Here is a 144179-nt window from a genome sequence, read left to right as displayed (position 1 = left end):
TGCCTTTAATCCTGTGTATGCCAGTGGATTTACCCACTTCTCCCTGGGTTTACAGGGAACTTTGAAAGTTTCTTCAAGTACAGTCGCAAAAACCATCAAGCGCTATGATGAAACTGGATCTCATGAGGACCTTCACAGGAAAGGAAGACCCAGAGTCACCTCTGCTGCAGAATATAAGTTCATCAGAGTTTCCAGCCTCAGAAATTGCACCCAAAATAAATGCTTCACAGAGTTCAAGTAACAGACACATCTCAACACCAATTGTTCAGAGGAGACTGCGTGAATCAGGCTTTCATGGTCAAATTTCTGCAAAGAAACCACTACTAAAGGACACCAATAAGAAGAAGAGACTTGCTTGGGCCAAGAAACACGAGCGATGGACCTTGGTCTGATGAGTCCAAATCCACCTTGGTCTGATGAGTCCAAATCTGACATTTTTTGTTCCAACCTCTGGGTCTTTGTGAGACGCGGAGTAGGTGAACGGATGATCTCCAAATGTGTGGTTCCCACAGTGAAGCATGGAGGAGGAGGTGTTATGGTGTGGGGGTGCTTTGCTGGTGACACTGTCAGTGATTAATTTAGAATTCAAGGCACACTTAGCCAGCATGGCTACCACAGCGTTCTGCAGCGATACTCCACCCCATTTGGTTTGCCCTTAGTGGGACTATCATTTGTTTTTCAACAGGACAATGACCCAACACACATACAGGCTGTGTAAGAGCTATTTGACTAAGAAGGAGAGTGATGGAGTGCTGCATCAGATGACCTGGCCTTCATAATCACCTGATCTCAACCAAATTGAGATGCTTTGGGCTGAGTCGGACCGCAGAGTGAAGGAAGAGCAGCCAACAAGTGCTCAGCACATGTGGGAACTCCTTCAAGACTATTGGAAGAGCATTCCAGGTGAAGCTGGTTGAGAGAATGCCAAGAGTGTGCAAAGTTGTCATCAAGGAAAAGGCTGGCTATTTGAAGAATCTCAAATATAAAATATATTTTGATTTGTTTAACACTTTTTTGGTTACTACATGATTCCATATGTGTTATTTCATAACTTACTGTACTGTATACATTTGTGCTTAAGATAATCATTTGATTGTCCAACCGGGATATAGGACAAAATGTTGACATTATGGTCTATTACTGTACAATCGTTTACCATAAACAGTTTGACATTTTAGATTTATTCTACAATGTAGAAAATAGTAAAAATAAAGAAACACCCTTGAATGAGTAGATGTCTCCAAACTTTTGACTGGTACTGTATATAAACTGCTTCCCTCGTTTACCTTCTTGTATGGACTTGGTGTGGGTTTATCAGCAGGGTTTCTATAGATTTAGTGGGAAAAGACAGATTAACCTCAATACATCCCAACACATTAAAGCCTTTAAAACAACCACTGTTACATCCACGTGTTATACCGTGCAAGCAGCGTACCCATGTATTACCACCGCAATTTAGCTAGATGCGCTTTTTTTTTCTTCTAAAAAATGTTCAACTAACTGGAAGTGAATTTCACTGTAAATAGGCCGTCATTGTAAATAAGAATTTGTTCCTAGTTAATTAAAGGTAGAAAAAAATGGGGATGAAAGAGTCACATGTTGATTGTGTTTTTGGTGGTTTGACAGATAATTTTTATTGGGATGAACAATAACACATGCTGGTCTTGTAAGGTTCTGTATTTTTTTTCTTAGTCAACCTTTTTGTTGTGTTCTTGAACGTAGCCCTGTTTCTTTGTGTTCTTGAACATAGCCCTGTCTTTCATTTTTGTTAATTGATTTCACATGTGTTAGTTACTCACCTGGTCTCATCAGCTCCTTATTTAGTTCAGTTCATTCTGTTTGTGCCTTTGTGAGGTATTGTTCGTTTTAACTCTAATAAGCCTTTTCCTAGCTCGTTTGTGAAAACCAGTTATAGCCTTCAGTCCTAGTTTTGATTCACCTGCCTGTTTGCCTGCCTGTGTATGACCATTGTCTGCCTGTGACCACGATTCCTGCCTTCTGCGAAGGCAAAATAAACACCTGCTGCACTCTGTGCGTGAATCTACACCTTTTTCTCCCTGAGTATTCATTACAGAATACCTCACCTAAAAACGGAATGGATTCAGCGGAGCTACAGCGGCACCTAACCCAGTAAGAGGAGCATATGGAGGAAATCTGCCATCTTCTCCGCCAGCCTATCCTTACTCCTCCAATGCCAGGTATCGTAACCCATAGCCCTCCTTCATTCATATCCATGCCTGGAAAATATGACGGTTCACCTGGGAAATGTCAGGGATTTCTGATGTAATGCAGCAAATACATTGAGCACAACCCCCACTAACTTCGCCACCGACAAGAGCAGTGTGGATTTTGTTGTATCTCTACTCACAGGAAAAGCCCTGGATTGGGCTACCGCCGTATGGACGGCCAACAGCACAGAACTCAGATACAAGACTCATTTCCACACCCTCTTCAAAGAGGTATTCGATCACTCTCCTTCCGGTCGTCCTATAGGAGAACTCCTCATAGAACTTCAACAAGGACGCAACTCAGCTGCTGAGTATGCCCTCGAGTTCCGCACCATGGCTGCAGGGAGTGGATGGAGTGAGGCTGCTTTACTTACCGTCTACCGAAGAGGGCTCAGCAGGGAACTTCAGGCGGAGCTGGCCTGTAGAGGTGACGTTCAGGATTTAAATCAACACATTCCTATCTCCAGCTCCATCGACCACCTCATCGCCGACCGCCGAAGAACCCTGCCACCCAGGAACCCAAAACCTTCTCTTTCCATGATTCCGTCATCCCGTCCGAGTCTTCCAGAGCCCATGCAGTTGGGCCATGCTCCTCTCCCGTGTATTGAACGTCAAAGGCGGATCCAAGAAGGGCTCTGCCTATACTGTGGAGGAAAGATCATCTACTCAGCCATTGCCCTGTTCCCCCCACGGAGAGATGAGAAGTGTCTCAGGTAGGCGTGTCCTTATTTCTAAATATCTCCCAGAAGCAATTATCCGTCCCAGTATTGACAACCGTGAAGGGTGTTACTAAGTACGTAGAGGGCTTGATAGATTCGGGAGCAGCAGGTAATTTGATTGCTCACCAGCTAATACAAGAGTTTGACATTGATCTAACACCTGTCACCCCTCCCTTAACTTCTTAAGGCTAGGGGGCAGTATTTTTCTTTTGGCAAAAAAACGTACCCATTTGAAACTGCCTATTTCTCATCCCCCGAAACTAGAATATGCATATAATTGTCCGATTAGGATAGAAAACACTCTGAAGTTTCCAAAACTGTCAAAATTTTGTCTGAGTTAAACAGAACTGATATTGCAGTCTAAAACCTGAGGAAAATCCAATCAGGAAGTGCCCCTGTTTTTGAAACCTCTCTGTTCCTATGCATCCCTATTGCCCATATAAAGGGATATCAACCAGACTCCTTTTTCTATGGCTTCCCTAAGGTGTCAACAGCCTTTAGACATAGTTTCAGGCTTTTATTTTGAAGAATGAGTGTGAACGACCACATTGCGTAAGTGGATAGGTGGGGGCTCTGAGTGAGTTGTGCGCAAAAGGGAAAGGCAGCCATTGTTACTCCCGGTCCTAGTGAAAAGCCAACTGTCCCGGTTGATATATTATCGAATAGATATTTGAAAAACACCCTGAGGATGGATTATAAAAAACGTTTGACATGTTTCTGTGGACATTATGGATATAATTTGGAATTTTTGTCTGCGTTGTCGTGACCGCTTTTTCCGGTGGATTCCTGGGCATAACGCACCAAACTAACGAAGGTATTTGGATACAAAAAATATCTTTATGGAACAAAAGGAACATTTGTTGTCTAACTGGGAGTCTCGTGAGTGAAAACATCCGAAGATCATCAAAGGTAAACGATTAATTTGATTGCTTTTCTGATTTTCGTGACCAAGTTACTTGATGCTAAGTGTACTTATTGTTTTGTCGAGCGATCGATTAAACTTACACAAACGCTTGTATTGCTTTCGCTGTAAAGCATAATTTCAAAATCTGAGACGACCGGTGGATTAACAAAAGGCTAAGCTGTGTTTTGCAATATTGCACTTGTGATTTCATGAATATGAATATTTTCTAGTAATATTATTTACCTGTGGCGCTATGCTATTCAGCGTTGCTGATGACAATTATCCCGGATCCGGGATGGGTGGTTCAGAAAGGTTAAGGATTAACACCCTGGACGTGCAGCCATTGGGCACAGGCTTCATTATGCACCTGACACAGAGCGTCACCATCCAGACTGGAGTTTTCCACACCGAAACCATTCAACTCATGGAACTCTCATCCTCGGACACTCCTGGCTTTGTCGTCACGACCCTGCCATCTCGTGGCAACAAGGTGAACTACTGTCCTGTATACATAAAGGCGACGAATGGAAGACAGCCTTTATCACCGCATGAGGGCACTATGAATACCTGGTCATACCCTACGGCTTTACTAACGACCCCGCCATCTTCCAATCCTTTATGAACAAGGTTTTCCAGGATATGATCAACTGCTTTCTCATCGTCTACATTGATGACATTCTGATTGACTCACACTCCCTGAAGGAACACATACAGCATGTGCAAAAGGTTCTTCAACAGCTCCTTGACCATAACATTTATGTGAAGACTGAAAAGAGCACCTTCCATGTAACCTCGGTAAACCTTCTGGGTTTTGTACTGACACTTGGAGGGGTCAGCATGGATGAGAACAAAGTCACCGCCGTCAGTAACCAAACCCACCACCTTTAAGGAACTCCAACGTTTCATTGGGTTATCCAACTACTATCGCTGGTTCATTCGGAACTTCAGTTCTACTGCCGCACCCTCACTGCCCTTACCAGCCAAAAGACCTGGACCGACCTGCTGCCGACCTACGCCACTCTTTCACCCCGGACAGCGTGTGTGGCTCTCTACCAGAGAGAGCTCTCTACCCCTGCAAAAAGTTCTGTCCTCGCTTCATTGGTCCCTTCAAGATAATCCATCGCATCAACCCTGTCATGTACCGCCTCCAGTTACCCCTTCAGTATAAAATCTCCTCGTCCTTCCATGTGTCTCTGTTAAAACCGGTCACCTACAGTCCTCTTCATCCTCCAGTCTCAACCTGCAGTGCCCCCCCCACCCCCCGCCTACGCCATTCAGGCCCTCCTTGATTCCAAACACCTGAGAGGTCGCATCCACTATCTAGTGGACTGGGAAGGTTATGGGCCTGAAGACCGGTCCTGGGTCCTCGACCCAGAGATGATTCAGACATCCCACCGTAACCGTAATATTGATTGGGTGGTCTAGTCTAATTTGACTGTACGAAGACAGATTAGACTAGATTTTACCAAGTCTTGTTGCCATTTGTGTTTATAAAATACATAAGTTATACAGTGTGATAATGTATTAATCCTGATACTCTGCTCTCCTGACCTTCTTGTAAGGTTTTAGGTCAAATCATTCTATAGGTTCAATATGGCATGTTTGCCTATGAGCACAGAGACAGACACACAACCTATAGCAGAGACTTAGAGAGGCTTAAACTCTGCACATCATGATATTATGATTCGCCTCACGGCTGGCAGGCCGAGTCCACATCAATCACAGAAATGCCACCCCGATAACTTCGCCACCGCCCGTATAACAAAAAGCGCTGCTGCAAATGGCCCCGGCAGAATTTCAATGGGGTTCCGCTCCGATTTCAGTAAATAACAATCTGAAGATATGCAGCAAGGCCTCCAAAGTGTGAATAAATAAGCATAAGAACATAAGCCTCTTATTTTTATTTTTTATTTTTTTTATTTCACCTTTATTTAACCAGGTAGGCTAGTTGAGAACAAGTTCTCATTTGCAACTGCGACCTGGCCAAGATAAAGCATAGCAGTGTGAACAGACAACACAGAGTTACACATGGAGTAAACAATAAACAAGTCAATAACATGGTAGAAAAAAAAAAAAGAGAATCTATATACAATGTGTGCAAAAGGCATGAGGTAGGCAATAAATCGAATAATTACAATTTAGCAGATTAACACTGGAGTGATAAATCATCAGATGATCATGTGCAAGAAGAGATACTGGTGTGCAAAAGAGCAGAAAAGTAAATAAATAAAAGCAGTATGGGGGGTGAGGTAGGTAAATTGGGTGGGTAGTTTACAGATGGACTATGTACAGCTGCAGCGATCGGTTAGCTGCTCGGATAGCAGATTTTTAAAGTTGTTGAGGGAGATAAAAGTCTCCAACTTCAGAGATTTTTGCAATTCGTTCCAGTCGCAGGCAGCAGAGAACTGGAAGGAAAGGCGTCCAAATGAGGTTTTGGCTTTAGGGATGATCAGTGAGATACACCTGCTGGAGCGCGTGTTGCGGGTGGGTGTAGCCATCGTGACCAGTGAACTGAGATAAGGCGGCACTTTACCTAGCATAGCCTTGTAGATGACCTGGAGCCAGTGGGTCTGACGACGAACATGTAGCGAGGGCCAGCCGACTAGGGCATACAGGTCGCAGTGGTGGGTCGTATAAGGTGCTTTAGTAACAAAACGAATGGCACTGTGATAAACTGCATCCAGTTTGCTGAGTAGAGTATTGGAAGCTATTTTGTAGATGACATCGCCGAAGTCGAGGATCGGTAGGATAGTCAGTTTTACTAGGGTAAGTTTGGCGGCGTGAGTGAAGGAGGCTTTGTTGCGGAATAGAAAGCCGATTCTTGCTTTGATTTTGGATTGGAGATGTTTGATATGAGTCTGGAAGGAGAGTTTGCAGTCTAGCCAGACACCTAGGTACTTATAGATGTCCACATATTCTAGGTCGGAACCGTCCAGGGTGGTGATGCTAGTCGGGCGTGCGGGTGCAGGCAGCGAACGGTTGAAAAGCATGCATTTGGTTTTACTAGCGTTTAAGAGCAGTTGGAGGCCACGGAAGGAGTGTTGTATGGCATTGAAGCTCGTTTGGAGGTTAGATAGTACAGTGTCCAAGGAAGGGCCGGAAGTATATAGAATGGTGTCGTCTGCGTAGAGGTGGATCAGGGAATCGCCCGCAGCAAGAGCAACATCATTGATGTATACAGAGAAAAGAGTCGGCCCGAGAATTGAACCCTGTGGTACCCCCATAGAGACTGCCAGAGGACCGGACAACATGCCCTCCGATTTGACACACTGAACTCTGTCTGCAAAGTAGTTGGTGAACCAGGCAAGGCAGTCATTAGAAAAACCGAGGCTACTGAGTCTGCCGATAAGAATATGGTGATTGACAGAGTCGAAAGCCTTGGCCAGGTCGATGAAGACGGCTGCACAGTAATGTCTTTTATCGATGGCGGTTATGATATCGTTTAGTACCTTGAGCGTGGCTGAGGTGCACCCATGACCGGCTCGGAAACCGGATTGCACAGCGGAGAAGGTACGGTGGGATTCGAGATGGTCAGTGATCTGTTTGTTGACTTGGCTTTCGAAGACCTTAGATAGGCAGGGCAGGATGGATATAGGTCTGTAACAGTTTTGGTCCAGGGTGTCTCCCCCTTTGAAGAGGGGGATGACCGCGGCAGCTTTCCAATCCTTGGGGATCTCAGATGATACGAAGGAGAGGTTGAACAGGCTGGTGATAGGGGGTGCGACAATGGCGGCGGACAGTTTCAGAAATAGGGGGTCCAGATTGTCAAGCCCAGCTGATTTGTATGGGTCCAGGTTTTCCAGCTCTTTCAGAACATCTGCTATCTGGATTTGGGTAAAGGAGAAGCTGGGGAGGCTTGGGCGAGTAGCAGCGGAGGGGGCGGGGCTGTTGGCTAAGGTTGGAGTCGCCAGGAGGAAGGCATGGCCAGCCATTGAGAAATGCTTGTTGAAGTCTTCGATTATCACGGATTTATCGGTGGTGACCGTGTTACCTAGCCTCAGTGCAGTGGGCAGCTGGGAGGAGGTGCTCTTGTTCTCCATGGACTTTACAGTATCCCAGAACTTTTTGGAGTTAGAGCTACAGGATGCAAATTTCTGCTTGAAAAAGCTGGCCTTTGCTTTCCTGACTGACTGCGTGTATTGGTTCCTGACTTCCCTGAACAGTTGCATATCGCGGGGGCTCTTCGATGCTATTGCAGTTCGCCACAGGATGTTTTTGTGCTGGTCGAGGGCAGTCAGGTCTGGAGTGAACCAAGGGCTATATCTGTTCTTGGTTCTGCATTTTTTGAACGGAGCATGCTTGTCTAATATGGTGAGGAAGTAACATTTAAAGAATGACCAGGCATCCTCAACTGACGGGATGAGGTCAATATCCTTCCAGGGTACCCGGGCCAGGTCGATTAGAAAGGCCTGCTCGCAGAAGTGTTTTAGGGAGCGTTTGACAGTGATGAGGGGTGGTCGTTTGACCGCGGACCCGTGGCGGATACAGGCAATGAGGCAGTGATCACTGAGATCTTGATTGAAGACAGCAGAGGTGTATTTGGAGGGCAGGTTGGTCAGGATAATGTCTATTAGGGTGCCCATGTTTACGGATTTAGGGTTGTACCTGGTGGGTTCCTTGATGATTTGTGTGAGATTGAGGGCATCAAGCTTGGATTGTAGGACTGCCGGGGTGTTAAGCATATCCCAGTTTAGGTCACCTAACAGAACAAACTCTGAAGCTAGATGGGGAGCGATCAATTCACAGATGGTGTCCAGGGCACAGCTGGGAGCTGAGGGGGGTCGGTAGCAGGCGGCAACAGTGAGAGACTTATTTCTGGAGAGATTAATTTTTAAAATTAGAAGTTCGAACTGTTTGGGCATAGACCTGGAAAGTATGACAGAACTTTGCAGGCTATCTCTGCAGTAGATTGCAACTCCTCCCCCTTTGGCAGTTCTATCTTGACGGAAAGTGTTATAGTTGGGTATGGAAATCTCAGAATTTTTGGTGGCCTTCCTAAGCCAGGATTCGGACACGGCAAGGACATCAGGGTTGGCAGAGTGTGCTAAAGCGGTGAGTAAGGCAAACTTAGGGAGGAGGCTTCTGATGTTGACATGCATGAGGCCAAGGCTTTTTCGATCACAGAAGTCAACAAATGAGGGTGACTGGGGACATGCAGGGCCTGGGTTTACCTCCACATCACCCGAGGAACAGAGGAGTAGTAGGATGAGGGTGCGGCTAAAGGCTATCAAAACTGGTCGCCTAGAGCGTTGGGGACAAAGAATAAAAGGAGCAGATTTATGGGCGTGGTAGAATAGATTCTGGGCATAATGTGCAGACAGGGGTATGGTGGGGCGTGGGTACAGCGGAGGCAAGCCCAGGCACTGGGTGATGATAAGAGAGGTTGTATCTCTGGACATGCTGGTCTCAATGGGTGAGGTCACCGCATGTGTGGGGGGTGGGACAAAGGAGGTATCGGAGGTACGGAGAGTGGAACTACGGGGTCCATTGCAAACCAAAACAATGATAACTAGCCTGAACAACAGTATGCAAGGCATATTGATATTTGAGGGAGACATACAATAAGGCATAAAGTGATTGCAGGTCTTGATTGGGAGAGCTAGCTAAAACAACAGGTGAGATAACAGCAGCTAGTCAGTTAACACAGCAGCAGCAGGTAAAAATGGCGACGGCTAGGCAGAGAGGGTCGGATTAACTACACACAGATCCTGAGTTAAAGCACAGAGCCGACAGATAAAACACAAATAAACGGAATGGAGTACCGTGAATTAATGGACAGTCAAGCAAGCATCAGCTATGTAGCCAAGTGATCATAGTGTCCAGGGGGCAGCCGTAGATGGAGCAGTGAGGCCTCCACTAAGCTAGCCCGCGGCGTAAGATTGTTCGATAGACCTGTTCAGATAGCAGCCGATATGCTCAAGACAGCTAACGATTAGCGGGCCGCAGTTAGCATATGGGCGTTCAGGTTACGTCGCGATAGAGGGGCCAGTTGAATAACTCCCTCGGGCAGATAACGTCGGTATCCCAGTCGTGAAGGCCCGGTGGGGCTCCGCATCGGCAGTAAAACGGGTCCGGATAGGTGATTGTAGCCCAGGAGTGGCTGATGGAACTCTTCAGCTGGCTAGCTCCGGGATAATTGGTGTTTGCTCCGGAATTGATGTTATCCAATAGTCACTCGGATAGCAGCTAGTTAGCTGCAAGATCCAGGTGTAAATGTCCAGAGCTTGCGGTAAAAATCCGGTGATATGGAGAGAAAATAGGTCTGGTATGCTCTGGTCTGAGTCGCGTTGTACAAAACTGGCAATAGTTTTCCGAGCTAAAGGATAGCTGATAAGCGCTAGCTGTGGTTAGCTGAACTACTCACGTTAGCTTGTGAGCTGGCTAACTTCTGGCTAGCTTCTGTTGTAGATTTCGGATACGAGGTGAATAATACCTTTGAGGAGAAAAAAAAACACATCCGCACCACATTTGGTGAGGTAGGTTGCAGGAGAGTGTTTTGAAGTTGAGTTTTTAAGAAGAAAAAATATATATATAAAAAGAAATGCGAAGAAAAATATATAAAAAATATATACACGGGACAGGACGAGGACATCTGACTGCTACGCCATCTTGGATAGCAAGATGGCGTAGTCCAGGTCATAGTTTATAATGTACATTAGTCTGAGGGATTAAGGAGATACAATATGTCGGTCTAGTTTAAGTCGGTGTGGCCATGACCACCACAACGACAGACTTTCTATAAGCCAGTAGTGTTTAACCCCTGGGACATGGCTGGGAAGGGAATTCATGTGAAGGTACAAACTGAGTGACTTCCATTTTACATCTGACTGAATGGAAAACAATGTCCTGGTTTTTGTCCATAAACGATCAAAGGTGTTGCATTCGTTATTAAAAATGAATGAAGTCAAAACAACCTGTGCCAAGTATATCGGCAGCGCTCGACAATAAATTGAGGCATGGTATACAGTAGTTCCAATAGCATGGTATACAGTAGTTCCAATAGCATGGTATACAGTAGTTCCAATAGCATGGTATACAGTAGTTCCAATAGCATGGTATACAGTAGTTCCAATAGCATGGTATACAGTAGTTCCAATAGCATGGTATACAGTAGTTCCAATAGCATGGTATACAGTAGTTCCAATAGCATGGTATACAGTAGTTCCAATAGCATGGTATACAGTAGTTCCAATAGCATGGTATATTTCCACTGACATACAGAAATGTTACATGAACCACATTTTAGAATGGAAAGAGACAATTATTTTGTATACATGACTTATCTGGTTCACATCAAATGTCTGTAAAGGTCAGCTAATTTGTTGTGACGTAACACACATCTTATTCTACAATACACAGTCTCTTATTACAGCAGTATTAAAGATACAGATAGACACAGTCTCGTATTACAGCAGTATTAAAGATACAGATAGACACAGTCTCTTATTACAGCAGTATTAAAGATAGATAGACACAGTCTCGTATTACAGCAGTATTAAAGATACAGATAGACAGTCTCTTATTACCACAGTGCTAAAGATACAGAGAGAGAGTCTCTTATTACCACGCTTTAATACTGCTGTAATAAGAGACTATCTCTCTGTATCTTTAGCACTACTGTAATAAGTCTCTCAATTACTGCAGTCATACTGAAAGACCAACTGATATTTATAACTTTATTTTTTATTTTACCTTTAGTTATGTCACCAGTGAGACCAGGGTCTCTTTCACAACCCATACTGGGAAAGAAATGCATGTGAAATGTTAAAATAATATATTTCCATACGAATGTATGTATTCCAAATACATTTATAAGTAAATCTATGTCATGCATTAAAATACATTTCTAAATGCATAAAAAAATACATTATTTGGAAAGATTTATTTATTTATTTCACATGTATCCTAAAATGCATCCAAAAAATATATTTTAAATATATTTTTTCCAGTGTGTGTGAAGGGAACCCTGCAGAAACAATTTCATAAGAAAATCTAAAACGCAATACAATATAAACAAGTAAAATACAGCACAACACAAATATTCAAGAAAAACAATTACATTCCTCCAGAAGAAGGTCCCCAATCAATATTTTAAATGAAATAATATATATATTGGCCAATACGTAATCCTTCAAACCTGATTGGGCTCATAGCACTACTCAACCTATAGGAAAACAGAGGTGGTTATGCATGGCACGAGCTGATTGGACTTGATTTACCCATATTGCAACACCAGAACATTGATACTTTGTAATTAAACTTACTTACCATTTTTGCAGAACAAGCAAAATGGAATTGAAGATGGGATCATTCCAGTTCATGTTTTCTGAACTAATTTCATGCACAATTTCCTCTGTGGTAGATAGGAGCCGGTGTGTGTGAGGTTGCTAAAGCTGTCCTACACATGTAGAAAGTTAAAGGCATACTGTACTGTACAGGGGTGAGGGGAGTACGGTATGGAGTAACATCATCGGCTTTTGACATGCAAATCCACAACTTATGGATAAATGTGATGAATATCAATTATATATAACGTGATCATGTTAACTGAATATGGTGATAAAATACAGTTATACAGTCACCCTAGCCATTTTCATCCAATAAAATAAAGAACATGCATAATCTTACATATTGCGCCTTCATACTTCCTACGTAATGGTACATGAACCATAGAAAATAAGGAAATATTTCACAGTGTTATTTTGTATTTGTGGAGACCAAACTGACAATTATTTTACTATTTCAAAATGGTAAGAATAAACCAGTTTTTAAAGGGGCAAAACAAACTCCCTCTCCTTGTTCCAACCTTCACTGCCAGACATTGTAATGTAAACACGTGCTCCCGCATTGGTTTTCTGTCCTAAACTCAGTAAAGCATAGAGACAGGCCACTACGGACAGGTTCATCAACACCCATGTGGTGGTTATACAGGGTTTTTGTTTGTGTGTTGTTGTATATTTGGTAGTGTCAGGCAGCTGTCCGTCATGCTTAATGCTGGGGAGGATAAAAGATAGACACACACAGGCATGGACAACTACACACACACCCACACACACACACCTCGCTGCTCCACTGATGAGACAGTCTGGGCCAAATACTCCACACACAGCAGCTGAACCCACACAGCAGGGAGCCCACAGATACAAACACACATACACACACACTTTGAACACCATAGAGCCCCCCAATCTATCCCTTAGCTCATCACGAAGCTCAGGGCAAGAATCCAAGATGGCGTGGCAGTCAGATGTCTTTGTCTTCATCTTGTTGTCTTGTCATGTCCCGTGTATATATATTTTTCTTAACCTCAACTTCAACATACTCTCCTGCAATCCGCCTCACCCAATGTGGTATGGATCTGCTATTGTCTTTACTTTAGAATCCGGAATCCCCAACAGAAGCTAGCCAGCTAACTAGCTAGTAGTCATCAGCTAAACTTTAGCCCGGACAACTCTTGCCCGGACAACTCTTGCCAGTCTGCACAGCGCGATTCAAACCAGAGCATATCAGACGTATTTTTCTCCATATCTCCGGATTCCTACCGCAAAATCTGAACCTTTTCACCTGGATCATCGCAGCTAGCTAGCTGCTATCCGAGTGGCCACTCCTGGCTAAAGTCTCTGTACCGAAGCAAGCACCAATTAGCCTGGAGCTAGCCTATGCTAGGCCCATCTCCCGGCTAGCTGAAGAGGTACATCAGCCACTCCTTGGGCTACAATACCTATTTTTCCATTTGGCCTGGACCCCTTATACTGCCGATACGGAGCCCCGCCAATCCATCACGATTGGACTACCAACGTAATCTGCCCGAGGGGTTTTTCAACTGGCTCCTCCGTCGCAACGTCCCCAGAATGCCCATCTGCTAGCCTGCTAGCCGCGGTCCGCTAGCTGTCTAGAGCATATCGGACTGTTAGCTGAAGAGGCCCATCGGTCAATTTCTTTGGCCACTATACCTATTTTGCGAATTGGCCTGAACCCTTTTACTACACGAGCCCTGCTGATCCATCACGGCTGGTTTGCCAACATAACCACACGAGGGGGCTACAATAGACTTCTTCCATCGCGACGTCCCTGTAAGGCCCTTCTGCTAGCCTGCTAGCCCCGGCCCGCTAGCTGTCTGAATCACCATGTTTCCAGCCCGCCTAGCTACTCACTGGACCCCTATGATCACTCGGCTACGCAGGACTCTCCCTAATGTCAATATGCCTTGTCCATTACTGTTTTGGTTAGTGATTATTGCCTTATTTCACTGTAGAGCCTCTAGCCCTGCTCAATACACCTTAGCTAACCCTTAGTTCCACCTCCCACACATGCGGTGACCTCACCTGGATTAGATTATGTTTCTAGAGACAATATCTCTCTCATCGTCATTCAATGCATAGGTTTACCTCCACTGTATTCACATTCTACCATACCTTTGTCTGTACATTATGCCTTGAATCTATTCTACCATGCTCAGAAACCTGCTCCTTTTACTCTCTGTTCCGAACGTACTACCAGTTCTTATAGCCTTTAGCCGTACCCTTATCTTACTCCTCCTCTGTTCCTCTGGTGATGTAGAGGTTAATCCAGGCCCTGCAGTGCCTAGCTCCACTCCCATTCCCCAGGCACTCTCATTTGTTGACTTCTGTAACCGTAAAAGCCTTGGTTTCATGCATGTTAACATTAGAAGCCTCCTCCCTAAGTTTGTTTGATTCACTGCTTTAGCACACTCTGCCAACCCGGATGTCCGAGCCGTGTCTGAATCCTGGTTTAGGAAGACCACCAAAAACCCTGAAATCTCCATCCCTAACTATAACATTTTCCGACAAGATAGAACTGCCAAAAGGGTGGAGTTGCAATCTATTGCAGGGATAGCCTGCAGAGTTCTGTCTTACTATCCAGGTCTGTGCCCAAACAATTTGAGCTTCTACTTTTAAAAATCCACCTTTCCAGAAACAAGTCTCTCACCGTTGCCGCTTGCTATAGACCACCTTCTGCCCCCAGCTGTGCCCTGGACACCATATATGAATTGATTGCCCCCCATCTATCTTCAGAGCTCGTGCTGTTAGTTGACCTAAACTGAGATATGTTAACACCCCGGCCATCCTACAATCTAAGCTTGATGCCCTCAATCTCACACAAATTATCAATGAACCTACCAGGTACAACCCCAAATCCGTAAACACAGGCACCCTCACGGATATCATCCTGACCAACTTGCCCTCTAAATACACCTCTGCTGTCTTCAACCAGGATCTCAGCAATCACTGCCTCATTGTCTGCGTCCGTAATGGGTCTGCGGTCAAACGACCACCCCTTATCACTGTCAAACACTCCCTAAAACACTTCATCGAGCAGGCCTTTGTAATCGACCTGGCCCGGGTATCCTGGAAGGATATTGACCTCATTCCGTCAGTAGAGGATGCCTGGTTGTTTTTTAAAAGTGCTTTCCTAACCATCTTAAATAAGCATGCCACATTAAAAAAATTCAAAACCAGGAACAGATATAGCCCTTGGTTCACTCCAAACCTGACTGCCCTTGACCAGCACAAAAACATCCTGTGGCGTACTGCATTAGCATCGAATAGCCCCCGCGATATGCAACTTTTCAGGGAAGTTAGGAACCAATATACACAGGCAGTTAGGAAAGCAAAGGCTAGCTTTTTCAAACAGAAATTTGCATCCTGTAGCACAAACTCCAAAAACGTTCTGAGACACTGTAAAGTCCATGGAGAATAAGAGCACATCCTCCCAACTGCCCACTGCATTAAAACTAAATGCATGCTCTTCAACCGATCGCTGCCCACACCTGCCCGCCCGTCCAGCATCACTACTCTGGACGGTTCTGACTTAGAATATGTGGACAACAACAAATACCTAGGTGTCTGGTTAGACTGTAAACTTTCCTTCCAGACTCACATTAAGAAAGGTATGTGGATATATTGCAGCAACATCTCAAGACATCAGTCAGGAAGTTTTTTTTTTGTGAAGTCTTGGCTGAGGCACTGAGTTTGAAGGTAGGCCTTGAAATGCATCCACAGGTACACCTCCAATTGACTCAAATTATGTCAATTAGCCTATCAGAAGCTTCTAAAGCCATGACATATTTATCTGGAATTTTCCAAGCTGTTGAAAGGCACAGTCAACTTAGTGTATGTAAACTTCTGACCCACTGGAATTGTGATACATTGAATTATAAGTAAAGTAATCTGTCTGTAAACAATTGCTGGGAAAATTACCTGTGTCATGCACAAAGTAGATGTCCTAACCGACTTGCCAAAACTATAGTTTCTTAACAAGAAATTTGTGGAGTGGTTGAAAAACGAGTTTTAATGATTCCAACCTAAGTGTATGTAAACTTCCGACTTCAACTGTATGTATATATATATAAACTCAGCAAAAAAAGAAACGTCCCTTTTTCAGAACCCTGTCTTTCAAAGATAATTCATAAATTTAAATAACTTCACAGATCTTCATTGTAAAGGGTTTAAACACTGTTTCAAATGTTTGTTCAATGAACCATTAACAATTAATGAACATGCACCTGTGTAACGGTCGTTAAGACACTAACAGCTTACAGACGGTAGGCAATTAAGGTCACAGTTATAAAAACTTAGGACACTAAAGAGGCCTTTCTACTGACTCTGAAAAACACCAAAAGAAAGATGCCCAGGGTCCCTGCTCATCTGCGTCAACGTGCCTTAGGCATGCTGCAAGGAGGCATGAGGACTGCAGATGTTGCCAGGGCAATAAATTGCAATGTCCGTACTGTGAGACGCCTAAGACAGCGCTACAGGGAGACAGGATGGACAGCTGATCATCCTCGCAGTGGCAGACCACGTGTTACAATACCTGCACAGGATCGGTACATCCGAACATCACACCTGCGGGACAGGTACAGGATGGCAACAACAACTGCCCGAGTTACACCAGGAACGTACAATCCCTCCATCAGTGCTCAGACTGTCCGCAATAGGCTGAGAGGGGCTGGACTGAGGGCTTGTAGGCCTGTTGTAAGGCAGGTCCTCACCAGACATCACCGGCAACAACGTCGCCTATGGGCACAAACCCACCGTTGCTGGACCAGACAGGACTGGCAAAAAGTGCTCTTCTCTGACGAGTCGCGGTTTTGTCTCACCAGTGGTGATGGTCGGATTCGCGTTTATCGTCGAAGGAATGAGCGTTACACCGAGGCCTGTACTCTGGTGCGGGATCGATTTAGAGGTGGAGGATCCGTCATGATCTGGGGCGGTGTGTCACAGCATCATCGGACTGAGCTTGTTGTCATTGCAGGCAATCTCAACGCTGTGCGTTACAGGGAATACATCCTCCTCCCTCATGTTGTACCCTTCCTGCAGGCTCATCCTGACATGACCCTCCAGTATGACAATGCCACCAGCCATGCTGCTTGTTCTGTGCGTGATTTCCTGCAAGACAGGAATGTCAGTGTTCTGCCATGGCCAGTGAAGAGCCCAGATCTCAATCCCATTGTGCGCGTCTGGGAACTGTTGGATCGGAGGGTGAGGGCTAGGGCCATTCCCCCCAGAAATGTCTGGGAACTTGCAGGTGCCTTGGTGGAAGAGTGGAGTAACATCTCACAGCAAGAACTGGCAAATCTAGTGCCGTCCATGAGGAGTACTGCCGTACTTAATGCAGCTGGTGGCCACACCAGATACTGACTGTTACTTTTGATTTTGACCCCCCCCTTTGTTCAGGGACACATTATTCCATTTCTGTTAGTCACATGTCTGTTGAACTTCTTCAGTTTATGTCTCAGTTGTTGAATCTTGTTATGTTCATAGAAATATTTACACATGTTAAGTTTGCTGAAAATAAATGCAGTTGACAGTGAGAGGACGTTTCTTTTTTTGCTGAGTTTAGTATTTCTATGAACATATATCTATGCTCGTTGTCATATTTTGGATTATGTCTATTGTTTAGTATTTCTAGGTATTACTGCACTGTTGGAGCAACCATCACAAGGTTTAACTGTGAACTTCTCTAACATCACAGTATCTCTCCACACAATCAGTTCTTCATTCTATTCTACAGAGTCGTTCAACACTACAGCACTGTACAGATCTGTCCTCCACCGTTGCACATCCCTCTGCCAGCAGCATTGAAGGTGAGAACGTTTTAAAGGGCACTACAGTCCCGGGACATACCAAATGGAGCTGGCCCACAGGGGGCTGGCGAACGCGCCCCACACACATCCTACAAGACAAGCCGCGCAATTAAGGCAGACAGGAGCGGGTGCCAAACTGTTCCCCTTGAAATACCCCTCCACTCCATCATGCAAGGTCTTTGGTATGTTACTCCCCAGAGTCAGGCCTGCTACTGTGTGATGGCAGGTAATGAATTACAACAAGATCCCCCTTCAGAAAGGGGCCCTAACCCTGTCACGTGAGTGGCTATCTTGATCCATGAACTTGTTATGAAGGCCCCCGGGGGCAAAGAGCTAAAAGAGCTGCCTCAAGTTACATTGAGGGGAGTCACTGAGTCTGAGTGGGTTTTATGGCACGTTACTACATTTCCCCAGTAACACAGCACCATTGGCCCACATTTGACAATAGATCTACTGTTATCAATGCTCCTTTTAATGTTGTTTGACAGTAAAAAATTATTGTAAAAACATTGAGGAGAAATAGGATTTGGGGCCTAAATGAGGATGACAAACATATGTAGACAAGTTAGAGCCCAAATCTACGCCAACAATAAGTCATTGCATTCATGCTGCATGACAGTGCTGGATTCAGAGCAGATAAATTCAGATTTGCCAATTAATTTTAATTAGTCCTGTTCAATGCTCTTTTTCGAACAGAAAGGCTCTACAATAATACATCCTGGAGAAAGGTCCCTCTGAGAGAAAATAAATGTGACACATTATCCTCCTCTTCTCCTCCTCCTCCCAGCCAGGCACTTAACTACTGGCTGAATTGAAGTGTGAATGACACTTAAGGCGGGGAGGAGAAAATATTGGAAGGAAGGGGAAATTGGATCAATTCATGTGGTGGCGGTGATGAATTTGGGTTGTGGTGGTGATCTACTTAATGTGGGCCTCAAATTTGTAGTCATTTTCTTTTCACAGTCACACCTCAGTGTGTCAGGCACAAAACCAACTCGCTGTAGCTGGAAAAATATTCACTCACTCATCCCCTCACTCTCTCTCTCCCCTGTAACGGTTATCGCTGGGACTCATTGTGTGTTTGTGTGTGTGCGTGCGTGTGTGCTTGCGTGCGAGAGATAGACAGAGAAAGGGGGAACAGAAGGAGAGAGGAAATATCAGAGGGTGGGAGCGTAAAATGAACCAGTCACCCGTGTTTCAAGTTTTTCATGTCAAATGCACAAGTACAATGAAATGCCTTTCTTGCTAAATCAAAAAGCCACAATGCAATAATCAATAACAATGTAAAACTAGAAAAACCCCACCAGAAATAAGAAGTTATATGAAGAACACAATAAGTAAGTAAGCATACTGTATACAGGGTCAGTTCCAATACCATATTTACAATGTGCAGGGATACTGGAGTGATGGAGAAAGATATGTATAGAGGTAAGGTGACTAGGCATCAGAATATATGATAAAAAGAGTAGCAGCAGCTTGTATGTGAGAGGTTGTGCGTGTGTAGAGTTAGTATAAATGTATGTGCATATGTGTGTGAGCAGATGATGGTGTGAGTGAGTGTGTAGGGCCCTGTGAATGTGCATAGAGAAAAATATAAATAAAAGGTCAATAAAGATTAACTCAGATAGTCCATGTAGCTATTTTGTTAGCTATTTATAAGTCGTATTGCTTGGGGATTTAAGCTGTTCAAGAGCCTGTTGGTGCCAGACTTGATGCACCAGTACCGCTTGCCATGCAGAAGCAGAGAGAATAGTCTATGACTTGGGTGGTTGGAGTCTTTAACAATTTTCCGGGCCTTCCTTCCACACCACCTGATATAGCTGTCCTGGATGGCAGGGAGCTCAGCCCCAGTGAGATACTGGGTGGTCCGCAGCACCCTCTGTAGCGCCATGCGATCGAGGGCGGTGCTATTGCCATACCAGGCCATGATGCAGCCAGTCAAGATGCACTTAATGGTACAGCTGTAAAACTTTTTGAGGATTTGAGGGCCCATGCCAAAACTTTTCAACCCCTTGAGGGGGAAGAGGCATTGTCGCGCCTTCTTCACAACTGTCCGTTTCTGTTTGGACCATATGGCTATGCCTTGGCTTGTATTCGCTTAGCAGATGCTAAGCTACAGCACTTTTTTGTGAGCACAGACTGGAATATGTTCCAGGATTCTTCCGATGGCATTGAGGAGTACACCACATCAGTCACTGACTTCATCAATAAGTGCATCGATAACGTCGTCCCCACAGTGACTGTACGTACATACCCCAACCAGAAGCCATGGATTACAGGCAACATCGCACTGAGCTGAAGGGTAGAGCTGCCGCTTTCAAGGAGCGGAACTCTTACCCCAGAAGCTTAGAAGAAATCCCACTATGCCCTCCGACGAACCATCGAACAGACAAAGCGTCAATACAGGACTAAGAACAAATCATACTACACCGGCTCCAACACTCGTTGGATGTGGCAGTGCTTGCAAATTATTACAGACTACAAAGGGAAGCACAGCCGAGAGTTGCCCAATGACACAAGCCTACCAGACGAGCTAAATTACTTCTATGCTCACTTCAAGGCAAGTAACACTGAAACATGTATGAGAGCATCAGCTGTTCCGGACGACTGTGTGATCACGCTCTCCGCAGCCAATGTGAGTAAGACCTTAAAACAGATCAACATTCACAAGGCCGCAGGGCCAGACGGATTACCAGGAGGTGTACTCCGAGCATGCGCTGACCAACTGGCAAGTGTCTTCATTGACATTTTCAACCTCTCCCTGTCTGAGTCTGTAATATCAACGTGTCAAGCAGACTACCATAGTCCCTCTGACCAAGAACACTAAGGTAACCTGCCGAAATGACTACCCGTAGCACTCACGTCTGTAGCCATGAAGTGCTTTGAAAGGCTGGTCATGGCTCACATCAACACCATTATCCCAGAAACCCTAGACCCACTCCAATTTGCATACCGCCCAAACAGATCCACAGATGATGCAATCTCTATTGCACTCCACACTGCCCTTTCCCACCTGGACAAAAGGAACACCTACGTGAGAATGCTATTCATTGACTACAGCTCAGCGTTCAACACCATAGTACCCTCAAAGCTCATCAATAAACTAAGGACCCTGGGACTAAACACCTCCCTCTGCAACTGGATCCTGGATATCCTGACCGGCCGCCCCCAGGTGGCAAGGGTAGATAACAACACATCCGCCATGCTGATCCTCAACAAGGGGGCCCCTCAAGGGTGCGTGCTCAGGCCCCTCCTGTACTCCCTATTCACTCCTGATTGCATGGCCAGGCATGACTCCAACACCATTAAGTTTGCCGATGACACAACAGTGGTAGGCCTGATCACCGACAACAACGAGACAGTCTATAGGGAGGAGGTCAGAGACCTGGCCGTGTGGTGCCAGGACAACAACCTCTCCCTCAACGTGATCAAGACAAAGGAGATGATTGTGGACTACAGGAAAAGGAGGACCGAACACATCCCCATTCTCATCAATGGGGCTGTAGTGGAGCAGGTTGAGAGCTTCAAGTTCCTTGGTGTCCACATCACCAACAAACTAACATGGTCCAAGCACACCAAGACAGTCGTGAAGAGGACACAACAAAACCTATTCCCCCTCAGGAGACTGAAAAGATTTGGCATGGGTCCTCAGATCCTCAAAAGGTTCTACAGCTGCACCATCGAGAGCATCCTGACTGGTTGCATCACTGCCTGGTATGGCAACTGCTCTGCCTCCGACCGCAAGGCACTACAGAAGGTAGTGCGTAAGGCCCAGTACATCACTGGGGCCAAGCTTCCTGCCATCCAGGAGCTCTATACCAGGCGGCACCAGCCACAGGATGACGACCAGAGGGACGATCCCGAGGACCAGGAACAAGCCGGGAGAATGACGAGCCGGCCGAGGCAGCGGGAGAATGACGAGCCGGCCGAGGCAGCGGGAGCCCGACGAGCCGGCCGAGTCTTGTGAACCTTTACAAGCCAGCTGAGGCATGGGAGCCTGACGAGCTAGCTGAGGCATCCACGGTAGACTCGGCAACGGACACTTGACTGGACAACCAGGTCTTGTAAACCTGATGAGCCAGCTGAGGCATCCCAGACGTCACCTACACTCACAAAAAAATACAGACATGAAACAACGGAACAGAAACAATAACGTCTTGGGAAAGAACCAAAGGGACTGACATATATAGGGAAGGTAATCAGGCAGGTGATTGAGTCCAGGGGAGTCTGATGAGGCGCTGATACGTGTAACGATGGTGACAGGTGTGCGTAATAATGAGCAGCCTGACGACCTCGAGCGCCAGAGAGGGAGTATACGTGACAATTCTAAGACACTTTAACGCTACAGTAAGCTGAATACAATCTCATTTTGGTAATAAAGGCTGTTGAAAATGTTTATAGGTTGGCAAAAAAATCGGATGCAAATAGGAATATGAGCATACAATATACCCTACTGATAGGTATCTCTGGAATGATAGCGTCCTAATAATGTTAGCATTACTTAATTTGAATAACTCTAACAGTTCTTTTTTTATAGAAACTATGCATAAAATTATATCAAATATATAATGACAAAGAAAAGCTAAATCTAACCAATAAATTGATAATCAGAGCTATATATATACAATGGCCCTGTAACTAAAACTTGATAACAAATCTTGTTGAATAAACGCCTAAACCCAATTCCCCATCGTGGGTGTGATATTTCATCATACCATAATAATATTTGCGTGGGTGAACCCTCATAAGTATTTACACGGGTCGGTCAAAGGTTAATGTGAAATGGGTTGACTAACTACCAGCTTGACTCCCATCATCTTCTCCCTTTGTTCAAGCTTTAGGAGATCTTCCAACCGCTATCACGATACCTCTCAGTTCAGTGCCATGGCAATTTCCTTCCCACACCTCCAGTGAGCCCCCTAATAGGTTCTCTTATGTGGAACAGATTGCTCAGTTCTGGTAACTTTGGCACTGCATCTGCTGCCATAATGGACATGGATCTGGAATGCTTCCTTTTTTATGGTTTTATAATTGCCGGACGGGGCCCAATGACACCTTCACAGAGTCTTAGAGGCATTGTTTAAGGTCACGTTGACGAATGGCTATGTCACCTACTGCTGGCACAGAGGTGGCTTTGGCGTCCCGTGGTGTGTATAAATGACGTTCTCTGCTATGTGTGTTCGTCCTATGTGTAGGTGAGGCTAATCCGTCATCTGCTGTGCTGGATAGGCTTAATCTGCTGCTATTGGAATACTGAAACAATGTACTGAATCTACTGATGAATGAGCCAGAACAAATCACCCTGAAGGTGGGAATATTGCATTTTCTGTTTGGACTCCTGTATGGCTAGCTGCTGATCTAATCCTGGAGTATTTGTATTCAAATAACAGATTATAGCCAAAGATATGAATAGATGGATGTACAAACTAACAAACAAATAGAGACCTAGAAGAGGACATGATGTTGCTCATTACATCTGTAGTGGGAGACAGTAGAGGAGGATGTTAACCCTAAGACTGGGTTTTAACCAAGTCACATACATGTATAATCATCAGAATTATACACCCACATAATTCACTAGTACAGCACTGGGCAATTCATTGAATGAGTTCTCTTTATCTAGACTCTTGGAATCCCACAACAAAAACACTTATCTACCAAACCATAACTATGAGTTTAACTCAGTACTTGCCATTGCTAATTCAGTCATAGCAACAGATGTTTTAATAGAATTAGCAGCCAGACTGTGTGTACAGTCGTGGCCAAAACTTGAGAATCACACAAATATTAATTTTCACAAAGTTTGCTGCTTCAGTGTCTTTAGATATTTTTGTCATGTTACTATGGAATACTGAAGTATAATTAGAAGCATTTCATGAGTGTCACACAAATATTAATTTTCACAAAGTTTGCTGCTTCAGTGTCTTTAGATATTTTTGTCAGATGTTACTATGGAATACTGAAGTATAATTACAAGCATTTCATGAGTGTCAAAGGCTTTTATTGACAATTACATGAAGTTGATGCAAAGAGTCAATATTTGCAGTGTTGACCCTTCTTTTTCAAGACCTCTGCAATCCGCCCTGGCATGCTGTCAATTAACTTCTGGGCCACATCCTGACTGATGGCAGCCCATTCTTGCATAATCAATGCTTGGAATTTGTCAGAAGTTGTGGGTTTTTGTTTGTCCACCCGCCTCTTGAGGATTGACCACAAGTTCTCAATGGGATTAAGGTCTGGGGAGTTTCCTGGCCATGGACCCAAAATATCGATGTTTTGTTCCCCGAGCCACTTAGTTATCACTTTTGTCTTATGGTAAGGTGCTCCATCATGCTGGAAAAGGCAAACGGTTCCTGGATGGTTGGGAGAAGTTGCTCTCGGAGGATGTGTTAGTACCATTCTTTATTCATGGCTATGTTCTTAGGCAAAATTGTGAGTGAGCCCACTCCCTTGGCTGAGAAGCAACCCCACACATGAATGGTCTCAGGATGCTTTACTGTTGGCATGACACAAGACTGATGGTAGCGCTCACCTTGTCTTCTCCGGACAAGCTTTTATCCGGATGCCCCAAACAACCGGAAAGGGGATTCATCAGAGAAAATGACTTTACCCCAGTCCTCAGCAGTCCAATCACTGTACCTTTTGCAGAATATCAGTCTGTCCCTGATGTTTTTCCTGGAGAGAAGTGGCTTCTTTGCTGCCCTTTTTGACACCAGGCCATCCACCAAAAGTCTTTGCCTCACTGTGCGTGCAGATGCACTCACACCTGCCTGCTCCCATTCCTGAGCAAGCTCTGTACTGATGGTGCCCCGATCCCGCAGCTGAATCAACTTTAGGAGATGGTCCTGGCGCTTGCTGGACTTTCTTGGGCGCCCTGAAGCCTTCTTCACAACAATTGAACTGCTCTCCTTGAAGTTTTTGATGGTCTGATAAATGGTTGATTTAGGTGCAATCTTATTGGCAGCAATATCCTTGCCTGTGAAGCCCTTTTTGTGCAAAGCATTGATGACGGCACGTGTTTCCTTGCAGGTAACCATGATTGACAGAGGAAGAACAATGATTTCAAGCACCACCCTCCTTTTGAAGCTTCCAGTCTGTTATTTGAACTCAATCAGCATGACAGAGTGATCTCCAGCCTTGTCCTCATCAACACTCACACCTGTGTTAACGAGAGAATCACTGACATGTCAGCTGGTCCTTTTGTGGCAGGGCTGAAATGCAGTGGAAATGTTTTTGGGGGATTCAGTTCATTTGCATGGCAAAGAGGGACTTTGCAATCAATTGCAATTAATCTGATCACTCCTCATAACATTCTGAAATATATGCAAAATGCCATCATACAAACTGAGGCAGCAGACTTTGTTAAAATTAATATTTGTGTAATTCTCAAAACTTTTGGCCATGACTGTTGACTGAGAAGTAGCCTATAGCTTTAACACTGTGGTCATGTCCCAAATGGAAACCTATTCCCTATATAGTGGGGTCGTTCCACGAAAATAATGCCTTTTGAGTCCCTTTGATATTTTAAGTATAAATTGTGCACCAGTATTGAATTTCAAAAGCATGTTATATTAAATGAAGTGCCCTTTAATTTAGACAACATGGAGAATTCAATAAATATTATTTTTTATATACAGTGCATTCGGGATATAGACCCCTTGACTTTTTCTGCCTTTGTTTGCGTTACAGCCATATTCTAAAATGGATTAAATTGTTTTTTTCCCCTCATCAATCTACACACAATACCCCGTAATGACAAAGCAAAAACAGGTTTTTAGAAATGTTTGCTAATTGATCAAAATACTGAAATATTACATTTGCATAAGTATTCAGACCCTTTACTCAGTACTTTGTTGAAGCACATTTGGCAGCGATTAGAGCCTCAAGTCTTCTTGGGTATAACACTACAAGCTTGGCACACCTGTAGTTGGGGAGTTTCTCCCATTTTTCTCTGCAGATCCTCTCAAGCTCTGTCAGGTTGGATGGGGAGTGTCGCTCCACAGCTATTTTCAGGTCTCTCCAGCGATGTTAGGTCGGGTTCAAGTCCGGGCTCTGGCTGGGCCACTCAAGAACATTCAGAGACTTGTCCTGAATCCACTCCTGCATTGTTTGGCTGTGTGCTTAGGGTCGTTGTCCTGTTGGAAGGTGAACTTTTGCCCCAGTCTGAGGTCCTGAGCACTCTGGAGTAGGTTTTCATGAAGGATCTCTGTGTACTTTGCTCCATTTGCGGCAACAGTGAGAGACTTGTTTCAGGAAAGGTTAATTTTTTTAAGTAGCTCGAACTGTTTGGGCACAGACCTGGATAGCATGACAGAACTCTGCAGGCTATCTCTGCAGTAGATTGCAACTCCACCCCCTTTGGCAGTTCAATCTTGGCGGAAATTGTTGTAGTTGGGGATGGAAATTTCAGAATTTTTGGTGGCCTTCCTAAGCCAGGATTCAGACATGGCTAGGACATCAGGGTTGGCAGAGTGTGCTAAAGCAGTGAATAAAACAAACTTAGGGAGGAGACTTCTGATGTTAACATGCATGTAACCAAGGCTTTTACAGTTACAGAAGTCAACAAATGATAGTGCCTGGGGAATAGTGGAACTGGGGGCTACAGGGCCTGGTTTAACCTCTACATCACCAGAGGAACAGAGGAGGAGTAGGATAAGGATACGGCTAAAGGCTATAAGAACTGGTCGTCTAGTGCTTGGACAGAGAATAAAAGGAGCAGATTTCTGGGCGTGGTAGAATAGATTCAAGGCATAATGTACAGACAAGGGTATGGTAGGATGTGAGTACAGTGGAGGCAACCTAGGCGTTGAGTGACAATGAGAGAGGTTTCTCTGGTGGGACAAGTTAAGCCAGGTGAGGTCTCCGCATGTGTGTGGGGTGGGACGAAAGAGCTATCTAAGGCATTTTGAGCGGGACTGAAGTCTCTACAGTGAAATAAAACAGTAAAAACTAGCCAAGACAGCAGTAGACAAGGCATATTGACATTAGAGAGAAGCATGAAGAAATCACAGGTGTTGATCAGGAGAGCTAAGACAACAACGGGTAAATGGTGATGAATGGGCAGAGCGGGGCAGATAGGTACATACAGGACCTGAGTTCGAGGCTGGGGCCAACAGGTAAACAAAATTAGGAACCGTGTTATTGAAACAGTACAGGGGGCATCAGCTGTGTAGCCGAGTGATCATAGGGTCAAAAGAGCAGCAATAGGTGAGTCAGGGTGCTGTTTGGTAGTCACTACTACGCTAGGCGAGCAGGGGACACAGCGTTCAGAAAAGCTAGCGGGAACTGTTTGGCCATAATGACCATCGTTATTAGAACAGGGCTCCGGGCAGCCGAGCGGAAATGGAGGAAAACTCGCCTCCCTGCGGACCTGGCATCCTTTCACTCCCTCCTCTCTACATTCTCCTCTTCTGTCTCTGCTGCTAAAGCCACTTTCTACCACTCTAAATTCCAAGCATCTGCCTCTAACCCTAGGAAGCTTTTTGCCACCTTCTCCTCCCTCCTGAATCCTCCTCCCCCTCCTCCCCCCTCCTCCCTCTCTGCGGATGACTTCGTCAACCATTTTGAAAAGAAGGTCGACGACATCCGATCCTCGTTTGCTAAGTCAAACGACACCGCTGGTTCTGCTCACACTGCCCTACCCTGTGCTTTGACCTCTTTCTCCCCTCTCTCTCCAGATGAAATCTCGCGTCTTGTGACGGCCGGCCGCCCAACAACCTGCCCGCTTGACCCTATCCCCTCCTCTCTTCTCCAGACCATTTCCGGAGACCTTCTCCCTTACCTCACCTCGCTCATCAACTCATCCTTGACCGCTGGCTACGTCCCTTCCGTCTTCAAGAGAGCGAGAGTTGCACCCCTTCTGAAAAAACCTACACTCGATCCCTCCGATGTCAACAACTACAGACCAGTATCCCTTCTTTCTTTTCTCTCCAAAACTCTTGAACGTGCCGTCCTTGGCCAGCTCTCCTGCTATCTCTCTCAGAATGACCTTCTTGATCCAAATCAGTCAGGTTTCAAGACTAGTCATTCAACTGAGACTGCTCTTCTCTGTGTCACGGAGGCGCTCCGCACTGCTAAAGCTAACTCTCTCTCCTCTGCTCTCATCCTTCTAGACCTATCGGCTGCCTTTGATACTGTGACCCATCAGATCCTCCTCTCCACCCTCGCCGAGTTGGGCATCTCCGGCGCGGCCTACGCTTGGATTGCGTCCTACCTGACAGGTCGCTCCTACCAGGTGGCGTGGCGAGAATCTGTCTCCGCACCACGTGCTCTCACCACTGGTGTCCCCCAGGGCTCTGTTCTAGGCCCTCTCCTATTCTCGCTATACACCAAGTCACTTGGCTCTGTCATATCCTCACATGGTCTCTCCTATCATTGCTATGCAGACGACACACAATTAATCTTCTCCTTTCCCCCCTCTGATAACCAGGTGGCGAATCGCATCTCTGCATGTCTGGCAGACATATCAGTGTGGATGACGGATCACCACCTCAAGCTGAACCTCGGCAAGACGGAGCTGCTCTTCCTCCCGGGGAAGGACTGCCCGTTCCATGATCTCGCCATCACGGTTGACAACTCCATTGTGTCCTCCTCCCAGAGTGCTAAGAACCTTGGCGTGATCCTGGACAACACCCTGTCGTTCTCAACTAACATCAAGGCGGTGACCCGTTCATGCTCTACAACATTCGCAGAGTACGACCCTGCCTCACACAAGAAGCGGCGCAGGTCCTAATCCAGGCACTTGTCATCTCCCGTCTGGATTACTGCAACTCGCTGTTGGCTGGCCTCCCTGCCTGTGCCATTAAACCCCTACAACTCATCCAGAACGCCGCAGCCCGTCTGGTGTTCAACCTTCCCAAGTTCTCTCACGTCACCCCGCTCCTCCGCTCTCTCCACTGGCTTCCAGTTGAAGCTCGCATCCGCTACAAGACCATGGTGCTTGCCTACGGAGCTGTGAGGGGAACGGCACCTCCGTACCTTCAGGCTCTGATCAGGCCCTACACCCAAACAAGGGCACTGCGTTCATCCACCTCTGGCCTGCTCGCCTCCCTACCTCTGAGGAAGTACAGTTCCCGCTCAGCCCAGTCAAAACTGTTCGCTGCTCTGGCACCCCAATGGTGGAACAAACTCCCTCACGACGCCAGGTCAGCGGAGTCAATCACCACCTTCCGGAGACACCTAAAACCCCACCTCTTTAAGGAATACCTAGGATAGGATAAAGTAATCCTTCTAACCCCCCCGCCCCCTTAAAAGAGTTAGATGCACTATTGTAAAGTGGTTGTTCCACTGGATATCATAAGGTGAATGCACCAATTTGTAAGTCGCTCTGGATAAGAGCGTCTGCTAAATGACTTAAATGTATTGGAGTGGCCATCACAAAGCCCTGACCTCAATCCTGTAGGAAATTTGTGGGCAGAACTGTTAAAGTGTGTGTGAGCAAGGAGGCTGACAAACCTGACTCAGTTACACCAGCTCTGTCAGGAGGAATGGGCCAAAATTCACCCAACTTATTGTGGGAAGCTGAGGGAAGGCTATCTGAAATGTTTGACCCAAGTTAAACAATTTAAATGCAATGCTACCAAATACTAATTGAGTGTATGTAAAGAAAGTGATGAAAAAAATAAAAGCTGAAATAAATCATTCTCTCTACTATTTTTATGACATTTCACATTCTTAAAATAAAATGGTGATCCTAACTGACCTAAGACAGGGAATCTTTACTAGGATTAAATGTCAAGGAATTGTGAAAAACTGAGTTTAAATGTATTTGGCTAAGGTGTATGTAAACTTCCGACTTCAACTATATGTAGGGACCTTGTGATTTCATTATTGTAGATACTATGTGTAGGCTGTGTAGACTCGCTATGTGTAGCTAAGGGAATGACATCAACGATACATATTTAGAGCCAGCCAAAAACAACAAGGCATACATTGAAGAAACACCGAAAATCAACGTTCAAATCGATTACAGAACTGTACAGGCTTACTGCTCAAGTAGGCAAATTTGTCCAAATATGGTTCCCTGATTGTGAGCAATTAGCTAGCTCATGTGCAAAATGGATGCTAATTAACGCTATGCTAACATCGGAGTGGTAGTTGGTCATATAAAAATATACCACTGCACTGAGTGAATATTACAAAGTACATTATGTATAATGACAGTCTCACTTACTTCCATGGTTTATATTTTTATCCATGTCGGTTAGGTTCGATTAAGATTTGCTTTCGTTGACGTTGATACCTTCGACGTTTACCTCAACTTGGGTGAACTTGAAGGAGACGGGAAGGATTCGGGTTAAACGCGTTTGACTCTGCCTACATTGAGCCCCGACATTTGACTCCACCCACATTGAGCCCGGCCCCGAACTGCACACTGCAGTCAGGGGCTTCTCGTGGTGGTAAATAGATAGCTATGTAAAATATACAGTGCCTTCAGAAAGTATTCATACCCCTTGACTTATTCCAAAAAATGTTGTGTTAGTTTGAATACATATATGTATTTTCTCACTCATATACACACACAATACCCCATAATTACAAAGTGAAAACATGTTTTTATACATATTAGCAAATTTATTGAAAATAAAATGCAGATGTATTTCATTTCTATAAGTAGTCACACCCCTGAGACAATACCTTTGGTGCTTATTAGAGCTTTGAGTCGTGTTGGGTATGTCTGTATTAGCTTTGCCTTTCTGGATTTGTGGATTTTCACCCATTCTTCCTTGAAAATTCTCAAGCTCTGTTGAGTTAAATCTTTCCAAAGATTTTCAATGGGATTTAAGTCTGGGCTTTGGCTGGGTCACTCAAGGACATTCACATTACTGTTCTGAAGCCATTCCAGCATGCTTTGGTTGTATGCTTGGTATCATTGTCCTGTCTAAACGTAAATCTTCACCCCCCCCAGTCTAAGGTTGTTTGCACTCTGAAGCAGGTTCTGATCAAGGATTTGCCTGTATTTTCTTCCATTCATTGTTCCCTCTATCCTTATAAGTCTCCCAGTCCCTTCCGCTGAATAGCATCCCAATAGCATGATGCTGCCACCACCATGCTTGACGGTAGGGATAGGGTTTGACAGGTGATGAGCTGTGCTTGCTTTTCTCCAGACATAGTGCTTTGCATTCAGGCCAAATAGTAATATTTTTGTCTCATCAGACCACAGAATGTTTTGCCTTATGCTCTCAGAGTTTTTCATGTGCCTTTTTACAAACTCAAGGCATGTTGTCAAGTGCCTTTTTCTCAAGAATGGCTTCCATCTGGCCACTATCCCATAATGCCCAGGTTGGTGAAGTGCTGTAGAGGCTGTTGTCCTTCTGGAAGATTCTCCCATCTCTGCCAAGAAACTCTGTAGTTCTATTAGAGTTGGGTTCTTGGTCACATCGCTGACCAAGGTCCTTCTTGCCCGGTTTCTCAGTTTGATCGGATGGCCAGCTCTAGGTAGTCTGAGTAGTTCCATATTTTTTCAATTTCCCAATGATGGAGACCACTGTGCTCTTGAAAATGTTCAATCCTCTAGAAATTGTTTTATACACTTCCTAAGATCTATGCCTCATCACAATTCTATCTCAGCTCTATGGACAGTTCCTTGAAATTCATGGTATAGTTTCTGCTCTGACATGCACTGTCAACTATATAGACAGGGGTGCTGTCACGCCCTGGCCATAGAGAGGTTTTTATTCTCTATTTTGGTTAGGCCAGGGTGTGACTAGGGTGGGCATTCTAGTTTCTTTATTTCTATGTTTTCTATTTCTTTGTGTTTGGCCGGGTGTGGTTCTCAATCAGAGGCAGCTGTCTATCGTTGTCTCTGATTGAGAACCATACTTAGGTAGCCCTTTTTTCCACCTGTCTTTGTGGGAAGTTGACTTTTGTTTAGGGCACATAGCCTTTAGCTTCACGGTTTGTTTTTGTAGTGTTTGTTGTTTTGTTCGGCGTCTTTTTCCAAATAAAGAGAAAATGTACGCTCACAACGCTGCACCTTGGTCCTCTTCTGTTAACGGCCGTGACAGGTGCTTCTTTCTAAATCATGTCCAAACAATTAAATTGGCCACAATTTGTAGTGACATCTCAAGGATGATCAAAGGAATTATATGCACCAGAACTCAATTTGGAGTGTCATAGCAAAGGTGTGTGAATACTTATGTAAATGAGATATTTCTCTATTTAATTTCAATACATAAGTGAACATTTCTAAAAACATGTTTTCACTTTGTCATTATGGGATATTGTGTGTAGATGGGTGAGAAACAAAATCAATTGAATCCACACTCTTAGAAAAATTGGTTCCAAAAGGGTTTTTCGGCTGTCCCCATAGGAGAACCCATTTTGGTTCCACGTTTAACCTTTTTCCACGTAGAACCCTACATGGTACCCAAAAGGGTTCTACCTGGAACCAAAAAGGGTCCTTCAAAGGGTTCTCCTATGGGGACAGGCGAATAACCCTTTTTTTCTAAGAGTACACTTTGAATTCAGGCTGTAACACAACAAAATATGTAATAAGTCCAGGGGTATGAATACTTTCTGAAGGCACAGTAGATGAAAACTCTTGGTAAATACTATGGTCTGCAGCATATCATGTGGTATTCTATCTCAGGCGAGCAAAACCTTGAGTTTTTTAAATCAAATGAAATCAAACTTTTTTTTTTAACAAGTTACACTTCTCAAAAGGCACTGAATTGGTGGAACAACCCAGAGCCCTATGGGTCCTGGTCCAAAGTAGTGCACTATAAAGGGAATACGGTGCCATTTGGGACACAGACTGAATCTTGAGACTGAACAGCCCAGTGAACTCCCTGCAGAATGGGGACAGGGTGACTCACCACTGACTGTATACACTAAGAAATAAACGCTGCACTGGGCCTTAGTCAGTTGGCATAGTGATGGCTTCTGTCAGCTGGCATAGTGATGGCTTCTGTCAGCTGGCATAGTGATGGCTTCTGTCAGCTGGCATAGTGATGGCTTCTGTCAGCTGGCATAGTGATGGCTTCTTACAGATGGTACACTCCATATAGCCTGGGTGCTATTTTGTATCTGCCAAACCTTTTTTTGAAACGTTGTAATTTATTATTTCGACATTGGTTTAGGGTTCATTTGAACCAAGGTTCGACGTTGGTTTAAGGTTCATTTGATGGCCAGCATACAGTACAATGTTGCTCCACAGTTGCCTATGGGCTAAAAATGCTAAAAATGATGGTTACAATTAGGCTTACCTCTAATTCTAATTAATAGCTTACACCAGCAACCACCACTGAAACACTGAATTATAATAATAGCTTGCACCAGCAACCACTACAAAACAAATGTCTCTGAATTAATATATGTATGGATTCCTAACTAATGATTGCAGCCGTGGTTATGATAGGACTAATCCTGTGTGCAGTGTCGCTTTCTTCCTACGGTCGGTCCTGACCTGAAGCTGACAGTAGCGAGATGTCTGCTCTCCTCTGGGTCTTATCTTATGTCACCAGTGATCAGACGCACTCTACCGTTTCGCTCTCGTTTTCACCCCCCTCTCTCTCATCCCTCTCTCTCTCTACTGCCCCCCCCCCAACTCTCTCTCATCCCTCTCTCTCTCTCTCTCTCTCTGTGTCTCAGGGCTACAATCACAGCCTGATTCTCTTTGATTAGGCATTGACCTCATCCCCCCCGAATGTGTAGTCTGACAGAAGTAATTGGTCAAGGTCACTAGGGGTTGCCATAACAACCAGACAAGTGAGCAGCGAGGCTTCCAGGCAAGGCTTCATGTTCCTGCCTGCATGGCCTCACCAGGCTTAGGCTTCAATCTGTGTGCATGACTGGCTGAGGATGGGTGGGTGGGGGGCGAGGAGGAGGAGGTGGTAGTCTGGGAAGATGTGGAAGCAGGGATGGGGACATGTTAAATTTATGGAGATGGTTGGTGAGGAAAATTGGAAATGTTTGTACACGGAATAGCCTATTACAATAATTTCTCTATAAACAGAGAATGATACGATATAAGAGTACTTTAAAGGGTAAATCTATATGGTTTGTGGTATTAGTGATTTCAGTGACATTGATAATAATTACTACATGATTCCATATGTGTTTGTTCATAGTTCTGATGTCGTCACTATTATTCTACAATGTAGAAAATAGTAAAAATAAAGTAGTAAATAGTAGTAAAAATAAAACTCGAATTATTAGGTGTTCTAAAACGTTTGACCGGTAGTGTATGTGTGTGTGAGGGTTTGTGTGTGTGTGTGTGTGTGTGCTGTTATGTGGCCCCTGGTCAGTTGACTCCAGTTACTTGCAGTGCAACGCCTAAGGAACGGTGGGTCATAATATCAGAGGTGATGACAGACATGGAAATAGAATTGTTGCAGTTCTATATTTCATGTTCGGTTTAGTTTGTGTGGCTGATCCAACACCATTATTGCACTGAGCGGTGTGGTGGTACATGTAAGCTAGTGTAATAAAGGAAATAGGCCTTCTAGCTATAAATTATAGAGGTACAGTTTTATCTGTGTGAGTTGCTCCTCCACCAACCTCAAACTACAATGTTATCTTTAGCCTTCATCAGAAATCAAAGAACCATGTCAAAACATCAGTGTTGTGCCTCCCGGGTGGCACAGTGGTCTAGGGCACTGCATCGCAGTGCTAGCTGCGCCACCAGAGTCTCTGGGTTCGCGCCCAGGCTCTGTCGCAGCCGGCCGCGACCGGGAGGTCCGTGGGGCGACGCACAATTGGTCTAGCGTCGTCCGGGTTAGGGAGGGTTTGGCCGGTAGGGATATCCTTGTCTCATCGCGCTCCAGCGACTCCTGTGGCTGGCCGGGCGCAGTGCGCACTAACCGAGGGGGCCGGGTGCACGGTGTTTCCTCCGACACATTGGTGTGGCTGGCTTCCGGGTTGGAGGAGCGCTGTGTTAAGAAGCAGTGCGGCTTGGTTGGGTTGTGCTTCGGAGGACGCATGGCTTTCGACCTTCGTCTCTCCCGAGCCCGTACGGGAGTTGGAGCGATGAGACAAGATAGTAATTACTAGCGATTGGATACCATGAAAATTGGGGAGAAAAGGGGAGAAAAAAATAAAAAAAATAAAAAAAACATCAGTGTTGTTAGTTGTAAGTTACTCTGTTATTAAATCATTTCTAATCGGGTTGTAGCCTACAAAGAAACATTCTTGAGACCAAGATCAATAAAAAGAACTCTAATTTGTATGATTCTGAAATCTGGTGAACCTTTTTGTGGCGTGGGGGCTCATTTCAAGGCATTTGCTCACAGAGAGCCTACGGGAGATGAGATGTGGAAGAGTCTGTGATTCCTCTGACACATTTTTGATACCCTGGTGGATATCCCCATTTGGTTGAAGCTTTAATGAGCCAGGGATCTGAAAAGCATTCTTTGGATCTCCATGTGAAAAACATTATACATTATTTAAAGGTATTACTTCACGTCTGAAGCACTCTCCTAAATGAGTACTGCTTGGGGTGCTGGTGAGAGCCTGGGACTGAACAAAATATGCTATTACAGTTTTTTCCAACTGCTTACACACAAAATCTTTTCATGTCACACGATTTTTGTAACCTCTCACTCAAAGTGCAAAACTACACACCAAATATCCAAAACCATAAGCTATTTCTCAGCCTTTGACTCAGTTGTCAATTGCATAAAACACTTTTTTCAAAACACTACACACTTCTCTACCTTAAACACAAAAATCTAACAGGAAGTGACTTGCTTTCCTTTTCCAAACACAACCAATCAAAATGCTACACTTATTCACCAGGTCACACACACACACCTCACATGTGCAAACACTAATAGCTTAACTGATCACTAACCAATCACTGCTTTACTGTAGTATAGGCCTATAAATAGGTCAAAGGTCAGATTACCTGTTTTGAACAATGGATGCCAACAATGGACAGAGAGCAAGAGGAGTAGGAGGGAGAGGAAGAGGAAGAAGAGGACGAGGGCAAAGAAGAGAAGGATGGAGAGCCATCTCTGATGAGATTAGGGCAACACTTGTTGATCATGTGATCAACCACGGTTTGACCATGAGAGAGGCTGGATTGAGAGTCCAGCCCAACTTGAATCGATTTACAGTGGCGTCCATAATTCGAACCTTCAGAAATGAGAACAGGTATGCAACTATCTAATGACTATTTTAGCATTACAGTAATGTACTGTAAAATACGTATGACTGCATAGTATTGCATAAACATTTGTAACTCTAAGCCATCCATTTACTGCACTGCATTGAATGAATGAGGTTGGTTATCATGCTGTACTACATTTTTTTGTACATTGTTTACAGTTCCTATGCTGAACACATACTGTGTTTGAATTCTGTACAGAGTGGAAAGGCAAAGACATCATGGAGGACGAGGACGCTTGTTTACAGATGTACAAGAGACTGCAATTATAAATATGGTTTTGGCCAACAATGCAATTAGGATTCGAGAGATAAGAGAGCATATCTTGAATAATGACACCATATTTAACATCGATGCTGTAAGCCTGTCGACCATACAACGCATCCTCCAACGGCACCGAGTGACGATGAAACAACTTTACAAGGTGCCAATTGAGAGAAACTCTGACAGAGTCAAGAATATGCGACATGACTTTGTAGAGGTATGTATGCAACACTACTTCCAGTACTTCAGACATACCATATTTACTCATCTGTATATCCTTTTGTCTGTTACAGAGAGTATTGGAGCTGGATACCCATGTAATTCGCCATGAATTTATTTATGTGGATGAGGTTGGCTTCAACCTCCCCAACACCAGGCGCCGTGGAAATGTAATAGGACAGCGTGCAATTACCAATGTTCCTGGACAGCGTGGGGGTAATATAACTGTGTGCTGCCATCACTCAAAACGGGGTCCTCCATCACAATGCCACACTGGATCCGTACAACACCGGCCATATGCTCACTTTTCTGGATGCAATTTACACAATGCTTGTCCCTGATCCAGATCAGGAGCCTGCTAGATTTGTGGTTTTATGGGACAATGTTAGTTTTCACCGGGCTGTTGTGTTCCAAAACTGGTTTGCCACCAATCCACAATTTGTAGTTTTGTACCTACCCCCATATTCACCTTTTCTAAATCCCATAGAGGAATTCTTCTCAGCCTGGCGCTGGAAAGTGTATAATCGCCAACCCTATGCCCGCATGCTGCTTCTCCAGGCAATGGAGGACGCATGTGGGGACATAGAGGTTGCCTCTGTCCAAGGTTGGATACGCCATGCTAGGAGATACTTCCCTCGATGATTGGCAAGAGAAAACGTATCTTGTGATGTGGACGAAGTATTGTGGCCAGACCCAGGCCGGAGAAGAGATGAAGCGTAGCTTAGCACTGGTGACTGCCCCCCCCCTACCAATTCCTGGACTGCCCCCCTGGGACGCCACACACACAATTGTGTTCTTTACTGTATTTTAAAGAATATACTTTTGGTTTACATATGTTTATGGTTTTGTTGTATGCTACTGTATACAACAGTAATGTTTGGCCTAATAAATATTTTCTGTTTCTACATTGCATTGGTGTTTACAGTGTACTTGTTACCCCTCTCAGCAGATTACTTTCACTGTAGAACATTGTATTGAAATGTAGATATAAGCCTATGAAAGACCAAAGAGATTTAGATTTAGAACAACAGTGTTTACATGGTATATCCAAAAATGTACTATTACGAAAGCAGTGTTTGCCATTCGATGCAAATGCTTCATTCTGACGTGTTTATGGCATTTTGCATTTTGTGTGTAGAGTTTTGAAAAAAGGAGACAGTTTTGAAAACGTGTGTAAGCAGTTGGAAAAAACTGTAAAGTAAGTGTGTGTGTGTGTGTGTGTGTGTGTGTGTGTGTGTGTGTGGTGTGTGTGTGTGTGTGTGTGTGTGTGTGTGTGTGTGTGTGTGCCTGCTGCCAGGCTTCCAACTCAAACACATCACTAACACAGGACAGACGTTAATTGTACTACGACCATTGTCGTGGTACTGACATTATACTAGAACATTTGCGTACACACATTATTATACAGAACATAAGTAGGCATCATAAACAGTCAAAATGTGTAACACACCACAATAACAATGCATGATGTGAATAAGAAGAGGTCAGTCTAATCTGGATTGTATCTCTAAGGGTGTTTGAAGAGAGCTTGTCCGACCTCGTCCTAAAATCACCTTATTAGACCACGACTAGCTTAACATGGAGAGAGTGTGGTACTGATTTAACTTTATCATGTAGAGCTTTAGAAATTCAGGTTGGTATTGCAAATGAAATAGGTTCTCAGGTAAAATAAATCTGAAATAAATCGATTTTAAAAAAAACCATCTATAACACCACTGAATGAACTGATTATGCAAACATATGTTGAACAACACCACTGAGTGATCACAGACCTTGGACGCGTCTCAAATGGCAGCCTATTCCCTTTAAAGTGTTGCAGTTGCTCAATGAGATCTCCTGTAAGTGTGAGTGGGGATGACATCACTATGGGGAATAGTGAGAAGGCCTTCCTGACAGACATGCTGGAAGGAAATCTGACACTGCAGCAGGAAGCTAGCAGCTTCTATTGACAAGAATCATTATCCCACTCCATGAGAGAGAGAAAGCCTTGGGTTATGTGTCAATACAAGCCTTTTTAACACCACAGGAAGTAGAAACCCCACCTAGTACAGTATGCGTGCACATAGACAGACAGGTTTTCTCATCAAACATTAAAAAAAGCTTTTGGTGGGAAAATATATGAATGTGAAGATAAATTCTTCACAGGCACACATGTTTTACTATAAGATCATGGAAAAAAATCTCTCATTGCAGATGTGCCATACAACCAAACTTAAAATTATGATGATTGGTCTTAAATAGCTACCGTCTACTATATGTGCCAAGTTATTTCTGGTGTGTTATATTGAGGAATGATTATGATGAAGCGGAGCTCCCTAAAATGCATCTACTGTTTGTTTACATAATTGTTATAAATGGTCTGTGGATAAGGTACAGGATAGTGATACTCAACCAGGGGGTTGTGACCCCTAGGGGGTCTCAGTGAGCATAATAATTAACTTGCTGTAGTTGCATTATTTCACCACGGCATAGCAGCATAGGTCAGTTTATGGATCAGGATGCAGTAACTCTAGTCTAGTGACAGTGGTGATGGAGATACAGTCCTGATTCAGTCCTGACCCTTTCCTCACCACCAGTGCTACTGCTGCCAGACCTTTTCTAATTTCCACAGATAAATCAATCAATCTCAACCACTCTCCTAATCTATGCTGCCTTAATCTACTGCTGAGCTCTCCCCATGCCCAATCCCAGTATATAAAAAAGGCAAATTCTTGTTATTATCCTTTTCTATCCTAAAAATAACACATTACTGTATAAACAGAATTGCAGGAAATTTGCTTTAAAACTGCAATATTTTCTCTCAGCCTCATGGCAAAATGTGAACAAAGGCATGAGATGAGCTATAAAACAATACATATTTTTTTCTGCCCCATGGCAAAAAGTGTAGAATTGCAGGAAATTAGCTTTAAAACTACAACATTTTATCTTAGCCTCATGGCAAAATGTGTAGAAAAATCAATCAATCAAATGTATTTATAAAGCCCTTTTTAGATCAGCCGATGTCACAAAGTGCTATACAGAAACCCAGCCTAAAAACCCAAACAGCAACCAATGCAGATGTAGAAGCACTGTGGCTAGGAAAAACTCCCTAGAAAGGCAGGAACCTAGGAAGAAACCTAGAGACGACACCAGGCTCTAATATTATAAAACTGCACACTTTTCTCTCTCTGTACCATGGCAAAATGTGTTGAAATGCAATTCTGTAATGAGTTGGTGACAGATGAGATGAGTGTAGACTAGAAGAGGCCGAGCAAGCGGGCGGTTGCATTAGCATGGTTAGCAGGAAAAGGAAATAAGGTGATTAATTGTCAGGTCAGTATTGAGCTGAACTGTGAAAACCAATTCCCCGGACAGACTTCCCATGTGAATGCTAAGCCCATATCCCCTCATCTCCTCCCCCCTTCCTCCCACCTCCTCCCCCCTTTCCTCCTCTTACCCTCTCACATCCGCACTTCCTGGTCTGAAGAGCCCCTCTCATGAAAATAAATCATGCTAGTGATTCGAGGAAATCCATTGGATAAAGATGGATATCTAAGATGAGCCTCTGTCATGATCAGGGGAATTTGAATGGGGGTTGAATTTAAGTTGAGTTGCCAGTCTTGATTTACAGGAAGTGGATACCTTTTAGGAAGCAATGCATTTGATTTGTGTAGCTTCATCGTGTCATGCTTATTGAAACTGAGGCGGCAGATGCCGCCGCAATTTGATATATTTAAAGAAATATATAGCCTTCAACGTATACACCGAAGTTATGCAAAGATATTGAATAAGGCCATCAGTGCCCAATAAAAAAGTCTATGTTTTTAAGATAATAATATGGCCCACAATGTATACACAGAATGAATTAAAAGATATTGAATTAGGCCATCAGTGCCTACTCAAAAAAAGTGGGTGCATGATGCCATTGACTGATTCAATTGCTGCCAGACAGTCATCTGGTGTGAATTGTATGAATACAGTACTTTCATCAAGGGAAAGTCACGGAGCGACTAGCGATGATACACCAAATGTTTGCACTGTAGCAGATGGTCATGGGTTGAGTGGGTGGAAGCCAAAAACAATCTTGGTAATGCATTTGCAATGATGTACAAATATTTTCACAGACATAAAGAGTACCTTATTGCCTGGGAGTGGTCATGAGCACACCGGTCATGTGAGATATGCCTTGGGCGTAGGCGCTATGCATTTAAATGAGCACACTTGGGGACAAACACTGGAAATTAGCGCAAGATAAAGTGTGACGACGGTGCAATGAATCTGTTTAATGTTCATTCAATGTGTGCAGAAATCTGCTCTAAAGCAGTATCCACATCCATCGGATGTACTGTAGTGATCATAATATAGTTCCAAAGGCTCGGTCTAATATAGTGTAATCATACAAGAGGTTTTGTTATGATTCCTATGTTGAAGATGTAAATAATATTTGCTGGTCTGTGGTGTGTAATGAGGAGCACCCAGACGCTGCACTTCACACACTTCACGCATTTTTGAAATTGCTTATTCCAGTTACTAATAAGCATGCACCCATTAAGAAAATTACCGTAAAAATGGTTACATCCCCGTGGATTGATGAGGAATTGAAAAATTGTATGATTGAGAGGGATGAGGCAAAGGGAATGGCAAATAAGTCTGGCTGCACAGCCAATTGTCAAGCATACTGTAAATTGAGAAATCATGTGACTAAACTAAGCAAAAGGAAGAAGAAACTGTACTATGAAACAAAGATAAATGATATAAAGGATTATATTAAAAAGCTTCGGAGCACCTTAAATGAAATTTAGGACAGAAAGGCGAACTCAGCTCCATCATTCATTGAATCAGATGGCTCATTCATCAAAAAACTCACTGACATTGCCAGCTTTTTAAATTATATTTCCATTGGCAAGATTAGCAAATTTATGCACGACATGCCAACAACAAATTCTAAACCTACACATCCTTTATATCCATGCATAACTGACTAAATTATGAAAGACAAAGATTGTAATTTTGAATTCTGTAAAGTCAGTGTGGAAGAGGTGGCAAAATGATTGTAGTTTAATGTCTATCAACAATGACAAGCCACCTGTGTCTTACAACTTGGATGGAAAATGACTGAGAATGGTAGCGGACTATATTGACACTCCTATTTGCCATCTCTTCAATCTAAGCCTACAGGAAAGTGTATCCCCTCAGGCCTGGAGGGAAGCAGAAGTCATTCCACTACCCAAGAATAGCAAAGCACCCTATACTGGATCAAACAGCCAACCAATCAGCCTGTTACCAAACCTTAGTGAACTTTTGGAAAAAATCTTGTTTGACCAGATACAATGTTATTTCACAGTAAACAAATTAACAACAGACTTTCAGCACACTTATAGGGAAGGGCAATCAACAACACTTACACAAATTACTGATGATTGGCTGAGAGAAATTGGTAATAAAAAGATTATGGGAGCTGTTTTATTAGACTTTAGTGCAGCTTTTGACATTAACGATCATAATCTGCTGCTGGAAAAACATATGTGTTATGACTTCACATCCCCTGCTATATTGTGGATCGAGCGTTACCTGTCTAACAGAACACAGAGGGTGTTTTTTTATGTAAGTCGCTCCAACATAATCCAGGTCGAGTCAGGCATTCCCCAGGGCAGCTTTCTAGGCCCCTTACTTTTTAAAATCTTTACTAATGACCTGCCACTGGGACTGAGTAAAACCTATGTGTCTATGTGTGCTGATGACTAAACGCTATACAAGTCAGCTATCACAGCAAGTGAAATCACTGCAACATTTAGCTGCAGTCTGTTTTAGAAAGGATGGCAAAAAATATGCTAGTCATATAATATTTCTAAAACTAAAATCATTGTATTTGGGACAAATCATTCACTAAACCCTAAAACTCAACTAAATCTTGTAATCAATCATGTGGAAATTGAGCAAGTTGAGGAGACTAAACTGCTTGGTGTAATTCTGGATTGTAAACTGTCATGGTCAAAACATATTGATAAAACTGTAGCTAAGATGGGGAGAGGCCTGCCGTAATAAAGCACTGCTCTGCTTTCTTGACATCGCTATCAACAAAACAAGTCCTACAGGCCCTAGATTTATCGCACCTGGACTACTGCCCAGTCATATGGTCAAGTGCCGCAAAGAGGGACATAGGCAAATTACGGTTGGCCCAGAACAGAGCAGCACGGCTGGCCCTTAAATGTAAACAGAGAGATAACATCAACAACATGCATGTCAATCTCTCCTGGCTCAAAGTAGAGGAGAGATTGACTGCATCACTACTTGTCTTTGTGAGAGGCAATGACATGCTGAAAACACCAAGCTGTCTGTTTAAACGACTATCACAGAGTTCAGACACCCATGCATACCCCACAAGACATGCCACCAGAGGATTGTTCACAGTCCCCAAGTTCAGAACAGACTATGGGAATCGCACAGTACTACATAGAGCCATTACTAAATGGAACTCTATTCCACATCAATTAACTCATGAAAGCAGTAAAATCAGATTTAAAAAACGATAAAACTACACCTAATGGAACAGCATGGACTATGAAGAGACACACACACACAGGCACACACACAAGCACACACACATGCTAACACACACACTCTACACACACGTTCATTGTAATATTGTTATATTGTTCTATAATGGATTCTCTATTGTATGTGTTGTGGTACAGTAGTGTGCAATAATGTGTTGTGTGATGTAGTTCTATTTGTATATAATTGCCTTAATCTTATTTGGACCACAGAAAGAATAGCTGCTGCCTTGGTAGCAGCTTATGGGGATCCATACTAAAATACAAATACAAACGTGTCAAATTGTAATTACTTCTGTGCCTACTCAAATAAACAATTAAATTAATAAAAGGATATACAAAACTCACACACCCACATGTGAATAAACATTACAGTATGGATGCACTACATCACTCAAATCCATACACATACATTTACCAGAATGCATACTCTGCAACACAGAATATGTGGTCTTTCACACACACTAACCCCTACACTCTCATTCCTATTATTTCACGCTGGCTCAGAGGACTTTGAGAAAGGCAGGAAAGGAGGGAATGAGTGGGCCAGAGGGGAAGAAGAGAGGGAAGGAAGCAGGGAGTCATTTGCACTGTCTGCAGGCTCCAAGACTGCACATCCTGTGTGTCGCTGCCTCTCACTCTTTTCACATGACCCGGGAGGGAGGATGTTGAGCAACGGGCACAGGCCTAAGCAGCCGGTCAGACAGATAGGAGTCAGGCTGCATCTCGATTCTCCATCTTTTTCCTGAAGTGTGCACTTCCACACTTTCTCGCATTAATTTAACGACGGTACAAGTGTACAGCCTAAGAATAGAATTCAGTCAAGTATGACAGAAATGAAATTAGACCAGGAAGTACACTTGGTAAGCCAACCATTCCAATCTTACATTTCCATTCACTGAGAGTTCCATCTGGCTTCTAGTGTAGTTCTACCTTCAGAAGAATCTGGAGGCCTATGATATCACTCTGATCCTTCTCCATCTAGCTCTAGCTCTGCTAGTGTGTCAGTCTGTGACTGTGCAGGTTATCCAGACATTCTGGCCTCTGAGAGACAATGGTCCATTAACAGCAGACCTGGCCCTCCTCCAGGCCCCGGTCATCCCATCCGGCCTTTCTCTCTCTGGGCAATAGGAGGAGGAGGAGGACCTGGAACAACCCTAAAGCCTCTTTAATGAGAGGAATCAAACACTGCTCTGCACAACACTGACTAACTACTGTAGTATCATACAGCAGCAGGATGAGGCCTCAGAGGATGCAGGAAATGCAGCCGAGCCATAAAGTGCATAGTGGTGTTTAGTGTAATCACTTGTTTTACTATAAAAAGGTGGGAGGGGTTGGATAATACGACAAATAAAAAATTGGCTCCAAACAGTCCATTCTCTCTGACAGGGAATGTGAATTCCCTGCCTACCAGGTCTGGCATGATGCCATAACATGATGACGTTACTGTGTTTCTGTTTGTGTGTGTGTGTGTGTGTGTGTGTGTGTGTGTGTGTGTGTGTGTGTGCGTGTGTGTGTGTGCGTGCGTGCGTGCGTGCGTGCGTGCGTGCGTGCGTGCGTGCGTGCGTGCGTTTTTCTGTGAGTGTGCATGCAGCCGGAGAAGCACAATGCTAGTCCATGGCCCACACTGAGGTGTCAATTACAAGGAATGACATCATCCTTTGAGAATCTCTCTCTACTCCCAGTCTAACTAACGTAACCCAGGCTTCTGTTGTGCTTAGATGTGGAGATATTAATATGTAGTCCTTCAAATAAAAAGCAGCAGGTCTACTTCGCCTGGAGGATATGAAACACAGTCTTGTGTGTCTGGAAAGATAGCCAGCGCTGAGAGAGTGTGTATTGCTTTAACATCATTCTGATGCCTGAAACTACTCTACTGTGGTTCCTTATTGTTTAGCTATTGATCATGTGTAATTTATATGTACAGTCAACACTGGATAAGTGCATGTTTGTTCATTACTCTGGATACGCATGCTCCGGTTTACACTGGAAACAGTCCCAAGCCTTGGCATTTATCATTAATGAGAAGTTGAGTGTACACTAGTTCATTTGTATGGAAGAGAACAAAATGTAGCAGTTGTCTTTCAACATCAGAACCTAGCTGACATCAACGGCTGGGTTCTACGCTAGTACCAGAATAAGGACAGAAACCCAAACCTGTTCAAACTTGCTAGAGGCTATGTTATCCCACTGGGCACACAGTGGTTGAATCAACATTGTTTCCATGTAATTTCAGTGAAATTACATTGAACCAACATCAAATAGATGTTGAATTGACGTCTGTGTCCAGTGGGAAGTGTCTTGTCCGAGCACACTACGCTACCACAGGGCTGGAACAGGGAAATGTGACACTATGTTTTTCAGAGAGGCTCTTTTTTCTCTCGCTTTTTCAGGCTCTCTCTTTGTATGGCCATAACTGTTGGGGTTAAGACCCAAATGGAAGGAATATATCTTAGGCGAGCGCTAACCAATAGCATGTGACAAAGATGCTTTTGTGACAATGAAGAAGCCTCATTGTGTGTCATTGGGAGGATGTTGGAGGCTCTGTGGTGTGGCCTACAGAGAATGGGATTAACCTCATGTTACAAAGCAGAAGGATAGAACCCCCCCACTCCACCCCCACCCTCTCATCGTGGACTATTCTCCATTTTCTGAATGAAGGGGGAAATTAAACAACCAATGTCAATAACACCAAAACATTACCTCAAGCCCACATAGCATAGCAGGCCTCTCAGAACATCTCTGTTGTTATTTGTTGTTATGTGAGCTCAGGGATTGATAGTTATGGGATCACAGACCTAGCTGACCCCAGCTCATCCGGGAAGTCTTTGACATGCTCTGCTCTGGGAACGGCTTCACTTGGAAGTCAGATGTGTCAGGAGGTGAGAGGTCAACACGCCGTAAAGTGACACACACTCTCACTAGAATGTGCATAAAAACATACACACACAATAACACACACAAACACTGCTGAGCCACAGCTCTCTCCTCCATGGGAAACACAAAGTCCCGGGCCAAGAATGTGTAAACACTGGCTTCCTCAGTACAGACGGGAGTAAAAATGTACGTCAATCCACATGTCACATTGTAGGGTTCAGTGAGAAGTCCCACAGATGGCTATGAAATTAGAGGTATCAAACACTGTCTCTCAATCTGTAAGGCTGAGTCCCAAATGGCTCCCTATTTCCTATACAGTGCATTACATTTGACCAGGGCCCATAGGGTCAAAAGTAGTGGAAGGGTGCCATTTGGAACACAGTCTATAAGGCTTTACACTGAGTATCACACTTATAATGGTCTTAGTAACACAGTCTCTGGATCTATATGAACACACAGGCCGTAAAACTGAGCACCACTCTCATTCTACATGAGTAGGCCTACAGGGTGTCATGCCAATTCACGCTGCATGGCTATGGGGTATCAAATGAAACAATGTCTCTCTCCCTCTCCCGCAGTGAGACCACTCTCAACTGAGCATTCAGGAAGAGCTGAAAGGGTAACTGGATATATCACATGACTGCAGGCCTCAGAAATCCGTTCCCATGAATGGGCTGAGAGATTAATTGTATTCAGAATCACATCTCTACTGTAGTAACACATGTTTTATAAATAGGTAGCTATACATTCATGTACAGTAATACGTATGAATAAATCAACTAGAGGTTTTATCGTCAACAAATATAGTCTCTTACCTTTGATTGTATATAAACGGTTTCACTCTGTGAAGAAAAGGATGGCACCACTTCGGTCTAAATGAATCTGAGTATTTGCTACATGCATGGAGAGTTCTAGAAATAGAAAACAACCAAAAACCTCAGTTTAATATGTCTCAAGTGCATCCACAGCTTCTCCAATAGGAACAGAAAGAAAGAGAGCAGATAGAATATGCACACACACACACACGATTTCTCTGCAACATTAGAGATAATTCCTCTGCAACATTGTTAGAAGCAACCCTTTTGTGGGTGAAGAATATTATCTAGTAAACTTGTGACTGGAGTTGTGACTGGAATTTAACGTTGAGGGCATGGCTGTGTAAAATTCAACACAACCATGGGCCTCTACTGCCAGCTTTACACCGTAGTTATGACTCCAGCCAGGTCCCCCCACAGGCTTTCTGTATGACTCACGCGTATCCTGTAAAATATGAACACACACACACGCAAGCAAACACACACACACACATACGTGCACACGCACACACACACATGCATGGCATACACGCACACACCCACACATGCACAACCATCTTAAGAATCAACCACAGAAGAGCACAACCACTCGAACAAAGGCTTGGAGTTAAAACAAGAGCAACAAAAGTTACATGTAGTTGTTGACATTGAAATACCTCTGGATGCAGATAGCAATTATAGTATATGATGACTTTATGCAAAGAGAAGATTGAAATGTCTCTTAAAGTACACCAATATCATGTATTCTGTCGATGTATAAATGAAACCGTTTTTTGTTAAAGGTCAGCAAAATACATGGAAATGTCCTGAAGAGGGACAAAAGCTGGGTAATCTGTTCACCCAATATGACATTGTGTTTCTGGGAAAGAGTAGCTAATGCTTTCTGATCCGCTCTCAGCCGTTCGTACGCCCCCTTTCCCAGCCTGTCACTTTTTCCAGCGAGAGGAACTTGCAAAGCCATTTCCCTTCCAGAATTAGCTCTGTCAGAGTGTGTGTTTGTGCATTGTGTACATTTGTGTGTGTGTGTGTGCAGGGGAATACCGATGTTATCAGACATTCTCTTTACAGAAAGAGCAGAGAAACCCAGATTTGCCTCTCAGCATTTCCTTTTCGTGGAAACCACAAAGTCACCAACGAGGCACTTCCCTTTCGCTTGGGGTGACATTTTTGGGGGGTTGTTGTTAAGTTTATTTTTCTTCCTGTGAGTTTTACTGTATGGTTGGTACCCAATCAAACCTGTCCAACTTCAGAGTTTACATACAGTTGAAGTCGGAAGTTTACATACACTTAGGTTGGAGTCATAAAAACTCATTTTTCAACCACTCCACAATTTCTTGTTAACGAACTATAGTTTTGGCAAGTCGGTTAGGACATCTACTTTGTGCATGACACAAGTAATTTTTTAAATGTAATGTAATGTAATTTTTCCAACAATTGTTTATAGACAGATTATTTCACTCATAATTCACTGTATCACAATTCCAGTGGGTCAGAAGTTTACATGTACTAAGTTGACTGTGCCTTTAAACAGCTTGGAAAATTCCCGAAAATGATGTCATGGCTTTAGAAGCTTCTGATAGGCTAATTGACATCATTTGAGTCAATTGGAGGTGTACCTGTGGATGTATTTCAAGGCCTACCTTCAAACTCAGTGCCTCTTTGCTTGACATCATGGGAAAATCAAAAGAAATCAGCCAAGACGCACGAGAGATGAATGTACTTTGGTGCGAAAAGTGCAAATCAATCCCAGAACAGCAGCAAAGGACCTTGTGATGATTCTGGAGGAAACAGGTACAAAAGTATCTATATCCACAGTAAAACGAGTCCAATATTGACATAACCTGAAAGGCCGTTCAGCAGGGAAGAAGCCACTGCTCCAAAACCGTCATAAAAAAAGCCAGACTACAGTTTGCAACTGCACATGGGGACAAAGATCGCACTTTTTGGAGAAATGGCCTCTGGTCTGATGAAACAAAAATAGAACTGTTTGGCCATAATGACCATCGTTATTTTTGGAGGAAAAAGGGGGAAGCTTGCAAGCTGAAGAACACCATCCCAACCATGAAGCACGATGGTGGCAGCATCATGTTGTGGGGGTGCTTTGCTGCAGGAAGGACTGGTGCACTTCACAAAATAGATGGCATCATGAGGATGGAAAATTATGTGGATATATTGAAGCAACATCTCAAGACATCAGTCAGGAAGTTAAAGCTTGTTCGCAAATGGGTCTTCCAAATGGACAATGACCCCAAGCATACTTCCAAAGTTGTGTCAAAATGGCTTAAGGCCAACAAAACCAAGGTATTGGAGTGGCCATCACAAAGTCCTGTCCTCAATCCTATAGAAAATGTGTGGTCAGAACTGAAAAAGCGTGAGTGAGCAAGGAGGCCTACAAACCTGACTCAGTTACACCAGCTCTGTCAGGAGGAATGGGCCAAAATTCACCCAACTGATTGTGGGAAACTTGTGCAAGGCTACCCGAAATGTTTGACCCAAGTTAAACAATTTAAAGGCAATGCTACCAAATACTAATTGAGTGTATGTAAACTTTTGACCCACTGGGATTGTGATGAAAGAAATAAAAGCTGAAATAAATCCTTCTCTCTACTATTATTCTGACATTTCACATTCTTCAAATAAAGTGGTGATCCTAACTGACCTAAGACAGTGAATTTTTACTAGGATTAAATGTCAGGAATTGTAATTTAAAAAACTGAGTTTAAATGTATTTGGCTAAGGTGTATGTAAACTTCTGACTTCAACTCTATATGTCGCAAGTAAAAGCCTTGGGTAGTGAGTTGATACAATTCCAAGTCTGGAAGGTTAAAATCACCCTCAGACTTAAGAAGATGTAAAACTTTCCTTTTTACTCTATGAATTGTATTTGCCCATATAAAGTCTGTTATGACAGAGTATACTTTTATAAAGAATGTATTCGGTGAGGTATTTGGTATTACCGAAAATAAATACAGAAACTTTGGCAGCCATGCCATACTAAAGAAGTTTATTCTACCTGTAAGATTTATGTGTTTAATGATTTAATCTTTTAATGGCTACGGTGCGTTCTGTGTACTTAATTAGATTAGACTTACTTGTGTATTTAATTAGATCTGCTTTCATATTTTTCAGTAATAGAATAAAGTAATCCTTATATATTTGGTGTTTGTTTTCACTTATTAAGCATCCTAACTATTTCATATTTTTTGTGGTTCACTTAAAGGATTGCTGTAGATCGTTTTTGTTTTTCTTTATCGTTATTGCCTTTAATTTGTTTTTTCCACATTAATTTATATATTCTGCAAATATTTTTTGCAAAAGGGGGAATGAGTTTTCAATAATGGTCAGGTACATATATCAGAAGATCATCAAATAAGTTTAGTTTATATTAATTTTTAACAATACTGATACCTGTTACATTAAACACACACACACACACACACATACGTGCACACGCACACACACACATGCATGCACACACACACACACTCCCACACATGCACAACCATCTTAAGAATCAACCACAGAAGAGCACAACCACTCGAACAAAGGCTTGGAGTCAAAACAATAGCAACAAAAGTTACATGATGTTGTTGACATTGAAATACCTCTGGATGCAGATAGCAATTATAGTATATGATGACTTTATGCAAAGAGAAGATTGAAATGTCTCTTCATCATGACAATGAATGAGTTTGATGCATCTGGTTGACATTAGGCATCACCCCTCCGCACAAATAGCTCAGTCTGCTTGCGTGTTCCAAGCAGAACACAAATAGCTCAGTCTGCTTGCGTGTTCCAAGTAGCACACAAATAGCTCAGTCTGCTTGCGTGTTCCAAGTAGCACACAAATAGCTCAGTCTGCTTGCGTGTTCCAAGCAGCACACAAATAGCTCAGTCTGCTTGCGTGTTCCAAGCAGCACACAAATAGCTCAGTCTGCTTGCGTGTTCCAAGCAGCACACAAATAGCTCAGTCTGCTTGCGTGTTCCAAGCAGCACACAAATAGCTCAGTCTGCTTGCGTGTTCCAAGTAGCACACAAATAGCTCAGTCTGCTTGCGTGTTCCAAGTAGCACACAAATAGCTCAGTCTGCTTGCGTGTTCCAAGCAGCACACAAATAGCTCAGTCTGCTTGCGTGTTCCAAGTAGCACAAAATATCTCAGTCTGCTTGCGTGTTCCAAGTAGCACACAAATAGCTCAGTCTGCTTGCGTGTTCCAAGTAGAACACAAATAGCTCAGTCTGCTTGCGTGTTCCAAGCAGCACCACAGGATTCCACAGCAATGGAATATGTAGCTCTATTCAGAGATTGCATGAACGTTGCAGGAGGCGAGTGTGGCTGTTGGATCATATGCCTTTTCAGAGTGCCAGGTGCTGAAGAGGAAGAGGACTGACTGGAAATGTGATGCTTTTTTCATTGTGTCAAGATGGCTAAAATGTATAAGCTTTTTATTAACTATGTGTAATATATTCATATATGCTACATAAATGAATACAGTAGGTCTGCATCCATCTATGGGGATGTCTTGTCATTGTTAACCTGTGGTTGTTGACATGGCTTGAAAAGAGCATTTATGAATGTTTAGTGCCTACAGACAATGAAATCCTATTACAGTTATTTTGGATTGCTTACACACTCAAATTAAAAGTAGTACACTATTAGCAAAACCTTACACTCAAGAAGCAAAACATCAGCCCATATTTGCACAACTATAAGCACATTGTCAACCTCACACTTGTTGCAAAACTCTACACACAGTGATTTGCAAAACACTAAACACACTTAACATACATTACACACAAAAATCTATCATGAAGTCACGTCCTTGCAATACCAAAGCACTGACTGTCAAATTACCACACCGTCCAACCAATTGGTTCAACACAGTCATCAGGTGTGCAAACACTCGTTTGCTTAATTGTAGACACACCAATCAGGTGTATAAGCACTATAAAAAGCAGCAGGTGAGTTCATCGGTCTTCAAACACAATGGAAAGAGTCAGAGAAAGAGTAAGACGAGGAGGAGGAGGACGAGGAGGAGGACGACGAGGAGAACGAGGAGGACGAGGAGGAGGAGGACGAGGACGAGGAGAACGAGGAGGACGAGGAGAACGAGGAGGACGAGGACGAGGAGAACAAGGAGGACGAGGAAGGGGAGGAAGAGAAAGAGGAAGAGGAAGACAAGAAGGTGCTCAAAGAGGACCGAATCTGACAAATGAGATCCGCGCAACACTGGTTGACCACGTTGTCAACCACGGCCTGACGCTGAGGGAGGCTGGACTGCGAGTACAGCCAAATCTAAGCCGATATACAGTGGCAAGTGTGATGAGAACATTTCTACTGGAAAATAGGTATTGTAAAAATATCCTCATATCAAAAACATCTGCACGGTTTCAGTAACTGCTTACAGTACTGTATTCTATGCACTATCAGCACTTCTGTTACCTTTTCCTGTGAAATTACTGTACTATTGTATACTGTTTTTTTTCTACATAGGATTGAGGGTCAGGGACGACAAGGGGGAAGGCCTCCTATGTTCACAGAACAGCAAGAGAGGGAGATAGTAAACATGGTTTTGGCCAACAATGCTATAACACTCAAGCAGCTCCAAGCTAACATTGTCAATAACCACGCCATTTTCAACGATATCCATCAGGTCTCAACATCAACACTGGCACGCATCCTAAAAAAAAAACATATTCAAATGAAGCAAATTTATCGAGTGCCTTTCGAGCGCAATTCCGAAAGGGTGAAACGACTGCGGCATGATTATGCAGATGTATGTATTCACTTTAGCAGTGTGATCTTGCATACTGTCTCATAATCTTTTACTGTACTGTAATATGTATACTAGATCTACACTGAACTACACAATTTTGCCTGACACAGTTTTTCAGAGAGTTTTACGAATGGATGGAGAGGAGATCCAGCATGAGTTCATTTACGTAGATGAGGCTGTGTTCAACCTGACGAGAACACGAAGGAGGGGAAGAAACATCATTGGCCACAGGGCTATAGTCAATGTCCCAGGGCAACGTGGGGGTAATATGACACTCTGTGCAGCCATTACACAGAATGGGGTCCTCCACCGCCATGCCCATATGGGCCCTTACAACACAGCACTCATACTTACATTCTTGGACCAACTGCACAACATAACAGCAGCAAATCAAATCGATCATATGCAATACATTGTTGTCTGGGACAATGTGTCTTTCCACCGCTCTGCTCTGGTTCAGAACTGGTTTCAGCAACATCCACATTTCACCGTCCTATATCTTCCACCATACTCTCCATTCCTCAACCCTATAGAAGAGTTTTTCTCGGCATGGCGGTGGAAGGTATATGATCTCCGTCTCCAGGCTGAGGTACCCCTCATCCAAGCCATGGAGGAGGCCTGTGACCAGATGGAGGTAGCAGCAATGCAAGGATGGATTCGTCATTCAAGACGTTTCTTTCCAAGGTGTCTTGCTAATGACAACATTGCCTGCGATGTTGATGAAATTCTCTGGCGAGATCCAGCTAGGCGAAGAGACAATGTGTAGTTATTTTTTGTAATTTTCTTTGGAACTTACAATACGTAAAGTGACGTTTGGTTACAGTATTACAGTTTTTCTCAGTCGCTTTGGTGCATTTCTTAGATCAAAAGTGCAATTCTTGATACTACTTGTACAAATTCCAAATCATCTAGTCACTTGTGCACATCATTAAAGCAATTTCTTATTCCTTTGAACAAATTGCAATTGATAATGTACAAGTGTCAGCTTTTTTCCACATGATCAATTGCTCATGTCATGTTGATCAAAATATAGTAGATGGTTTTTCTGTTGAATAGTCTTACCCCTCAAAACATCTAGGCATTAGTTCCTTGCATAAGGAACCTTTGAGGTCCAAGGTGGCTTAGCAGTTCAGACGTCTTTTTCCGTATTGTCGTGTCGTGTCCTGTATATATATATATTTACACCTTTTCTTCGCATATCTTTTATTTATTTTATTATCCAAGAACTCAACTACAAAAGCTTTCCTGCAAAAGCTTTCCTGCAACCCGCTTCACCAATTACAAAAAGTATTATTTACCTCAATCTGAAAATCCATCGTGGAAGCTAGCCAGGGGCTAATTCAGAAGCTAGCCTGAAAGCTAACCAGAAGCTACTCCGATAGCTAGCCAGAAGCTAATCTGTAGCTGCCCCGAAATTAGCCGGTTTGCTGGCTAGCGTTGGTGTTTCAGCTGCCCACGTTTTGTGGTCATCAGCTATTCCTTTAGCTCGATAATCTACCGGCACTTTTGTGCAACGCGACTCGGACCGGAGCATTCCGGGACTTTTTTCTCTCAGTTTCCCCGGATTCCAGCCGCAGGCTCTGGACACTTGCACCTTGATTTCGCAGCTAGCTAGCTGCATACCGTGTGACTATTGGCTTACGTCGACCCCGGAGCAAACTCAAATCATGCTGGAGCTAGCCAGCTGAGGAGTTCCATCACCATCCGGACCCGTTTCTTTTGTTGCTGCTGCAGATACGGAACCCCACCGGGCCTTCACGACTGACTGCCGCGACTGACTGCCGACGTTATCTGCCCGAGGGATTTATCCAACCGGCACCTCCGTCCCGACGTTACCTGAACGCTCATCTGAGGCCCGCTAATCGTTAGCTGTCTTATCGGCTGCTATCTGAACAAAACCCCACTACACGGAACCTACCGACGGAAACGCACGAGGTATCTACAAACAGACCTCCATCCTATGCTGCTACCGATAGCCATATACCCGGCCAGCTGTCTGGATCGCCACGACCCCAACCAACCTCTACTCACTGGACCCTTATTGATCACTCGATTAAGCATGCCTCTCCTTAATGTAAATATGCCTTGTCCATTGCTGTTCTGGTTAGTGTTTATTGGCTTATTTCACTGTAGAGATTCTAGCCCTGCTCTCTATACCATATCCAACCTCTCAGTTCCACCACCCACATATGCGATGACATCACCTGGTTTCAATGATGTTTCTAGAGACAAGATCTCTCTCATCATCACTCAATACCTAGGTTTACCTCCACTGTATTCACATCCTACCATACCTTTGTCTGTACATTATTCCTTTAAACTATTTTATCGCCCCCAGAAACTTCCTTTTACTCTCTGCTCTAGTAGCTCTAGGCGACCAATTCTCATAGCTTTTAGCCGTACCCTTATCCTACTCCTCCTCTGTTCCTCTGGTGATGTAGAGGTGAATCCAGGCCCTGCAGTACCTGGCTCCACTCCTATTCCCCAGGCGCTCTCTTTTGATGACTTCTGTAACCGTAATAGCCTTGGCTTCATGCATGTTAACATTAGAAGCCTCCTCCCTAAGTTTGTTTTGTTCACTGCTTTAGCACACTCTACCAACCCGGATGTTTTAGCCGTGTCTGAATCCTGGCTTAGAAACACCACCAAAAAATTCAGACATTTTCATCCCCAATTACAAGATTTTCAGACAAGATAGAACGGCCAAAGGGGGCGGTGTTGCAATCTACTGCAAAGACTGCCTGCAGAGTTCTGTTATACTATCCAGGTCTGTTCCCAAACAATTTGAACTTCTACTTTTAAAAATCCACCTCTCTAAAAACAAGTCTCTCACCGTTGCCGCCTGCTATAGACCACCCTCTGCCCCCAGCTGTGCTCTGGACACTATATGTGAACTGATTGCCCCCCATCTATCTTCAGAGCTCGTGCTGCTAGGCGACCTAAATTTGAACATGCTCAACACCCCAGCCACCCTACAATCTAAGCTTGATGCCCTCAATCTCACACAAATTATCAATGAACCTACCAGGTACCACCCCAATTCCGTAAACACGGGTACCCTCATAGATATCATCCTAACAAACTTGCCCTCCAAATACACCTCTGCTGTTTTCAACCAAGATCTCAGCGATCACTGCCTCATTGCCTGCATCCGTAATGGGTCAGCGGTCAAACGACCTCCACTCATCACTGTCAAACGCTCCCTGAAACACTTCAGCGAGCAGGCCTTTCTAATCGACCTGGCCGGGGTATCCTGGAAGGATATTGATCTCATCCCGTCAGTAGAGGATGCCTGGTCATTTTTTTTAAATGCCTTCCTCACCATCTTGAATAAGCATGCCCCATTCAAGAAATTTAGAACCAGGAACAGATATAGCCCTTGGTTCTCTCCTGACCTGACTGCCCTTAACCAACAGAAAAACATCCTATGGCGTTCTGCATTAGCATCGAACAGCCCCCGTGATATGCAACTTTTCAGGGAAGCCAGAAACCAATATACACAGGCAGTTAGAACAGCCAAGGCTAGCTTTTTCAAGCAGAAATTTGCTTCCTGCAACACAAATTCAAAAACGTTCTGGGACACCGTAAAGTCCATGGAGAATAAGAACACCTCCTCCCAGCTTCCAACCGCTCTGAAGATAGGAAACACTGTCACCACCGACAAATCCACTATAATTGAGAATTTCAATAAGCATTTTTCTACGGCTGGCCATGCTTTCCACCTGGCTACCCCTACCCCGGACAACAGCACTGCCCTCCCCTCTGCTACTCGCCCAAGCCTTCCCCATTTCTCTTTCTCCCAAATACAGTCAGCTGATGTTCTTAATGAGCTGCAAAATCTGGACCCTTACAAATCAGCCGGGCTAGATAATCTGGACCCTTTCTTTCTAAAACTATCTGCTGAAATTGTTGCCACCCCTATTACTAGCCTCTTCAACCTCTCTTTCGTGTCGTCTGAGATCCCCAAAGATTGGAAAGCAGCTGCGGTTATCCCCCTCTTCAAAGGGGGGGACACCCTTGACCCTAACTGCTACAGACCTATATCTATCCTACCCTGCCTTTCTAAGGTCTTCGAAAGCCAAGTCAACAAACAGATTACCGACCATTTCGAATCACACCACACCTTCTCCGCTATGCAATCTGGTTTCAGAGCTGGTCATGGGTGCACCTCAGCCACGCTCAAGGTCATAAACGATATCGTAACCGCCATCGATAGGAAACAATACTGTGCAGCCGTATTCATTGACCTGGCCAAGGCTTTTGACTCTGTCAATCACCACATCCTCATTGGCAGACTCGACAGCCTTGGTTTCTCTAATGATTGCCTCGCCTGGTTCACCAACTACTTCTCTGATCGAGTTCAGTGTGTCAAATCGGAGGGTCTGTTGTCCGGGCCTCTGGCAGTCTCTATGGGGGTGCCACAGGGTTCAATTCTTGGACCGACTCTCTTCTCTGTTTACATCAATGATGTCGCTCTTGCTGCTGGTGATTCTCTGATCCACCTCTACGCAGACGACACTATTCTGTATACTTCTGGCCCTTCTCTTGACACTGTGTTAACAACCCTCCAGGCGAGCTTCAATGCCATACAACTCTCCTTCCGTGGCCTCCAACTGCTCTTAAATACAAGTAAAACCAAATGCATGCTCTTCAACCGATCGCTGCCTGCTCCTGCCCGCCTGTCCAACATCACTACTTTGGACGGCTCTGACTTAGAATATGTGGACAACTACAAATACCTAGGTGTCTGGTTAGACTGTAAACTCTCCTTCCAGACCCACATCAAACATCTCCAATCCAAAGTCAAATCTAGAATTGGCTTCCTATTCCGCAACAAAGCATCCTTTACTCATGCTGCCAAACATACCCTTGTAAAACTGACCATCCTACCAATCCTCGACTTCGGTGATGTCATTTACAAAATAGCCTCCAAAACCCTACTCAATAAATTGGATGCAGTCTATCACAGTGCCATCCGTTTTGTCACCAAAGCCCCATATACTACCCACCACTGCGACCTGTACACTCTCGTTGGCTGGCCCTCGCTTCATACTCGTCGCCAAACCCACTGGTTCCAGGTCATCTACAAGACCCTGCTAGGTAAAGTCCCCCCTTATCTCAGCTCGCTGGTCACCATAGCAGCACCTACCTGTAGCACGCGCTCCAGCAGGTATATCTCTCTAGTCACCCCCAAAACCAATTCTTCCTTTGGACGCCTCTCCTTCCAGTTCTCTGCTGCCAATGACTGGAACGAACTACAAAAATCTCTGAAACTGGAAACACCTATCTCCCTCACTAGCTTTAAGCACCAGCTGTCAGAGCAGCTCATAGATTACTGCACCTGTACATAACCCATCTACAATTTAGCCCAAACAACTACCTCTTTACCTACTGTATTTATTTATTAATTTATTTTGCTCCTTTGCACCCCATTATTTCTGTCTCTACTTTGCACTTTCTTCCACTGCAAACCAACCATTCCAGTGTTTTTTAGTTTTTATTTTACTTGCTGTGTTGTACTCACTTCGCCTCCATGGCCTTTTTATATTTTTATTTATTTATACATATATTTGTTTGCCTTCACCTCCCTTATCTCACCTCACTTGCTCACATTGTATATAGACTTATTTTTTTTCATCTGTATTATTGACTATATGTTTGTTTTACTCCATGTGTAACTATGTGTTGTTGTATGTGTCGAACTGCTTTGCTTTATCTTGGCCAGGTCGCAATTGTAAATGAGAACGTGTTCTCAATTTGCCTACCTGGTTAAATAAAGGTTAAATAAATAAAAAATAAATAAAAAAATAAGCCATTACATGCAAAATTGTTGAACTATTTGTCATAAACTGTCAAGCATAGTTTTACACATTTCTATTAGACCTTTTGTACAAAAACGCGAATTAATGAATCGTGCAGGTGAAATTGACCCTCACTCATGAAGGAATGTAAAGTGTTAGTTCAACCAACAATCAACCAGTTGTCTAAATTGCTCAAAGGTGCATCTCATGAAGAATCAATTGGCAAGCATATATAGACAGACCACAACACAGAGTTGCAATTTTCCAATAATGGATGGACCAGGAAACGAACTTGGTCAACAGCCAAGAGGAGGAAGAAGAGGAGCAAGGATGCGTGGTGGAAGGCAAAACAGAGGAAGAGGCAGAAGAGGACATAGGCGCATATCTGATGACATAAGGGCCACTATTGTAGACCATGTTGTCAATCATGGCCTTACAATGGCTGAGGCGGGTCGAAGGGTGCAGCCGAATATGGGGAGATCAACCGTGTCCTCAATAGTTCAAACGTTTCGAAGAGAGAACAGGTATGTCCACCAATGTACAGTGCACTGTTACTGTATATAAGCAGTATACTGTATACTTCCTACAATGCTTCATATTACAGTAGTCCACTTGTATTTCACAGCATACAGAAATATACTCTATACAGATACATACTGCACCTTACATGCACCCACCTGTATGTTTTACAGTAAAATGTGTGTTCACATAGACAAAAACTATGTGAAGGTGTGCGATGCATCACTGCATTTTTCCCCACATAGGACTGCAAGATTACCTCAAACCGGTGGCAGAGGACGCCTTTTCACACCTCAACAGGAGGAGGCTATTTGCACCATGGTCCGAGCAAACAATGCCATGAGACTCAGGGAAATACAAAGGACCATTATAGAAGACAACGATGTCTTTGAAAACATCCATACGGTTAGCATCTCAACCATCGACAGGGTGCTGCATAGAAACCAGATGAGTATGAAACAGCTGTACCGTGTACCATTCCAAAGGAATGAGGACAGAGCTAAGGAGCTACGGTACCAGTATGTACAGGTAAAACATATATCTATGTAACTACTTTACAGCAACATTTTATAGTGATACATAGTACAGTAAGCATAAACTGCACACATTTCCATTGCTGTGGAAGGAACATGCAATATTTGTACATTTTATGTCACTCTTCCTTACCAAAACAAATTCAACTGTGTGTTCTGGGATATAGCGTATAATGGAGTTGGAATCAAGTGAACCCTCTCACAACTTTGTATACGTGGATGAGGCTGGCTTCAACCTGACCAAATGCAGAAGGCGGGGTCGGAATATCATCGGTCACAGAGCTACTGTGGATTTGCCAGGCCAACTGCTATTTTGGAGCATGGTGTCCTAACCCATATCCCCCTTATAGGGCCATACAACACCCAGCATCTACTCAACTTTTTAGAGACTCTCTACAGGGCTCTCATCCCTGATGATGAGAGGGGTCTGTTTAGAGAGGATTTGCCAAAGTATGTGGTCATTTGTGATAATGTGAGTTTCCATCGAACAAACATCATAAGACAATGGTTTGTGACCCACCCGAGGATGCTCATAGAATTCCTCCCACCTTATTCACCATTCCTTAACCCAATTGAGGAGTTCTTTTCAGCATGGAGGTGGAAGGTGTACGATCGTCAGCCACACACACAGATGACCCTGCTGGCTGCAATGGATGCAGCATGTGAGGACATCACAGTAGACACCTGCAGAGGATGGATAAGGCATTCCAAAAGATTCTTTCCACGTTGCATTGGAAGGGAAAATATCCGGTGTGATGTGGATGAGAATATGTGGGCCGACAGACAGGAACGTCTGGATGTGTAGAGACAGCACAACAGTGCTGCGGGCAAAGTTGTGCCTTAGGGGTGGTTTCCTGTGTTTCTTTCTAATTTAGTTTTTTTTCCTTTGTGCCCCTTGGGTTGTCCAGTCTCTTTCAATCAATAACCCACATACAGTAATATGTAAATAGTACTGTTGAAATTGATATATGCCATAGAAGTGCAGCCTTGTGCATTTTCAATACAGTAACTGTCATCCAAACTGTAGCCTAAGTTTACATCAGGTAATACTGTCAAAGTACACAGTTACATTGACAACATGCCTAAACATTTTGACGACCTTGTTCGTGAACAATGACTCAATGACTTATCATTCTGATGACACTGACATGATCATTGGCATGAATATTTACTTTTGAGAGATGTACTAAGGATTTTTAGTGACTGACTAGCTTTAGAAACATATCTATTGTATATTGCAGTTTGTACAAATTGTTCTGAGAAATGCACTTATTATTTTGCACATGTTAGGGATGATGTGAAAAATGCACCAAAGCGACAGAGAAACTGTATGAATCTCCATGTCAACATTTTGGGCGTGTTGAGAAATAAATGAGTTTCTTCAGTCTGCAACATTGGTCTTGTGTAGTGTTTGGTGAATTTACATTATATTTGTACTTTGTTGATAGTAGCCTACTCTAATCATAGGGAAGTAGAAGTGCTAAAAGTGTTTTAGGTTTATCACAGCAGAGTGTAACTCGTGCAAACAGAGTATAGTAATGTGAAACGTGTGTGTTTCATATGGTAACAAAGTGTGGTTTTTAAAAAGAAGTGTATAGATTTTACAAGAGTGTTTAATTTTGCAAAGGATCTGTAGTGTTTTGCTAATTGGATGTGTGGTTGTGCTAATTGTGTGTAGTGTTTTGAAAACACGGGCCCTGTTTTGAAAATCGTGCTTAAGCAATCAAAAAAAACTGTAACACAAATGACAACACACATGTCACTCAATTCAGTACTTCCTAGTTCCATGTATCAAACAGTTATTTCAGTTATATTAAAACCAGGAAAATCTGGAGAGTCCCCTGTTGATTATAAACCCCTCAGTATAATACAATAAGTAAAAAAACAAGATATAGGTTTATCAATAATGGCTGTAAATGCCGAAAAGGCTTTCGACCATCTTGCATGTCCTTTTCTATTCAAAACTTTGGAACTCTCCAGCTGAAATAATACATTTAATAAAAAATGTGTATAAATGTCCTAAAGCAAAAATAAACACAAATAATACACTAGTTGATTAAATTACCCTAGAAAGGGGCATAAGACAGGGATGTCCCCTCTCCTCCCTCCTGTTTGCACTGGCAATTGAACCGCTTGCAGAGAGAATTAGACAGGACCCATTGTCAATGGAGCAGTCCGCAGTAGGCTACAGTGCGTTCTGTGTACTGCATGCGTTCCAATATTTTCATCTCGTGCGTTGCTTAACCGCGTGGTGGGACAAATGGAAGTACACACAGACTACAACTAGCTAGCGTTTAGCTAATTGAAAAGCGAAGCACATGTACGGAAAATGCAGGCTAGACATCCGGCAAAACAAAACGCATATGCATCTGCTGGACATCAGGCATAAGTGTTGGTCATCGTTTCACACTGATTGCAACTCGTTACGGCATGATAGCATTCAGTCCCGCTATGCTCCATGTTGCAATGGGAAACACTGTTATTGCCTGGCATTACATTTGATGGTGTACACTGTAAAGTATGTAGACAGCCCTGTCTGGGCTGTTGTGTCATACCCAGGATCTTATACACACACACACACAAGCATTAACCGTGGCAAGGTCGTAAAACAGACTCTGACACAGAGATAAGGCGAAAGAGAAATCATGAGTGAAAGAAATTCAGCTCCAGTGCGGGGATCAGTATTACTAGAGGTGCCTGGTGTGTAGTAGTAGTAGTAGTCTGAACAATGTGGATGGTTTCTCTCTCTCAGGTCTCTTTTCCTCACTTTCTCTGCCTCCCATTCTCTTTCTCAGTGAGTCTTTTTTCCTCACTTTCTGTGCCTACCCTTCTCTCTCCCTCAACCTGTTGCTTGTCTGCTTCTCATTGTTTTTACTTTCTCTCTCTTGGCTCTCTGATTTCTGTCGGTCAATCATGCTTCTCACCAATTTCTCAGCCTCTACTCTCTCTTACTTTTTCATTGTTTTATTATGTCCCTAGCTGCTTCTCAGTCACACACTGTTTGCCTCACTGGCTGTCAATCTCTTGCTTTCTCTTTCACTGCTTATTTTTACTCTTCCTCCCTATACCTTCTATCTCCACCTTTGTCGCTGCCTCTTGTTTTGTATTCTCTCTCTCACTCTCTCTCAGTCTTCCCCTGACCCTCCCTCTGTCTCTCTGTCTACCTTTCTCCCTCTCTCAGTCTACATCTCTCCCCATCTCTCATAAGGTGAATGCACCAATTTGTAAGTCGCTCTGGATAAGAGCGTCTGCTAAATGACTTAAATGTAAATGTAAATGTAATGTGAGCTTGCCTGCCACTGTACAGCAGGCATTGGGTCTTGCGCAACCCCTGTGCTGTGCTGCCTGTCTGTGTGTCTGTGTAGCCAGTGGGGCTGGAGCAGTATTTGTATGGCATTACCTCAGTCCCACTCCTCTGACACGTACCACATTCCTAGAAGAGGGTTGACTTTCAGCCACACAGACAGACTCACTCGCTTGCACCTGAAAGTGAAGGGGGGCAGCTTACGCAATGGCCTGGGGAATTGCTCAACCTCTCCCTCACCGCCAACAGGAACGGTGTCGACACACCGGGAGAGAAAACAAAAGCCAGAGCAAATAAGTCACTATAGTAACTATCAACACATGCAACCAGCAATTCAATATTTAAATGGGGCCCTCCTCCCTCTCTTCCAAAAACGAATCATTGAGAGGTTGCTGCACTAGCAGACTAGCCCGAGGCATGTTACTGTAGTTAATAATATACAGGTTTCACTGTCTGTGCTGGCTTGTGGTGCATCTGTATGGACAATCTGAGTGTGTCTGGTGTGATAAATACTCATCATCACCATCATCCTCTAGATTCTTACAACCATCCTGATCTCACAGACATTTCAGGAAAGTCACACTGAGTTCCAAGAACGCATCACGACAGTGGTCTGTGTAGGCCCCTTGAGGACACCCAAACCCATCTGATCCTACTCTGTTGTTACTCGTCTGGAAGCGTTCTACACAAGGAGGCTTGAACAAAGAAGAAGACCATCCAAGAGATAAAGTGAATACCACGTCAGTGACATTAACACAATTACACCCTGCCTATTTGTTTAAACCCAGAAGTTCAGTGAAACTATGTTGTGAGGTAATAGCAGGTTGCTGAGTTTTTCCTCATAACAGGATGTTTCCTCATAATAGGGATGTTCCACAGAATTGACTTCTACCTCTGATTGCTAAAACTTCTATTTAATTCATCAGGAAAAATAAAGGCTCAAATTATCACAGGCTTCAACTAATGACAGAACCATCACCTTTCAGAATCCCACTTCTCCACAGTTCGCTAAACACTCTACTGTCATTTTCATTAAGTGTATGTGATTGTTGGAGTTACATCATGCGGCGCTTTACTAACTCTCCCCAGTGGGAGTTCCCAACAAGAAAATAAAGAGACTTTTATTCAACTGTCAAAAGCGAACAAGGCCTGCAATTTGAATCAAACAGAGTGCCGATGGTAGAGGAAGATTATTTTTGACCCTGGTGTATGACCCTCTATTGAATTGACATACTGCATTACAGAGTGTTTCATCAGAGTTCCATTCCCAAGCCTGCGTGTACTGAAATGGCTGCCACTACCATAGCAGTCATCTGGGCAAGGGGAGTTAATTATTGTATAAGGAATGGGGGTGATATAAACCTGAAGTAATACGAAGAATGGGGTTGGGGGAGGAGAGGAGGCGGTGTGCAAAAAGTGGACATGTATTTTTCCCTTTGTGAGACTTTATAAGTTAATTCTTGCATATGGGAACTACAGTAACAGTACAGCTCTATTTTATCAACTGTAATCTCTGAAGTATATCATAACCTATTCATATCAGTGCATGCATTAGTATCTAGTGGATATCAAATCCCTTCCATCAATCAATCTTTAATTCTCAACTGGGAATTAATACTGTACAACCAAGCTTACTAGTCTTTATTAAAGTTGTACACTGGATGAACTCCTTCAGTTCCAGGACATTTCTCATGTATCTGTCCATACCCACCCAGCTATGCGGACAAAGTGTTTGCTTCCTTTTCCTTCCTGGTTTGCGACCCGGCTTCATGGGCAACAGGGAGTCCGATGCTGTGGCAACCGAGGGGAAGGAGCTAGGAGGAAGGAAGAGACGAGGAAATTAATCAAAGCTCAGATAAAGCACAGATAGTTCTATGGATTTCCTGCTCGTAGCAGGATGAAGCTCCCAGCACTGAGATGAGATGACTGATAGTTATTTTCTAATGAACGGCATTAATAGTGGGGCTTGCGAATACTTCCGACTTCTCGTTATTCAGCCCCCATTGATTTTGGTACAATGTTTGACCCAGTTAGCATAAGAACACGGCATAAGCCATGGCAAAATGTGTAGAATCCCAGATAATTTGTCTTAAACCTGCAATTTTTTTCTCTCAGCCCCATGACAAAATGTGTAGAATTGTAGGTTTCTAGCTATTATCTGTACAGTCCCTCAGTCGAGCAGTGAATTTTAAACAAAGAAGGCCACCTATACATAGACAAAAATCATTTTAAAAAGCAGACATTGAATATCCCTTTGTGCATGATGAAGTTATTAGTTACATTTTGGATGTTGTATCAATACACCCAGCCACTACAAAGTTCCAGTAACATGAAACACAAGGCCAAATCTACACTGGAATTCCTTACCGAGAAGACAGTGAATGTTTCATTTCCCATCCTTTGTGGGCTCTGCCTGTCAAGCAGCAGAAGGGCGCACTTGCCGATATACTATTAGCTGACAATGTTTACTTTGCAAGCTTCAGAGGGGTTTAGTTGTAGAAGGCACATTTCAGTTGAAGGCATTCAGTTGTACAACTGACTAGGTATCCCCCCTTTCCCTTTCCCTTTCTGGTAGAAACTTTGTACAGTTGGCTAAACACAGTGGTAAATAGACCTAATGTACTTTTCCCCCCAACCAAACTAGGCCTATCTAGCAAAGTTAGGTAACATTATTCCTTTTTCAACATTGCTTTTAAGAGTGTTTAATCACGGCTACATTAATTAATGGATCACATCAAATTCGCTAGCTAGCTAATAACAGATCACGTCAATATGGCTAGTTAACAAGCTATCTTTCAGGGGATGAACTAGATGGCTATATTTGTTTGCCATCTACAGTGGTGATGACAGTAGTCCGACTGACAACTTTGCCAATGTCAAGCTCTTTCCAAAAGCCTAATCTCTGATGAAGCAAGCTAAATGGCACGTTGTTTTCTTAGCTAGCTGGCTACATGCCAAATGGATAGGCTACCCTCACCTATATGAAAATACATGATAAATTGATGTTTACTGATCATGAAAAGCATGCAGTTATTTGCTCTATAACTCTGATAGAGCTAAATGTGAAAAAAATAGGAAATATGTAGTTCTGACTGTGTGCTTTAAGAGGTGATGATATTAAAACCAAATACACTGAACAAAAATATAAAAGGCAACATGTTAAGTGTTGGTCTCATGAGCTGAAATAAAAGATCCCTGAAATGTTCCATACAAACATTTAACTCAAATTTTGTGCACAAATTTGTTTACATCCCTGTTAGTCACCAAGATAATCCTTCCACCTGACAGGTGTGGCATATCAAGAAGAACCTGATTAAACAGCATGATCATAACACAGGTGCACCTTGTGCTGGGGACAATAAAGGGGCACTCTAAAATGTGCAGTTTTGTCACACAACACAATGCCACAGATGTCTCAAGTTTTGGGGGAACGTGCAATTGGCATGCTGACTGCAGGAATGTCCACCAGAGTTGTTGCCAGAGAATGCAATGTTAATTTCTCTACCATAAGCTACCTCCAACATAATTTTAGAGAATTTGGCAGTACATCCAACCTGCCTCACAACCGCAGACCCCGTGTATGGCGTTGTGTGGGCGAGCGGTTTGTTGATGTCGACATTGTGAACAGAATGCCCCATGGTGGTGGTGGGGTTATGGTATGGGCGAGCATAAGCTACGGACAACGAACACAATTGCATTTTATCGATGGCAATTTGAATGCATAGAGATATTAAAAAGATTCTGAGGCCCATTGTTGTGCCATTCATCCGCCGCCATCACCTCATGTTTCAGCATGATAATGAACAGCCCCATGTCGCAAGGATCTGTACACAATTCCTGGAAGCTGAAAATGACCCGGTTCTTCCATGGCCTGCATACTTACCAGACATGTCACACATTGAACATGTTTGGGATGCTTTGGATCGTGTTCAGGTTCCCGCCAATATCCAGCAACTTCTCACAGCCATTGAAGAGGTGTGAGAAAACATTCCACAGTCCACAATCAACAGCCTGATCAACTCTATGCGAAGGAGATGTGTCGCGCTGCAAGTGGCAAATGGTGGACACACCAGATACTGTCTGGTTTTCTGATCCACACCCTACCTTTTTTTAAAAGGTATCTGTGACCAACAGATGCATATCTGTATTCCCAGTCAGGTGAAATTTACAGATTAGGGCTTAATGAATTTATTTAAATTGACTGTAACTCACTAAAATCTTTGAAATTGTTGCATGTTAAGTTTATGTTTTTGTTCCGTATTGTCATAACTTTTATTTAACAATTTCTTGGAAATGGCACGTAGTTGTCAATGGTTTTAGCGGAGCTGGGGTCTCCTTGTCGAACACTCACTGACACTGACATTTTATTGATCAGGAAATAGGAAACACTGTCTCCACCGATAAATCCACGATAATTGAGAATTTCAATAAGCATTTTTCTACGGCTGGTCATGCTTTCCACCTGGCTACCCCTACCCCGGTCAACTGCCCTGCACCCCCCACAGCAACTCGCCCAAGCCTCCCCATTTCTCCTTCACCCAAATCCAGATAGCTGATGTTGTCACAACTTCCGCCGAAGTCGGTTCCTCTCCTTGTTCGGGTGGCGTTCGGCGGTCGACGTCACCGGTCTTCTAGCCATCGCCGATCCACCTTTCATTTTCCATTTGTTTTGTCTTGTTTTCCCGCACACCTGGTTTATATTCCCTCATTACTTGACGTGCATATAACCCTCTGTTCCCTCCATGTCTGTGTGTGGAATTGTTTGTTGTAAAGTGTATGTGCACTTCAGACTGGTTTGAGATGGGTTATTTCAACCCGTATTTTGTTGTTCTGGGTGAAGTTTGTTTTGCCGCATTAAACTGCTCCGGTTGTTACCCATTTCTGCTCCCCTGCGCCTGACTTCCCTGCAGCCAGTTACGCACCTCTTACAGATGTTCTGAAAGAGCTGCAAAATGTGGACCCTTACAAATCAGCTGGGCTAGACAATCTGGACCATCTCTTTCTAAAATGATCTGCCAAAATTTTTGCAACCCCTGTTACTAGCATGTTCAACCTCTCTTTCGTATCGTCTGAGATCCTCAAAGATTGGAAAAATGCCGCGGTCATCCCCCTCTTCAAAGGGGGAGACACTCTAGACCCAAACTGCTACAGACCTATATCTATCCTACCCTGCCTGTCTAAGGTCTTCGAAAGCCAAGTTAACAAACAAATCACCGACCATTTCGAATCGCACCGTACCTTCTCCGCTATGCAATCTGGCTTCCGAGCTGGTCATGGGTGCACCTCAGCCATGCTCAAGATCCTAAACAATATCTTAACTGCCATCGATAAGAGACAATACTGTGCAGCCGTATTCATCGACCTGGCCAAGACTTTCTACTCTGTCAATCACCACATTCTTATCGGAAGACTCAACAGCCTTGGTTTCTCAAATGACTGCCTCGCCTGGTTCACCAACTACTTCTCTGATAGAGTTCAGTGTGTCAAATCGGAGGGCCTGTTGTGCGGACCTCTGGCAGTCTCTATGGGGGTGCCACAGGGTTCAATTCTCGGGCCGACTCTCTTCTCTGTATACATCAATGATTTTTTCTTGCGGCTGGTGATTCTCTGATCCACCTCTACGCAGACGACACCATTCTGTATACTTCTGGACCTTCTTTGGACACTGTGTTAACTAACCTCCAGACGAGCTTCAATGCCATACAACACTCCTTCCGTGGCCTCCAACTGCTCTTAAATGCAAGTAAAACTAAATGCATGCTCTTCAACCCGATCGCTGCCCGCACCTGCCCGCCCGTCCAGCATCACTACTCTGGACGGTTCTGACCTAGAATACGTGGACAACAACAAAGGCCTAGGTGTCTGGTTAGACTGTAAACTCTCCTTCCAGACCCACATTAAGCCTCTCCAATCCAAAATTAAATCTAGAATTGGCTTCCTATTTCGCAACAAAGTCTCCTTCACTCATGCTGCTAAACATACCCTCGTAAAACTGACTATCCTACCGTTCCTCGACTTCTGCGATGTCATTTACAAAATAGCCTCCAACACTCTACTCAACAAATTGGATGCAGTCTATCACAGTGCCATCCGTTTTGTCACCAAAGCCCCATATACTACCCACCACTGCGACCTGTATGCTCTCGTTGGCTGGCCCTCGCTTCATACTCGTCGCCAAACCCACTGGCTCCAGGTCATCTACAAGTCTTTGCTAGGTAAAGCCCCGCCTTATCTCAATTCACTGGTCACCATAGCAGCACCCACCCGCAGCACGCGCTCCAGCAGGTATATTTTACTGGTCATCCCCAAAGCCAACACTTCCTTTGGCTGCCTTTCCTTCCAGTTCTCTGCTGCCGATGACTGTAACGAACTGCAAAAATCGCTGAAGCTGGAGACTCTTATCTCCCTCACTAGCTTCAAGCACCATCTGTCAGAGCAGCTCACAGATCATTGCACCTGTACATAGCCCATCTGTAAATAGCCCATCCAACTACCTCATCCCCATACTGTATTTATTTATTTACTTTGCTCCTTTTTACCCCAGTATCTCTACCTCCACATTCATCTTCTGCACATCTACCACTCCAGTGTTTAATTGCTATATCGTAATTACCTCGTCACTATGGCCTATTTTATTGCCTTACCTCCCTTATCTTACCTCATTTGCACACACTATATATATATACTTGGCCAGGTTGCAGTTGTAAATGAGAGATACGTTGCGGTGGCGGTGGATACGTTGATCCTGCTGCTTTGATTGGATAGATGTCTCCGTTCACTCGCTGCACCCGGTCACTTCTTGAATGTTTCGGTCTGATCATTTAGATTGCTGCTGCCTCCTGGAGCCTGCTACTATGATACATCAATAGGTGAGGACGTTTTCTAGCAAGCTATCAATGTCCATAATATCTAACAAGCGAAGCGAGAGGAGGGAAAAAAGAAGAAACGAGTGACAGCAAACTTGTCTGCCTGCTGCAAATTTTTTGTTGCCTGCTGCAACAGAAACATCGCTCTCTTGCATTAAAGGGTAACTACACCCAAAAATCTAAATTTCTTTTATTTTTCCCAGACCTAAAAAAAAAGGTCTCCTGATGTGGTTTAAGCATTCTTAGAACATCCAATTTGTTGTTTTTATATTTAAAAGGTGTGAATTTGAGAGCAATTTTTTCTTTTACTTGAACAAACTGACACCTGGAAAAACTAAACTGAGAAAATTGAATCAGGTGTGTATATACAGTGGGGCAAAAAAGTATTTAGTCAACCACCAATTGTGCAAGTTCTCCCACTTAAAAAGATGAGAGAGGCCTGTCATTTTCATCATAGGTACACTTCAACTATGACAGACAAAATGAGAAAAAAATCCAGAAAATCACATTGTAGGATTTTTTATGAATTTATTTGCAAATTATGGTGGAAAATAAGTATTTGGTCAATAACAAAAGTTTATCTCAATACTTTGTTATATACCCTTTGTTGGCAATGACAGCGGTCAAACGTCTTCACAAGGTTTTCACACACTGTTGCTGGTATTTTGGCCCATTCCTCCATGCAGATCTCCTCTAGAGCAGTGATGTTTTGGGGCTGTTGCTGGGCAACACGGACTTTCAACTCCCTCCAAAGATTTTCTATGGGGTTGAGATCTGGAGACTGGCTAGGCCACTCCAGGACCTTGAAATGCTTCTTACGAAGCCACTCCTTCGTTGCCCGGGCGGTGTGTTTGGGATCATTGTCATGCTGAAAGACCCAGCCACGTTTCATCTTCAATGCCCTTGCTGATGGAAGGAGGTTTTCACTCAAACTCTCACGATACATGGCCCCATTCATTCTTTCCTTTACACGGATCAGTCGTCCTGGTCCCTTTGCAGAAAAACAGCCCCAAAGCATGATGTTTCCACCCCCATGCTTCACAGTAGGTATGGTGTTCTTTGGATGCAACTCAGCATTCTTTGTCCTCCAAACACGACGAGTTGAGTTTTTACCAAAAAGTTCTATTTTGGTTTCATCTGACCATATGACATTCTCCCAATCTTCTTCTGGATCATCCAAATGCTCTCTAGCAAACTTCAGACGGGCCTGGACATGTACTGGCTTAAGCAGGGGGACACGTCTGGCACTGCAGGATTTGAGTCCCTGGCGGCGTAGTGTGTTACTGATGGTAGGCTTTGTTACTTTGGTTCCAGCTCTCTGCAGGTCATTCACTAGGTCCCCCCGTGTGGTTCTGGGATTTTTGCTCACCGTTCTTGTGATCATTTTGACCCCACGGGGTGAGATCTTGCGTGGAGCCCCAGATCGAGGGAGATTATCAGTGGTCTTGTATGTCTTCCATTTCCTAATAATTGCTCCCACAGTTGATTTCTTCAAACCAAGCTGCTTACCTATTGCAGATTCAGTCTTCCCAGCCTGGTGCAGGTCTACAATTTTGTTTCTGGTGTCCTTTGACAGCTCTTTGGTCTTGGCCATAGTGGAGTTTGGAGTGTGACTGTTTGAGGTTGTGGACAGGTGTCTTTTATACTGATAACAAGTTCAAACAGGTGCCATTAATACAGGTAACGAGTGGAGGACAGAGGAGCCTCTTAAAGAAGAAGTTACAGGTCTGTGAGAGCCAGAAATCTTGCTTGTTTGGAGGTGACCAAATACTTATTTTCCACCATAATTTGCAAATAAATTCATAAAAAATCCTACAATGTGATTTTCTGGATTTTCTTTTCTCATTTTGTCTGTCATAGTTGAAGTGTACCTATGATGAAAATTACAGGCCTCTCTCATCTTCTTAAGTGGGCGAACTTGCACAATTGGTGGCTGACTAAATACTTTTTTGCCCCACTGTATGCTATGCTCAGTTAACTTATGTGTCCCCCCCGGGGGGCAGAGGTTCTCCGAGGGAAGGGGTAACGCCTTTCCGGCCAGTGGGTCCCTCTTCCCACTGATCCCCCTCCAGCCCAGAGAGGACTACATGAACATCCCGCTATCATCCAAATATGTTGTAATATGTATTTTATTTAATGCCGCGTTGTCTTCTGTGCTCTATTATGACAGTTGGCATATACTGTGGTATTTTGGTAGGAGAGTGTATAAAGGTGTAGTGGTCCGAGTGTAGCTATTTCTGATTAAATGTGTGATCTAACTGCCCCACAATCCAAAGTAATAAGGTTGATATAGTAGTATATCAAAGTAATTAGAACAGTTATTTTACTTGACTATATGTAACTGCTTTGCTTTAAATAGTAAAATTAAACTTTTTAAACTTTTTACACTACCACAAAACTAATTTTAAAGACCAAAAGCAAGCCCCACTACGTTACTTCATGTAAAGTTACCATCTAAGTTAGTTATTATACAAGATTTGAATGACCTTGTCATGAGATATCAAATGGACTTTTGACTGATCTCAAAGTGCTAGACTCATATCAATCTGTCAAATGTGTCAAAGTGCTAGTCAAGTAAAGTGTCTCTGAATAGTCTTTCTTACTTTTGCTTTTGTTTTTGGCATGGATTGTACAGCCCTCATTGCATAGTACTCCACATGCAGTTCTGGGGCCTGTTCTATCCGCCGCTGCTTGATCTCGGTGGCCTGGTTACTCACAGGCAATTTTGTGAGCATCATATGAGCAGGGAGTGGAAACGCTGGCTAAACCACAGACCTCAGCCCCACCACTCCACTCCAGTAGCCCCCCTTTCCTGCAGGCAGGGCCTTGTGGTTGCCAGTGAGACTGTCGGACTGTGAGGGGGGCTGAGAAGGGAAATCCTCACAGAGATTCAGATGGGAAGTGTCCCAGATAATTGCATCCTGATTCCTGACTATTGTCCCTGCCCTGTCTCCAGGGTCCTTAGTGACATCCCCTGACCACAGACGACCTGTGGGGGAGAATCAATCATGCTGAGCCACTTTAAATCTACATCTAGATACCCACTAATGTCAGCTTAGCTGAATCACAGAGAACAATTAAGCCAAAATAGTCATCTTCTCCTAAATACAGCTTGGAAAGCATCCAATTAGCAACTAACTCGTATTAACTATTAGCAATATGAGTATGACAGACAGAGGGAAAGGTGCCAGGTGTAAAAGTATCTGTAAAACCACAGAACTGTATACTTTAAAGCAGCATCGTCATTGGTGAATCCCACAGGCCGTGACATGCCTACCCAGCGAGAGGACCCACACCTACTGCTGAGCTCATCTAAAACACATATATAGTCAATATGGAGTCAACACCAAACCCTACTACCCACACTAGAGACCTTTTAATCTGTACCGCAGTTACAGAAAGACTTAGTCATTTACACCCAGTGGCCAGTTTATTACACCAATCTGTTCACGAAAATGGTATCTCAGAACGCACAACTCATTGACCCTTGTCATGGATGGGCTATTGCAGCAGACGACCACACTGGGTTTCACTACTATTAGCTAAAAACAAGAAGAAGTGGCTCCATTGGGCACGCGATCACCAACACTGGACAAATCCCGGTTTCTGTTGCGTCATGCTGATGGCAGAGTCAGGATTTGGCATAAGCAGCATGAGTCTAAGGCCCCATCCTGCATGGTGTTCCTAATAAACTGACCACTGAGTGTATATTGTTACATCATTCCACACACTGACACCTTTCTGTAGTCTTCGACAGCCACTGACCAACATCTGTTAAGTCAGAGTGGCTCAATACTAGCCAGTAAATGTAAACTCCTTCAAATCAAAGAAAAACAAAACCCCGTATTAAAGACTATTGGATCTGAGAATCTATTGAATCCAATAGCTAGATATTTGGGGAACTATACTGATTTGACCACAAGCCTAGGGCTTCTGTCAGAAAGAATGAGTGAGACAGAAAGGCCTGTAAAATCCCACAAATACCTCTGTTTTAATGATCAGACCTTCATCTTGTATGGTAAAACAGAGCTAAACAACAAGCGAAAAGCACCCTGCTGTTTTGGTCCATGTTGTATGTATGAGTGGTGACTGTATCCAGACCAAGCTGTGCTCTGTCTCTTGGTATAGCCCAGCATTAATGGCAGACCACCATTGAGTCAGAAAACTTGGCCCCTGATTTCATCACATTTTGTTATGAAAGGCATGTGATTCAGAGAGAAAACGCAGCCGACTCAAGGCCACCTTCGTGCCTGGGTGTGGAAATGCATTTGAAATGTCGCTCTCAATATAGAGATAGCGCCGTTGCACCAGCCAGCAGCAATGAAATAGTAGCTTGGGGGCCGTTTATAATGCACATCTATTGAGTCCCAAATGGCACCCTATTCTCTATATTATGCACTACTTTTGATCAGACCCCTATGGGCCCTGGTCAAAAATACTGCACTATGTAGGGAATAGGATGCCATTTGGGACACAGCCATAGTGGGTGAACTCTAGCTTGGACTGAAGGTTAGTGAGCCACGGCAACACATATATTTCATTTGGTTGACCCCAATCCTGCCTTATACTACAGTACCAGTGAAAATGCCATGTTAATTTTGTGTTCTGTTGAAAATAGGAAATTGCTGATGTGGCATGTGTAAATCTTGTGTACTTGTTTGTGGTTTGCCGTAATGGTAGAAACACAAATAGAGCAGACTAGAGGGAAATGAATGAGCTCAATGTGTGGCCTTATCAGCCAGAACCAAAATACCTTTCTCAGTATTTCACTGGGCCTTAGTTAATTCTCCATTGACCTGGGCATCCACTGGCTCTCTTCTAGTACACCCAGGCTCCTTGGCTTCTATGCCAGTTTAGTATGATTTCATTTAGCCCACGTTATGATTTTATTAGTCATAAGGCTCTCATTGAGATTGTATCTGTTGCCCTCGACTACAGGCTCTGCTCGCTTGCGAAAGGTCATTTCAGTTTCAGAGGCCTCATGCTATGTTTACACAAGACTCGAAGACATGTGTTTGACATGACTCACATAACCACGTAGGCAGGAGTTCTTTGTGAAGACAGGGGTTTATTGTTTTGATAGAAAAGGGCAAAAGACAGTACTAGGGTATCAAAGACAGATTGTCTGTACCTTTCCATTGGCTAAAGTTAAGCAATAGCCTACAGCAGGAGAATTAAAAGGTTCAAGAAGTTCTTCAAAGTTCATAGACTTTTCTTCTTTCTTTTGATGGTACCAAAAAAAGGTTACATGAGAAAAGAAAGTCTAATAATATATCAAATAAATGTGTATTTGTTACACGCCTCGTAAACAACATGTGTAGATTAACAGTGAAATGCTTACAGTACTTACGGGCCCTTCCCAACAACGCAGCAAGAAAAAAAGAGAAATAATAAAAACATGAATAATAATAAATACACAATGAGTAACGACAACTTGGCTATATACACGTGGTACCAGTACCGAGTCGATGTGCAGGGGTACAAGGTAATAGAGGTAGATATGCACATATAGGTAGGGATAAAGTGACTAGGCAACAGGATAGATAATGAACAGTAACAGCAGCGTATGTGATGCGTCAAAAGAGTTAGTGCAAAAAGGTTCAATGCAGATAGTCCGGGTGGCTATTGGTTAACTATTTAGCAGCCTTATGGCTTGGGGGTAGAAGCTGTTCAGGGTCCTGTTGGTTCCAAACTTCGGTACAGCTTGCCGTGCAGTACCAGAAAGAACAGTCTTGGGTGGCTGGAGACCATTTTTAGGGCCTTCCTCTGACACCGCCTGGTATAGAGGTCCTTGATTTCAGGGAGCTTGGCCCCAGTGATATATTGGGCCGTACACACTACCCGGTCAGATGCCAAGCAGTTGCCATACCAAGCGGTGATGCAGCCAGTCAAGATGCTCTCAATGGTGCAGCTGTAAAACCTTTTGAGGATCTGAGGCCCCATGTCGAATCTTTTCAGCCTCCAGAGGGGGAAGAGGCGTTGTTTTGCCCTCTTCGCAACTGTGATGGTGTGTGTGGACCATGATAATATGTCCTATGCTATCCTATGTGGTGTGGAAAACGAGGAGCTCTCGACCTTCTCCAGTACAGCCCCGTCGATTTGGATGGTGGCGTGCTCGGCCCTCCATTTTCTGTAGTCCACGATCAGCTCCTTTGTCTTGCTGACGTTGAGGGAGAAGTTGTTGTCCTGGCACCACACTGCCTTGTCTCAGTCCTCCTCCCTGAAGGCGGTCTCATCGTCATCAGTGATCAGGCCATCACAGACATGTCTTAGGCAAACTTTAAGGGGAATTTCACCCTTGGGGAATCTGGGCATGTTATCATCATGTCTGAGGCATCAACACAAATTTGACGATGGAGCATCTATTAGCTACATGGAGACATTCAACCATACATGTTTCAACCGGAATATAGCAAATAGGATTCAAAACAAAGAGTTGGAGTTAGCTAACGTTAGAAGCTCAACTAAAGTCGATGCCAGCACCAAGAGGGCAGATTACAAATACGGTGCCTAGTTAAGTAAGTTATTTTTCCTGCAAGTCACCTAGCTAACTAACTTTATTTAATCTACTGAAACCCATATTTTGTATTTCTGGCTAACATAGTACTGTGTTACAGTGGGGGGTAATCAAATTATTTTTCTGTTTGCTAACTTAGCTAGCTAGGTAGCTAGCTAACCAGCTAAGTTAGTTAGCTAAATAACTACCGGTAGCCATATCTATGACTAAAAATAGAAGAGGTTTACAATCGGAGATCTTTTGTATTTTGATTGTAAAACCTCTTCTCTTTTTAGTCGTAGATATGGCTAGCTATTAAACAGAAAGCTACAATGTTACAACCAGCCACCTAATGCTAGGTTTGCCAGCAAACGTTAGCACATGACTGGAGTTGACTAGCTAGTTAGCCTGATGCCTGCTAACATCAGCAACTGTAAATAATGTTACTAGCTAGCTATGTAACATCATTGACAAGGGTTGACATTGGTTATGATGACGACCTTGGATTAAGGTGACCAGATTTCTGAAATGAAAACTGGGGCCATTTCCAGTTCAGCGGTCAATATATCATTCAAATATCCAATGTTATTATCTATGAAATAAAAAAGTGGGACAATTCCGGTTCCATGTATTTAGTCTAACAGGCACACAGTGATAGACAGAGAAAACAACTATATTACAGAAACACTAAAGAGTGTTAGAAACACAATAGAAAAAAAAGAAAGTCTAAATACAGTGTGTGCAAATGGCGTGAGGAGGTAAGGCAATAAATAGGCCATAGTAGCAAAGTAATTACAATTTAGCAGATTAACACTGGAGTGATAAATGAGCAGATGATGATGAGCAGATGATGGTGTGTAAGTAGTGATACTGGTGTGTAAAAGGGCAGCAAAGTAAATAAAAACAATATGGGGATGAGGTAGGTAGATTGGGTGGGCTATTTACAGATGGACTATGTGCAGCTACAGCGATCGGTTAGCTGCTCAGATAGCTGATGTTTAAAGTTAGTGAGGGAAATGTAAGTCTCCAACTTCAGCGATTTTTGCAATTCGTTCCAGTCATTGGCAGCAGAGAACTGTGGCCCTGCCTTGTTCAGGGGCAGAACGACTTTACCTTGTCAGCTCGGGGATTCGATCTAGCAACCTTTCAGTTACTGGCCCAACACTCTAACCACTAGGCTACTTGCCGCCCCAGATGTTTTTCATTCTTCAAGCGATCCCCCCTTTAGGAACTCTTGCTGGCCAGTAACCTCGTCAAACAGTGCATCCTCATTGATGGTCACGTTGGGGCATTTTTCCTGCAGTGTGGCTGCTGGATCTCTTCACGCTGACGTTGCCTTTTTAAAAGGAGACAATGTAAATCTTTTAGATTATCGGTGTGCTTTGCCCATGCTTGCAAGTAGTTCATAGCCGAAGTGAAGAATGATTGGGATGCTTTGAGAAAGCTTTCTTTAGACTTTGCTCCATTTTCCTCTAGCTCTCTCAGAAGTCCTCTGACCAAAACTGGAATGAAGTTGTCATCACGTCTTGCAGTCAATTTTGCCTCAACGTTTCTCAAAATTGCGGCTGATTTCACAGCACAGCGGTCCTGGCATTCAAGCATCTTGATCATGTCACTGAATACGGTCAGGTTTCCATGGATGAAGGTTAGCCAAAGTTTAGTCAGTGGATCTTCAAACATTGTTCACAGGACATCAGGGCATTTGACTTCAGAAAGAAAAAAGGATTTCAATGTCACATACATTTTCAGCACTCTTTCTAGAGCATGGACAGCCAGCGAACATTGTTGTGTAATAAAATGTTATGGTACTCCTGGCCAACAAACTCACAAAAGCTCTTCAGTCTTTCTACTCTGATGGTGAAAATATAAAAATATCCAAATATCTTTGTGAGCAGGTACTCAACATCAAGGGGAATCATATCCAAAGCTGTTCTGGCTGTGTTATGAATGATGTGGGCAGGACAACCTATGCCAATCATCTCCCACTGCAGAGCATTTTTAACTTTGGTATGGACATTGACCTTCCCCAGCCTATTCAGTCCTCCAAAGTTGGTATTTGTGTTGTCGGCAGAGAATGCCACGACTTTGTTATCCAGGTAAAGTTTTGGGATGACCACCAGGACCTCAGCTACAATTTCCTCTGGTGTTTCCCCTTTCAATTCAACAAAATCAAGCAGTTTTGTTTCCACAGATGTGCTGCCATCATATATCTTACAATATCTGACTACTATTGTCAGCAGCTTTACATGTCCATGATTGGATGCATCAATGGACAGGAACACAAATTCAACCTGGTCTAGGTCCTGTGTTACCAAAGTAGTTACCCATGGTGTAAACACGTTACTCACTATGGCGTCACATTTTGTCCTAGCACATATAAACTTTGGCTCATAAAGCTTCCGTGTCAGTTGTGCTGTGCAGTCCATAGATCTGTACCTATGATTGTGTCGCATAGTGTGGTATGCACCCTGCTGCACAGCTAAATCATATTTTTCTTGGGAAGGCACTATCTTCTTGAAGAATGTGGTGACAGAGGGCATACCAACACGGGCAATCAGAGGCATTATGCTTTTTCGTCTTGTTGATATTCTACCACTGCCGTTCTTCCCCCGCTGCCATTTGAAAAAGTGGAATTACAAAGGGTGCAGTGAACCATTCTATCGTCTTGACCTGAGCGTTCAAATGGAAATTCTCTCATCATGGTGTCATTAAAATGACATTTCCATTTCTTGGAAAGAGCCATTGTACCTCCTCTGTCTGCTCTTCTTCACTCTCCTTGTCACTCTTCTTACTCTCTTAACTTTTTCTTCTCCTCCAATCCTTCTCCTCCTCTTTTCTTCACTCGTCTTCCATCTCTTTCTTCCTTGCCTTCTTTACCTTTCCACCTCATTCTCTTCTACACTCTCCTTGGTTCACTCTTTTTACTCCCTTCATTTTTCCTTCTCTCTCTTCTCCTTCCTCTCCAATCTTTAATGAAAAATAAACTCAGCAAAAAAAGAAACGTCCTCTCACTGTCAACTGCATTTATTTTCAGCAAACTTAACGTGTAAATATTTGTATGAACATAACAAGATTCAACAATTGAGACATAAACTGAACAAGTTCCACAGACATGTGACTAACAGAAATGAAATCATGTGTGGCCACCAGCTGCATTAAGTATGGTAGTGCATCTCCTCCTCATGGACTGCACCAGATTTGCCAGTTCTTGCTGTGAGATGTTACCCCACTCTTCCACCAAGGCACCTGCAAGTTCCCAGACATTTCTTGGGGGAATGGCCCTAGTCCTCACCCTCCGATCCATCAGGTCCCAGACGTGCTCAATGGGATTGAGATCCGGGCTCTTCGCTGGCCATGGCAGAACCTTGACATTCCTATCTTGCAGGAAATCATGCACAGAACGAGCAGTATGGCTGGTGGCATTGTCATGCTGGAGGATCATGGCAGGATGAGCCTGCAGGAAGGGTACCACATGGTCGAGGAGGATGTCTTGCCAGTAATGCACAGTATTGAGATTGCCTGCAATCACAACAGGCTCAGTCCAATGATGCTGTGACACACCGCCTCAGACTATGACGGACCCTCCACCTCCAAATCGATCCTGCTCCAGAGTAAAGGCCTCGGTGTAACGCTCAGTCCTTCGACGACAAACGCGAATCCGACAATCACCCCCGGTGAGACAAAACGGCGACTCGTCAGTGAAGAGCACTTTTTGCCAGTCCTTCTGGTCCAGCAACGGTCGGTTTGTGCCCATAGGCAACGTTGTTGCCGGTGATGTCTGGTGAGGACCTGCCTTACAACAGGCCTACAAGCCTTCAGTCCAGCCTCTCTCAGCCTATTGCGAACAGTCTGAGCACTGATGGAGGGATTATGCGTTCCTGGTGTAACTCGGGCAGTTGTTGCCATCCTGCCATCCTGTACCTGTCCCGCAGGTGTGATGTTCGGATGTACCGATCCTGTGCAGGTGTTGTCACACGTGGTCTGCCACTGCGAGGACAATCAGCTGTCCGTCCTGTCTCCCTGTAGCGATGTCTTAGGCGTCTCACAGTACAGACATTGCAATTTATTGCCCTGGCCCCATCTCAAATCAAATGTATTTATATAGCCCTTCTTACATCAGCTGATATATCAAAGTGCTGTACAGAAACCCAGCCTAAAACCCCAAACAGCAAGCAATGCAGGTGTAGAAGCATGGTGGCTAGGAAAAACTCCCTAGAAAGGCCAAAACCTAGGAAGAAACCTAGAGAGGAACCAGGCTATGAGGGGTGGCCAGTCCTCTTCTGGCTGTGCCGGGTGGAGATTATAACAAAACATGGCCAAGATGCTCAAATGTTCATAAATGACCAGCATGGTCAAATAATAATAATCACAGTAGTTGTCGAGGGTGCAACAAGTCAGCACCTCAGGAGTAAATGTCATTTGGCTTTTCATAGCCGATCATTGACAGTATCTCTACCGCTACAGCTGTCTCTAGAGAGTTGAAAACAGCAGGTCTGGGACAGGTAGCACATCCGGTGAACAGGTCAGGGTTCCATAGCCGCGGGCAGAACAGTTGAAACTGGAGCAGCAGCACGGCCAGGTGGACTAGGGACAGCAAGGAGTCATCATGCCAGGTAGTCCTGAGGCATGGTCCTAGGGCTCAGAGAGAGAAAGAAAGAAAGAAAGAAAGAGAGAAAAAAATTAGAGAGAGCATACTTAAATTCACACAGGACACCGGATAAGACAGGAGAAATACTCCAGATATAACAGACTGACCCTAGCCACCCGACACATAAACTACTGCAGCATAAATACTGGAGGCTGAGACAGGAGGGGTCAGGAGACACTGTGGCCCCATCCAATGATACCCCCGGACAGGGCCAAACAGGCAGGATATAACCCCACCCACTTTGCCAATGCACAGCCCCCACACCACTAGAGGGATAACTTCAACCGCCAACTTACTATCCTGAGACAAGGCCGAGTATAGCCCACAAAGATCTCCGCCACGGCACAACCCAAGGGGGGGGGGGGGGGGGGGGGCGCCAACCCAGACAGGAAGACCACGTCAGCGACTCAACCCACTCAAGTGACGCACCCCTCCTAGGGACGGCATGGAAGAGCACCAGTAAGCCAGTGACTCTGCTCCTGTAATGGGGTTAGAGGCAGAGAATCTCAGTGGAGAGAGGGGAACCGGCCAGGCAGAGACAGCAAGGGCGGTTCGTTGCTCCAGAGCCTTTCCATTCACCTTCACACTCCTGGAGCCAGACTACACTCAATCATATGACCTACTGAAGAGATGAGTCTTCAGTAAAGACTTAAAGGTTGAGACCGAGTCTGCGTCTCTCACATGGGTAAGCAGACCATTCCATAAAAATGGAGCTCTATAGGAGAGAGCCCTGCCTCCAGCTGTTTGCTTAGAAATTCTAGGGACAATTAGGAGGCCTGCGTCTTGTGACCGTAGCGTACGTGTAGGTATGTACGGCAGGACCAAATCGGAAAGATAGGTAGGAGCAAGCGCATGTAATGCTTTGTAGGTTAGCAGTAAAACCTTGAAACCAGCCCTTGCCTTAACAGGAAGCCAGTGTAGGGAGGCTAGCACTGGAGTAATATGATCAAATTTTTTGGTTCTAGTCAGGATTCTAGCAGCCGTATTTAGCACTAACTGAAGTTTATTTTGTGCTTTATCCGGGTAGCCGGAAAGTAGAGCATTGCAGTAGTCTAACCTAGAAGTAACAAAAGCATGGATGAATTTTTCTGCATCGTTTTTGGACAGAAAGTTTCAGATTTTTGCAATGTTACGTAGATGGAAAAAAGCTGTCCTTAAAACAGTCTTGATATGTTCGTCAAAAGAGAGATCAGGGTCCAGAGTAACGCTGAGGTCCTTCACAGTTTTATTTGAGACGACTGTACAACCATCAAGATTAATTGTCAGATTCAACAGAAGATATCTTTGTTTCTTGGGACCTAGAACAAGCATCTCTGTTTTGTCCGAGTTTAAAAGTAGAAAGTTTGCAGCCATCCACTTCCTTATGTCTGAAACACAGGCTTCCAGGGAGGGCAATTTTGTGGCTTCACCAGATTTCATTGAAATGTACAGCTGTGTGTCATCCGCATAGCAGTGAAAGTTAACATTATGTTTCCGTATGACATCACCAAGAGGTAAAATATATAGTGAAAACAATAGTGGTCCTAAAACGGAGCCAAAATGTACAGTTAATTTGTCAGAGGACAAACCATCTACAGAGACAAACTGATATCTTTCCGACAGATAAGATTTAAACCAGGCCAGAACTTGTCCGTGTAGACCAATTTGTGTTTCCAATCTCTCCAAAAGAATGTGGTGATCGATGGTATCAAAAGCAGCACTAAGGTCTAGGAGCCTCGATCTGACACCATTAAAAGGTCATTTACCACCTTCACAGGTGCAGTCTCAGTGCTATGATGAGGTCTAAAACCAGACTGAAGCATTTCGTATACATTGTTTGTCTTCAGGAAGGCAGTGAGTTGCTGTGCAACAGCTTTGTCAAAAATTTTAGAGAGGAATGGAAGATACGATACAGGCCGATAGTTTTTTATATTATCTGGGTCAAGGTTTGGCTTTTTCAAGAGAGGCTTTATTACTGCCACTTTTAGTGAGTTTGGTACACATCCGGTGGATAGAGAGACGTTTATTATGTTCAACATAGGAGGGCCAAGCACAGGAAGCAGCTCTTTCAGTAGTTTAGTTGGAATAGGGTCCAGTATGCAGCTTGAAGGTTTAGAGGCCATGATTATTTTCATCATTGTGTCAAGAGATATAGTACTAAAACACTTGAGTGTCTCCCTTGACCCTAGGTCCTGGCAGAGTTGTGCAGACTCAGACCAACTGAGCTTTGGAGGAATACGCAGATTTAAAGAGGAGTCCGTAATTTGCTTTCTAATGATCATGATCTTTTCGTCAAAGAAGTTTATGAATCTATTACTGCTGAAGTGAAAGCCATCCTCTCTTGGGGAATGCTGCTTTTTAGTTAGCTTTGCGACAGTATCAAAAATAAATTTTGGATTGTTCTTATTTTCCTCAAGTAAATTGGAAAAATAGGATGATCGAGCAGCAGTGAGGGCTCTTCGATACTGCACGGTACTGTCCTTCCAAGCTAGTTGGAAGACTTCCAGTTTGGTGTGGCGCCATTTCCGTTCCAATTTTCTGGAAGCTTGCTTCAGAGCTCGGGTATTTTCTGTATACCAGGGAGCTAGTTTCTTATGACAAAGGTTTTTAGTTTTTAGGGGTGCAATTGCATCTAGGGTATTGCGCAAGGTTAAATTGAGTTCCTCAGTTAGGTGATTAACTGATTTTTGTCCTCTGACGTCCTTGGGTAGGCAGAGGGAGTCTGGAAGGGCATCAAGGAATCTTTGGGTTGTCTGAGAATTTATAGCACGGCTTTTGATGCTCCATGGTTGAGGTCTGAGCACTGAGTCGATGATGGCTCCGAAAGCCTTTTGGAGTGTGTCTGTGGACTTTTCCATGTGAATATTATCTGCTATGACTACAAGGTCCGATAGGAATTAAGGGAACTCAGTGAGGAACGCTGTATATGGCCCAGGAGGCCCGTAAACAGTAGCTATAAAAAGTGATTGGGTAGGCTGCATAGATGTCATGACTAGAAGCTCAAAAGACGAAAACGTTGCAGTTTTTTTTGTAAATTGAAATTTGCTATTGTAAATAGCACCTCCACCTCCACCTCCACCTTTGCGGGATGCACGGGGGATATGCTCACTAGTGTAACCAGGAGGTGAGGCCTCATTTAACACAGTAAATTCATCAGGCTTAAGTCATGTTTCAGTCAGGCCAATCACATCAAAATTATGATCAGTGATTAGTTAATTGACTATAACTGCCTTTGAAGTGAGGGATCTAACATTAAGTAGCCCTATTTTGAGATGTGAGGTATCACAATCTCTTTCAATAATGGCAGGAATGGAGGAGGTCTTTATTCTAGTGAGATTGCTAAGGCGAACACATCTGCAGTCATCATGCCTCTTTGCAGCATGCCTAAGGCAAGTTCACGCAGATGAGCAGGGACCCTGGACATCTTTCTTTTGGTGTTTTTCAGAGTCAGTAGAAAGGCCTCTTTAGTGTCCTAAGTTCATAACAGTGACCTTATTTGCCTACCGTCTGTAAGCTGTTAGTGTCTTAATGACCGTTCCACAGGTGCATGTTCCACTGAATGTTTACATTAGAATTTTTTAACCTAGCTACCATGACAGTAGCTAGCTAAGCTAGCTAGCTAACTTAGTCTACATAGCTAACGTTATCTAGTATAATCTATTTAAAACCTTATAGAGCAAATCATCTATATAATAAATGGTGACATTATAACATCACTAGCTAGGATCTCAAACAATTGTAACTTACCTGGCTTGAAAAGATGTTTGTGGTGAGGTTGTGGATTCACTTGACACTTGCTAGCTTCTGGCCGAGTTTTCCACAGCAGTTTTCTCTAAAACTAACGCGAGCAAGTAGTTAGTAGAAAAAGAAGAGTGAATGAAGCTGCTATAGCGAGCAGCCCCCTCTGTTGGCCAAAACAAGCACAACGCGATTGAGACGTCAACTGGTAGGCTCTGCTGCCCGGTCTTTCTTGCCACGTAAAATATTATTTCACTTTGCGGTCTGATTTTAACGCACAGTTAAAAACGGGGACATTTCCCGGGGACAGCTCCAGCCGGGGACAGGCCACCAAAAACGGGGACTGTCCCCGGAAAATGGGGACGTCTGGTCACCCTAACTTGGATGTATTTCAATCTCACAAAATTATAGGCAAGACGCAAGACGCAAGACGCAAGATAGGATTCCAAACAGATGTAAATAACAAGTATTGCATATCCAGCAAGCTAGCTAGCTAAGTTTACTACCAAACAGTGAGGAGAAACAATAATACAACAATTTACTGTTGTAAATCTCTAAAACTGAAGCTGGTTTTACTATAGAACATATTTGCCTAAGCATGCCTGATAGACATGGCTGTAGGTAGATACTGTCTACCTAACTACCTAGTCTCATTTGTACGGTCTGGTCACTGTGCAAAGGTTGAGAATTATGCCATATTTATTTCTTTTAGGCCAGATATTGTTGTAAATGTAATCTCTGTTCCTGTGCACATGTATGCATTTTCAACTAGTCAACCCTAATGTTGATTTTATGCTGGCACGGTTCAACAGTTGTTCAAACTGTACAATAGTGTAGAATTGTTTTTTGTCTTACAGACAATACTGTGTAGTGCCTGGGCTTCTTTCTGGAGTGGATACAGAAACAGAATTCTTTGACCTGCGTGTGTCATTGTAGCAGAACTGTATCCCATGAACTATATCCCTCTCAAGGGATTAGACATTATGCAAGATTTCAAGCAGATGACTCATGAGGAGCTGAATGGCAGTTTGATCATGACAACACTCCTCCCACAGCTTTACAAGAATTCCCTGAACTTACTGTATGTTTCTTTGGAATGGTAATTTTATCATTAACACCTCTACTATCATCTGCTGATCACCAATTCTCTTAGCTATTCTCTTATACCAAATAATGTGATTTAACCAAAGATTTTTGGTATCCATTACTGGGAGTTACAGGATAGGTACTGTTTGGTGTAGCACAGAGAATTTTCAACCAACCTTAGCAATGCCGTCTTCGTCCTCAATTCTGGGAAACAGGAGTCTCATTAAATGTCTGTGTCCAGTTGCAGGGGATCAGTTTGAGTTTAGAAAATGCTCCGTTATTAAAATAAATAAAAAATTTGGTCTATAAAGTAATCCAACAAAATGTGCGCCGCCATAGTGTCTATTTCTATCTCACTCATTGATCGAGACAGGTCTCTGTCATCATGAGATGCAGCAATGAGAGAAGAATTGAAATAGACAAAAGTCTTTGGGTAAATCACATTATCTGGTGTAACAATCTACAGTTTTCTGCACTTGTGTCTCTACACCTGAAACATACTCAGACACTGTTTGATGCTACAGAGCTCTGTACAGCTTATATAAATATCTCCTGTGAATTTGGAAATTTCAAACCTGTTCCTGGACAGCTACCATCCTGTAGGTTCACTCGACCTCTAATCTAGCACAACTGATCCTAATAATAATCTGCGTTTACAAAGGCAGCCCAATTCTGATATTTCTTCCACTAATTTCTTAATCACATCAGATCTTTTTCAGAACTGATCTGATTGGTCAAAAAATGTCAGAATTGGGCTGCTTGTGTAAACGCAGCCATATCCGGCTTCGGTACATTGGCAGTGGTGGGCTGGGGAAGCTGAGACTCTTTGTGATACGGGCGATGGGCTTGCCCTGTCTGCGGTGAACGGCCAGCGGGATTAGACTCTGCCGAATGTGGTGTAAGGCTTCTTAACCATCAATTGTTTGGTCCTCTTGCAGAAGATTTGCTGGTACTGCGCTTCTCCTGGAAAGACATGGTTGTGGTCTTAGCATTCTACACTTTTTGTGTCCCGTAGGGCAATAAGCCGTTGTTGCTAAAGATATTAACCGAATGGGACCGGCTTGCGTATTGTTTAGGGACAATGAGGGGAAAGGTCAGTCAACAAAGTGAATGGGCTGGGGGGCTAAAGAAGGTGTGAACAGTCTTAGGAATGGGAGATTGAGGAAAAATGGCATCTCAATCGCTCTCATACACAACAATACATTTATTGTCTAAGCACAACCCTGCACAACCAAAAAACCCAATCCCATCTCAAAGTACTGTCCATAAACCTCCCCAGCCCACTGACTTTGAGAGATCATTCTTGTCAATACTTGTCAATACTTGTCAATACTAGCCCTTTGCAGTCTTTGTATTGTGTTTTGAGAATCTGCAGAGACAATAATGAGGTGGTTGTGTCATTGCTGTTGTAGTCTTGATTTTATATCTTTCAGTGTCCCTTGATGGTTTCTGTTCCACAATCTTGTTGTGCTCCATAAGCACAAGGTGTGTCCACTCCCTCATGCTTGTGTGCCCAAAATCACCCCACTTTGGGGTATTTTTCAACAGGGCACTGTGGAATGACTCATAATAACCTGGTTTTACAACAAAAACAAAAAGGTTAAAAAAAGGGGTAGACTAAATTGATTCAATAATCTGGAAGGTACTCTATGGTCCTCAGGCTACCTTCAATCACCTGTAACCCCATAACACAAACACTACCCAATTAATGTTTATACCCTGCTTACTGTAAATTGAGCTTTTAGCCGTCAGTTTGTACAATTTTTGTGCAGAGCTAGGGGTTGGAAGCGCATGTTGGTGGAACCAGATTCTGTACCACCTACAACAAAATACACAATGATACACCATTTAACCACCCCACTAATTATATTGACATATATTAGAATGGCTAGCTAAGCATACCTAACGTTGACATTTCAATATTGTCAGCTTGCTGTTAGCTAACTAGTGTCAGAAAGATGGCTAGCCAGCAGAGAATGGATGAGAACTAACTAACCAACCATAGATGATTTATACACATGCATCATTGCTACCAACACACAGTGAGTTAGCTTTATAGACAATTCTCTTTTTAGTAAAAAAGTATTTTCCAGACAAGGGTGGAATAGATGGCTACCAAATTGAGATATTCTTTATTTGGTAACATTAGCTAGATTACATTAGGTAACGTCAGTCAAAGATAGAACGAACAAACAAACAAACATGTTTACTCTGCTGCAGGTAGCTACCAGTCTAGTAGTGACTACCATGGCAAAGGCGAAATTGACTGACAGTGTGTATACCAAAAGATAGCTATATGATTTAGCTGATGGCTTTCAGAGTTCAATACAGGACTGTAATATTAGCTAGCTAGCTAACTTACCCAGCTAGGCTAGCAAGCTAGCTAATGTTAGGTTACCTCTTATTGAATATCTTCCGTTTTGTTGTGAAGGGAAACCAATTGCTGGTATCGCATCACTTCTCAGCTGTCATTGAAATGGATTCCCCATCAGTTCAGCCTGAAAATCCCTCTTATAATCTTTGGTCACTGCATCATTCTTTATAGCCGCAAGCCACTGGCAGAATCGGGGTGAATCTCTGGTAGGATGGTAAAAGATAACTAATTTTCGCGCTTATTTGTAATTAGCACAGCCAGGCACTGAACACCACATGGGCATGATGACAAACAGTGAAAAACAAACGTTTTCAAAAGAAATATTGCCTAGAGAAGTTTTGAGATTACTATGTGTTGGTCATTCGAAGTAAACAAAGCCAATATTCAAGTTTGTGGGCATGCCCCGTCTACCTAGCGGGCGGGAGGTATCAGCATTTGCTATGAATGCTGAACTTTGTTGTTCACTATGAGCAGACCAATACACAGGGAGTCAAAATTTCCCGATTCTACCAGTGAAACGAAAGTATGCTAGTTCTAGCTTGTGGTTTTGATTATTGTGATGTTTATGAAAAAACGTAATGTTGTTAATATAGTAATGACTATATGCTGTGGCAGAGCCAGGATGAAAGTCTCTGTTAATGATGGTGTTGGAGCCGTGAACGTCCAAACAGACGTGGGTGAACAGGGAATACAGGAGGGGACTAAGCACCCACCCCTGAGGGGCCCCCATGTTGAGGGTCAGCATGGGGGATGTGTTGTTGCCTACCCTCACCACCTGGGGGTTGCCCGTCAGAAAGTCCAGGATCCAGTTGCAGAGAGAGGGGTTTAATCCCAGGGTCTTTAGTTTAGTGATGAGCTTGGAGGGCACTATGGTTTTGAATGCTGAGTTGTAGTCAATGAACAACATTCTTATGTAGGTGTTTGTAGTATCCTTAAAGGCTTCTTAGAATTACGACTCATGAGACTTACGTACGGTTTAGTATTTAATTGTAACTTAGATTTACATTATCTTATGCACATGGCTTAAACTACCTGAAGCTTTCTTAATCATAGTTAAATAGGTAGACATAGGAAATAGCTACGGATAGCGGGAAGCAAACCCCCGTCTTGAGTCAATACTGCCATCTATTGGTAAACATAAATATACCAGGTTACTACAGTGTTCATTTTGTCCAGGTGGCAAAGGGCAGTGTGAAATGCAAATGAGATTGCGTGATCTGTGGATCTGTTGGGGTGGTATGCGAATTGGAGTGGGTCCAGGGTGTCTGGGATGTGAGCCATGACCGGCCTTTCAAAGCATTTCATGGCTACAGATGTGAGTGCTACGGTCCGATAGTCATTTAGACAGGTTACCTTGGTGTTCTTGGGCACAGAGACTATGGTGGTCTGCTTGAAACATGTAGGTATTACATACTGGGTCAGGGAGAGGTTGAAAATAGTAAAGACCCTTGCCAGAGCATGCTCTGAGTACGCACCCTGTTAATCCGTCTGGCTTTGCGGCCTTGTGAATGTTAACCTGTCTTACTCACATCGGCTATGGCGCGCGTGATCACACAGTCATCTGGAACAGCTGGTGCTCTCATGCATGGTTGAGTGTTGCTAGCCTCGAAGCGAGCATAGTAGGTATTTAGCTCGTCTGGTAGGCTTGCGTCTCTGGACAGCTCGGGGCTGGGTTTCTCTTTGTTATTCATGATAGTTTGCGCATGCCCTGCCACATCCAACGAGCGTCAGAGTCGGTGTAGTAGAATTCGATCTTGGTCCTGTATTGACGCTTTGCCTGTTGGATGGTTCGTTGGAGGCCGTAGTGGGATTTCTTATAAGTGTCCGGATTAGTGTTCCGCTCATTGAAAGTGGCAGTCCTAGCTTTTAGCGCAGAGCGGATGTTGTCGCTTCATCAGACCACTTTGGTATTGAGCATGTCACTGGTACTTCTCGTTTGAGTTTTGTAAGCAGGAATTAGGATGATAGAGTTATGGTCAGATTTGCCAAATGGAGTGCGAGGGAGTGCTTTGTATGCATCCCGGTGTGTGGAGTAAAGATGATCTAGAGTTTTTTCGCCTCTAGTTGCACAGGTGACATGCTGATAAAAATGTGATTAAACGGATTTCAGTTTTCCTGCATTAAAGTAACCGGCCACCAGGAGTGTCGCCTCTGTATTTTCTTGTTTACTTATGGCCCTATACAGCTCGTTGAGTGTAGTCTTAGCACCAGCCTCGGTTTGTGGTGTTAAATAGACAGCTACAAAAATTATAGATGAAAAGTCTCTTGGTAAATAGAATGGTCTAGAGCTTATCATTAAAGTCACCGGCCACCAGGAGCATCACCTCTGGATTTTCTTATTTACTTATGGCCCTATACAGCTCGTTGAGTGCAGTCTTAGCACCAGCCTCGGTTTGTGGTGGTAAATAGACATCTACGAAAAATATAGATGAAAAGTCTCTTGGTAAATAGAATGGTCTACAGCTTATCATGAGGTATTCTAACTCAAGCGAGCAGAACCTCGAGACTTCCTCAATATTAGAGATCGTACACCAGCTGTTATTAACAAAGAGACACACACACACCCTCCCCTGAGCTTCCCGACACCACTGCTCTGTCCCGACGATGTATAGAAAAACAGCTAGATTTCTATTTACCAGGTCCTTGTTCAGCCACGACTCTGAGAAACATAGGACATTACAGTTCTTCAGAACACGTTGATAGGATAGTCTTGAAAGGAGCTTATCCCGGAGCTCATCCAGTTTATTCTCCAGTGATTGCACATACGCCAATAGAATAGAGGTGGATAATCCACTCTCTGAAGTAGTCTCGTCAGGCATCCCGCACGCCGGCATCTATAGGGCCGTCTCCTCCTTCTTCGAGTGTCGGGATTTGGGCCTGGTCCGAGATAATCAATATGTCATTCACTTCCGACTCATTGAAGTTGAAGTCCTCGTCCAAATCGAGGTTAGTGATAGCTGTTCTGATGTCCAGCAGCTCTTTTCGGTGACAGAAGGCAGAAACTTTATGTACAAAAAAAGTTCAGCGCAAAAAAAATACACTAAATACCACAATTGGTCTGGAGCCCGTAAAACAGGCGTAATTCCCTCCAGTGCCATTCTCAGGAAGTGAGTCATTATTAACCAAGAAATACCCAGCTAAAATACCCAGCTAAAATATCCAGCTAAGCCAAGAAACTTGCCAATAGCTTGGAGAGACTGAAGCAAACCTTTCTGACTTTCAGTTTCCTTCATGGTCATCACTTAAGAATATATATTGCATTGTTAGGGACGTGACTTCTTATTGAGAAATCTTTCACAAGAACTGCTCAACTCAGCATTTTCCACTTTGTTTGTTAATCGCTCACATTTCTTCTGAAATAAACAAATAAGGGGAAGGAATAGGGAAGTCCCTGTAATAGGTAATTGGATGTCATGCTATGCTACCAATGTGAGCGATTGAGTTGAACTCGCTTGGGTTTTTCTTCAATATTTCATTATGTAGTACACACTCTATGGAGTGCTTTCGCAATCCTTTAAGTTAAGCTATGCTACACCACCTGTAGCTAAAATCGTTAAAACTGTGAAAGCTTCTCCCCTTGACCATCTTCTGTTTCCCCCATATTGACATTCACAGGTTACACAGAGGCAGAATGTTGAGTGTTGAGGCAGGCTTCTAGGATTTGCAGTAAATTCCAGAAGACACTGGAGGGAGAGAGAATCTAAGCAACTGGGCCAGTAGGCACTGGGAAGCCCTGGTCGATAAAGGGGTCCAATTCCCTTTACACACACAGAGACACACACACACACAGCATCCGACTACGCCACATGTCAGACCGCCAACCAACCTGATCCTTTCAGAGGATTGCTCCACAGAGTAGAGTGCACACCAACTGTGCAACGGTCTTAGCAGTCTGGGACGCTTCCGGGGCCACAGATGAGACAGGATCCTGTGTAACATGGTAACCTCTGAGTGGCCTTGAGATTGGGTTTACTATTGTATTGGTTGTGTGTACAAACATTGCATAGATGTTAACCTATTCAAAAAGAACAGGTCAAGAGAAGCATGACCATTCCTAGTGAAACGCTCTGGTTGCTAGCACTGACTGGCGTTTGACATTGATGTGACTGACCTAGTAGCTCCACAGGCAGCAGCACACTACAATATGTAATGGATTGTGGATTAGCCAGAGGTGGCAGTGCCCTTAAGCCTTCCTCCTTCCTTCAAGTGTTAGCAGACACTAAGCTCCCACCAGACAGAAGCATTCAATTCTGTCAATACCCGGAACAGCTGTTAGCCAAAACTACATGAGGGCGTAGGTTTAAAACGATCAAATGTCTCTGACGATTTGTTTAGGGGACAATATATAAAGATGGGTTGTGTAAGGTTCATGAAATCTATTTAAAAAGGTATAGGCTCTGACTTGAGACTGTTGTTTACACGACAGCATTTAAAATTGTGTCTCTCTTTAGAAATGGTTTGAACTGCCATTAAATGTAATGTGCAGGTAATACAGTAGGCACAAAGGACTGAAATCACAACTCTCTAGTCACTGAGCTAGAATAAAGAAATCAATAGGGACCGGTGATGGGGGAAGGCCTTGGGGATTTACCGCTTCCTCAAAGGGCAGGGCCCCTCCTTCCTGATTAGACAATAATGACCCATTAGAAACAAACTGAAATACACAAACTGTGCCTCCCTACACAATATACAAACACCTGCTATGTGTTGTGGAGCTGCTCCACTGTGTAACGGCTGTCGTCCTCCTCTTCTGATGAGGAGAAACGAGAAGGATCGGAGGACCAATGCGCAGCGTGGTAAGTGTCCATAATGTTTATTTTCAGACAATAAACTGAACACTACAAAATACAAAACAATAAACGTGAAACGAACGAAAGCGGAACAGTACCGTGTGGCGACAAACACTAACACGGAAACAAACACCCACAACCCAAAAGTGAAACCCAGGCTACGATTGACAGCTGCCTCTGATTGAGAATCATACCAGGCCGAACACAAAACCCCAACATAGAAAAACACACATAGACTGCCCACCCCAACTCACGCCCTGACCATACTAAATAAAGACAAAACAAAGGAAATAAAGGTCAGAACGTGACACACTGTACCACAGTCAGCAGTAAGAAGTGTTAAAGGACAGTCATAATGTAACCCGACACCTACGACTTCTGATCTGTAAAGAGATTAGATCTCAAAGCAAATCAAATTTTATTGGTCACATACACATGGTTAGCAGATGTTAATGCGAGTGTAGCGAAATGCTTGTGCTTCTAGTTCTGACAGTGCAGTAATATCTAATAGGTAATCTAACAATTCCCAACAACTACCTAATACACACAAATCTAAAGGGGTGAATGAGAATATGTACATTTAAATATATGGATGAGTGATGGCCGATCGGCAAGGTGCAATAGATGGTATAAAATAGCACATATATGATATGAGTAATGTAAGATGTGTAAATATTATTAAAGGGGCATTATTTTAGCAGATGTTATTGTGGGTGTAGCGAAATGCTTGTGGTAGCGTCTTGGAGCAGCCTCTGTGATAAGTTCAATTGCCCTGGGGTTGTGCGAACAAAGGATCGAATTCGCGAAAGTCGTATTCCTGTTCGTAATGCTGGTGAGTTCCACCACTCTGATATCCAAAAGTTATTTCCGGCTGTAATAACACAAAAAACGTTCTGGGCTAATATTGTAAGAAATAACACACACAAAAATCTAAAATATTGCAAAGTTGCTTTGGAGCTAGAAGCTGAGCTGCCATGTCTGTCGGTGCCATCTTTCCCAGCTCATTAGATCTCAGTGTCGAATGAGGTGGAGGTCTGTTAAAACTTCTTATGGCTGAGATCCCGCTAACGGGATTGATATGACAACAACTAGTGAAAGTGCAGGGCGCCAAATTCAAACAACAGAAATCTCATAATTAAAATTCCTCAAACATACAAGTATTTTCCACCATTTGAAAGATACACTTCTTGTTAATCCCACCACAGTGTCCGATTTCAAATAGGCTTTACGACGAAAGCACACCAAACGATTATGTTAGGTCAGCGCCAAGTCACAGAAAAACACAGCCATATTTCCAGCCAAAGAGAGGAGTCACAAAAAGCAGAAATAGAGATAAAATGAATCACTAACCTTTGATGATCTTCATCAGATGACACTCATAGGACTTCATGTTACACAATACATGTATGTTTTGTTCGATAAAGTTCATATTTATATAAAAAAAATCTCAGTATACATTGGCGCATTATGTTCAGTAGTTCCAAAAACAGAGAGCCACAACAATTTATAGAAATACTCATCATAAATGTTGATGAAAATACAAGTGTTATACATGGAACTTTAGATAAACTTCTCCTTAATGCAACTGCTGTGTCAGATTTCAAAAAAGCTTTAACAAAAAAGCACACCATGCAATAATCTGAGTACAGCGCTCAGAGACCCAAACAAGGCAAACAGATATCCGCCATGTTGTGTAGTCAACAGAAGTCAGAAATAGCATTATTAATATTCACTTACCTTTGATGATAGTTCATAATTTATGTCCAAATACCTCCTTTTTTGTTCGCGCGAGCAGACGAAAAGTCAAAAGGTTCCGTTACAGTCCGTAGAAACATGTCAAACGATGTACAGAATCAATCTTTAGGATGTTTTTATCATAAATCTTCAATAATGTTCCAACCGGAGAATTCCTTTGTCTATAGAAATGCAATGGAACTCAAGCTAACTCTCACGTGAACGCGTATGGTCACCTCGTGGCTCTCTGCCAGATCTCTGACTCATTCCCCTCTCATTCGCCCCCACTTCCCAGTAGAAGCATCAAACAAGGTTCTAAAGACTGTTGACATCTAGTGGAAGCCTTAGGAAGTGCAATATGACCAATATCCCACTGTATCTTCGATAGGCAATGAGTTGAAAACCTACAAACCTCAGATTTCCCACTTCCTGGTTGGATTTTTTCTCAGGTTTTTGCCTGCCATATGAGTTCTGTTATACTCACAGACATCATTCAAACAGTTTTAGAAACTTCAGTGTTTTCTATCCAAATATACTAATAATATGCATATCTTAGCTTCTGGGACTGAGTAGCAGGCAGTTTACTCTGGGCACCTCTGGGCACCATATTCATCCAAGCTACTCAATACTGCCCCCAGCCATAAGAAGTTAAAGCACGGGTAGTTACTGACTGTAACTACCCGTGCTTTAACTTCTTATGGCTGGGGGCAGTATTGAGTAGCTTGACACTCATAGTGTCAGGGCTGAATGGGTCCCAATACAAAAAAGGCCTGCATGAAGAAATCACAGAGATCACTCAGAGAGGTGGGGTGCGGCCTCAGGAAAGACCATAAGGGACAGCAGCAGCAGAGTGTAGCCTCTTATAAACTGAGTGGTTCGAGTCCTGAATGCCGATTGGCTGACGGCCATGGTATATCAGACCGTATACCATGGGTATGACAAAACATGTATTTTTTCTGCTATAATTACGTTGGTAGCCAGTTTATAATAACAATTAGGCACCTCGGGGTGTTGTGATATATGGCCAATATACCACGGCTAAGGGCTGTGTCCATAAGAACAGCCCTTAGCCGTGGTATATTAGACATATACCACACCTCCTCAGGCCCTATTGCTTAATTATAATTCAATCTAGAAAGAGGCATATATGAGGCATATATTAACAGAACCCAGCTAATTGAATCTCCTCTTCATTGAAAGGCTAGAGGAAGGTGACAGGTACTTTGTTGCTCCTACTTCAAGGGACAAATCTTTAACATGATTAATAAAAGAGCAAACCAGATGGCATCTTCGGGTTAAGTGAATAAGTGAATCAAAGTATGAAGCTTTATTCGAACTGTTCTGTTTATTTAAATGAGTTTTTTCTTTTTTCTTTGGCGCTTTCTGTTTTTTTTAATCTGTCTGTCAATCTATTTAATTGTCTTTAAGATAAATGGGCTATAACTAAAGTAGAAGCTTTGTCAACTGTCCTTGGGTTGCCTGAAAACAGGAGCACAGTCAGAGCAGCAGGTACCGCCTGCCTGAGAAGAACACCACTGTCTAACTTGTTTATGCAAAAAGGACCTGTCGCTACAATGGAATTTCTGCTTTCGTAATCTCCTGCAATGCTCTGGCCATGCCAGAGCGAGGCCAGGCCAAGTATGGTTGGCTCTGCTGTTATTTATTTTCCTGGCCGCAGTTAAGAAGTCCTGCCGATGTTTTCCCTAACAGAGAACCATCCACCACAAAAGCTGTGTGATGATGAAATACCCCAAACTTGCCCTTTTCTTTCCACTGACTGAATCCCGATTACAGTAGTGGGAACAGCCCTGATTTCTGGAAGCGTCTGTCTGTTGTGAATGCCAGGAACTTCACTGTACTGCTCTCTGTGGTCTGATAGTTGAAGGGCCAAACTCCAAAGGAGCCACGGAAACCCCTAGAAGCACTGCTAATCCAATTACCCACAGACATATAAGCTATAGTCTCTTTGTAAACTAGGCTAATTCTGAGCTAGCCCCCTCACGTATGCGACTGACATGGATGGACAGCAAGTGACCTCCAAACCCAGTAGTGGTGGCCCCCTATCAGTTATGATAGCAATCTCTTGAAAAGACATGGCTGGAGCGAATACCCACTTGACAGGGAGCCCCATTGCCTCCAGTCGCCATGACATTTTGTATCATAGGTTACCAAGACAGCCATGTCTACATGACTCCAACATCAGGCCACGCCACTGCACTATTCACAAATGGCTATTTATTGGAATAAGACAGTTTTTGGTTTATCATTGCACTATTCACAGACTGCTATGTTCCCAACACAAATTATGGTGTTTCATAATCCTTCCATGTCAGTGTTGATACAGAGGGTGATTCATTCAACATCAAACTGTGACTCTCAGAGGGCAGAGTTAATGTAGGGATTGAGGCAGCAGGCAGGCAGGGGGAGAAATGCTCCCAGAGAATATTTAGGGATATTTAGTGCTGTCAAGTTACATTGCGAAGACTGACAATTTCACGGCTGTAGCCTCAGGCAATGTCTCTAGCAGTAATGCAGCACTGTGTGTGCGGCTGAAATGTTTCCATTTTAAGGCAAAAATGATCTCTGACTCCCACTCATAGGGCTGTCTAGAAGTCACCATGGCACAGGCACAGGAAGCTGCCCTCACCCACACGCTTACACACACTTACACACACACACAAACACACACACCATCTGACTCCACACCAGTACTGAAGCAGTACATCCTCTCTTTGGTCACACAAAAACATGACTTTGAAGGGATCATTTATCAATTATTTTTCACATGTGCAATTCAAGCACAAGCTCAGGCCATTAAAAGCTGTCTGTGCAGAACTAATGAACATTGACATGAATAATGTGAAATGCTCCTCTGTGTGTGTGTTAGTGACACATGCATGCATGTGTGTGTGTAAGTGATGCATACCGGGGGAAGTTATATCAATAGTTGGACAAAAGGCCTTGCCCACTTAATTTCCATCCTTTTGGAGCTTTGTCATCAATGTTAGGCAATCTTTTCCTGATACTTGCAATCTGTTGAACATAGATAGCTAACGATAATGCTCTTCTAATTTTCAAATCCATTTCTCTCCTTTTCCATGGTTGCAACATCAAACAGACATTTTATAACCCATAATAACCCAAACCATTTGCATGGCATCCAGAGAGCATGCATTGTGAAAAATGTTGCAATACCATTACTGCTATTGAGTCATGGGAGGGGTGTGGCAAACCCTGTCCAACATATAGTTGGGTTTATAGTGACATGTTTTCTGTTATTAAATAACATTCCCAATGTCCTTTTGGACAAATTAAATTACATGTACCAACTCTGGCATGTGGACACAATTGTTTAGAAAACGTGTGGTCAGAGGAAATTTGGATGTTGTCACAGAATTACTATATAGCCAATGACATGCAACACACCTTGTTGTACGATTATTTTGTTCCATGTGTAAACTGCACGAGTGACTATTGCGAGGTTCACCCGCCGATGTCGTCAAACCAGGGGGTGGAGCTACGATGTTGCAATCATGCTCAGTTGCGCATTATCAACTTCACTGCTGTAACAGAAAGGATATTTGAAGCCACTGCGCTCTCGGGTCTATTCTCAATCAGACGGGCAGTCGGTGGGGGCACGTCTGATTAGAAATCTACTTTTTAGGGACTCAATTGACACATTAAAGGATTACTTCGCAAGTGACCAAATAAGGGAACGTGTAGCCTACTCTTCCCTATGACCAATAATTATTTATTATACGAGGTTCCATACTTTGGACGAGTATGCTCTTTTTTTTACATTATTGTGCAAGAGCCTTTAAACAACTTTAAAGGTTTGTGTTTTCTCTGTTTATAAAAAGTTTCTAAGGTTTTCTAATAACCTCCGATTTAGAAAACCTGTCATCGCAAGGAAAAACGTTCGATACACAAGTCGCTGCCACACAGCGGGAATAAGGACAAAAGCATCTGTACCAACAACACAGGCGGTGTTGCTGCCACACTTCAAAGCGAAATAACCTGTTAAATGTGTCAATGACTTCCATACATATTCTGCTTTGGCTAAGTGAACAGACATCCTGAGCAAGAACCAACGAAAAGTAATTTGAACTATTATGCATACATAGTTCATTTGTAACTGTTTAAGTTAAAGACTCCCTTGAACCACTAGGCTATTTATTTTATAAAGGAAGAATAACTTTTGTCTGAAGCTCTCCAACCTCTGGTTTCCTCTACACCACGTGTGTTTTTGCTGAGCTTACTGCACATTTCGTGTTTCTTGACAAGCAAAGCACTACACACGAAGCTGGAGTTACCATACCATTGTTCGGTTTTGAAGAGCGGACCCCTTTGTCTTCCACAGCCAAGGTAACAGTTGTTCATATTTTTCGCCCAACCTCAAAGTATCCATGTTTTTATCATTAGGTTACAGTTGAAGGGGTTGCTTGTAGTCCCGACTCGTATTGAGAATTCATTGATTTTTAACGTGTAGGCAGGCCTATGTTGTGAAACAACAAGGTTAAACTTTAGAAAGTGATGGTGCAACTCTTCCTACGAGTCACGACCTACCACTCCTCGCAGCCGGAGTATGTCTATCGCAACATTGTATTCCCCTCCCGCACACTGTTTCTCGGAATGGCGCACTGTTCTGACCATTTTCACCCGGTTCAACAAATATTTATTTTGACTAATAACATGACCCCACATGTGACCTCTCGTGTTTTTAATGCCAATTTATCATGGTTATAATGGCAATTTATCATATTTTTTTTACCTGAACTTCTGGCGTTATTTGGTGCTTTCAAAACAACTGAACTCGGAAAAAACTAGGTCAACTCAAGACCTCTGATCTTCAGAAAGTCGGTGCTCTAGAAAGATGCCCCAGATTCCGACTTGGAATTCCGAGTTGGATGAATATTCAAAAGATTTTCCCTGTCGCGAGGTCGTTATTTTCGAGTTCCCAGTTGTCTTGAACGCTCGGAAGTCAGATATTTCCGCGTTCCCAGTTGTTTTGAACGCGGCATTAGAGTAATCTAATGGAAACCTGACGTCACTTTCATGACGTTTGCCCATGATCTTATTTGGGTGGCTGTGAATGACTCACTGAGTCACAGCCACATTTCGAAAGAGACAGACAGTAATTTGAGTAATGCATAGCCTATTACAGGCAACACTGCTCATCAGTTGAGACTCCATGGCGTCATCCAAGTTCTTTTTAACCTATTATTTGGCACTGTTTAATGGTCGATATGATTCACATGTCTGCTATTCAAGTTTCCCTTGTCACAGATGCATTGTGTGTGTGTGTGTGTGTGTGTGTGTGTGTGTGTGTGTGTGTGTGTGTGTGTGTGTGTGTGTGTGTGTGTGTGTGTGTGTGTGTGTGTGTGTGTGTGTGTGTGTGTGTGTGTGTGTGTGTGTGTGTGTGTGTGTGTGCACACTAAAAGGGGATTTGCAGACACCAAGTTCTTCCAGCTAGTTCTGTCACTATGCATTTGAAATGTTGTCTTTATGTAACATGCATTTTCAGTGTATCCAATCTGTGGTTTAGTCACATCCTAGCCATAGCTCAATGAAACCTACTAAAACAACTTATGTGACTTTCAGATGAGTGTGAACATCTCCTCGCCCGCCGCGGCACCTACTCGTCCCCTGCGGCTGAAGCGGCTGGAGCTGGACGACCCACAGGATGACACGGAAGCGCTGAAATGCAAGCGTCCCCGGCTGAGCCTTCCACCCTCGTCCCCTGGCCTGGCCCCCTGCCTGAGGCCCCTGAGCCACAGCCCAGACTCCGACCAGCACTGTGTGTCCTGCATTGGGCCCTACGTCCTGCTAGAACCCACAGAGGGGACAGAGACCTACAGGGCCTTCCACAGGGTTACGGAGCAGGAGTACACCTGCAAGGTATGTATTATAGCCTGCCCCATCACAGTATGGCTCCCGAGTGGCGCAGTGGTCTAAGGCACTGCCATAGTTGAGTATAGTCCCTGGTTCGAATCCAGGCTGTATCACATCTGGCCGTGATTGGGAGTCCCATAGGGCAGCGCATAATTGGCCCAGCGTTGTCTGGGTTTGGCTGTGGTAGGCCGTCATTGTAAATAAGAATTTGTTAACTGACTTGCCTAGTTAAAGGTTAAATATAACAAAATAGTGGTGTACTGCAGTTTCACGGGGCCCCTGCAAGGGCCCCCAGTATGCACTGAGTGTAAAAAACAAAGAGGAACTCTTTCCATGACAGCCTGACCAGGTAAAAGCTATGATATCTTACTAATGTTACCTGTTAAATCCACTTCAATCAGTGTATTTGAAGGGGAGGAGACAGGTTAAAGAAATATTTTTAAACCTTGAGACAATTGAGACATGGATTGTGTAGTTTCCCATGTGTATAAAGAATGGCCCACCACCCAAATGACATCCAGCCAATTGACACAACTGTAGGCCAGCATCCCTGTGTAATGCTTTCGATCCCTTGTGGAGTCCATGCCCCAACAAATTGATGCTGTTTTGAGGGCAAAGGTGGTGCAACTATATATTAGGAAGGTGTTCCTAATGTTTTGTACTGTGTGTGTGTGTGTGTGTGTGTGTGTGTGTGTGTGTGTGTGTGTGTGTGTGTGTGTGTGTGTGTGTGTGTGTGTGTGTGTGTGTGTGTGTGTGTGTGTGTGTGTGTGTGTGTGTGTGTGTGTGTGTGTGTGTGTGTGCTCTGAACAAAAAAAATAAACACAATATGTAAAGTGTTTCATAAGCTGAATTAAAGATCCCAGAAATGTTCCATATGCACAAAAAGCCTCTTTCTCTAAAATGTTGTGCACAAATTTGTTTACATCTGTTAGTGAGCATTTCACCTTTGCCAAGATAATCCATCCACCTGACAGGTGTGGTATATCAAGAAGCTGGTTAAACAGCATGATCATTACAGGTTCACCTTGTACTGGGGACTATAAAAGGCCACTCTAAAATGTGCAGTTTTGTCAGACAACACGATTCCACAGATGTCTCAAGTTTTGAGGGATGCTGACTGCAGGAATGTCCACCAGAGCTGTTGGGAGAGAAGTTAAATGTTAATTTCTCTACCATAAGCCGCCTCCCACGTCTTTTGGGAGAATTTGGCAGTAGGTTCAACCGGCCTCACAACCGCAGACCGCATGTAACCACGCCAGCCCAGGACCTCCACATCCGGCTTCTTGACCTGCGGGATCGTCTGAGACCAGCCACCCGGACAGCTGATGAAACCGAGGAGTATTTCTGTCTGTAATAGAGCCCTTTTGTGGGGGAAAACTAATTCTGATTGGCTGGGCCTGGCTCCCTAGTTGGTGGGCCTGGCTCCCTAGTTGGTGGGCCTGGCTCCCAAGTGGGTTGGCCTATGCCCTCCCAGGCCCACCCATGGTTGCGCCCCTGCCCAGTCATGTGAAATCCATAGATTAGGGCCTAATTCATTTATTTCCTTATATGAACTGTAACTCAGTAAAATAATTGAAATTGTTGCATTTATATATTTTTGTTCAGTGTCTACACTGTCGACATGCCTTAAAATTAAAGGATTCGGCTATTTCAGCCACAAACCGTTGCTGACAAGTGTATAAAATCAATCACACAGCCATGCAATCTCCATAGACAAACATTGGCAGTAGAATGGCCCCTACTGAAGAGCTCAGTGACTTTCAACGTGGCACCGTCATAGCATGCCACCTTTCCAACAAGTCAGTTCGGCAAATTTCTACTCTGCTAGAGCTGCCCGGTCAACTGTAAGTGCTGTTATTGTGAAGTGGACATGTCTAGGAGCAACCGCAAAGTGGAAGACCACACAAGCTCACAGAACGGGAATGCTGAAGCATGTAGCGTGTAAAATATATTTTTAAAATAAATATTGTCTGTCCTTGGTTGCAACACTCACTACTGATTTTCCAAACTGCCTCTGGAAGCTACATCAGCACAAGAACTGTTTGTCAGGAGTGTCATAAAATAGTTTCCCATGGCCAAGCAGCGGCACACAAGCCTAAGATCACCATGTGCAATGCCAAGCGTCAGCTGGAGTGGTCTAAAGGTCACCGCTATTGGACTCTGGAGCAGTGGAAATGCATTCTCTGGAGTGATGAATCACGCTTCACCATCTGTCAGTCCGACTGAGAAATCTGGGTTTGGCGGATACCAGGAGAACACTATATAGTTTGGAGGAGGCGGAATAATGGTCTGGGGCTGTTTTTCATAATTTGGGCTAGTCCCCTTAGCTCCAGTGAAGGGAAATCTTAACGGTACAGCATACAATGACCTACTAAATTCTGTGCTTCCAACTTTGTGGCAACAGTTTGGGGAAGGCCCTTTCCTGTTTCAGCATGACAAACCCCCCGTGCACAAAGCAAGGTCCATACAGAAATGGTTTGTGGAAGAACTTAACCGGCCTGCACAGAGCCCTGACCTCAACCCTATTGAATCCCTGGGATGAATTGGAATGCCGACTGCGAGCCAGGCCTAATCACCCAGCATCACTGCCCAACCTCACTAATGCTCTTGTGGCTGAATGGAAGCAAGTCCATGCAGCAATGTTCCAACATCTAGTGGAAATAATGGATGCTGTTATAGCAGCAAAAGGGGGACCAACTCCATATTAATGGCCATGATTTTGGAATGGGAGATGGGAGAACCTTCCAGAAGGACAACCATCTCTGCAGCACTCCACCAATCAGGCCTTTTATGGTAGCCACTCCTCAGTAAAAGGCACATGACAGCCCTCTTGGAGTTTGCCAAGAGGCACGATTCTCTGGTCTGATAAAACCAAGATGGAACTCTGGCCTGAATGCCAAGTGTCAAATCTGGAGATAACCTGGCAACATCCCTACGGTGAAGCATGGTGGTGGCAGCATCATGCTGTGGGGATGTTTTTCAGCGGCAGGGACTGGGAGACTAGTCAGGATCGAGGGTAAGATGAACATCGCAAAGTACAGAGAGATCCTTGATGAAAACCTGCTCCAGGACCTCAGACTGGGGCGAGGGTTCACCTTCAAACAGTACAATGACCCTAACCACACAGCCAAGACAAGGCAGGAGTGGCTTCAGGACAAGACTCTGAATGTCCTTGAGTGGCCCAGCCAGAGCCCGGACTTGAACCCGATCAAACATCTCTGGAGAGACTTGAAAATAGCTGTGCAGCAACGCTCCCCATCCAACCTGACAGCTTGAGAGGATCTGCAGAGAAGAATGGGAGAAACTCCCCAAATACAGGTGTGCCAAGCTTATAGCGCCATACCCAAGAAGACTCGAGGCTGCAATCACTGCCAAAGGTGCTTCAACAAAGTACTCAGTAAAGTGTCTGAATACTTATGTAAATGTGAATTCAGTTTTATATTTTAAATACATTTGCAAAATGTCTAAACCTGTTTTTGCTTTGTCATTATGGAGTATTGTGTGTAATTGATGAGGGGGAAAAACCAATATAATCAATTTTAGAATAAGGCTATAACGTAACAAAATGTGGAAAAAGTCAAGGGGTCTGAATACTTATCGAATGCACCATATATCTATGTAAAAGTTTTTTTGAGGGGGTGTCACAGCCAACATACAGAAACATATGTAATTGTATAGCTAATCTAATAATATTCTACACATTTTGCCATGAGGCTGAGGGGAAAATGGAGCAGTTTTACAGTTAATTTCCTGTAATAATATGTATTTTTTTGCCATGGCTTATGTGTTTGGGGGGGGTTGGCGGCCCTGCCTTGTGGGGGTGTGTGGTTCCAGTGATGGAGTGGCGTGCGCAATGAGCATGCTGTGTTGGCTTAGTCCAGTCATTTAATTGTCACTACTGGCTTATAGCAGGGTTTCCCAAACTTGGTCCTGGGGTCTCCCTGGGTGCACATTTCTGGCTTTTGCCAAAAACCAAAACGTGCACCCAGGTGGGGCCCCAGGACAAAGTTTGGGAAACCTTAGCTTACAGTGAAGTTGACCTATACACATATCCTTTTGGTGTGACTTTATTTGACAACGAGTTCACTCGAGTGGGTACATTACCCTCAGTGGGTACATTACCCTCAGGAGAAGACATTCATATAGTTTGTAATTTGACCATGACCTTATGAACTATGACCTCTAACCTAACTCTACCCCATCTCCACTACCAGGTGTTCTCTATGAGGCGGTACCAGGAGTTCATCGCCCCCTACGTCCGCCTGCTGCCCCACGACAACATCTGCCGCATCGCCGAGGTGATAACAGGCGAGCACAGCGTCTTTGTCTTCTTTCAGCGCAACTACGGCGACATGCACTCGTACGTGCGCACATGCAAGCGGCTCCAGGAGGAGGAGGCGGTGCTTCTCTTCTGCCAGATGGCGGTGGCGGTGGCACACTGTCATGAGCATGGGGTGGTCCTGCGCGACCTCAAGCTGCGCAAGTTTGTCTTCGTAGACCAGCAGAGGTTAGTAGTTTATGCGCTTCTTTTAAAGTGGCAATCAGCAGTTGAAACGATAACAAAGCTCCTCCCCACCCGTTTCAGTAAAAAGCTGAGGGATTAATAAATGTAACGACTAACCATATATTGTATAAATATTCTAGTTTTAAACATGTTTTGAGGCTATACAGTGTTTGTTTATATTGACTTTGTTTACTATCATTGGAGTAAAACATGCTATTATTTTGGGTTCTGATGGGATAAGTTATATTCTTCAAGAATAAATTAATCTGGTTGCCCCTTAATTAACTTAACCTAATTTTAGCTGAGGAACATGGTCATTGGATGTTCTGTTTGCAGGTTGGATTGACTTACAGTAGTGACTGAGACGTGGCCCAAATTCGTCATCTAAATGTTTACTTGAGACACATCAGCCAGGCATATGTGGACTAAGTTCAGTTGCATTATGTCACTGCTAAAGAAGGCCATTTAGTTAAGAAACTGTCAAAATGGCACTAAAGCTCCTCATGATGCCTTTATCACACCATCATAACAGCTATGTCATATGACTAGGGCTATATTTCTCCCACCCCGTAAACACAGGTGTCATTCCAGACAGAGTTATGTAAGGTGTATTATGCATATGACCCAGTGCACCATCGATGAATAACACAAAGCAGAAAACATGTCGCACCATGGCGGTATGATGATGACTCAATATCTCTCTCTGGTTCTCCTTCCTTTCAGGACCAAGCTTGTTCTTCAGAACCTGGAAGACTCCTGTCTGCTCCACGGGGACGACGACTCTCTTACGGACAAGCACGGCTGCCCGGCCTACGTGGGCCCCGAGATCCTCAACTCACACCACTCGTACTCAGGGAAGGCTGCTGATGTCTGGAGCATGGGCGTGGTGCTGTACACCATGCTGGTGGGTCGCTACCCGTTCCAGGATGTGGAACCTGCCGCTCTCTTTAGTAAGATCCGCCGGGGGACCTTCACAGTGCCAGAGTCGCTCTCGGTGCGGGCTAAGTCGCTGGTGTGCTGCATGCTGCGTAAAGCACCCTTGGAGAGACTGGAGGCCTCAGAATTGCTGCTCCACCCGTGGCTAAACTGTTCCAATAACACAACACCTCCCAACATGCACCTCAACCCCAGGAACTGCACTGACCAAGTGGTCCCCAACTACACAGAAGATACTAAGGACACAGGCTGTTTCTAGAATAAATAAAAAAATGTCCTCTGTCCCAGTGATGCAAGTAGAGCAGTATCATCTCCATAGAGGGACTACTGGTAATGCAGGGTTTTTTCCTACCTACCTGACACTTAAGAAACATAACATAGTCATATGGCATTACATATTTCCAAAGTAAACCTCTTATGCTAATGTCTAACTGCAGTTTGGTATCAAAGCAGTCAAAGCTTTGTTAATCTGTTGTTAGACATTAGCATGTATAGATGTTGAAGTTGTGCTTTTGAAGAAGTTGTCAACGTGTTATGCAGGGCCCTTAATCCAAATTGTTACCAAATGTATTATATAGTTCGGTGTCATGAAGCATGTATTTGTTTAGGTAGTAACATTGCGGTTACACAAAGCAGTAACTACTAACTACTGTATCTCCTGGCCACGTGTAACAGACGCCTCCTTCGAGTTAGATGTATATCTGCTTGTCAAGGGTCCAATGCAGTTATTTCCATACTGCAGTGTAACCTCAAGAAAAGCGCTTTTCAAAAGCTACCCGACTATTGTCCTTTAACCAATGTAAATTGTTTTGTTGACTCAATGGGAATAACAGGTGAAAACAGTCCTCGAGATCCCTTGCCCCATATAGAAGCAGACTGTCTAGCAGTATTCCCTTTTTGCTGGAAGCAGTAATTTGACCCATTTTTGATTGTGAGCAACTCCGTTGGGAACACTAAATTGAAGCTGTATACTGAACAAAAATGTAAACGCAACAATTTCAAAGATTTTACTGAGTTACAGTTCATAGAAGGAAATCAGTCAACTGAAATAAATTAATTTGTCCCTAATCTATGGATTTCACATGACTGGGCAGGGGCGCAGGAGGAGCCCACTGCAGAGCCAGGCCCAGCCAATCAGAATTAGGTTTTCCCCACAAAATAGCTTAATTACAGACAGAAATAGTCCTCAGCACCCCCTCCCCCCTCAGACGATTCCACAGGTGAAGAAGCCGGATGTGGAGGTCCTGGGCTGGCGTGGTTACATGAGGTCTGCGGTTCTGAGGCCGGTTAGACGTACTGCCAAATTTTCTAAAATGACGTTGGAGGCGGCTTATGATAGAGAAATTAAAATTCAATCTCTGGCAACAGCTCTGTTGGACATTCCTGCAGTCAGCATGCCAATTGTACATCTGTGACGTTGTGTGACAAAACTGCATTTTATTGTCCTCAGCAGCAGGTGCTGCTGTGTTATCATCATGCTGTTTAATCAGCTTATTGATATGCCACAAAGGAGAAATGCTCACCAACAGGGATGTAAACAAATTTGTGCACAAGATTTGAGAAAAGCATTTTGTCTTATGGAAAATGTCTGGGATCTTTTATTTCAGCTCATGAACTGTAACATGTATTTAACTAGGCAAGTAAGTTAAGAACAAATTGTTATTTAAAATGACAGCCTACCCCGGCCAAACCCGGACGATGTTGGGCCAATTGTGCACATGAAACGTGATCTTCTTTACATGTTGCGTTTTTATTTTTGTTCAGTATATATCTGACAGGACTGATACCTGATGCCTCTGAACTTGACAAAATCCTAGAATACTTGAAGCACGTTTTGTGCCTTTGTGTGTGTGTGTGTGTGTGTGTACTGTTGTTTACATATTTGATTGACAAATCTGGATTGTTTCAACCATTAAAGTGCCTTGTTTTCATAACCACAGTTTGTTGTAGACCCCCTCCCCTCTCTTATATCCCTATCAGAAGTTCACCAAGCTTTTCTTTACCAAAGAATCAAGCTACCCTCAGTTATTACGTATGGTGTGATGATCCAGGTTTAGTGAGCTGTGATTCAGTGATAGTTCAGCGTGGTGTCCTAGATCCCTAGACAAGTGTAGTCGTCATGACCTCAAGCGTGAGTTAATGTCCATAGTATATAGTGCAGTGGGTTAGAACCTGAAGGATACAGTGCTGTAGTGTACTTTAAACACCCATATAATGGTGAGACTGTTTCGTATCTGTTGACCTGAACAAAGGCATCACATACATTACACAGTAATGTGTGGTGTTAGTCGTGATGCCTGCATGCAGTTCGCTAACCCTAAATAGATCTCAGATCCTACTTCACTATGCCATAGATCTTGTGAGACTTTAAATACATTTTTATATATGATGCAAAGGAAAGTACACTACATTTGTTTTTCTTAGGTTGGAGGGTTGTGGATGTACTTATGTAAAAGTATTGTCATTTTCCAGTAAAAATAAATCCTTCAAACGGTTTGCCAATAAATGTTTTTTTGTGATAAGACCAAACTTTGTCGTTGGAGATTGTAACAAACTTGTTCATTACCCAATCTCTATTTCTGTTTTCAGGGTCAGATAAATATTATTTAAATCTACAAACCCACAGAACTTGATTCAGCTTTGATCAATACTAGGATGTACAGGGGACCTGAATATTATCAAGAGTAGCGTACAAGGACAGAGGTTATGACCAATTCATATTAAAGAGATCTATGATTATTGCTACTGTTCACAATTAATAGTACTGATCTACTAGCTAGTCCCAAACCCTGTACTGGTTGGATTACACCAATTTTGAAAGGAAAACAAATCTCACCCAAGTTTTTCAAAAGAATTACACATCTACATTATTTAATCAGTGTAATAAAAACAGGGAAGCGAGGCAGTTTTAGTCAAGACCTTTATTGTACATGGTGAGTTGGTGACAAATCAAATGGATACAAGTTTAGTGAAATAAAACCAGAAGTATGAGGTCTTGTAAGCTGCCAGTCATTAGCACAAGACTAAAATAAATGTGCCAATGATGCAAGAGTTAGCCGACTTCCGCAACAATATTATCTCGCTTCTTAGTATTTAATTGGACCATATCATCCGGAAGTCGGAGGCAATAAGCCTGCATGTCCTTGCCATGACAACCACCTTATTTTTACACATGGGCCACATTGAACAAATCAGTGTTGAAAGTCTAAAACAGCTGCTCTGTAGACAAAGATAATCAACAAGAAAATGTGTACTGTAGACATGTCTACCTGCACAAAGTATGTTTGTCAAAAGTCAATATGTTGATAACTTAGGATGTTGTTGACATTTGAAATCAAATTCAGGAATAGGTTTGTGGTTTCAACGTCACTAGAGGCAGATAGATATACATCACATAGAAGGGACAAGATGAAACTTTACAATACCTACTGTATCGTTCTACCATTTTGTACCTAATGTACGAAGGATATGAGTCTTTCACATTTTACTTATACAAAAACGGGCAAGAGCAAGACGTATGCCACATACAGTAACACTGTCCAGCTGGTAGTCAATAGGACAACCAAAATACTGATACAGGAGCTGTGACCATTGAAAGATGACTAACCAACCACTCACTACTGAGCCTAAATAGGTAGCCTTGCTCTTCAGTCCACCCATTAGTCACAAATGCATTATTGCATATTCAGTACATGCTTAATTTGATCAGGAATGTTGGACCATAGGCATCACTGATCTCTACAGGGAGTTTTTGCAGTGGAAATTATAAATCAGACGTTTAGATTTGTCTTGAAAGTAAGTCTAAAATTACATTTCAAAATGCCACACACAGGGGGCACCGCTCTAACTAAACACACAAAAAAATGCTTAAACTAAAGCAATACCTAAAAAAGGCTTTAAGTTATATTAAAATACAAGATATGTAAATTCAAACAGTATACTCTACAAGCAGAGTTTGTACTACATATGAGAAGTCACATGTCACACAAGTCCTTAAAACACACCATGGAATTGAGAATCAAGACTAGATTCTGGAGTGCTTTTGGAACAGATATGCAGCAGAATCGTATTTGCTGGCTTGACCCATAAAACTATAGACTGCACTTGTCGCTAAATAAAAACAAATAAACAATTGTAGGCTTGAGTAGCATTGGTATGGAAGGTAGAACATCACCAAGAGGCAGACTGATTCAAGCTGTTATATGACTTTTCCATCAGCTGAGATTGAAATGACAGTATTGTTTGGCCATCGGCAAACAGCAGTTTTATGGATGTAGCTACAGTGGAGGACACCTAAATTGAGTCTGCCCCCTGGTGTTCAAACATGCGCTCAAGCATGCAGTCTGAGAATGGTCCTATACCTAAACCTTGAGTGCCAATTTGGTATGAGAACAGCTCACACTTTGGAATGGTAAAGCTTGAAAAACATAATAAAAATCAAAAACTTTGCTTAATTAATGCATTATCAAAACCAGCATAGAGAATGTGAAATATGTTGCAAATTAATGAGTGCCAGGACATGCTCTAATACCAGGTCAAACACACAAAACAAAGCTTTTGCTTCTGATAAACAAGGTAAGGAGAACGTAGCGATGGAAAATTAAAATGATAAACACAAATAAATGGGAATAATCCTCATCTGAACATGAGTAACAGATCTCCAAGCTCATAGTCTGATTTCCACAGTAAAATACAGTGAGGTTCACCACACAAAGTCAGAGAAAAAAACAGAAGTAAAATCCCAACACGAAATATGATGAGTTTTAGATGAGTTGTAAAATAAATGGTAGTGACGTGGGTACAGACAGACATCCAGTATACTGTCTGGTCCTGTATGAGACTGGGACTGGTGCTTCACTGGGCACACAGGGCACCATACCCGCTGATCGAAAAAAAAATACATGGTTTAGATTAAAAGATTAGACAGACCCAAATGATGCAACCATGAACAGTACTAATTCAACATACAAAATAACTTGACACTTAAAAGAAAGTAAAACAGTTTCATGCTTTATCATATTTTAGGGTTTTCTATGAAGAATGCAGGCTGTGTGCCCTCTTTACCTATCTTCATCCATGTTCTCATAAAAATCTTCATCCAGCTCCAGGTCCAGTTCATTGCCAATGCCAGAGTCCCGTGGTGCCATGAATAAACTAACACACGGAGACAAAAGCAAATGTTGCTCACTATAGACCACTTCAATGTATAAGCAATTATTTCAGGGATGGCATATAAGTATTTTGGACATTGGCCAGTAAACATTCAGATGTCACTGGTCTGGCTCATTTTCTACTAGCCCAGAGTGAAAAGTACTAGCACGGGGCTAGCTTAATGTCTATCCCTTCCCTGGTTCTTTGGCTATTTGGAATGACTGCCTAGGACACTTATACATGTATCCATTTAGCTTTGAGCAAAGTATTTATTGCTCCCGAGTGACGTGGCGGTCTCAGGCACTGCATCTCAGTGCTAGAAGCGTCACTACAGACCCTGGTTTGATTCCAGGCTGTATCACAACCGGCCGTGATTGGGAGTCTCATAGGGCGGCGCACAATTGGCCCAGCATTGTCAGGGTTAGAGTTTGGCCGGGCTAGGCCATCATTGTAAATAAGAATTTGTTCTTAACTGACTTGCCTAGTTAAATAAAGGTACAATTAAATAAATAAAATATTGTCAGTATGCAGTTATATTGTCTATGACCAACCATGTACAGATTATAAACAGATGATTTCCACTCAGATAAAAGAATACCATACCCATATAACTGACACGTCAAATGGACATTAGAAGTTAAAAGGGTATAGTTCACTCAAAAACATAATTTTTTATTTTGTTCATATGTCAACTGTTAATACAATCCCAAATAATTGTGTAGTCAGCAGTCAACTTTTCAAGGTGGAGTACTTTCAGTACAGAGGAAAAAACGGTAGTGATGTGTTTTTCAGACTTCAGTCTTACCTGACCGAGCGGCATGTGAAGAAGACAATCCTCTTCAGCCTTGTGTTGTAGAAGAAATAGTTGAAGGACCACATGTTGCCCTCCTCTCCGTACGGGTCAGAGTCCAGGTCTGGGTTGTAGCTGCAACGTCCAAAACAATATGGCCTTTACATTCTTGTTTACAAATTGCATGTATGCCTTCCCTCAACGGAAAACAAAATAACACAGAAAATGGATTATTGCTCTGTGAAAACAGTACCACTCCCCAAGACACTTGTCATATATCTGAAAGGATTGTAAGCAATATGGTAGTGGCTCCACCTAGCACTCTGATGCTTGTGCCAGAGTTTCTAGTAATAGTTCTGCCAACTCCGGACCACACATACCCTCTCTATCGTTAAGAAAAAGTGGCGTTGCTCACCTGTAGATGTCACACTCGGTCAGGCAGATCTCAGCGTTGATGGCCTCCCACAGCTGGGGCTGAAGCAGACTATAATCCTCCCCGACCGCCGCCGACAGACTACTGTTCACCGCGTTGAACACCTGAAGTCACACACTATGTTAATAATGGCATACAAATGCATAACTTTCGTGTATATCCAGCCAGGTAAGAATTCAGCAAAGACTGTCCCTGACTAGACATATAGTTTCAAGCACTGTGTGCTATACTTGACATTTTTTAGTTAATATGTTAGTCCCCTTGCATAGCCTTTTGTCCTCCAGGTAATGGATTACAGTCTCATTCCATATAAGACCAGACAGGCTTTGGGTTGTGTACAAGCTGCCTCGGCACATCAAGCCCAATCAACTCATGCTGCTGTGCAGTGAAAGCCACGATGCAAAACCAGCAGAATATGGTGGTTCGGGTGTAAGCAATTCATAACAGCAACGCGAGGCATGTACAGGTACAGGCACTGTTGTGTAGGTAGGAGATGTTAAATAAATCCTCACCCAGTTAACGCTGAGCTCTCTGCTAAAGTCGTGGCTCTTCGTGCGGCTGAAGTCATAGTCGGGGCGGAAGGATTCGTTGAGGGTGGCGATCAGGTAAAAGAGGGTCTTCCTGCTGCACTTGTCAGAGAGAGGCCCTTCCCCCTCATCTCCACTCTGACTCTGGCTCAACCTGCAACCACAGCACAAAACCACAGACACACACTTGTTAGTGTTATGAACATGCTCAGTCCAAACTCATTCATACTTGTAGTGCATTCTTGTCATTTGAACTGTGCTTGACAGGAACTACATGATTCTTCTAGGTCTTCATGTGACCAGGCCATGGGCATTACATAATACAGATAGAAGTGTAATGACTAGAACATATTCAATTTACTATCACTATGTTATACATCTACTTTAGTGTGTGCTCTACATGCATTAGCTACATTTATCTACAAAACACTGACCATTTCTCCCCATTACTGAATAGACCTCTGAGTTCCTATGGTGTAGTGTGGACTGAAGTCTTACTTGTTGGGGCTTATTCCTGAGGACTGTGGAGGGGACAGGGCTTCCAGGACATGAGGCAGTCCCTCCTGACAGAACTGCTTGAACATCTGCTTGTCCTCGCCTGCCATCTTGCAAGAGTAGCTCTCGATCCTGAGAAAAGACAGAGCATGGTTCATCACATCATGGATACACTTAAACAAATGATGTGGTTGCTGAAAATCTATTTCCTGTGTAACACAGTTCAGTTACGTTAGATCTTCATAGTGAGGCATTGAAATGTTGGCCAATTCTGTGCAAATGTTGTCCATTTGTAGGTCTACATAGCAAATGGGCTATTGGCACCATGGACATGTTGATAACTTACCTTCCTATTATCTGACAGTCCCCCGTTTCAATGGTGAGTCTTGTGTTTATGGCTTCAAAACTAGAATTCTCCAGGAGTTTCATCTTGACAGTTTATTTATTTTTATTATGCAAAATATTAAGTGTTTAAAATGCATATACTCATCCCCTATCTAGCCCCTAGGCTTAGAGACGACCGTAAAGGCTACAATCTGCCACCACCAGGAGGTCAGGTCGCCAATTCTGATAAACAAAATGACACTTGTCTTTTTCGCAATCATCTGTCTTACACGTTAGTTAGATATTCAACAATGGTCGTACGAATTTAACGAACCTAACAATTAACTATGCACTGGCCCACATCAAATAAACTCGGTCAAATGTGTCGTTCAAAAAACAGCGAACGCACAAACTTTTCAGGCCTTACTGTATCCAGCTGGAAACATTTCGTGCAATAACAATGATTGCCTTGAATTTAAATACCTCCGACCACAGAGCTAACTGGCCGTGGAGATCCTCAGCTCGCGCGCACAAAACAGTTTGTTGTATCTAGCGCTCACTTAATGCAATACCAAAGTAATCAATTTCAATCACAAACTTTAAATTAAATATTGCATGATTAATTTACGGATGATGTAAAGATCTTTGTCGAGGGCTTATGGCACTTATATGTCTGATAAAAATGTCTTCCTTTTTACTGTGAAATTTCCAATACCTGCCATTAAATAAACTGAAATTAGATAGACAGTTCTTCATCCCAGCTTTTGTATCAGAATTTGAAGAGAAATCCCAGGCTTCTCGAAGCCTTTCGCCTTCGCTATGCACCTGAATTTGTTTGTAAAAACGGCAACCCAGTTTAGATGTTTTGATCCTTCCTCAATGTAACTGCACTTCCTTCTTCTCTCCAAGGCCAGTTCCTCTTTTACCGGATTTTTCCTCGAGAGGGCGCCATGGGGGCCAGATAAACATGCAAAGACGTAGCTAGTTATTATAACACCCCCTTGCTCATCGTCCAGCTACAGACTTTCACTTGCATTAGTTAGTTAGCTAGTTAAAACACACACACAAATATATTTACATTATTAAAATACGTATTGGTCTATATGGATATCATTAAACGGCAGTATGTCATCACTATATATGTACAGTACTGATATGTCATAAATTGGAATGTGCAAATTGCTCCTTTAAAACGTATTTCCTGAATATAGCTACGTTTCGTTTCGCTTTTCATTTAGACTTCTGATCAGTGACGTGTATTCATGGATGCAAAGGGAAGGCTTCCCCCCAAAAAATGGACCAATACTAAAATAAAATAATATTTCGACTGTCTGTGTTTCATAATTTGCCTTCAATTCGCAAGAGGCTGAATGTATCTCACACGAGAAAGCATACGGCGAGCAAAACAGCGCCCCTCTGTCACTCTACGTGTAAGCCATCTACCTGATGCAGTCTGGTCCAAACGAGTATGATATTGCAGTCTGGTCCAAACGAGAATGATATTGCAGTCTGGTCCAAACGAGTATGATATTGCAGTCTGGTCCAAACAAGTATGATATTGCTGCCGCCCTAAGCATTGAAGGCCAAGGAAGCCAGCGAGCATCCGGTCTCCCTTGACAAAAAAGTATACAAAAAATGAGCCAATTAGCCTTGAGCTAAACTGAGCGAGTCCTGGCGTAGCAAAAAAAAGATGTCAAAGGAAGCCAGCTTGGATTTGGCCTCACTCCTATCATACCTCATTGATTGAAAAAATTGAATTGTTGCATCTCGTTGTGTTGTTGTCCTCCGGTGGCTGGCTAGCCATCTAGCTAAATATTCCCTTTCCTAAATTAGCCATGGATGGAGATAGGGATTTGGACTTGTGGTTTTACGTAATTCCCCATACTGGCCAATAACTATAATGCGATTCTGATCCAACCATTAATTCATACATTGTTGTGCCCCTGGCCTGAGAGGATGGAAGTGCAATATGTAGCAAGATGTAGAAGGCTAATGTTAACTAGCTAAAGTTGCCCATTCATGGAAGTTAGGTTAGAGAGCGAGCATTTTAGCCAGGTAGCCTAGGACAACAAAAAATAGAAGTGTTTTACAGTATGACAGAGTGATAGACCGTTTCATCAAAGAGAGGAGGATGGCATTGGCGTTTCTCTACAAGTAGGGTGAGTCAACATGTTTTCTACTTGCACAAATGCGCACACGCACACAGAAATCAGAATCATGGACAGCCACATCATATTTAGCTTACGTTGATTGGACTAAATTGGGTGTATCTTTTAATTGTCACTGTATTAGACTAAGCAGAGGTGATCTGATGATGTTGAAACGTTTAAACGTGAAATGGTGCTGGTATAGTGGAGGCACCTCCTGTTTTCTTTACGACTTGCTGTAACTCTCTGTGGTTCTAAATCAATAGTTGTTTAGTGGTCCGAAAATGTCAGAAACATTAACTTGCTTGACCATGATGTAGGTCATGTAACTGTCTGTTACTGTACAGTACATGCAATATGCTTTGTGGACTTCACTGGACAGAGGTTGGCTTCACCAGTGATTTTACCCACTCACCGCTACTGCTTCTGATCTTGATAATAGCTACACACGTAAATAGAAGGTTCAAGTTCTATAATTACATTCAAATTTTGAGGCGAAGGAAAGGTTGGTTTATTGTCAACAGATGTGGAAACTGTATGAAGAAGTCTGATAGCCATATTACGTAACTGAATGCTGATCGGCTGAGAATCCCCTTTGCACTTTTACCAATTTGAAGCTCAGTGCTGTAGTGAGTGTGTGACCCTGACCCATTCTATGCAAATTTCACTCAATTTTGTTAGCCTCTGGATACTTATAGCTAAAGTATAATTATGGCTAAAATATCACGTTATTTAGTTTACAATACAATATAAATATTGTCCTTAGTGTGCTGTCAAAGTGAAAGGGTGCTGTCAAAGTGAACGTTTCCATTTTGCATAATGTTGTTTTTCACTTTGTGTTATTCTTTGTATCATGATTTTCTTTTGCTTGTAATTTCATAAAATAGGTCAAACTATGTCTTCTCATGAGGTGACGTTCACAAGCAATTTAAGATTAAAAGGAGGGTAAGAATAAAGGTTATTCATAATAAAGTTAGGCTTAGCTTATGTCTGTGTGGTTCTCATTTCTGATTTCCTGATAATGTCTAAATAGGCAGGTCAATAAAGGGCCAAAGAGCAATGATAGTGACACATAATATGACATAATATGTGAAAATCAGCACATGCAATATCTGGTCTCTGACTAAGTTTAAATTAGCATTGTTCTATGCATTGATGAAAAGGTTATTTTTCTATTGCAGTGGAGGAGCTAGCCCAGTTGTTGAGTGAGGCCATCAGCTGTGGTGACAAAGAGGAAGCCAAGAAGCGCTTGGAGCAGCTGGCAGAGTTGTGTGTACCAATGTCTGTCAGGATCTCCCACAAGGCTTACTCCCAGGACTCTATTCGGTATGTGGAATCATTTAGTAGTGTTCTGTTGGTCATACTTAACATTACATAGGATTGGCCTATACTGCATATGAGAGCAAACACAAGTGGAATAATCGACATGTAACCACGAGGTACAAGGGATTGTGGATTACTTACTTTACACTTTAGCTCCCACCTTTCTCTTGAAAAACTGAATGAATAGTAAAACCTTTGTAAATGTGTTTAAGTGCAGAGTAATTCAGACCCAGTTACCTTTTCTGGTTGCTTTGCTGCAGTTTGTAGTTGGGAGTCGGGGATGCACATTCAGATAACTATGTTCCTGTTGCCTTGTTGATAACACTCGACATGACCGTTTCAGATCTGAAAGAGAAGGTAAAACAAATTATTGATGCAACTCCATTTTCATCAACAGCAATTGAACGATATCATATTTATTTTTTAAATATGTCATATATTTTTTCTCTGATATTTATTCATTGTCTTTAATACACATATTTGTATGAAAACAAGTAGAGACAGAGCTCCCATGTATTGTTGAATCTCTCTACAGATCAATACTAACTATGAATTTAATCCATCTCTGCAGAGCTGGGTGATCGGGAAGCGTCTGGCCCAGGACTAACACTCAGCCATTGGTTGAGGAAGAATGAAGACCAGGCCTACTTGTACATCAAGTTTGCCCATGCTGTCAACCTCAGCTGGGATCAACTGAACCAGGAGGAGCACCATCGGCTAGACCGTAAGGACACTCCACCCTACAGCACCAGTTGGTCTTCCAAAAATAACCTATTATACTGAGCAAGGCCCACAGGTTGTCAGTATATCAGCTTGTGACACACACATGCACACTTAAAGGATAGGTAGCCTAAATGTAACCACATGTAATATATGGATTTTCATTAGTATACGCATCAAAAGTCCCAATGAAAGGTTACACCTTCCTTTAACATCTTTTGAGTTATTAAATAAAACCGATCAGAATTCCGAAGAATGCCGAAGTCAAATTTTTTTTGCGGGATGTGACATAATATGGAAGACCCGGCAAGCCAGCATATTCCCTATGTGTAAACTCCAACAGAAATAACTTCAAATGTATAACTTCAAATAAAACAAAAACAAATAGTTTACACCAAGGTTATTGTAGTTTTATTGTAGTTTTTATATTAATATTTGAAATTCAGTTTAGTTTCAGTTAGATTTCAGACTTGATTTACTAGTTTTTATTGATTTTGAGTTCATACAATTATTTATATTTTGTGATTATATTATCAAGTTTCAGTTTTAGTGTAGCCTTATGCGTGGGAGGCTAGGAGCCATTTATGTGCTGTAGGCCTATAGTTACGCCTACTCCCGCTCTCTCACACCAGGTCTACTAACCCCCGTCCAGGCAACCCACATTATGCACAGCTAGCAGCCATCATTGCGCACACCTTCTACCCTTTGTTACGTACACCTGGACTTCATTACCAACCTGATTACGCTCCCTTTATTTAGCCTTCAGTAGCCTCAATCTTCAGGCAGTATTGGTTTTGTTTACGTTCTGTACGTTACTCCTGTTTTGATTATCTTCATGTTTCTTAGTATTAAACTCACCTTCTCCACCTGCTTCCTGACTCCCTGCATATATGTTACAAGTTGTGTTTTTTGGGGATATCGCTTCTTGTCACTGGGGGGGCAGTAATACATAAGGTGATGTGTCAGGTTATAGGTTTGGTTAGGTTTAAATTATAAATCAGTCTTAATGTGACTTGGATATTAAAGGATAATCGTCAGTGTCTGACTTGGATTCATACATTTCTGCCACGCCTTTCGAAGCTATGGCCAGCTCTGGTTGTTGTTGATCACAGGTTTTCTCTTGCCTCTTTTGTAATGGCTTGATAGCCTTGACTATGTTCGCCCCGTTCTCAGTTACGACAAGTAGGATCTTCTCCTCTGGTATGTCCCATGTGTCCAATGTGCTGTCAATTACCTCTACGGTGTGTGGATGCTAAATCCGATGGATGTTGAGCAACGCATTTTTACATTTCATTTTAATTTCACCTTTATTTAACCAGGTAAGCCCGTCGAGAACAAGTTCTTATTTACAACTGCGACCTGGCAGTGTGACACAAAGCAGTGTGACACAAACAACAACACAGAGTTACACATGGAATAAATAAACGTACAGTCAATAACACTATAGAAGAGTCTATATACAGTGTGTGCAAATTAAGTAAGATTAGGGAGGTAAGGCAATAAATAGGCCATAGTGGCGAAATAATTACAATTTCACAAATAAACACTGGAGTGATAGATGTGCAGAAGATGAATGTGCAAGTAGAGATACTGGGGTGCAAAGGAGCAAAAATAATAACATATATAAATAAAATAAATAACAATATGGGGATGAGGTAGTTGGATGGACTATTTACAGGTGGGCTATGTACAGGTGCAATGATCTGTAAGCTGCTCTGATAGTTGATGCTTAAAGTTAGTGAGGGAGATATGTCTCCAGCTTCAATGATTTTTGCAATTCGTTCCAGTCATTGGCAGCAGAGAACTGGAAGGAAAGGCAGCCAAAAGGAGGAATTGGCTTTGGGGGTGACCAGTGAAATATACCTGCTGGAGTGCGTGCTATGGGTGGGTGCTGCTATGGTGATCAGTGAGCTGAGGTAAGGTGGGGCCTTACCTATCAAGGACTTATAGATGACCTGGAGCCAGTGGGTTTGGCGACGAATATGAAGTGAGGGCCAGCCAACGAGAGCATATAGGTCGCAGTGGTGGGTAGTATATGGGGCTTTGGTGGCAAAACAGATGGCACTGTGATAGACTGCATCCAATTTTCTGAGTAGAGTGTTGGAGGCTATTTTGTAAATGACATCGCCGAAGTCAAGGATCGGTAGGATAGTCAGCTTTACGAGGGTATGTTTGGCAGCATGAGTGAAGGAGACTTTGTTGCAAATTCAGATTTAATTTTGGATTGGAGATGCTTAATATGAGTCTGGAAGGAGAGTTTACAGTCTAACCAGACACCTAGGTATTTGTAGTTGTCCACATATTCTAAGTCTGAACCATCCAGTAATGATGCTAGGCGGGCGGGCAGGTGCGGGCAGCGATCGGTTGAAGAGCATGCATTTAGTTTTACTTGCATTCAAGAGCAGTTGGAGGCCACGGAAGGAGAGTTGTATGGCATTGAAGCTCGTCTGGAGGTTAGTTAACACAGTGTCCAAAAAGAAGGGCCAGAAGTATACAGAATGATGTCGTCTGCGTAGAGGTGGATCAGAGAATCACCGGCCGCAAGAGCGACATCATTGATGTATACAGAGAAAAGAGTCGGCCCAAGAATTGAACCCTGTGGAACCCCCATAGAGACTGCCAGAGGTCCGGACAACAGGCCCTCCGATTTGACACACTGAACTCTGTCTGAGAAGTAGTTGGTGAACCAGGCGAGGCAGACATTTGAGAAACCAAGGCTGTTGAGTCTGCTGATAAGAATGCAGTGATTGACAGAGTCGAAAGCCTTGGCCAGGTCGATCAATGCGGCTGCACAGTATTGTCTTTTGTCGATGGCGATTATGATATCGTTTAGGATCTTGAGCGTGGCTGAGGTGCACCCATGACCAGCTCGGAAACCAGATTGCATAGAGGAGAAGGTACGGTGGGATTCGAAATGGTCGGTGATCTGTTGTGCCTTGCCTATGCTGTGCCTTGTTGGAGGAGGGGTGATAGAAGTAGACTGATATGCATATAAAAGAAGCAGTCAGTCATTTCTTGCTCCATCCGTAAACTCACAGGGTTGTTTTTCATGCCTCTTTCAGAATCTCCTTAACTTTAAGGATTGCTGTATCCATTTGCAAAGCAATCAACCCGTGCCAGGCCTCAGTCTTGCCAGACTGGATGAATAAATTAACCATTGCTTTTATTTTTGTAAACTCATTTGAATGAGGTTGCCATGTTTCTGCTCTTTTCATGCAAACTGTTCAAGTTGGTTGTCCTGATGTGCAGCTACTGGTTGCCGTTGACTTGCAGCTACGAATAGCTGTTGGCTGTCTTTCTTGTCTTTATTCTGAAACTGTTTGTATGATTCTTTGTGGGCGCTGTATAGATTAACTTTGAGGTAGGATGGGTTTTCCCTTTTATCTCTGTTCTACACACGCTACCATCTTCTGACACTGCAATACATTTTCTTTTGTCCTTTCCAGCAATGTACTCAAAACAATCCCATACAGGGCTTTACCTTTTGCTGCCGCTGTTGTTCACGCCTATGGTTCTGCGCTTGCCCACAGATTTCTTCCCTTAGCTACTGATAGCTAGTGATAGTGATGAATAGGCCTATTTGAAACATCGCCATCGACTGGCAAGATTTACACACCAGATTCAGGAGCTCGAAAAACCCATTAGAAAAAAGCTTGCATACCCCATTACATTTTCGCACAAATTAAAAAATATATATATACACTGCTCAAAAAAATAAAGGGAACACTTAAACAACACAATGTAACTCCAAGTCAATCACACTTCTATGAAATCAAACTGTCCACTTAGGAAGCAACACTGATTGACAATAAATTTCACATGCTGTTGTGCAAATGGAATAGACAAAAGGTGGAAATTATAGGCAATTAGCAAGACACCCCCAAAAAAGGAGTGATTCTGCAGGTGGTGACCACAGACAACTTCTCAGTTCCTATGCTTCCTGGCTGATGTTTTGGTCACTTTTGAATGCTGGCGGTGCTCTCACTCTAGTGGTAGCATGAGACTGAGTCTACAACCCACACAAGTGGCTCAGGTAGTGCAGTTCATCCAGGATGGCACATCAATGCGAGCTGTGGCAAAAAGGTTTGCTGTGTCTGTCAGCGTAGTGTCCAGAGCATAGTTAGCTAGCCTAGCCAGCTAACTAGCCTAGATAGCCAACTACCATGGTCGACATAGCTAATTAGTAAGCCAGAGAACAACACCACCTAGTCTAGCACAGGCAGGAACCCAGAGAACACAAAAAAAGCCAGCAGTAATAAAGTAGAGAGAGCGGAAACTTACCGATTGACGCCTGCGTTACCTACCAAAGAAGAGCCAAGGAGAGAGGAACTTCAGAGGGAGAGGCCGTTTCACCGGCCAAGGCAGAGTCAGCTAATCCAATAGCGATATAGTGAGGTAAATCCAAAGTAGATCCACAGTTGATCCTAGTAAAAATTCCATGTCTTAGGTCAGTTAGGATCACCACTTTATTTTAAGAATGTGAAATATCAGAATAATAGTAGGGAGAATTATTTATTTCAGCTTTTATTTCTTTCATCACATTCCCAGTGGGTCAGAAGTTTACATACACTCAATTAGTATTTGGTAGCATTGCCTTTAAATTGTTTAACTTGGGTCAAACGTTTCAGTTAGCCTTCCACAAGCTTGGGTGAATGTTGGCCCATTCCTCCTGACAGAGCTGGTGTAACTGAATCAGGTGTGTAGGCCTCCTTGCTCGCACATGTTTTTTCAGTTCTTGAAGTCAGGGCTTTGTAATGGCCACTCCAATACCTTGACTTTGTTGTCCTTAAGCCATTTTGACACAACTTTGGAAGTATGCTTGGGGTCATTGTCCATTTGGAAGAACCATTTGCGACCAAGCTTTAACTTCCTGACTGATGTCTTGAGATGTTCCTTCAATATATCCACATAATTTTACATCCTCATGATGTCATCTATTTTGTGAAGTGCACCAGTCCCTCCTGCAGCAAAGCACCCCCACAACATGATGCTGCCACCCCCGTGCTTCGGGGTTGGGATGGTGTTCTTCGGCTTGCAAGCCTCCCCCTTTTTCCTCCAAACATGACGATGGTCATTATGGCCCAAAAGTTATATTTTTGTTTCATCAGACCAGAGGACATTTCTCCAAAAAGTACGATATTTGACCCCATGTGCAGTTGCAAACCGTAATCTGGCTTTTTTATGGCGGTTTTGGACCAGTGGCGGTTTTCTTCCTTGCTAAGCGGCCATTCAGGTTATGTCGATATTGGACTCGTTTAACTGTGGATATAGATACTTTTGTACCCGTTTCCTCCAGCATCTTCACAAGGTCCTTTGCTGTTGTTCATGGGTTGATTTGCACTTTTCGCATCAAAGTACGTTCATCTCTAGGAGACAGAACGTGTCTCCTTCCTGAGCGGTATGACAGCTGCGTGGTCCCATGGTGTTTATACTTGCGTACTATTGTTTGTACAGAACGTTGTACCTTCAGGCATTTGGAAATTGCTCCCAAAGATGAACCAGACTTGTGAAGGTCTACAATTTGTTTTTCTGAGGTCTTGGCTGATTTCTTTTGATTTTCCCATGATGTTAAGCAAATACATCCACAGGTACACCTCCAATTGACTCAAATTATGTCAATTAGCCTATCAGAAGCTTCTAAAGCCATGACATCATTTTCTGGAATTTTCCAAGCTGTTTAAAGGCACAGTCAACTTAGTGTATGTAAACTTCTGACCCACTGGAATTGTGATACAGTGAATTATAAGTGAAATAATCTGTCTGTAAACAATTGTTGGAAAAATTACTTGTGTCATGCACAAAGTAGATGTCCTAACTGACTTGCCAAAACTATAGTTTGTTAACAAGAAATTTGTGGAGTGGTTGAAAAACAAGTTTTTATGACTCCAACCTAAGTGTATGTAAACTTCCGACTTCAACTGTATATTGCAAAGTTTGGTAACAGAATGACAGCACAAACAGTCATTCTGTCATGTTGTTATCAAACTTTATACCTGCACTGTTCTTAAATATGTTCATGTAAAATTTTCGGTGGAAATTGTGATAAGTAGTCCTTGTGCATAGAGTTGTATGGTTTATTTAACTTTGCAATCATTCGTTTTTGTTTGGCATACATTTTAAAGTGAAAAATCGCATCACTCTGTTACTGTGGAATTGCCCTAAACAAAATATATTTCTCTGAGCAATTGTATTAGTTTAAAATAATATAATTTCCCCAAAATGTTGAGCATTTATACTGTCTTTTTTTCTCATCTTCATCAAGGGTGCCAATAATTATGGACCCCACTGTATATACAATAACCATTTGTTTCTACATTAATAAAATTTGATTTGATTTGATTTTAATGTTTGTGCATGCGTGTGTGGATGGGTGGGTGGGTGCTTGCATGCGTGTGTGGACAACCAGGTGGGCTGGTCATGCCCTGTGTACACCTATGCTAACAAGCCAACGCGGCCGGGCGTGTGGGTCTGAGAGACCAGCAGGTTATGACGTACCCAAGGTTTACCAGCCTGATAAGCAGGAGGTCCAGAGACTCCAGCTAGAGGAGATGGCCACTTTACAGTACCAGCAGGTGAATGCTTTGTACTGTACATGGATGCAAGATATAAGATCATGTCATCATTAAATATAGCTAAAAAGAGACTTGTGTGGGTTTTTCTTATTCCACTACTATACTGAGCAAAAATATGCAACATGCAACATGCAACAATTTCAAAGATTTTACTAAGTTAAAGTTCATGTAAGGACATCAGTCAATTGAAATAAATAAATTAGGCCGGATCTATGAATTTCACAGGTCTGGGCAGGGGTGCAGCCATGGGTGGGCTTGGGAGGGCATAGCGACTGGAACGAGCTGCAAAAACCACTAAAACTGGACCATTTTATCTCCATCTCTTCATTCAAAGACTCAGTCTTGAGCTTACTGACAGTTGTAGCTGCTTCGCGTGATGTATTGTTGTCTCTACCTTCTTGCCCTTTGTGCTGCTGTCTGTGCCCAATAATGTTTGTACCATGTTTTGTGCTGCCACCATGTTGTGCTGCTGCCATGTTGTGTTGCTACCATGTTGTTGTCATGTTGTGTTTTGATGTGTTGCTGTCATGCTATGATGTTGTCTTACTATAGGTATCTCGTTATGTAGTGGTGTGGTGTCTCTCTTGTCGTGATGTGTGTTTTGTCCTATATTTATATTTAATTTTTTATATTTAATCCCAGCCCCCGTCCCCGCAGGAGGCTTTTTGCCTTTTGGTAGGCCGTCATTGTAAATAAGAATTTGTTCTTAACTGACTTGCCTTGTTAACTAAAGGTTAAATACAACAACAACAAAAACACTTGGCAGCCTGTCCCACCCACTGGTGAGCCAGGCCCAGCCAATCAGAATGAGGTTTCCCCCACAAAAGGGCTTTATTACAGTCATAAACACTCCTCAGCACCCCCACCCACCCTCAGACAATCACACAGGTGAAGAAGCCGGATGTGGAGGTCCTGGGCTGGTCTGGTGACATGAGGTCTGCGGTTGTGAGGCAGGTTAAATGTACTGCTAAATTCTCAAAAATTACGTTGGAGGCAGCTTATGGTAGAGAAATGAACAATACTGAGCATTGTATTGGCAACAGTTCTGGTGGACATTCCTGCAGTCAGCATGCCAATTGCACGCTCCCTCAAAGCTTGAGACATCTGTGGCTTTGTGTTGTGTGACAAAACTGCACATTTTAAAGTGACCTTTTATTGTCCCCCAGCACAAGATGCACCTACGTAATGATCATGCTGTTTAATCAGCTTCTTGATATGCCACACCTGTCAGGTGGATGGATTATCTTGGCAAAGGGGAAAGGCTCATTAACAGGGATATAAACACATTTGCTGTGGTGGAAAAAGTACCCATACTTGAGTAAAAGTAAAGATACCTTAATAGAAAATGACTCAAGTAAAAGTGAGTCACCCAGTAAAATACTATTTGAGTAAAAGTCAGAAATTATTTTGTTTAAAATGTACTTAAGTCTCAAAAGTAAATGTAATCGCTAAAATATACTTAAGTAAGTGGGATGATAAAAGCATTGGAGGAAGAGCGGGAGAGGAATGTCCTGAGTGGTGGAAACGGACGCCCACAGCCTCGTCTCCAACACAGAGGAGCTGGACTGTCCTATCTGCTACTGCTCCATTCCGCCAGTGGAGGGAGCCACACTGCGGTATTGCCTGCATGTTTTCTGCATGTATGACACATCTTGACTACTGGCTTCCATTGTCTCGTGCACAAAGAAATAAAGCTACAACTATTGAGACAAAGCCCTGGCTGGTATTCTCTTGAGTAGATCACTGTCGCTCCACTGCTATTAATAATATAGACATGAAATACTAATTTATGTTTAATCTGAAATAAATGGAAATCTAATAGGATTGTTGTCTTACTCACCTTGTATCAATATTAAATATGTTTCTGTGAATGTTTCATCTGTAATAAATAAAAAACTAACAACACTGCCATCTAAATAATAAAGTAATTAGAGATGTGTACAGGTTAAATACCTTGTTATTTGGGTGTGTTCTCTAAACTGGGAGTGTCTTAAAGTAACCATAGTGAACAATATGGATGCAGAAGTGACCTGCCCTTATGAGGACGAAAACTACAGCTGTGATAGCAAGCTGCATGACCGGGAGATCAAATCTGTGAGTCCTGCTGGTGCTCTCACTCCTAGCCTGGCAGCCAGTCTGTTTATGCTTTGTTGGTTAAAGAAAAAACAGGCCTGTACCCAGGCTATCTCACGATGGTTATCTGTATCAAGTGATGACATTACCTTGTATAATTTATGTGAAAGATACACATCACCATAACACATATTTAGTCGATTCTGTTGTACTTTACACAGTGACCTGTTCTTTGTCTCTTTAGCTTCTCTCTCAGGAGGAGCCCCGGAAGTTTCTAGAGCTGAGGCTCAGTATCACTGAGACGTGGAGTGAGACAGCTACCAGTGCAAAACTCCTGACTGCGCTGGCTGGGGCATCTTTGAGGACAAAGTCAACGAGTTTATGTGTGAGCTCTGCAGAGAACAACTGTCTCCTCTGCAAGGTATGTCAACTTTCTCTCTCACTCCTCCTCCCTGGTCCACCCTTGAATGCTAAAATAAATGATAAAGATGGGTGCCTGGACAACAACCTTTTTGTCTACCTCTTTTTAAGGCCATCCACAAAGACAGAAACTGCAAGGAGTTTCAAGACAATCTCCGGATCAGAGCTGAGAAAGACATGGCTGCAAACAGACCACACAGATGCTGGAGGTAATGTGGTAACAGACAGATAGTTATTTCCCTCTAAGTGGTAGAGCCCTGTTTCTGCTCACCATTTCAATCAATCAGCTGATGTCACGTAGTGCTGTACAGAAACCCAGCCTAAAACCCCAAACAGCAGGCAATGCAGGTGTAGAAGGACATAGGAAAAACTCCCTAGAAAGGCCGGGAACGTAGGAAGAAACCTAGAGAGGAACCAGGCTATGAGGGGGGGGCAGTCCTCTTCTGGCTGTGCCGGGTGGAGATTATAACAGAACATGGCCAAGATGTTCAAATGTTCATAGATGACCAGCAGGGTTAAATAATAAGAATCACAGTGGTTGTAGAGGGTGCAACAGGTCAGCACCTCAGGAGTAAATGTCAGTTGGCTTTTCATAGTCGATCATTCAAAGTATCCAGGTCAGGTCGCAGTTGTAAATGAGAACTTGTTCTCAACTGGCCTACCTGGTTAAATAAAGGTGAAATATATATTTTTTATCTCTACCGCTCCTGCTGTCTCCAGAGAGTTGAAAACAGCAGGTCTGGGACAAGGTAGCACGTCTGGTGAACAGGTCACGGTTCCATAACCGCAGACAGAACAGTTGAAACTGGAGCAGCAGCACGACCAGGTGGACTGGGGACAGCAAGGAGTCATCAGGCCAGGTAGTCCTGAGGCATGGTCCTAGGGCTCAGGTAGAGAGAGGTAGAGAGAGGTAGAGAGAGAGAGAGAGAGAGAGAGAGAGAGAGAGAGAGAGAGAGAGAGAGAGAGAGAGAGAGAGAGAGAAAGCACCACTAGAGGGATATCTTACTATCCTGAGACAAGGCCGAGTATAGCCCACGAAGATGTCCCCCACGGCACAAACCCAAGGGGGAGCGCTAACCCGGACAGGAAGATCATGTCAGTGATAAAAGAGCACCAGTGACTCAGCCCCTGTTATAGAGTTTGAGGCAGAGAATCCCAGTGGATTCCCACCAAACCTGTTTTTGATTGAACATGAGATACTATCAGCCTATTACACTACTGAACTGCAATATGAAGCCTATAGGGAGTTTTGATGAAACATACTATCGGCCTATTACACTACTGAACTATTATGAGAAGTCTAAAGGTGAACTTGACCTTGATTAAACCTACAATTGGCTTATTACACTATTGAACTGTGATATGATATCTATGGGTAAACCTAACCGTGAGCTTCTGTTGTCTTCTTCGATAGTCCTTACTGCAGAACGTGGAGGCCATGCACTGTCCAAAGTAATAATTCAGAAGCAGGATGGCTGTGACTGGATCTTCTGACTGATGTGTAAGACGGAGATCTACTGGGTCACCCGGCTGGCTCGCTGGGGACCAAACGTAAGACAGTTTCTCTTACAGTTACTGTTAATCCGACAGTTACAGTTACTCTGACGTTTACAGCTACTCTTAAGATAAGACAATTACTCTTCAGTTACAGTTATTCTGACATTTACAGCTACTCCGAACATAAGACAATTACTCTTCAGTTACAGATATTCTGACATTTACAGCTACTCCGAACATAAGACAATTACTCTTCAGTTACAGTTATTCTGACATTTACAGCTACTCCGAACATAAGACAATTACTCTTCAGTTACAGTTACTCTTATAAATACACCTACTACAAACTGTACTCTTACAGTTACAGCTACTCTGCCTCCCCACTCTAATACCTCACCATACTAGACTATTCTTCTTAGACCTACCCTACGGCTCCATTTCAAACATATCACTATGGTCACCAAATTTGAGCTAAGATAAACTTACCATGCCCAGTTTGACTGCTATACTCTTTATTAAGGCATTCAGATATCTTAGATCAGATAGAATCCATCTGATTTCTCATTTTACATCTAAGTAGGTAAACACTTCCCAGTGATAACCTAAAATACACTACATTACCAAAAGTATGTGGACACCTGCTCGTCAAACATCTCATTCCAAAATCATGGGCATTAATATGGAGTTGGTCCCCCTTTTGCTGCTATAACAGCCTCCACTCTTCTGGGAAGGCTTTCCACTAGATTGCTGCGGAGACTTGCTTCCATTTAGCTACAAGAGCATTAGTGAGGTCGAGCACTGATGTTGGGCAATTTGCCCCGGCTCGCAGTCGGCGTTCCAATTCATCCCAAAGATGTTCGATGGAGTTGAGGTCAGGGCTCTGTGCAGGCCAGTCAAGTTCGTTCACATCGAACTCGACAAACCATTTCTGTATGGACCTTGCTTTGTGCACGGGGGCATTGTCATGCTGAAACAGGAAATGTCCTTCCCCAAACTGTTGCTGCAAAGTTAGAAGCTTAGAATCGTCTAGAATGTCATGTATGCTGTAAGGCTAAGATAAGATAAGATTTCCATTAACTGGAACTAAGGGGGCTAGCCTGAACCATGAAAAACAGCCCCAGACCATTATTCCTCCTCCACCAAACTTTACAGTTGGCACTATGCATTTAGGTAGGTAGCAGTCTTCTGGCATCCACCAAACCCAGATTCGTCCGTCGTACTGCCAGATGGGGAAGCGTGATTCATCACTCCAGAGAACGCTTTTCCACTGCTCCAGAGTCCAATGGCAGTGAGCTTTACACCACTCCAGCTGACGCTTGGCATTGCAAATGATGATCTTAGGCTTGTGTGCTGCTGCTACATGGAAACCCATTTCATGAAGATCACGACAAACAGTTATTGTGCTGACGTTGCTTCCAGAGGCAGTTTGGAACTCGGTAGTGAGTGTTGCAACCGATTTTTACGAGCTACAACTCAGAGACAACTCAGGAAGCTGTTGATGTTGAGTCAATGGGGTGCGTTGCCACCCTAAATGCCAGAACTGCCACTGAGGGGCCCCACTCCATCTCAACGTAGTGCTGGGTGGGTAGTCCATATGGGGACACACCATAAAGAATCATAGAGGACTTGAGTGCCCAAAAGCCTGTTTTAGCATGAGCTGCGCCATTGAGGACTTTCATCATTTTGAAGTAGTCAACTGGGTGGGACTTCTTATGGGTTAAGGAAGGATTACATAATTCCATCCAGGTCATCAGGAGGGACCAGCCAAAGAATTATGCTTGTGAGCAAACATTCCATAACTGCAGGTGGCAGTAAATCGCCAACCTTGGCTTTATACCTGTTCAAATAACACACTCCAGGTGGCGGTGTGGACCCTTTCAGTTTGTTTACCAACTCAGAAGTAGTTGAATAAGAAAATGGACCACTTCAAAATGGAGTTGGCCTCATTGGCACTACTCGTGTGTGCACAGACACCAAAATGGGACAGATACAAGAAGAGTCCTCTATCATTCTCTATGGTACAAACCCAGGCAAGGATGACTCATTTTCAATCCTAATTTACAGGGCAGGAAAACAGCACATTTCCTACAATTCTACACATTTTGCCATGTTTTAGTTATTTACAACATTAACAATGTCTACACTGTATTTCTGATCAATTTGATGTTATTTTAATGAACAAAAAATGTGCTTTTCTTTCAAAAACAAGGACATTTCTAAGTGACCCCAAACCTTTGAACGGTAGTGTAGCTTCAGCCGGCTGGTGTGTGACCGTGGCAAAGTTGGTTGGACATTAGATAGCCTATCTCTGGGGCTAGTTAGGGACCGTCAATAAATTACACAATATAAATGGAACTATATTTTCATGTTGCACATCTTTTAGTTGTCTCATTAAATGCTTTAAATATTTTATATGAATTTATACAATTTACCCTTGACTTATTTCACATTTGTTGTGTTACAGCTTGAATTCAAAATGGATTAAATATTATTTTTTTCTCACCCATCTACACACAATACCCCATAATGACAGTGAAAACATATATTTTTTAATGTTTGCAAATGTATTGAAAATGAAATACAGAAATATCTCATTTACATAAGTATTCACCCCTGAGTCAATAAATGTTAGAATTGGCAGCAATTACAGCTGTGAGTTTTTCTGGGTAAGTCTCTAAGAGCTTTGCACAGCTGAATTGTACAATAATTGCGCATTATTATTAAAACAATTATTCAAGTCAAGTTGGTTGTTGATCATTGCTAGACAGACATTTTTAAGTCTTGCCATAGATTTTCAAGACGATTTAAGTCAAAACTGTAACTAGGCCACTCATGTCGTCTTGGTAAGCAACTCCAGTGTATGTTTGGCCTTGTGTTTTAGGTTATTGTCCTGCTGAAAGGTGAATTTGTCTCCCAGTGTTTGTTGGAAAACCAGGTTTTCCTAAAGGATTTTGCCTTTGCTTAGCTCTATTAGTTTATTTTTATCCTAAAAAACAAGCATACCCATAACATAATGCAGCCACCACCATGCTCGAAAATATGAAAAGTGGTCCTCAGTGATGTGTTGTGTTGGATTTGCCCCAAATATAACGCTTTGTATTCAGGACAAAAAGTTCATTTCTTTGCCACATGTTTTGCAGTTTCACTTTAGTGCTTTATTGTAACTACAATGTTGTTGATCCATCCTCAGTTTTCTCCTATCACAACCATTAAACTCTGTAATGTTTTAAAGTCCCATTGGCCTCATGGTGAAATCCCTGAGAGGTTTCCTTCCTCTCCGGCGAATGAGTTAGGAAGGACGCCTGTATCTTTACAGTGACTGGGTGTATTGATACACCATCCAAAGTGTAATTAATTACTTCACCTTGCTGAAAGGATATTCAATGTCTGCTTTTAAGTTTTTTACCCATCTACCTATAGGTGCGCTTCTTTGCGAGGAATTGGAAAACCTCACTGGTCTTTGTGGTTGAATATATGTTTGAAATTCACTGCTCGACTGAGGGACCATACAGATAATTGTATGTGTGTGGTACAGAGAAAAAATTAAAACCTGTTATTGCACACAGTGAGTCCATGCAACTTATTATGTGACTTGTTAAGCAAATTTTGACTCCTGAACTTATTTAGGCTTGCCATAAAAAAGTTATTATTATTTATTTATTTTTGAATACTTATTGACTCAAGACATTTCAGCTTGTCATTTTTAAAGAATTTGTAAACATTTCCAAAAACATAATTCCACTTATTGGGTATTGTGTGTAGGCCATTGACACAAAATCTAAATTTAATCCATTTATATTCAGGCTGTAACAAAAAGATTGGGAAGAATTCAAGGGGTGTGAACATTTTCTGAAGGAACTTTATAGTTGGTTTGAGGTTAAGTCGTTGAAATTTGGAACTATTGACATTTAAAAAATATTGTCCCATATATATTTTGTAATTTACTGATGGTCCCTAACTAGCCCCATAGGTATATCGAATGTCAAACCAAATTGACCATGGGTGTTACGATCGATCGGTCCCGTGCAACTGCTCCCCAAATTGATGATTACTTGGGTGCTGCCAGCTGTTGGCAGCATTGAAATAAACCCAACCCAAGGAAAACTGTTAGGGTACCCTTCATTCCGTGACACCAATTTTTACTACCATCTTACAAATCTCAGTTTTGGACAAGACTGACTTTATTACCAAAATTATTATATTTTATACTGTAGTCAATTTTGACACTAGAATAAATGTTTATGTCTCATTTCGATGCCACATAGGCAGTTTTCAAAACGAGAAGTGGCTTTTTAGGGGCTGTCGCTCTTTAAAGTTAATTTCCTGCAATTCTACACATTTTGTCATGGTTTATGACGTGTTCATATGCTATCTGGGGTTTCAGTGACCTCCAGGGGGCCCATAACCAACGAGTTCATATACTATCTGGGTGGGCCTTGAACACCTGAGGGCCCATAACCGACGTGTTCATACGCTGTCTGGGGGCGCCGACCTACAGGGGGCTCCCAACTGATGTGTTCATATGCTATCTGGGGGGGCCCGACTAGAGGTTGACACGGGAGTGAGAATTCATTCCTGTCTGTCTTATCCTGTCAATTTTGTCCCGTACTATACTGATCCCGCAACAATTATATAACGCCATAACAGTTCTATTACTTTCTTGTCCTGTCCCGATACAAATCACTCCTGTCCCTTGCTCATTTTAACCGCATGCTCAGCGCTCACGAGATGAGAGAACCTTTAGCTAGCTACTGTTTTATGCCTGCCTGCTGATAAAGGTAGTGATTGAAGACTGAAGAACACGTGTTACTGATGGGAGGGACAGGGGCCCCAAAAAATCTAAACAATATGACCTTCTAAAACGGCTTATAACAACAACAAAAAAATTGATTCCTGTACTTCCTGTGGACTGTTGATCCTGTCCCGACCTGTCCGGAACTTAACTCTGGAGTTTCACTCTCGCTCCTACAGGAATCCTGCGGGAGTGCTGTTCCCGTGTCAACCCAGGGCAAGGGTTCAATCCTAACCTGGATTTTGAAAAACTCATGCACTGATGTCAAGAGATGATTTGTGTAAAACCTTGAGTTGTGCACATAACTTGTTAGGATTCTGTTCAGTTCTTTGTGAAGACACTGGCTGGTCTTACTTCCAAAGGCACTTTATATTATTGTTTTTGTTGGAACTTTGAACACCATTGAGTGTCGGATGATTCCAGATATGAGAATAACATAACAGAATAACATTATCCTAGTGTTTAATTGTTGGTTCAAAGGACATTGCTATATCACTAATTGTATTACCTAGTTGGGAGATTGATATTATTTTGCACTGTACATGCAAAATAATGTGTAATTTGGCATATCACCACCTTTATCTGACAGGGGACACTCCGTTTGAACAAAACAAGGTTGTGATATAAATTCAAGATGCTTGTTTTCTTTGTTTATGTTTTTGTTGAATGGCAAGAGTCTCCGACCCTGGAAGAATATTGAATATTGTCTTTGATGTAGAAAATAAATGTCAATGTTGGCTAATTGTTTAACTCAAGCAGTAAACTGAGACGGGTCTCCATAAAGTGCTAGTCATGACCTTAATTCATCAATACTAGACATTGTAAAAGATACATATTATAACGGGGATAACTATACACAGCAACTAGTCAAGCAGATTCATTTCCCTTTTGACGGAGCATGTACAACTGTAATGGAGTATTTAACATTCATTTGTTGTGTTAGATTTTATAAGTTGTTATCAAAAGGTGGTAATGAACAATCAAATGACTTCTGTAGTATGGTTTGACCATTCCTCCAGCCTGATCTTGGAAGTGTTTGTTTGAACACTCCAAGCAGAAGCCATACATTTTTGTCATTGATGACTACAGCCAATCTGTTCAGTGTAGACAATTTCTTATATTTAACACTGCAGTATAATGCAAGTCTTGTGTTCATGAGGTACTTTTTTAAAAGGATAATACCATTGCAGAGCACAATGTCTACAATAAAATGTTTGACGGATGTAAAGCATGATTTACTTTGGGAATAAAGAACAACTTTTCTTGATGAAAAAAGATGTTCTACTTTTACTGCTTGGAAGATTCATTTTTAGCCCTTAGTGTAAGCAGAGACTGTATATATCGTAAATAGACTGCATTGACCCTAAAGAAATACTGTATAAGGTAGCGATAAACACATAGGGAACTAAACAGATTCAATTGTCCACTCAACCTAGGCAGTTTATTTGCTTTGATCTTGTAAATGTTTTAATTATTCTCATGACAAATATAACAGAAATCAACATAAAAGGCAGAAAAAAAACATTTAGTGCAATGATACAGAATGAGGCCATTTCTGTGCAACAAAATCCATCTATTGCAAATAAGACTGATGGAGCTGTATTGTTTGATATCCAAAATAGGCACCACTGAGTATCTGTGTCGCAATCAAGTCGACTACGCATGATTATACACATGTATTTCTGTTGAACAAATATGAGCAGGTCCAATGCGTCACATTTTTTAAAAACTCTGCCAACAAGCTCAAGTGACATTGCTAAAAATGAAATGTGCAAAAACCTTGTCATTTCTTCAACCAAGCCATTTGGTGAGTATAATGAGTTCTGCTGAAATGTGAAGACATGTGTAACTAACAAAATAGGATTTAATTATTGTACAATAAAAGCATGGGATCCAGTCAGGGCTTATGGGATATCTGGCAGTGCCATTGGTGCTTTGTCCGAGATCACAAAGCTAACCTATTTTAGGCATGCTATGGAAAATAACTTACGCAAATTGTCCTCCATGATAAATATGGGTGGTGTGTTTGTGCATAACTTAATGCTTTAGAAAATGATACAATGAAGTGCTAAACATACAAAGATGGGAGTATTTGGTCTTGGTACAGTAATGAAAAGGACGTGTTCTTAGGACAGGCAATTTGACTTGATCTGCCGGGGGGGAGGGGGGGGCGACGACCAGGCCAGGGGGGCTTGCGAGAACTCTGTCCTTGTGCAAACATGGCCCATGTGAGGCTCAGAGGTTCATTTAACTCACCCTTGAACCGAATAGCATACACACACAGCATCTGAATTGGCACCCTATACAGTGCACTACATAGGGGCAAGGGTGAGTTAAATCTCGGACACAATCACACACGCTCTTCATTGGCAGCAGTTGACCCCAGTGACTGCTCTTCAACTAGTAACCCAAAGCCTTAATAGTTGCCGCTTGCCATCACATAAGTAGCTTAATCCCTCTGTGCACAACATTTATCAGTATCCAGTTATTTTATTTACAAATATAAGTTAGACAAAGTTAACAGTCAAGTCTCTGTTCCATTCTCGTCCTTCATAATAGGGAACAGAACTCCATATTCTCTTTCCCTCTTGTGTACGTCTTCTGCTGTAATAGCCGCCCTGTTTAAGTCTGTACGTCAGCCCCCACTTGTTCCCTCCAAGTCCCCCCTCGCTCTCTCTCTCAGGGGAAGAGATGCAAGTCCAGTTTGGGCACCCACTCCAGGGCTGTGTTGACCAGGGTGAGGGCGGCTGCCCCCAGGGCCACAGTGAGCCCCATGACGGCCAGTCGGACGAAGCGTCGGGCCACAGTGGGTTGTGCCGTCGCCACCATGGCCCCTGCAGCTGCTCCTTCCAGCGCCTGCTTCTCCCTCAGCCGCCTTCGCAGCACTGAGTCAGGCCGCTGCTGCTCTGAGACCAGGTCAAAGTCTTTAAAGGTGGAAGCTGCTGTCCTGAGAGACCAAGGAAAACATTAACACCAGCCAGCTACTGCTGGGACAACGCAGGGGAATTCACAGCTGTTTGGGGCAAACCTTGTTACTTCTACAACAAACTAGTTCTATAGTTCACCTATACTACTAGTGGTATAGGAGAACAAACATCAGAAGGAAGGACATGTATTTTCCTAAATATACAGTACCTTAGCTTGGGGTATGTATAAGTTAAAATTCATGTGTTATTGTTTAAATATGCTGGGAATAAGTACATGATAGTAACAGTTGTACAGGCTAATGAGAAGGAGGGGACAGAATTCTCTTAGTATCAGGTTATTAAAGCGACAGTTCACACCATCTCACCCGAGCGTGTTGAGGGAATGTGACTCAACAGCAGGGAGCAGAGGGAGGGGGCGAAAGAGAGCAAAAGACAGACAGGAGATATAGGAGGTAAAGCATCTGTGGGGGGGGGGGGGGGGGGGGTCCATGGGAGACTACGTGGCAAAAAGAGACAAGCGAGAAAGGAGGTAGACAATCTTACTGTTGACTGTACTGTTGGGCAGCCTCCCTGGCCAGCTCGGAGGGGGGGAACTGGACAAAGAGGTCTCCTGCACGGCTGATGAGTGTCTCGTAGGGCAGGTCCTGGGGGATCTGGGACAGGAGGTGATGCACCGACGCCATGTCACACTCACAATCCAACACCTCGTCCTCTCGGTACAGCACAATCTGGAATAGACACCGACCAAACAGTGCGCACACAATACAACAACTCGTTAACAGCATGCGGTCTATGGCCTATGCCAGGGTTTCCCAAACTCTGTATTGAGGCCCCCCCTGGGTGTACGTTTTGGTTTTTGCCCTATCACTACACAGCTGATTCAAATAACCAACTCATCAAGGTTTGATTATTTGAATCAGATGTTTAGTGCTAGGGCAAAAAGTTTGGGAAACCCTGGTCTATGAATCTATTGAATTCAATACAGTTTTATCAAACTCCTCAGGGGCAATTTAGAAGCTATTGTCCAAAAACAAGAGCACAGCATAAGTGGTCAGCTAATCTCTGCTGCAAAAATAAAAATATGTTTTTCATAAGCAAACACTTGATTTGTGAGGCACATTTGAACTCTAAGAATGATCTAGCCCCCAAAGAAAAGAAAAAAAGAGAGGGTTATGTTGGGCTCCACTTTAGAGGACACTCACCACAGCAGCAAAGTAGATTGGCATCAGAGGATGGCAGGCCAGGAAGAAGTCATACAACCGCACAACGTGGCGGAAATCTGATAGGACGTGGCCAAACCAGGTGATGAGCCAGCTAAGGGCAAAGATGGTGCCCACCTCTGCCCTGGAGACACATTCAGTGGAACATAATTTTACTTACTGGTATTGTATCTTCATTAGTTGTGCTCATTAATTATTTGACTAACTACTGATTGTACTAACAGAACAAGAGAAGAGATGCTTACTGTTGCATGAAGTCATGCACCTCTGGGTTGATCCTCTCGATGATTGGCATCAGATAGTTAAGGATGTGTTTAGTGTTGTCCATGGTGGGGTCCATAAAGTCCCTGCAGTAAAGGAACAGCAGAGGACCACAACGTGACAAATTGAACCAGGATTAGAGAATCAACATGACAGTTTGCCAATCATAAACATAGAAAGTAGTACTGTGTGTGTAATTCAAATGAAATGCTTCAAGATGACTCGTCTCCAATAGCAACTGTTTAGGATGACTCATCTGACCAATTGTGTGCAGTTTACACAGTCATTTAAACCGGCACACTACAATAGCTAAAACAAATGGTTGTATTGCAACTGGCTACGTTCTCTTTTCAAAATGGATTCCCCTTCTACTTAACCCCCATTTTAAAGCCAAGCTCCTGTGTGAATGGAACACCAAAACAGACAAAGACCCACCTGAGGTGGTGCGTAGAGAGTTTCTCTACCAGAGCGGTGGCCAGACGCTCGTCCAGCACAAGCAGGAAGGTGACCACGATGTCGTGGTAGCCCTGGTAGTAGTGCAGCTGGGTGTTCCTTCCCAGCACCCGCAGGATGATGTCAATCAGCTCCTCCTGGAGGTCCTCACGCTGCTTGTCTGGCATGCCTACACAGGGAGAGGGGTCAAAGACACTTCTCTCTATATATAAATTATGTCACTCTTTCTGCGGGTGATTCTTTGATCCACCTCCACCTCTTGATCCACCTCACCTCACCATTCTGTATACCTCTGGCCCTTCTTTGGACACTTAACAAACCTCCAGACAAACTTCAACACCATACAACACTCCTTCTGTGGCCTCCAACTGCTCTTAAAAATGCTAGTAAAACAAAATGCATGCTCTTCAACCAATCACTGCCCACACCCGCCCGCCTAGCATCACTACTCTGGACGGTTCTGACTTAGAATATGTGGACAACTATAAATACCTAGGTGTCTGGCTAGATTGCAAACTCTCCTTCCAGACTCATATTAAGCATCTCCAATCCAAAATTAAATCTAGAATCGGCTTCCTATTTTGCAACAAAGCCTCCTTCACTCATGCTGCCAAACATACTCTCGTAAAACTGACTATCCTACCGATCCTCGACGATGTAATTTACAAAATAGCCTCCAACACTCTACTCAGCAAATTGGATGCAGTCTATCACAGTGCCATCCGTTTTGTCACCAAAGCCCCATATACTACCCACCACTGCGACCTGTATGCTCTCGTTGGCTGGTCCTCGCTACATATTCGTCGCCAAACCCACTGGCTCCAGGTCATCTACAAGTCTTTGCTAAGTAAAGCTCCGCTCACTGGTCACCATAGCAACACCCACCCCCGTAGTACGCGCTCCAGCAGGTATATTTCACTGGTCATTCCCAAAGCCAACACCTACTTTGCCCGCCTTTCCTTAAAGTTTTCTGCTGCAAATGACTGGAACGAATTGCAAAAAAAAAAAAATATCACTGAAGTTGGAGACTTATATCTCCCTCACTAACTTTAAGCATCAGCTGTCAGAGCAGCTTACCGATCGCTGCAGCTGTACACAGCCCATCTGTAAATAGCCCATCCAACCAACTACCTACCTTACCCCATATTTGTTTTTCTGCTCTTTTGCACACCAGTATTTCTACTTGCACATCTGCACATATATCACTCCAGTTCAAACTGTTAAATTGTAATTACTTCGCCACCATTGGCCTATATATTGCCATACCTCCTTACTTCATTTGCAATAGCCCATCCAACCAACTACCTACCTTACCCCATATTTGTTTTTCTGCTCTTTTGCACACCAGTATTTCTACTTCCTCATCTGCACATATATCACTCCAGTTCAAACTGTTAAATTGTAATTACTTCGCCACCATTGGCCTATATATTGCCATACCTCCTTACTTCATTTGCACACACTATACAGCTATTCTATTGTGTTATGTTTTATTTATTTTTCTCTCCCAAATTTTGTGGTATCCAATTGGTAGTAGTTACAGTCTTGTCTCATCGCTGAAACTCCCGTACGGACTCGGGAGAGGTGAAGGTCGAGAGCCATGCGTCCCCCGAAACACAACCCAACCTAGTCGCACTGCTTCTTGACACAATGCACATCCTACCCGGGAGCCAGCCGCACCAATGTGTCGGAGGAAACACCGTACACCTGGCGACCTGGTCAGCGTGCACTGCGCCCGGCCCGACACAGGAGTCGCTAGTGCGCGATGAGACAAGGATATCCCTGCCAGGCCAAACCCTCCCTAACTCGGACGACGCTGGGCCAATTGTGCGTCGCCCCATGGACCTCCCGGTCGCGGCCGGCTGGGCCCGAACCCAGAATCTCTGGTGACACAGCTAGCACTGCGCTCCAGTACTGCCCCACCCGGGAGGCCCTCTATTGTGTTATTGACTGTACGTTTGTTTATCTCATGTGTAAATCTGTGTTGTTTGTGTCACACTGCTTTGCTTTATCTCGGCCAGGTTGCAGTTGTAAATGAGAACTTGTTCTCAACTGGCCTACCTGGTTAAATAAAGGTGAAATAAATAAAATAGGTCACAAGTCAAAAGGCCCAGCTGATTTCCTCAACTAGAGAAATAAATGTATAACTTGGCCTTTATGCACTGATGTCAACAGGAGACTATGAGCTCCCACGGTAGTATTCTGTATTATACAACTATAGGTGCTTTTCTCCAGGGGTCCCTGTTCGGGTGCCAGTTCTATAGCGGTATTGTTAGAGGGGTAAAGATAGTACCACTACCAGACACACATCAGCAGAAGAGATTGCCTAGAGTGTAGCCTGTTGGCCAGAAATTATATCTGGCAAAAACACATCTAAAAACAAGCTACAGCACAGGGGTAACCAGATCAATAAAACCTCATACAAGAATAATGACAGAGCAATTCAATTGCAACTAAATAGAAACAATTGACAAGAACGAACCCAGTCATAAACCTTAGAGAATTTGCAATATACTGTATTACCTCCCAGTGGAGGAGTGAGGGGGGTATGAATGTGTGTGTGTGTGTGTGTGTGTGAATGTGTTCATAGACAAAACAGAAGGCCTTATAATGTCCAAAAAGCTTATTGGCCAAACGTCAATAGTCCCACACAAAATCAACAGTTCAAACAATAAAACAAACTCACGCAACCTCCCTTTAACTAAAATGTCAAAAAGTTCATTATTAGTTCACCAAAGGGACTGAAAATAAAAGGGAACGCAGCACAAAGAGAGAAATTATTTCAGTGTAAAGAACTGAAGGAGATAGAAAGAGATGAGCTTAGCTGTTGCATCTAGGCTTGAACGTGCATTCGCCCATCTGACACAATCATTGGTTGGTTGTTTGACAAAAGCTTGCAACAACTAGTAATCCATGTGATCCGAGGCTTGAACGGTTCTAACGCATCAGGAGTAGCGCGATAAAGACGATCAAACCTTTTTTTTTATTATATATATATATATATATATATATATATATATATATATATATAAACTAAGCACGCTGAAACTACAATACTTCTGCAGAGTTGCACACACCGTCAAACTGCCGCGCTAACCGATAGCCCCTACACAGAGCCGGAACAGACATCTTTATTTCCTCCTTCCTGACTGCTGCTGCGCTCTTAAAGTGGCAGCGCACGGTGAAGACTCCGTGCAGGATTTCACTATAAAACCATCATGCCCTTAATTGACAAAAATGGCCAAATTTTCCCGGGCCATACCCGAGAAACAAGCATGGCAGTATGTCAAAGCGCCCAGTAAATCAGATTCTTCTTTATCAATTTTTGATAAAGAAGAATTTCTTAATAATGACTTTCTTAATAATAATAATTAGTATTATTAGGTGGGTGCATATTTGTCCATGTGCTTTTTGCATATCCCAACTCCCCGAGACACCCTCTGAGAGGTGTCACGGGCAGGTTCCGCCATTAGCAACATTGCAGCAATTAGGGTTAAGTGCTATACTCAAGGGCACACCGGCAGATTTGCACCTTGTCGGCTAGGGGATTTAAACTACCAACCTTTAGGTTACTGGCCCAATGCTCCAACCGCTAGGATAGCTGCTGCTTTAATAAAGAAAGCAGTGACACATAGAACACCCTCCAAAAGAAACATACAAAATGACAGGGTTGCGTAGCCTGTACATCTACATCACACAAGTCAAATTCAAGAGGGACAGCCAAAACAGACAATGACAAAACACAACCTGACATGATTTAGTGCTATTCTAAGAGCACGGTCTGAGGTGTGCATGCATAGCCCACAAGACATGCCACAGGAGGTCTCTTCACAATCCAAGTCCAGAACAGACTATGGGAGGCGACAGTACTACATAGAGCCATGACTACATGAAACTCTATTCCACATCAAGTAACTGATGCAAGCAGTAGAATCTGATAACAAAAAAAAGATAAAAATACACCGTATGGAACAGCAGGGACTGAAGAGACACAGGTACAGACAGACGCATACAGGCGCTAGCAAATGCACTCTACACACACACGCACATTGTAATATTGTTGTATGGTGGTATCATACATTTTGTGTTGTAGATATGTAGTGGTGTAACAATGTTATATGATGTACTGTTTTATATTTTGTTTTATGTGTAATGTGGGGAGGCAGGTAACCCTAGTGGTTAGAGCGTTGGGCCAGTAACCCAAAAAGTTGCTGGATCGAATCCCAGAGCTGACAAGGTAAAAAATAATCTGTCGTTCTGCCCCTGAACAAGGCAGTTAACACACTGTTCCCCAGTAGGCCATTATTGTAAATAAGAATTTGTTCTTAACTGACTTGCCTAGTTAAATAAATGTTAAAAAAATATATATATATGTGAGTGCCTTAATGTGTTTGGACCCCAGGAAGAGTATCTGCTGCCTTGGCTAATGGGGATCCCTAATAAATACAAATGTGTGTCACTCACCAGGAGGGAATCTTTTAAGGGAACGCTGGACATCCAACAGCACCTGGTTATAGTCCTTATTATTCTCCCTCTCTATATCCTCTGGAGAAAAGACAATGAGAAAAGGGTGAATATGTGCCCCTGCACTTAATTGTGGTCTAGTACCCTTTGCCTTTGTAGCCTCAGTGGCATCTATGGTCTGTCAGCAGCAGTGCCCACTGCCCAGGCAGCTTACCTGGTTTCTCAGGCAGGGTGTCGGTGGGCACGTTCAGCAGCCGGGGCCACACTTTACAGCGGATCTCGTCTGTGAGCAGCCCCCCCTCACTGATGGCCATCCTCCTTAGTGCCGCCACATCCACCGGCGTCACATTCAGGGCCTGAGAGATCTCTGCCACCTTCCTCTTCCTCCGGGAGTCGCCATCTGTCCACATGACAACGGTTCAGCTGAGGTCCCTCAACCCACAGCAGCTACAGTAACACAGTGGCCATTAGCCAGAACATCCTCCTGAGATAGCTATACTCGGAAGCGGAGAGGCCAAACGGACATCAGACAACCAAGTACATCCCTCACAAAACTGAACTGCAGACTCCCAGCTCGCTAAAGTGAGGGAGCACTCCAGTAAAATAACCACATTCTCAGAGTTGCCAGCCATCATGTAATGTAGTAGTGAGCCCAATTCATGACCTTATGCCTGGATTTGTAAGACAGTCCCCCTGCACTTTGCTTGATAGTGATGCCACACAATGGGAATAATTCTGTGTTTACAGTATGAAGAAATATAAGTTATTTAGGTACCTAACATGTCTTTCAAGGAAGCCAGTAAGTACTACTAGTATTTATTGTTGTCCTTGTGTTCGATTTAAGACTTAGGAGACCATGTCTCAAAATCAATGGGTAACCTTACCAGTCAATTATGTGTTTTTAGCTAACGTTAGCGAACGTTAATGCAATTAGCTAGTTAGCTAGCTACATTTTCCAGCTCGTGACATTCGCTAGCTAGCTAATCTAACACGAATTACGTGCAAACATGACAAATAGCTAACTAGTTAGACAGAGACACCTTCTCGACTAATTCAGGTAACTAGCTAACGTTAACTAAAAACATATATATATATTAAAAAAACGACTGTCCATTACGCTATCTAGCAATACCTTGTTTTCCTATCCCATTCAAAGGTGAAGACGCACCAACACTTCTAGATCTTTTCATGGTTTCCACGCTAGTCCTATTGTCATCGTAGATTACTCGATCGATATAATTTTCTTCCTCCAGCAAATTGATAATACATTACAAATGGTCACTCCTACAAACTAGAGAGATAGCCAGTTGCCAAGCTGGTCCAGTGAAATAGGCCATATCATGATTGCCTGCACAAGGTAGCTAGCTGCTGCTGCCTTCTTCTTCTTTGGGATTGGGTTGTCGGATCGCAGCCAACATTTAAGGTGTTTGCACCGCCACCTACTGTACTGGAGTGTGTGGAAGGTCACGGCTGTAATATTCATATGTGTAAACATACTGAATTATAATTGGATGCATTTTACCGCCATATCATACTATGCTATGATTGGTTAAGACCACCCAAATGGTTAGGTCATGGTCAGTTTGATCCTGGTTGGCGATACGTGAACATGCCAGTTATAGCTAGCTAATAAAGAGCTACGTTAAGAAATATCCTGTAGTACTGCATTTTATTATTCTGTACAAAGTGTGCAAAACAAGACAAGGGCCTTCTTATAGTACATTAAATTATCTTCATGTGTTCTGTTTCTCTAAGAAAGTGAACTAGAGCCCTAGACACCACTTCCCTCCACTTTTCTTCCCCCACTACACCACCCCAACCCTGTCCAGCCTCTCTGACCTTT

At 43.2% G+C, this 144179-nt stretch overlaps 3 protein-coding genes and 1 pseudogene across 7 annotated transcripts; 2 read left to right on the top strand and 2 right to left on the bottom strand.

The window, feature by feature from the left end:
• The first annotated feature begins 97998 nt into the window (after positions 1–97998).
• On the top strand, positions 97999–108253 carry LOC139535969 (tribbles homolog 2-like). The gene is made up of 4 exons (XM_071335997.1): positions 97999–98780; positions 100017–100313; positions 104522–104814; positions 105535–108253. Exons 2-4 carry the CDS (start codon positions 100017–100019, stop codon positions 106004–106006), a joined length of 1062 nt encoding a protein of 353 aa, XP_071192098.1. The 5' UTR covers positions 97999–98780; the 3' UTR covers positions 106007–108253.
• Positions 108254–108650: 397 nt separating this feature from the next.
• Positions 108651–115059, bottom strand: LOC139535968 (repressor of RNA polymerase III transcription MAF1 homolog). 2 transcript variants are annotated; one of them, XM_071335995.1, is made up of 7 exons: positions 114911–115059; positions 113147–113275; positions 112634–112802; positions 112104–112225; positions 111704–111823; positions 110812–110901; positions 108651–110629 (listed from the first exon to the last, which is right to left on the bottom strand). In XM_071335995.1, the coding sequence occupies exons 1-7, from the start codon at positions 115042–115044 to the stop codon at positions 110602–110604; spliced, it is 792 nt and encodes a 263-aa protein (XP_071192096.1). In that variant the 5' UTR covers positions 115045–115059; the 3' UTR covers positions 108651–110601. The 2 variants fall into 2 exon arrangements, with proteins under 2 accessions (XP_071192096.1, XP_071192097.1); XM_071335996.1 differs by lacking the exon at positions 114911–115059 and adding an exon at positions 113490–114389.
• A 1450-nt stretch (positions 115060–116509) lies between these two features.
• On the top strand, positions 116510–128406 carry LOC139535284 (ranBP-type and C3HC4-type zinc finger-containing protein 1-like; annotated as a pseudogene).
• Positions 128407–135481: 7075 nt separating this feature from the next.
• Positions 135482–143727, bottom strand: LOC139535967 (TBC1 domain family member 20-like). Of its 4 annotated transcripts, none has more exons than XM_071335990.1 (8): positions 143469–143727; positions 142551–142736; positions 142337–142417; positions 137855–138041; positions 137404–137505; positions 137141–137282; positions 136482–136666; positions 135482–135958 (listed from the first exon to the last, which is right to left on the bottom strand). In XM_071335990.1, the coding sequence occupies exons 1-8, from the start codon at positions 143524–143526 to the stop codon at positions 135691–135693; spliced, it is 1209 nt and encodes a 402-aa protein (XP_071192091.1). In that variant the 5' UTR covers positions 143527–143727; the 3' UTR covers positions 135482–135690. The 4 variants fall into 4 exon arrangements, with proteins under 4 accessions (XP_071192091.1, XP_071192093.1, XP_071192094.1 ...); XM_071335992.1 differs by having other exon boundaries at positions 143505–143660; XM_071335993.1 differs by having other exon boundaries at positions 142551–142783; positions 143469–143602.
• Positions 143728–144179: the final 452 nt, after the last annotated feature.

Source organism: Salvelinus alpinus, chromosome 12, assembly GCF_045679555.1.
Source record: "Salvelinus alpinus chromosome 12, SLU_Salpinus.1, whole genome shotgun sequence".
NCBI classification, from domain to species: Eukaryota; Metazoa; Chordata; class Actinopteri; order Salmoniformes; family Salmonidae; genus Salvelinus; species Salvelinus alpinus.
Note: the sequence above shows the minus strand (reverse complement) of the source record. Positions and strands in the feature narration are given on the sequence as shown.

Excerpts from the sequence above, each read along its gene's own strand:
- LOC139535969 (XM_071335997.1), top strand. The coding sequence starts at position 100,017 with ATGAGTGTGAACATCTCCTCGCCCGCCGCGGCACCTACTCGTCCCCTG. Across the intron at positions 100,314-104,521 it reads AGCAGGAGTACACCTGCAAG|GTGTTCTCTATGAGGCGGTA; the intron begins GTATGTATTATA and ends CTCCACTACCAG. Across the intron at positions 104,815-105,534 it reads GTCTTCGTAGACCAGCAGAG|GACCAAGCTTGTTCTTCAGA; the intron begins GTTAGTAGTTTA and ends CCTTCCTTTCAG.
- LOC139535967 (XM_071335990.1), bottom strand. The coding sequence starts at position 143,526 with ATGAAAAGATCTAGAAGTGTTGGTGCGTCTTCACCTTTGAATGGGATA. Across the intron at positions 142,418-142,550 it reads CACCCTGCCTGAGAAACCAG|AGGATATAGAGAGGGAGAAT; the intron begins GTAAGCTGCCTG and ends TCTTTTCTCCAG. Across the intron at positions 138,042-142,336 it reads CCTTAAAAGATTCCCTCCTG|GCATGCCAGACAAGCAGCGT; the intron begins GTGAGTGACACA and ends CTCCCTGTGTAG.
- LOC139535968 (XM_071335995.1), bottom strand. The coding sequence starts at position 115,044 with ATGCTTAGGGCGGCAGCAATATCATACTTGTTTGGACCAGACTGCAAT. Across the intron at positions 112,226-112,633 it reads GAGAGCTCAGCGTTAACTGG|GTGTTCAACGCGGTGAACAG; the intron begins GTGAGGATTTAT and ends GTGTGACTTCAG. Across the intron at positions 110,902-111,703 it reads TTCACATGCCGCTCGGTCAG|TTTATTCATGGCACCACGGG; the intron begins GTAAGACTGAAG and ends TCCGTGTGTTAG.